The sequence below is a fragment of the Dromaius novaehollandiae genome, chromosome W (assembly GCF_036370855.1).
Source record: "Dromaius novaehollandiae isolate bDroNov1 chromosome W, bDroNov1.hap1, whole genome shotgun sequence".
Taxonomy (NCBI): Eukaryota; Metazoa; Chordata; class Aves; order Casuariiformes; family Dromaiidae; genus Dromaius; species Dromaius novaehollandiae.
In genome coordinates, this window is record NC_088130.1 from 54,783,473 (window position 1) to 54,927,651 (window position 144,179).

General features: G+C 40.3%; 3 protein-coding genes across 4 annotated transcripts; 1 reads left to right on the forward strand and 2 right to left on the reverse strand.

Moving 5' to 3' along the window:
• Window positions 1–13,818: 13,818 nt before the first annotated feature.
• On the reverse strand, window positions 13,819–22,006 carry LOC112993410 (F-box only protein 4). Its single transcript, XM_064501034.1, has 7 exons — window positions 21,771–22,006; window positions 21,443–21,678; window positions 19,574–19,794; window positions 18,459–18,534; window positions 17,751–17,929; window positions 16,640–16,815; window positions 13,819–15,602 (listed from the first exon to the last, which is right to left on the reverse strand). The coding sequence occupies exons 1-7, from the start codon at window positions 21,936–21,938 to the stop codon at window positions 15,513–15,515; spliced, it is 1,146 nt and encodes a 381-aa protein (XP_064357104.1). The 5' UTR covers window positions 21,939–22,006; the 3' UTR covers window positions 13,819–15,512.
• Window positions 22,007–22,064: 58 nt separating this feature from the next.
• On the reverse strand, window positions 22,065–26,239 carry RIMOC1 (RAB7A interacting MON1-CCZ1 complex subunit 1). 2 transcript variants are annotated; one of them, XM_064501036.1, is made up of 6 exons: window positions 25,981–26,239; window positions 25,316–25,422; window positions 24,720–24,866; window positions 24,181–24,312; window positions 23,861–23,957; window positions 22,065–22,543 (listed from the first exon to the last, which is right to left on the reverse strand). In XM_064501036.1, the coding sequence occupies exons 1-6, from the start codon at window positions 26,072–26,074 to the stop codon at window positions 22,269–22,271; spliced, it is 852 nt and encodes a 283-aa protein (XP_064357106.1). In that variant the 5' UTR covers window positions 26,075–26,239; the 3' UTR covers window positions 22,065–22,268. The 2 variants fall into 2 exon arrangements, with proteins under 2 accessions (XP_064357106.1, XP_064357105.1); XM_064501035.1 differs by having other exon boundaries at window positions 23,843–23,957.
• Window positions 26,240–39,885: 13,646 nt separating this feature from the next.
• Window positions 39,886–120,078, forward strand: LOC135324364 (succinyl-CoA:3-ketoacid coenzyme A transferase 1, mitochondrial-like). The gene is made up of 17 exons (XM_064500414.1): window positions 39,886–40,087; window positions 41,734–41,842; window positions 43,240–43,330; window positions 55,638–55,773; window positions 57,410–57,559; window positions 60,400–60,506; window positions 65,417–65,477; window positions 83,566–83,673; window positions 87,797–87,908; window positions 88,395–88,489; window positions 89,141–89,189; window positions 92,674–92,746; window positions 93,514–93,589; window positions 102,231–102,320; window positions 107,324–107,404; window positions 109,379–109,480; window positions 116,255–120,078. Exons 1-17 carry the CDS (start codon window positions 40,010–40,012, stop codon window positions 116,288–116,290), a joined length of 1,554 nt encoding a protein of 517 aa, XP_064356484.1. The 5' UTR covers window positions 39,886–40,009; the 3' UTR covers window positions 116,291–120,078.
• Window positions 120,079–144,179: the final 24,101 nt, after the last annotated feature.

Sequence of the window (144,179 nt, forward strand, 5' to 3'; positions counted from 1 at the left end):
CCCCTTTTGGCTAAGGTACTGACACAGATGAGGACATGAAATAAGGTTCTGAAGTTTAATTAGTGTCGTTAGAAAATTGGATAGAAAAGCAATTTAGGCTGCTGCTGCTGAGGGAAAAAACCCTTGACGACAGCAGAGAATTGGAGTCATAATGTACCTTTCACATACAACTAATCTCCCTATCTCTGAACTGACAAAGATGTTTTTTCAGTAATTTGAACACCAGCTGGCTTGTGCCATTTTTTTGAATAATCCGAACACTTGTAATGCAATTCTTATTATATCTGTTTACATCTCCATTGCAGCTATGAAAAGTTTCACTGTGAATTGATAGCAACTTTCTCAACCCGGAGTAAGTCTAATGTGTCATTCATATTTTTTGCTTCAAGTACTGTCTGCAGCTCTTCAATGAGGTACACAGAAGTCAGCTAAAAATTTAAACTCTCCACTGAACTCTTCAGTGTGGGTTCAATTCATTGCTCATCTACAGACTTCTCTGTGCACCCATGAGCAAGCTTAGACCATGCTCAGACCCCCAAGCTGGGACTTTTTAAGAGGCGAAAAGCAGATTAACCACTCTCGAGCATCATCTACTCCTCAAAGGTGCCTAAAATCAATCAAACCTAAGTTTTGTTGCAATTCAGAAATACTTTACCTGTCATCAGATCATATTCTACTCAGATAACTAGCACTTAAAGAGTTCCCTTAAAAATAAAAGAAGGGAGTGAAGGAGCCTTTCCAAAGTGGTTTAGTGGTGAGAGACTTTCAGAGGAAACAGGCGATGAGGGATCCAGATCCCCTCAGGCGGGCTTGACAGTGCCCAGGCGTGTGTTTCCTCCTCGGAGTGAAGGCAGAGAAGCACCAGTACACAGCTAGAAACGCAGGATCCCTTACTCTGTCACCTGGTAAGGAGAATAAGGGGAAAACTTGGTTTCTGATCTCCGGGAGAACCATGCGTATGTTCTCCACTTAAGAGCTGATGAGCACCGAGGGCAGGGAACAGGGCTCGAGGCGCTCGTCCCATTGAGTGGCAAAATCAGATTTCCCCTCTCCTTGCTGCTCCGGTCCTGCAGGCCTGTCTGCTGCGGCCTGGCTTTGCAGAGAGCTGCCCTACCGCGGGCTACTTTGCTGCTGCAAAGTGGGAGCAGTGGGCTTAAATCCCTGCAGACCGATGAGGGTCCATCTCGTGCTTTATTGTTTCAGTGCGAGCGTCGTAACCACAAAAATATTGTGCAGAAGAAATTGTTCTCTCCTCTACAAGCCTCTCCGGTACAGACAAAAGGGGTCTTAAATTCTGAGTCCCACGCTCTGAATCAGACGCACCCAATGTCTATGTGGTAAATCTTTGCTGACAGCACCCTGCTTACGGGCGAGGGAATGTATGTGGGAAGTGCGGTTCTGCTACAGCAGTGCCTCTGCAGCCACTGGAAAGAGGCAGTCTGCAAATTCAGGTAGACTCGATCGTTCTTCAGTCCCACACGGTCTGTCCCATTGCAAAATATTTCCCTGCCTTCTCAGTTTTGCCGAGTACTGCTGCATCAAAGATCTTAAAACTGCTGTTTTTGCCATATATGTTGTTGGTACACCTAAAATATCTTATTTCACGCATGGCCAGATTTTTCTCTTTTTTTGCTAATCCCACTGTGAATACTAAAACTTGTTCAGAGAAATCTGTCTCAGCCTGCCAGACAAGCGTGGCTAGACAAACTGTTTTTTAAATTTTCTTTACTACTTTTTTAGTTTGACAACCATTTGGTCAGTGGGAATGATGACCGAATTCAGTGAATAGTTTTTGCCAAAGGAAAAAGCAAGGAAGAAATTTCCAGGATGGCAAAACAATTAATTTACCCTTTCCATAACAGAATGTTCAAATATTTAGGCTATAGCTACACAAAGAAATGTAGATGAGGAAGAGAGAGTTGCATCTGTGGTGCTGCTGTCTTTTACACAGTATGGCCCTTAGTTCATCTAAGATTCAGAAAAAAACGGAAATTCTGGCTCCTTCTCTGCCTGGCTGAATGCAGAGGTTTGAGCTGAGAACTCCACTTTCTGAGAGGACAGCCCAAAGCGCTCATTAAAAAAGGTTGTTTGGTTTACCCCTTTAATCAAGTCCTATAAATACTTATCTTATAGCTATTTGTACATCCCTAGAGATGCAGCTGTGAACTGAGAGCTGCAGGAGACAGGCAGGGACGTGCCATGCAGCGCCGTTTTAAAAACACCAGAGGTACTTTGGCGTGAGCTCATGTGCCTGAATGACAGATCATGAATTAAAAAATGCTGGTGTCAGCCTGCTGCAGTGGGGTGGACCTCTCACAGTCCTCCAGCCATCTTCTTGTTAGGGCAACATGGTCCTGTTGTGTCAAACCTTGCTACTCTGGCAATCACATCTGACAGTACCAAACGCATCTTTGCTTATGGTTTAAAATAATAAATGGAGAGGTATGAATTCTGACAGGAGTTGGTAACTATGTAATTTGTACATTGAATTACTACTCTTCAGCTGAGAAAGCCATTCGCTGGCTAGTTTCCCCAAGATTTCTCTGCCAGTTTAGTTTTTCAAGTATATCTGAAAATACATTATACCTAGAAGGCATTGCAGACTCATGATCTCACCTGGCTTAAAGCTAAAACTCACAATTTTCATTTAATCCCTTCCTTTCTGCCCTGCCAGCAACAAAAACCTCCAGAAATAAATTGAGGCAATTATCCATTGAATTTATACGGTTCAAATTATTGCTAAGTTTGTTTGGCACATTTGTGCTTCAGGAAAGTTGCGTGTGAATGGATTTTAAGGCATGGTCTGCAGTCAGGTAGCCTATTTACAGTGTTGGTATCAAATCATAGGTGGTTGTTGTCGCAGTGCTGCTATATAATGTGTCCTAGTGGCATGCTGAGTACACTCAGGCAGAGTTTGCAGTAGGTGCGATGGAGTTAAGACTCAAGACTGAAATGCAGGATACTCTTGAATGACTAGAGTTCGCATTCATCCCTCAGAGCTTCTGGGTTATTGAGGGAGGTGGGCACGTTACTGAAAGTTAGAATAGGAAAAGCTGCACATACAATATATAGAGAAATGTGTTAGCGACGCATGAAATACAGCGAGAGAAATGTGTTACAGTGCACATGAATGCAGTAACAATATTTTGTAGTGAATCAAGTTTTAGCATTTAGGTAAGAAGTTTCTTTACTGACCCAAAGGTATAAAACCGAGAAGGCAGAACGCCACCGGGCCTCATGCGTAACACTGTACGTATCTTCCCTCTCACCGCAAAACAAACAAAATAACAACATCCAAACGAACAAATGGGAGCCTGCTGGAGCTGGGATGTTCTCTCAAGACTTCCTCTTCTATGGGAGAAGTTGTTTAACTTACTTCTTCCCCTTCTGTCTTCCATTTTATCTTATTTTTTTCCTTCCCAAATTGCTTAAATAGCATGATAACAATTAACACACTGCCTAGCCTGTCTGACTGTATGGGGAAAAGGGAAAAAAGCCTCTTGCTCTTTATTTGTTCGCCCCTGTGTAGTAAGTTTTACAGTGTAGCTGATTCTAGGCTCTGAAAATACTCATTGGTTTAGTGGAACCGATGCAGCTTTTGGCTTAAGCCATCAGTAATTGGCATGAAATGGCAAGCATTCATAAAGCAGTTAAATCCGTTTTTATGGTAAATCCTGCCATTAGCCACATTCAAGCAGCTATGCTTGGTTAGAAAAAACAAAATGTTCCCAGTGTTGCTGCACTCTCTGTTGCTTGTACCTTTAGTAGTAAGCACACCAAGCCATTTAAGTCTCTTTTCTGGTTCTAGGTAAATGACAGAAAATCTCAGCAGCGCAAGCGTTGCAGAGCCAGGACTGAATCACCTCTTATCATACTGTTAATGATTCCTCTCAAGTGCTGGGACTGTTTTTTGCAGTACACTGTGAAATGCAAACAAGTCGTCGCTTCTCCAGAGTGTACGGCTTGGGTTATTAGTGTTCTCCTTGCAGCGGGGCTCTGTGCCACCAGAGAGGTGGCCGTTCGGTCGCGCTTTCCGCTCCTTTCTCAGTGGCAAGTTCATCCGCTGTCATTTCTGCAGCAGTCAGACAACTACTTAGGCAGCAGTGATGCTCTCCCTCATTGCCATAAGGAGGAAAATACTAAGGTGCTTTTTGTGAGGAATCCTGTCAGAAAGATGAAACTTTAAGCTTGCAGACATCTGACTTCTGTCCCTCACTTCCCCCCTTCTGTGCTGTCTTCTATTACAGGCTGCCCCAGCACTTGAGCACTCCTTTTCCTTTCGAAAATATGTATTCTTTTTATCACAGTATCTGTAGACCATGGAGAAATTGTTACCACATATATAAAATGCCTTTTCCGGGATTTTATGCATCCTTTTCCCACTTGGTAAGCTTTAGGAAAAAAGACCACAACCGAAAACACTTATTCAATCTTTTTCTGGATTTAACAAAATTAATGCCAAAAAAAAAAAAAAAAATCAAAAGGCCAAAGTAATGAGTGCTTGCTTATAAGAAAAAAACTTACAACTTTCTGTACCAAATTGTTTTCATAAGTTTTACAGATTTTTTTAACAGTACAAAGTATTTTTCTTGCATTTGAGAAAGATGCAAGAATGCATATGTTCATACAAAAATGACACATTTGGTACAATTGTTGTTAAAAGTAGCACATGGACTGCCCTAGAAAGGAGAGTTGATTTCCTGACATTTTTACACATAGAGTGCAAACAGACTTCATAAAATGCTCTCAGTCTGATAATTTTGTGAGTGCTGATTTTGGGCAGAGAGGGAAGTAGCTGCTAAGACACTCATTGAAATGTATCTGATTTTGTTGGTCCTTTAAATTCTCAGGATTCACTGGGTCCGAGAGCGACACCACAAAAAGACCTGCCTAGACCATCCAGCTCCTCTCCCAGCCTCCAGCTCGTGTTTTCAGTCCAGGCTTCAGCTTTTCTTGTACTATTCCCTATGAGCCAGCAGGCTCTTGCACGGCCTAGCAGCCCGCAAGCTCTTTTCGAGGGCAGTCCGTGAAAATGCTCTCTCCATACAGCGCAGGAAACACGATCACCAGACGAGTGGGACTTCGAGCTTGTAAGGGGGGTATTCAAATGGACAAAACAGAACGCTTCTCCAAATGTTTCTCAGCACTGGTTATCTCAGCGAATCTTAGGTTCAGTGCTATCAAATGTGAGGTGTTTTCAGCTGATAGTCTTCCAGCTTCCTTTCCCTCAAGCATTGATTTAGTGATGTGAACAGGAAAAGAAATCCTTGATTCTTTGTAATGAAATGAAAGAAGAAGCAATGGAAGTTTACCCAACCTTGTTTTGCAGGCCAAGAGCAAGAGGCCAGGATGAGGATGACAAGCAGATTAACAAGCCTGAAACACAGGCAAGATGACCGTGTTTAGCTGAAGCAATATCAGAAAGGAAACGGGTAAAGAAAGAAAAATCTCTTTAAAACTTTGTTTAACTGTGATGCCTACACCACTGTGCAGAGACATCTGTACTCATCCTATCCAAACACTCCCACTTTCTTTTATCCACCCATGTTTCTCATCTTATAATTAAATGATGAGCACGGAGGAGTGCCTTGCGTTTGAACAGTGCCTTGCACAAATTGCTCCCAAGTCTCTGGCTATGAACAGCAAGTGCCACAGAAATAAAAATAAAAACTGGACCCTGAGACTTTGATAGAGAGATACCCTGAGTAACCTAGATAAAGAGAGGCTAAATGAGCTTGACTTCAAAAGGATGTAAAGCGAAAGGAGACAGAAAGGGACAAAGACTATGGGGCATCCATAAGAAAAGGGCAGGGGAGGAGAAATTATTAGTTTAGTGCTTAGTTATTAGTATTAGTGCTAGTAAATGCAAAGGTAGCATATCTACTTCGGGTCTGAAACACAAATTGCTGAGAGCCAGGAAAGTGTGTTTCATGTCCCGCCATTATAGGTGATCTGTTTGTCCTCTGGGGATGCTGGCCTGACCCACTGCGGCCATTCTGGTAATCTTACATAAATGACTAAGAGATGCTGGAGAAACAGAGATGTGGGCAGCAGTCAAAGGAGGAGAAGAAGGCAGGAGGGTCTGGAAAGGCCAGGGAAGATGCTTTTTGAATAGTACGAGTATTGGTAGAAAGTGAATCTGAGACCTCAAGCTAAAATGCATCTGTTAGAATGGAAAAACAACCATGAAATCTGAGGATGGGGGGAGAAAAATCTGGGACCGGCAGGTCAACTCCTGTTGGGTTTCACCCATTTTGCTTTGGAAAAGTTAGGCAGACTCTCCATGAGGACATTATAACAAAATATATGAGGAGCATGAAACTGGACAGCATCTCTTATGCCTCTGAATCCAAGCTCTTGGTGGATTTCTATGGTGTCTAGGTGTCACATAATCGTTTTCCATAAATCTAGTTCATTTGTCCCACTACTTCAGTTAAGGGTCTGCTGCATAACCTGTTCATTATAATGGCTAAGGATAAATTTATTCATGGCCAGCTCATGCTCAGTGGCTCTGCTAGCAGCTCCAGTTAAGGAAAAGTCAGTGATGGCCTTTGCAGTGCAAAGAAGCCAGGCACATGCCAGTGACTTGCAACCCAATGGCTGTTTGACTACGCTAGTAGGTTTGCAGTGGTGGAGCTGCCACGAAGGAAATCGACTGTGAGGCTGTACTTGGGAGGCAGAAGAGTTGGACTGTGGGGCCATGTGAAGGAGGCGCCTGTTGGGCTGGGGAACAGATGCATGAGGGGGGCCAGGATTAGGTCTGGAGGAAGAAGGGCGATCGGAGGACTTGCAGGACCAGGTGCTATGCACTGAAGCTGAGTGCTGGAATGGCATGTAAGTGCTGTGGATGCAACTTTGTCCATTCTGGTCAAACCCTTTGCAAGCAGACGGAAGAGGTGCATGGTGGTGACTAGAAGAGGGGTCCATGCACTGATGAAGAAAAATGGATTTGGCTCTTGAGCCAAAGTAGATAGTCACTACTGACTTGAATGGATTTTTTTTTCTTCACTGATATCTGTTGGTATCTATTTCTCTGGCAGAAATTATACCACTAATTCACCTTTGTTTAATTTTGAAACAATGTTCTTCTAGCCTCCCCTGATTAGCGAGCCTCTTCATTATGCTATAGACTGACTTATGCTGGTAATCTATGGAACAACTGGCCTGTAGCACCTTGCTAAATGAGAGGAAATCACTGCAGCAAGCCAGAAACCAGCAAAGGGCAATTCTTGCCCTGTACACAGGAGAACTGACAAGCACAGGACTAGATGAATTGCAGTCCTCATTTCACACAGTGAAATCAGCCAATACATCTATGAAACCAACTAAATCTAGAACTTCAAAATCAGTCTGATTAGAAGCCAAAATGAAAATATCTCAACCCAGTAAGACAGAATTAATGAATTATTAGACGTAGCTTTATCATTTCTGAAGGAAAAGCAAGACACCTGTTTTGCAAAGACTCGCATACTAAATTTCAGACGTGTGAGTACTGTTGACTTTGATGACCCTTTTCACATATGTGGTACTTGCAGGATCCAAATCCAGAGTCAGATTCTAGAGCATCTGAAAGCAAATTAAAGGAATAATAGCACTGACCCTATTACATTTATGGTAGAAATACTTTCTGATATCTTAGACTTTAAATAGATGTAGCCTGTACAGGAAGCTCTTATTATTCTGCAAACAGTCTGGTAATCCCCCAGAGGGAACAGCACTATGACCTCTGTGTGATTGATAGCAAGGAGCAAGACAGGATATTGTCATTGTCCAGACGAAAGCAGAGTATTAACTGGGACAGACTCCAGCACTTTTTCATCCAAGACTTTCAGGGTGTCTCAAAGTGATAAAACAAAAGGAATTAAATATCATAAACCAAATCCTTTAAGAGAGATTATATGAACAGTTATGTTGCAATGTGCTCAAGCAACACAAGAGCTCTGAATTACTCTCCAAGTAATTCAGTAATGCGTCCCTCCCTCTTTCCTGGGAGTCCGGGCCCTTAACTTTGGGTACCATGAACAGCACCCTATTTAAATGCCCTTAAATAGACATATGATGAAAACTTATCTTTAGAAACCTTGGACATAAATAGAGGGGTCCTAATCAGCAATTCCTTGATCCTGTCCTAACCTGAGCCGGTGGGGAACCTGCAGTGATTTCGGTGGGTTTTGCTACATCTGCACGCTATGCAGGAGCTGGGTCCAGCTCGTCAGTGAGAATGACACTAAGTTTTAGGTTTTGGGTGCGCTCCAGAGTGCTGGCACTGCTGAGAAGAAAAGCCTACATTAGGCTTTACTATAGCTTGCTGTCACCCTGGATGGACTGTGTTAGGGTAGAGCTGTGCCTGCTGGCCCTGGGTGTCGGGGAGCAGCGAGGGCCGGCTGCTCCGCAAGGGCAGGTGAGCCGGGAGCGGACCGCAATGGTAAGGCAGGCACCAGCAGTGACCTCCCCAACAAGGAGCCAGACGCAGAGTGGCAAGGCCGGGCCAGGGTCAGACACAGTCCACTGGTCACCCAGCAAGTCCGTAGTGATGAGGCAGGTCTGAGGTCAAGCTGTGAAGCTGGGCTGGAGGGTCTGGGTCAGGGTCAGACTCATGGAGGTAGGAGACCGGGTGAGACATAGCTGCTGCACAGCTGCGATGCAGCAGAGGTGGGGGCCAGCAGTACAGATTCAGCTTAAAAGCAGTTCCCGAGGGAAAGGAGGGGCAGGCCTTCACTTCTAGCTCTCTTCACAACAGCTCTTATCAGTGAAGGAGCAGAGCAGCTGATCTCATTAACTTAGCCAACAAACTCCTAGAAAGGGGATGTGATCCAGGCTTTGACAGCAGGTCCACAAGCGCACAGCTCACAACATGCTCTGTGGACAATATGGGACCATATGGTGCTGTCAAGGTGATCCAGTGCTGCAAACAGCATAGCTCTTTTGGATGTGCTGCAGCTGAAGTACAGTGCAAGCATGGACCACAGCTTGCTGAGGCCAGGACACACACTCCACAGCAACTCTGGGATTAGAGTGTGTCTAAGAATGATCCAGCAATAAAAAGACTTAATTCAGAGGTTTAACTTACTCTATTTTTATTTTGGAACTACAGTATTAATTCATCTCATGAGACATTACATTTAAGGCTTATTTTCTGTGCAGTTATTCTGGAATAACTTCATTCCTGAATAACTCTGGTGTGCTGATGCTCTTTTCCTAGAGCAAGAGTACATCCTTCTGGTGTAGTTTAAGCCACTTTGAATGAACAAAGTGCTCTTATTTCGGACTAAGAGTGGCCCTTCATGGAGTTGTTCAAGAATAGCAATTTCTCTCTGAATACAGTCTGTAATTTGAGCTGACTTTCAAATGTGGACAGGCCCTTTAATATTTCACAGAGGTTTCAAGAATAAGATACCGAGGAGTGGTAAGCTAGCTGTCATGCTGGCTTCTGCAGGCAATCAGGTAAATACGCAGCCTGACAACCTGCAGGAGCACTGCAAGTGCCCCTCTGGAACAAATCTTTCTGCCATTGCAAGGAATTCGGTGACAACACCAATAGTCCAGTGTCCGATTATCTCTGTTTCCCGTCCTTGTGCATGCAAAGAAATCAAGCTAGCAATATATAAATGCATGCAAATATCCAAGCAGCATTTTCACCAGGAATGCAGAGTCCAACTTGAGCAATTTCACCACAGACTGCACCACAGCTGTTGAAATTTTGCGGATGCAGCTCAGGTGTTCAGAGACTTCCCTTTCTCCCAGCGTAGGCGATTCTGTGCACTGAAGCACAGGGTAGGTTTGTACATCTGGCGTGTGATTAGGATTAGGAGAAGGTTCCTTGGAATACGGCTGCACCTCTGCGTGCAGTCTCACGTGGGGCACGCGCTCCAGACGGAGCACAGTCCTGCGTAGTTCTTCCGTTCCCTGGCTTCAGCTGCTGGTTCATCTGCTCAGGAGATCACAGATCAGGCCCATGAAATGAATCTGGCAAACAGAATAACAGAGCAGGAAAGAAACTGCTGTGCTGTGCTGTACTGCTGAAACACAAGAGTTGCATGAAATACAGCCCTGGGGAGGGTAAGACAGGAGCTGACGGTAGGAGTCTCATGTTCAGTGTGTGAGATTTGACTAGGTCCCTCTCTCGCAGGTGGCAGTACGACCCCCCCCCCCCCCCCCGGTAGACATCGGGCATTGTGGAAATGTCAGTATTGGTTATTTTGGACGCTAGCCTGCATTTTCCAACACTGATCGTTTCGGGTGTGCAATGTGAATGTCGTTGATTATTGGAGCACCAGTTCTCAGTATCTTCTGTTAAGTTGGGCCTTTCAGGCATACCAAGTTACTCCTAAAATATTTACACACTAATTTTCAATTTATTTGTAAATTATTAACAACTTATATCTGAAACAAGCCAGAGGAAAAATTTCTTATTGTGGATTTATACGCCAGCTGATTTATGTCAACTCACATTCTGTGGTGGAGTGCAAGTTAAAGTATATAAATACTTTGTAGCAGTTCTAGTTTGTTAATGAGTCTAAAAAGGTTCAGGTATATTCAGATGAAAAGAAGGATATTGACGCTGGTTCAGCAGTAGTTCATTTCAACAAGAGTGAAAGATGCTTGTATTCAAGTGCAAAATTGCCCCTCCTGTTTTGTATGAATGCAGCAATAATCAGGTAATTAGATTCCTTGCTCTCAAAATGTATATTTGTACAAAATTTGAATATCTGATCTCGGAAAAATATAAGATTCTGTTCATCTTTTGGTTAGTTAAACTTATCATTTGCATTGATTGTCCTGCAAATAGCTTGTGCATTTTTTGCAAGAAGCATATGTGCTGTTGTATCAGGATATCCTTATGCTGTACTGTGCTAGGTTTGGACATATGCTGAATAAAGGTTCTAATCTAAAAAGTTGATTCCCAGGTAACTCATGTAATTTACTTTAATCCTCATGATTTGGATTCATGTCACAATTTTAAAGAATTTGTCTAATAGAATTTAATTTATAGCAAATAAGCAGGTTGAAATTAAACTATTGCTTTGACCTATCTTTTTACACTCTCAAATAGAACAAGAACCTGTGAATATTCTCCGTCTTAAAGGAGAAAGTTCTGAGCTGATTCATCCGCATAAGAAACTTGTGTAAGAACCTTTTGTGAGAGACAAGTTGCATCTGGTTCAAAGTGGAGAATGAGGGCTGTTTCTGTCTTTGGACAGTAGCCCTTGTATATTCATGCTCGTGGAATATGTCTCCCCTGACATCGAGCTGTGGAACTGCCTTCATAATTCAAGTCTGTGAGGAAGACACAAAAGATGGCACACAAAAATGATATCATCCCTTTATCAAGAGAACACCACTGGTGAAGGAGTACAGTCCCCACTCATTCTCAGCCTACCTCAGTTCTTTGATTGTCACCCCTGAGACCAGAATAGTTTATTTTCTTGTCATCACTTTGCAAGAAAAAGTATTACATATTTTAACAAATAGAGCAGGTGTGTCTGGACTGTCACCAGGATCATTTCATGACTTTTCAGAGCTTGGAGAAATACACTTCTGGGACAGTGTCAGACTTTCATACTCACAGCTGTTGTCTCTTGTCAATGATCAGTTTGCCAAACTACAGAGGAATTAATTTGGAGTCTAAGTCCTGTAGTGCTCAACTGTGGTCCAGCAAAGGGCCATCAAGATGGTTAAAGGGCTGGGGCACATGCTTGGGGACATCTGGGGACTTTGGCCAATAATGTCCGAGACTGGTAACTGCAAGTAGCTGCATGGCATGAACTGGGAGGACCTTCAGTCTGACACTGCCAGCAACGATCTCCCTGCCGGGAAGTTGAGACCTTGTGAACGTAATGCTGGGTGAGGGGATTGAGCAAATGTGTGAGATAATCAATAGCATAAAAATTCTAATCTCATTGGTCCTTAAGCCAGTATCCAGACCCACGATGGGTTGTTGTTTACTCGGTCTCACCCGCTGAACATCTCTGCTATACACCTACCTGCATTCTTGATTTGTAGTTTCGTCCTCCTGAGGGAACTGAGAGCAGCCTGTGGGCAGATGTCTGCTGACCTGAGACTTTAACCATAAGCTCTAGCAATAGCACTAACTTCTGTAACTGGCCTGAGAAAACTATTTCTCTACTCTTATACATGAGAATATTTTATTCAGAACCACTAGCACTAACGTGGCACAAAAGACAAACTAGTGTCACAGACTAGAGCTTTGATTGCCTTGCAATGATGCCAGCAGTATTTCTATACATCGTCTTGACAGCAACTCTTCAGCAGCAATACCCACTCTGTCATGCAAATTGATATTGATACCCATCAGATTAAAAGAGGCAGCATATTCCCCTGTATGCCTTTGAAAAGCCAGTTGATTTTCTCATAGCCTTTTCTATAACTGCATCTGCTTGCTGCCATATCTGAGAAGACAGAGTAAAATTGATTACTTCAAAGGAAACAATTTTGTCGGACGCTGTGAGGATGCTGCCTGAAGAGCAGCAGTGGTGGGTATGGATCAGCAGTGCCATCCAGTGGGAAATGCAGCGAGCCACAGCTCTCCTCCGGAGCTGCAGGGAGAAGGGTCCAGAGCCCACTCTCCCGGGACCCTCTGAGACCAGCCGTGGCCACCTCATTACACGAAACTGCAAGTGACACCTAGCGAGTTCCCTGGACATTCAGTGTCCTGCCTCTTTTGTTCCGCGGCCTTCGCAGGTACCGTCATGTGTTTCTTTGGAACTGACAGCATGCAATTTTTGTTTTTCTAAGTTTCGCAGACTTTATGAAAATTAGCCTCTCCACAGCCACTTTATTTTGGGGAAATTTACTCAGAGGAAAACTCAGTAACTGAGCTTATTATAAAACAGATGTAGTACCAGTTTAACTTTCTCCTTTTATTTATTTAGTGTCCACTTTTTAAATAAACGTTCTGCCTCAACGGTCAGGAAAGTGATTCTCTTCCTAACAGTGTTAGAATCCTTCCCAAGGAGGACACAAAATTGCTGGGAATCAAATCCTGATGGTTTCGGTTCTCACAGACACTTCACAGTTGCACTTAATCTTGTGAATACAAAATCGAATGGATAAAAATACTGAGGTTTTTATATTAAAAATTGTAAGATTTAAAATAAATTTTAGTGACATATTAGTTTTAAACATCCCACTAATTTTGAAACAGTGATGATTTAAGTCTCAAACTTATTTGACATATTACACTCCAAGCTCACCAGACTAAAGAATTTCAATAGTTAGAACTAAGTATTAGGTGAAATCTAAAAGGTATTGCTAAAATAGATGTGGAATTTACAGTGCATGTCTGCAATGACTATTTGGCACATGAACTCTCCACAGGCCGGTTGCCCATTCCATAGCACAGCTTCGAGCACTGGAGGGGCTCCTTTGCACACAGGGCACTCCACTCCTCATCCTCCTTGCCTGTACGGATCCACCACAGTACTCAGCCATGTAAGCTGTCCCACCAACTCTGCAACCCCAGTGATGCTGGAGCTCTGGCACTACGCCAGCGTCTAATTCCCACTGTTTGTCTCCTAGGCTGTATTCTTGAAACTCTTAATTCTTAACTCTTTAAACTAATCTACCTTTATGTTAAAACACTTGATGTTCTTTAGGTTAAGAAAAATTATATTCCCTACATTACCTTGACCTTTTAAAATGACAGTGAACCAGTATTTGTTAATGACACATCCAATAACATTAAAGTCACTAATGAAGACATTTATACGAATACATCGTTATCTGTTGTTGTAGCACAATCACAGACATTGCTAAGCCTACACACACACACAAAGAGAGAAAGACTGGAAATATCACTCTCTTCAAAAAATAATTTATTCTTTAGGAAGAAAGCAGAAAAATGTTACAGTGAAGATCTTGCATAAACAAACACATTCATGGTAGCTAACATAGCATCAGATCGCAACATTCGCCCCTCTAAAATGTGGATGGATCATTACAGAATTATTATGACTAGCAGGAAAGTTGCATACATCTACCTAGAAAATTTGGAAATTTACCCCAAATATTGATGAACATTTTGTGTCCCCACTGTTTTAAAGGGAAAGTACACATAACTTATTAAAAACCGATAAAAAACAGAATTAGCATAGTACAGTTTCCCATGGATTTTCCCTTGAAACACCCCCACATGTCCTGATAACAAGTCAGAAAAAAAAGTCTCGAAAATTGAGTTAATTGTGGATAAAGAAGAAAAAAAATGCAAAGATACTTCTATCTCTGGTCTCCTAGTTTGTTAAAAAAAGAGACTTCCCAAATGGAATGTTTCTAAAATAGTTGTGTTATGCATTAAACACACTTATCAAATTGAGGGCAGTTACTGCTACACTGTACAGTCATACACAACAGCTGAATGTACACCATGTATCCATTTATCTAGATACCAAGAAACAACTGTTTGTGAGACTATTGCATTTCCATGCATAGAAATGGAGCAGAAGGCAGAGAGCAAGAGATACAGGAAAAGAAAACAAACACATGCCTAGACAAAAAAGTCAAGGGAAGCTTGTGGGCATTCATCTAATAACTGAAAAAACAATAAAAAGGTGGAAGACTAGAAGCAGAACTATCCTAAAAGGCATCAATATGGAAAATATAATTCCAGCTCTAAAATGTTGTCTTTTTATAAAAATACTTCTATGCAGAAAATTTCAAGACAGGCACACTTCACATCTGCAAATGCCACAACTATTCGAGTGACTAGTAGATCCTTGGGATCTATGCATTTGATAGATGTTGTAAAGTCCTAATGAATCTAACATTTGTTTGTGATAGTAGAAAGGTGTCCAGTTCAAGTGAATAACTTCACTGAAGCAGAAAGTAGAAGATGCTGAAGCCTTTTGTGGTTCATTAATAAATAAGATCACAAACAAGAAACAAGTCATTCATATGGGGCATTTTGTTGGTTTCTGAGAATTTTGTTCTGGGCTGACAATTCTCCTTCAAGCACTATTTTTTGTCTAGGCATTGCTCCTGAAAAAATACAGAGGAATTTATTGTTTTGAAATATCAACCTACTACAAAGGATGATGAGCTGAAAGCACAGTACAGGATACAGTGTATTTTCTTTGGTTGGGAATTGTCAATGTCAAGATCTCCACTGAATATATTTTGTAAATGTGATGTGATGTATGCCATAGGGCTGTGCTGATAAATTAACCTAGCGCTAGTTTTATTTACAAAAAGAGATTAGGTTATAAGAAGCACAGAGAAAAGATTGCATCGTAAATGCCTCAAATTAAAAGAGAACAAAACCCAACAGCTTCCAAAAAAATCACTTCTTCATCAGCTGCTGGAATCCAGGCAATCCTGCTTGTAGTTCTAATTCAGGTCTACAGCTGGAAGAATGTTAATTATAAAAGTATGTACAATCAAATATATGCATGTCTTCTAAATCTCTTATCTGACAATGCTGTGTCAGGACAAGATTCACACTTCATTTGAGCTGCAACACACTAAAGTCTCTATACAGTAAAATGAAGCAAGTCTAATTACTGTGCATTTTTACAATCTGCTTCTTCCAAGAGCCACTCAAGTCCACTTAGCAGTCCATCTAAAGTAGCAGCTACAGTGTCCTGCACCTGTAAAAATAAGATAAGATTCTATATTACAGATTACAGGCAATGGATCTAACAATACTGTACCAGCACTTCATGTCTATCCTTACGTCAGAAATACTGATGTCAAATTAAATTTTTATGACTGGTTTCTAGGTACCTTGACAGGACAGGTTTCTTAGAGTAAGGTACAAAAAGAAAACTATTCTTTGCATAATGTATTATGAGAGCCATTAAAAAGGCTTTGCATTCTTGATATCACAGCAAATTTTATACGAAGCCCTCCATCAGCTATCCTGGAACATTTTATTTACTTTACAGATGATGGTCTACCTGAAAATCTTTTTTATAATAATTCTTAGAGGAAAAATGCTGCCAGCTTTAGAATTCAAGACATATTATCACTTCTCAAATTTTCTAATACATTAAGAAGCGGTTATTATAAATGGTACTTCAAGAAAAAAAGCTTGTAAACATTGTCCTTATGAAAACAAAGGAATTAAATCTGTTGGGGTTTTTTTGATTAAGTATTATCATTTAGCTACACTATGTCATCAAAAACAAAATTATATGTTACTGAGACACGCTGATATACATTGTGCTCGACAAGCATAAAAGAACGGGCTCAGGACCTCATGGGCTAGGCAAAAAAATGTGATTTGTCAAAAACTTCATACATCATGTCAAGCAGGTGACAATTAGTCTCCTGAAAAGTGACAGAAAAGCCTACCTTGTGGCTAAAGCCTTGGAAATTCAGATTCAAAGTAACTGAAGCTTTCTTACCCTCTTTAAGACCAGGAATTCATCCTTCCTTCCACTCTGGCTCCATGTGAAGCTGCTCGTGTGTTCCTGGGCAAGCCAATTAGCTACTCTGTGTTGTGCTAGGCTATAATCCTTCATCTCATAGGATCAGAGAAACTAAATTCACCACTTAAGTGGAGTGCTCAAATAATAATGTTGAAAGCTATATATTTACTTAGATATGTACAGTCCAAGAACTACAATAAGCCTAAACTGCATTTAAGCACAAAGAAGAAAAATAAAGGTTTAAAAGCAAGTACCATCCAGGGCTGATGTAACAGATTCAGTTGCAACTGATGTGCCATGTAAACACAAGGAATTCTTTTCACATCAACATGAGAGATACAAGATAAAACCAGCAGAGGTCTGTTTCGAGGCCCAAGAGCTGGATCAATCATTGCCAAAATATGGGCCAGTTCCTCTTCACGATCGTGCTCTAGAAAACAATTTGTAATATATGAGTATTAAGTATATGCAAATCCCAAGCAGAATATTTTTCTTTTATCTTGACTTTTAAATACTTATTATTTCAGTTCACAAAAGTGAGGAAACACAGGACTGGAAGTGGTGTGGGCAAATTATCTAATTCTGCTTATCTCACGGCTCGATCAGCTGTACTCATGTCATTCCTAGCTGTTATTTAAAGATCTCCCTAGATTCACAGGCAACCTATTCTAGTTCTTAACATCAGAGCATTTTCCAAGTACCTCTCAGAGGTCAAAATCACAATAGGCCATTAAGAAATACTGACACACTTCACAGGCAAGAGCCCTTCCCTACTGACTTAATTTTTCTTGCCAGTATATCCCCCCACATTTTTTTTACCCCCTGCTTTCCTGAGCTAGCCCTTTCCCTCCACTTAAAGCTGATGAATATAAAGACAGTCTACCATAACAAGTGTTTGGATTACCCTTATTTAGGCTTATTATAGGACAATCCTAATTCAGGTTGGTTACATCTTTCACTGCAGTGAAGTAAAGGCTCTATTTCTAGGTTATTACATCACCACTGCTATATTTCAGGCTTCTCCTCCCACCCACCCTACCGCTTCCACTCCCTTACCTCCTCCCAGATTTTGTTTTGTTTTGTTCTTTTAATCCACATAATTTCCCAGATCTGACTTAAGAGAGCAGCCACGTGGTACTGGCACTGACAGAAAGGGTCATAACCCCTCACAGGAAGGTGAGGGAGAGTGTCTAGGAGAGGGGACCTCTTCAACTTGAAAAGCCACTGAAGAAATAACACCAAGGAAGCATACCCTGAAAGAACTGGAATATGGATTTTGATGCATTCCATACACTTCAGAGATCTTTTAGGACATTTCAATCATTCACAAAATATGAGTAAATACAATAAAGAGAACTCCCTTACTTTTATGAGCTTCTGCATTAGCAACATAGATGAATCCATCAACTACTTCGCACACCTTTTTAACTTGAGCTATTACATTGTAGTGCACAGCTTGCTGATTCCCCACTGTACTGTTGTCTTGGTAGAACATCTTATTCACAACAACAGCTTGCTCTGCCCTTGCTCTCCTCCTTTCCACACTGAAAGATATTAAAATACTTTGGCCATTTAATAATAGTAGCCAGATTAATTTAGATAGAAAATGAGAAAACAGAGTCGAGGGAGATATAGCAGCACAGCAAAGGGTCAGGAAAATGGCCTAAGCCACAAAAACAGTTTCATTCCCCCCATTTTATTTGAGTGCGCACATACAGATGGTTAGTACTCTGCAAGACATGCATTAAAATACACCCCAGGATGAGTTTATAGAATATTTCAAAAGGGAAACAGTCAGAATATCAAGCGGGATAGAAGTACCTGTTATGTATTTGTCATAAAACATTTGTTATGTATCAGTTTTGGGAAGAAGGTTTACTAATTCCACATGGAAATTCAGAGGTTGGAGAAAGGGAGAGAAATAGGGAAGATACATATTGATGCTTCAGTTTATAAGAGATATGCATGTATGCAATAAAGGCATCCAACTGACATCATGAAACCGTGACAAAAAGTATGAAATAACTGAGAAACGGCACTGTCGTGGGTTTTTTTGTGGAGAACAAATCTTACCTCGTAGTTGAATACAATGTCAAAATATTGAATTTTTGATTGTTATTGAACTGAAAACTGACTCCTGATCCAATCCCTACAAGGAGAAAATGAACAGAATGAGATTACAAATATCTGGTTACTGAACAAAACTAAGCGATAGGCTGAAAATTCTACTGGGGCTGTAAAATAGATGCATCTAAATCTAGGTGTTGCCGTTACGGTGAAGCATACTGATTGTTTCACAAGGTAATAAAATCAAAAGAAAATCAGGAGGCATTTCTGGGTTTGTTTGGTTTTTGATACTTGCATTAAAACCTAGAAATTTAAGTCATGGAGGAGCTGATCTGTATCTGCTGGCCTAAACTGACATAGTAAAGCTCGTCTATTTAGGACAAGCTGCATTGAAAAGGACATAAAAGAGAAAAGAAAATAACAGCAAAGAAAGCATATTTTCCCACTTCCTATAAATATAATTTAACTATCCCAATTCTGCTGTGCTTAAATATTAGTTATTCTTAGTTGAAAACAGTCCGAAGTTTTTTCATCTGGTTTGGACTGAAGCAAAATTATAGATGTTCAAAAGTATGGCTTTTTTAAATCCCTTCTAAATATCGAAAAAATTTCTTCATCTGATCCTACAACCCCTTTTTTAATGAAGAAAGTGTACACCCATTTGACACCAGAATATTGAATCAGATAAAGGATCAGTGTAAAAAGACAAGCATATTTTCAACCACTAAGTAACAGTGGCACTAACCAATAGTAAGCACTATCTAAAGGAAGTTGTGTTTGCACTTATCCATTAAAACAACGTGTGGCATGCAATTTAGGATTGAAATACAAGTATAAAGAGCAAAATCTTGATCCTCTGACACTGAACAAATTTAACCATTAAATTCACTGGAGCTAAAATTTTATCCTAACTGGTCATTGTGTTTATCCTTTGGAATACATATATATATATATATATAAATAAATAAAAGAAATAATTTTTTACAACTACATTATTGAGCTTCAAAGGGAGCATTAAAAAAAATTCTTTGTTCCTATTTCTCCCCCAACTTTTTTTGTTTTATAAGACATATCTCTTTATAAAATTAAAAAAAAAAACAAAACAGAAAACAGAGCATTACCATGAATTCGTCTTTGAGGTAGGCCAGCCACTAGTAGAATTTCTGGGCAAGTCATCATCTTTTGCACTAAAGAGTCGTCCAGCTCTTCCAACCCCGGCCCAAACATAGCAAAGCGAGGTTCTGCCTGAGTGACCAGTGATTGCAAAAAGGATGTCACAGCCCCATACCGGAGACGGCTTGATTTCAGACTTCTTCTACTCTGAGGACAGCTTTTTTTATATCTGTGTAAAATAGACGCAACTAGAAATTAAACATAAAATACAAAAGAGGTATTAATCAAACAACATCAATTAATTTAGGTCCTAAATTTCTCATGCTGCGTTATCAGAACAACTTAAGCACAGGTCAGATATAACAGTTAAAAACTGATGGTTTAGATCACCAGCAGTAAGCAGGTAAAACCACTAGTCCTGCCAAGTTCCAAATGCTGATTTTCAGATCTTAATATAGTTCCATATGATGGATCTTTTACTTAAAAAAAAAGAAAAAAAAAGTATAAACTTCCCCCAACCTCCTAGCACACATAATATTGGTAAAATAGCACCAAAGTTGAAGAGTCAAATACAATGTAAAAAAAAATATGCGAATTCTGAGTGTGTGTCCAACCTTAGTTAGACCCCTTTTATGTTTATTAATTATAAAAAAGGTGACTCCATCTGAAAAGGGCCTTATCCCATTCAGACATAAAGTACGCTTGCTGTAAAAGGAGGTGGGTGTTGTCTGCAAGCTGACGTGTTCATTTGATACAGAAGCTGGAAGGCATGAAGAGACTTTGGCAATCACAAGAAAAAACGAAACAGTTAATTAAGGGACTGACAAACATCCTGGAGAAGTGGCTTCAGTCTTTGCTTCTGGTCATGTGATGCTAGATAAATCACTTCAAGAAAACGTTAACCATGTGCTCCTCTGTATCCAACCCAAGACAGTTCAGTTGACATCAGCAAAAACATTAAGTGCTCACAGAGACAATGGAAATCAGTGACAGCTGGCTTCAAGTATGTGATGTGCTCTGAAGTATCCAGACCAAAAGAGATTTAAATCCAAAATTCAGAATTAAAGGACATTTTGCACTTCAAATTCTGGGGTGCTTCTTCTCTGGCTGTAAAATGGGGATGGGAGACAGAGAGGTTGTCAAAGTTAGGGCATTTATTGTGAAGTGATAGTTTCATGAATCACCTTTGGAAATTTGTATTCCATGCAGAATTTGGATATTGCCAATTAATTCAGGGCGTTGAATGAAGTTAAATACACACACGCACACACACACACACACACACACACAAAATAATCTCCTTGGCTTAGAGATTTTTTTCAAGTAATCCAAATATATTATGAGTGCTGCTACGTTTTTCAACTATGGTAGTTGAAACCACAGTCTTTGTCTTATGTTTTTAGACCATGAGAGCTCAAGCAGCATGACCTGTTATTTTTGAATACACACAGAGTAACTTTTTTGTAGGTTTTCCAGATAAGAGATCAAAAAGTAAGATTCATTTGCCATATTCTAAAGACTTAGTACTTCTAGTAAGATAAGTAATGATCTTTTGTACTGAGAGTAGAGAACACATCTCCATCAACAAAATCAGCACAGCACACAGCTTCTGAGATGGCTGTACTTCTGTGGCATGCTTGGCATACAATACACAAAAAGGTTTTTTTAATATGATTTTACATTCCTCTTTAACTCTAAATGGAAAGAGCAGACCAAACTGTCGCAAAACAGGAGATTATATTCACAAAACCAGCAACAGATTCGGGACCCAAGGTCACGCCAAAATTTGAGCAGCATCTTGCAGCAGAGCTTTGCTGGTACACGCGTGGAAGCCGTCCGCGGGCTCAGGGTCCTGCTGGGGAACGGGGGATACTCACACGGCCATGTAGTCGTACAGCGCATTACCGCCGGCTTCCGAAAAGACTTGATGGAAGACCTCCACGCTGGGGAGCGACCTCCAGTCCACCGAGGCCCAGGAGGGGAGGTCCCTCAGCAGAAAGCACCTCCACAGCAGCGGGTCCCGCACGGCCGCCCGCCAGTAGGAGCCGGTGCTGCCCAGGCGGCAGAGGTCTTGCGGCGACAGGAAGGACATGATGCGCAGCTGCACGTCGATCTGAAACGCGCAGAGCGGCGGTCAGCGCCCGCCACCGCGCGGGGGGCACCGGCACCGGCACGCCGCCCCGCACCGGCGCCGGCCCCACTCACCGGCAGCGCCTGCAGGGCGCTCGCTTCCTCCGCGGCCTCCCCGCCGCCGGGGCCGGGGCCGGCCGCCGCCTCCGCGCCGCCGCGCTCGCGGGCGCCCCGCGCCCACCGCTCCCGCAGGCCGCGCAGCCGCCCGCGCACGGCGGCCTCCAGCCGACCGCCCTCCGCCATGGCGCCCGGGCCCGCCGGCGGCGACGCCTCCGCGCTGAGGGCGGCGCCCGCAGCGGCCCGGCCCGGCCCTGGCCAGGGCGCCGCCGAGCCCGCGCAACCCGGCTGCAGCACCCCGCCCCGCCTTGATTAAACCTTCTAAAAATGCTGCTTTATTGGAGTTCGGACTTATATTCCAGAAGGTCTCGGAATCACTGTTTTTACAACAGAGCATACATTTTGGCAAGAACAGTCAGGTAGCGAGCAGTGTTTTCCCTCACTGCAGTGCAGGCCACCCCCGCAGGTGTGTTCTCCACGCAGTGAGCCTCCTCTGAGAGCCCAACAGCACCAACTTTAGCTGTGGGGTTTCCTGAGGTGACACAGCATTTGCTTCGCGCTTGTTGTGTTCCACCCTTGTCCTTTCAAAGGTCCTTCGCATACTGCCACGTATTTTGTTAACACGTTTTTGCCCACGTCTCGGAAATCCAGTGATGCGCCCTGCGATCTGCTGGACACCGGATTTGTCATCTCAAGGCTTTTTTGCTTCCCTTCTCCACAGTGTTTCAGTCCCCAGTAGCACATTTCTCCACTGTACATCATCGCTAGTAAGTGGGTATCGCTAAACATACCTGCAAAAAATAATTTAGAACTCAAGTACTTCATACTTTTGTTAAACATGTATGTGACTTGTTAACTTAAAAATCTTTCAGTAACACAGCAAGAATTTTTCAAAAAGTCAGCATATGCCTCCTACTAAAGAAGCATACCAGAGCACAAATTTCAACCCTTAGAGCACTGATGCTGCCAAGAGGACCTGAATCAAAGGCCTTGCTCATTGTTCCATCCATTTTGCCTTTTCCACAATATTAAAATCTTTAGTTTTAAGCTTGACATATGAATATTTTCTGAAAATTGTTTGTATATTTATCTTTCTGTATTTCTTTATAATCCATTAAGTGTGGATATGATTATGCATATTTACTTTAGAACACTTCTATGCCTCCCACATTTTAGGCCTCACGGAAGATGCTATTTGAGCATCATCTTAACTCAGATTGACCAGCAGCAGCTTTAGTATTTAAATAACTACAAAGCCACATAAGTGTCCATGTAGTGTCCATAAGTGTCCAATACTACCAAATAAATGTATGAAAGCAGCTACTGAACTTGGCTTTGCATTCTGAAGCAGAGTTGGAACAACCCCTCTTGGTCCCTTTCAGATAAAACTAAACGAGAAGGTGCTCCATCCCACGTAGGCATCCGTTCCCTAGGACCAGACTAGAGTAAATTTTGGCAGTGTACAATGTGGACCTCAGCACCAGCTGTTTTACTTTAAAAATCCACTCCTGCTGCATGACATTACTTGCATCACACTAACATCAAATGCTCTGAAATGCACTATAGTAATACAACTTACATAAAGCTACAGTAGAGAGTGATAATAAAGTTTTGCCTAAACAGTGTACTCCTTCTACCTGTGTGAAATCAGTAATTCATCTTATCTGTTTTCTCCTAGATCCACAGAGAAAAACAACATGAGAATATTTAGCACCCTCTGTAGTCATATTTATGCTTTTAAGATTTGTCAGCTGAAAACTGGATGGTTATAAAACATGCATATTGCATGTAAAACACAATCAGCCTCCGTTGTTCATCTTCCTCAGATGCACTTACAAAGACAGAGAAAATGAACATTACCAGCTCCTAAAATATGCAAGTCAGAAGACAAAAGAGTTGGAAGGGCAGGAAAACACCACTGCTTGCTAACCTCTCACAACTATTTTTTTTTTGTTCTAAAAAGTTAGTTTTTGAATATAAATGAAGTCCAACCTGATATAACAAAAACATACAATAAAGGGATTTATAACATGGGGAAGGTATCTGGGGTGTTTTGTACCCCCCCCCCTTTATTTATTTATTATTATTACCTTCACTGAGTAATCTACCTGTGTCTTTATCCTGAAATGAGACATCTTCATCTAGCTGGAGAGGGCATCTAAAGCTAAGCATCTTCATCAAGTAATGAATTCCATTATTAAGACACTGAATACAATTAAAAAAAAAAAGGGGGGGAGAGAGAAAAAAAAAAGCTAGACAAATTCTGACAAATTTAAAGATAGCCATAAATACTTTCAGATATGAACTTCCCAAGCAGTTATTTAAAAGAAAAAAACCTCTACTTTAAAAAAGTCTTATCTTAAAAGTGTATTTATGGGCATTCATATGCTCATGAGATTATTATTTTTTTTTTTTAAATCTCCTTTACCTTTTTAAATAAGCCGATATTTTCCCTTAGCCATTCACTCCTTTCTTTTACAGTGTGACAATACATGTAAAGCAGGGCTCCTTTTCTCCAGTAAAGACATTCAAATAACTCTAGGCCAAGGATGCTGGTGGACTGAAATAAAGCCCAAAAAAATGTGCTAAGCCAAAAATAACGATTTGAACTACACATACACACTGACACATACAAATAGTGTTGTATTAACCCTGTAATTTTGGAAGATATACTTAACAGTGATGGTCACAGACACAAGCCTAATACTTTGGATTTAAACAGCAGAAAGCATCTGGAATTCTGAAATGTTAGCAAGAAAAATTCTGAGCATCCAGTAAGTTATTCAAAAAATTATTTATGGGCAATGATTTGGGAACCACCGCTTAAATATAAATAAGATGTGGAATTTTTTCAAAGGATCTCAAATTTTGCTCATCAAAAATGCAAGTGCCACTATCCTGTTTTAGATTTTTTATTTTTAAATAATGAAATAATTAAATCTTTGACCGAATAATGTTAGTACTCACTTCTTCGTTTATGTTGCATTCTTTCACTAGGTCTTCTGGTTCTGAAAGAACACAAATAAGTTCTTTAACTTTTGGTAAGGAATAATCTTCTGGAAAATCTTCATCCACGAGCTGGTTTTCCTCAAAATATGTAATATCTAAGACAGCCTATGAAAACAGGAAGATGCATGATGTAAAAAAATAAAGTAAGTAAAAATAAGTAACATAACTAAAAAACACTACCAACAAAATAATTAGATGGTGTACAGTAACATACAAACTCGTTACAGTTTACAAAATAGTACAATTTTGAAGATAATTTTTAACATTTAATTTTCAAAAGCATTACAAGTTAAAATTATTGTTAGACTGTTCATAATAAACAAACTCAGAACCCTTTTTATCTTCACAGTATTTGTACAATAATTATCAATTCTTGGTTACTTTCTAATACAGAACAAAAGTGGGCCTGTACTTTGTGAAAGTTCTGTAATCACTGCATACACTAAAAAGAAATGTTTTTTCAGCTATACCCACTTTACTACACCCTACCCTCTCCTATACCCTATGTAGTGGATTTTCATAAAGCGGTCCTCCAAATGCTTTAAATATACTACCTGTGTATAAAGCTGCAAAAGCTTGGAACAATATGTTTTTTCTTTCTCTTCTTTACAGAGGTCCTTCAGTTTCTCTAGAGTAGCAGAGCCCTTTACCAAGAAAGTATCTGGAGGAAGAACACATGGCTTTCTTAGCACTGAAGTGCATCCAGCAACAGCTTTGCTTGCTCCCCCTTTCCATTGCATATGCTTTATCCATCCTTGTGTTACATACAATAGCAGGTGAATAATAAAGCACTTAGGCCCCTTGCCCTGTTAAGACTACTGATGTCATGACCAAATTCATGGCATTACTGGTTATGGTCTGATGCTTCAAAAATCACTCCAAACACTGCATTTGCAAAGAAATCATAAATGAAAAATGCTACTTGTTATTATGCAGTTATAAATTTCAGGCCTCAACCACCCTGCTGCAGAGAAAAGCCTCAAGACTCAGCCTCTGCACGGAGGCCTGCACAGACGCCCGAGGCGCTGCCCGGGGGTAGGGCTCTTTTCCCGAGCAGGGAAAGGCGCGGCCCTCGCCGCCGCCCCCTCCCCCCGGGGACGGGGCTGCCGCCGCCCCCCGCAGCCCGGCAGCAGGGGCGGGCCGAGGGGTGCCGCGCAGCACGAGGGCAGCAGAGGACGGAGCGGGCCCGCTCGGTCCGCCACCCGCTGCGGCCCCTCACCGTCGCCGCCCGCTGCCCTCAGGGCCGCCAGCCGCCGGCCCAGCGCCGCCAGCCGTGGCCGCAGCGCCGACACGGCGCTCGCCCCCTCCGCCATCCCAACCGTCACCCGCTCCCGGCGGCACGTGACCGCGCGACCGCGCCACGTGACGCGCCGGGGTTGACGTGGCGGCCACGACGGGCGTTCAGCTGTGCCGCGCGCCGCGTCGCTCCTCCGCGGGACGGTGCTGCGCAGGCGCACCAGCGCTGCCGCCGGCGTGCGGCCGTTGGTGGCCGGGCGCGTGCCCCGCCTCCCCCCGCCCGCTGGGGAGTGGCCCGGCGGCCTCAGTGGCGGAGCTGGGGCTGGTGCCTTTTTAAGTGGACTTTAAAGCTCTTTCGTAACGGAGGTGTATGGTGTCCACAAATTTGCTTCAGGGTCTTCGGGGAGAGCCTTTGGCGTGTCCCTGTGTGCTCGCTATGTGGCGCTGAACGCCGTCCAGGCTCACTGTGAAACGTTTCTTGCCCATACATGAACTAAAGGGAATGTTGTCAGACTGCTGCTGAGAGGGGGCCGGGGTTTTAAGACTGAAAACTGCACTTTTCCCATCAATATATACTTCTTTACCGGGCAGGGGGGGGAGAGTTACTTTATGTTTTAGTATTGGGATTATTTAACTTGAATAGGTACAATTGTAAAAGTTCAGCTAAATCATCTTGAGCTCCAAGTCTTTGGTTAGAGGAATCACGTGCTCCAATTTATCATCCAACTTTAGTATACTTAATGAACCTGAGGTGCCGAACAATTTCCATGTTATGAAGAAAAATCAGTGTTCCTTCTATTTTTCATAACAAAAGCATGCTGCTATACCACTGTAAACCATCAGATGCTGTATTTTATGTTGCATGAGCATAAGTGGATGCAATTTACTGATGTATTTTGAATTAGACAGTGAAAAGTCACCTACCTACACATGCGCAGATGTTTTTAGTATTAATCTTGTTATGGCATATGTAAGAGTTGTCAAGCAGACTAAATACAACAAAAAAGTAAAACCTAGAAGGCAAAATTGTGTTTGCTTCCAGAAACAATTTCATTTCTTTAAGAAAACTGTTAATGTTTTGGCTGGATATGTATTGTCATTTACTCCTGCGTAGTCTGTATCCAGAGAGAGTTCTTCATCTAAGGAACAGTTGTGTTAACAATACCATAATTATCATGGCAGTTAACCTTAATTATAACTGAGAGTAGAAAATACGGTGCTTTATGTTTTAAACGAAATGCGACACTTCCCATGTTGTTCATTTTGAGACTGAAAAATGTCTGTGCATTGAAAAGTTCCCTTTTGGTTCTTCAGATTCTTTGCTTACTTTTCCTGCCCTTACTTTTTTGTTTAAATTCCAGGCTATGATTCTATGTCTTAGTTGCTTTTTTTATAACTAGTCAAGTGGGTCATCCCTTCATAGTGAAGGAAATGTCATCCAGTTTTTCAGGATATCTGTGGTAACAGAGAAATGGAAGTGCTACAAATGGAAAAAAAATGGGGTGGTGTCCACTTTCCTGAGGAAAAGTGAACCTGGAAGGTTTTTACCTTATTTCCCTCCTGCCAACCTGTTTTTGCCATGAAATGTGGTATAGTCTATCACCTATGAATGGATGGAAGACACTTATTGTGGCTTTCAAGCTTTTTTTCCTGTGTTGTGCCCTACACCTTCTGTTGGGAGCTGCTTTGCAAGGAAAGGGGGTAGCATGAGTTTTGGGTAAATACCTGATAAACTACAGAGCTAGGAGAGTGGGCTTGTGCTGAGACAGGATTGGATGGTGCCTCCTTAGTGTGCTGTGGGAGCCCTAACCTCTGTTTGGGCTCTCCCTTGCTCCTGGCTGGAGTGGCCTCTGAACAGCTCCAGTACTCATCCCTTCTTTAAGCTGTATCCCTGAAGTCACTAAAACACCAAGCTACATTCTGTAATTTAGAGAGCCTCTGTGCTAGTCATCCCACACCTTGCAAAACAATCAGTTCTCAAGTTTGATAAAAGGATGGATGTCTGATTATTTGAGAGAACAGTGACTTTAATCCACCTTATATTTTGTTTTTGCTTAGAACCCATTCAGATCAAATCCCTTCCAAATGTTTGAAAGAGAATGTCCTGGTCTGGGGTTTGCTACCTCTCCCTATTCTTTTCAGGCCTGGGAAATCTTACAGTTCAAATTCTCAGAGCTTCACACAAAGAGAAAATTGCATCTACTATTCTGAAAGCTTTCCGCATTTAAGAAAACTCATGCCTTCCACATGACTCTTAGGTGAACTATATTGAAGCAAAACACCCCCTTTTTACTCTATAGAGCTACTTTAGGGAATAGTTACGTATGGTAAAACAATTTCCGGAGAAGACATTGTGTGGGGTTTGTGACAGTTTACTGCCTAGCACTTGCTGGTTTTAAAGCTGCAGTTACTAATAAGGGAAAATGTAGTGTTGCCTATTTAAAGACAGACCGTGTTCCTAAATGGTGGAAGCACAACAGGAAAAGGAAGTGTATCACGGTGTTTAAATAGCTGTGGTTGGTGGAAGAGGGAAGGCTGTTAAGGTTTCGTCCTTCAGAGTCAAGAATGAGGCATTGCCACAATTATGTCTTCCTATCATTTGGGATTTATATATAAATATACCACTGTGTGTGTGTGTTGGCCCTTGCGACTATGTACATATACACAATGTATGTGCTTTTATGTGGAGTATATCTTTAAACATATAATACTCTTTGTTTCTGTGCAGTGACTTTGGAATTGCACAAGCAATAAATATGGCTATGATTTTTTGTGTGCTATGAATTTGTATCTCCAGCATATTCATTAGAATCTGCTTTCATTTAATATGATTTTTTTTTACCACAGTGGATTCAGCTGCTTCTTTCCTTCCAAACCACATACTCTTTCTGTTCTTTTGAGATTTGCGTGTGTAAATGAGAACAGACTAGTTGCAAATATACACTTTGGAAATACTTTTGTCCTGTGGTATTCCATTAACACTTAATAACTGTTCTGACATATGTAACAATGAAACGGGGGTATCTTGAAATCTTTGAATATTTGAAAACTTTGAACATATATATATTCAAGATCTATGTTGTTCTAATAATTTATCTTGCTTTAGGAGATGATTTGTAATCTCTTTTATTTGTGAAAGTTAAAGAAACAATGCTTTGGTCATGATGTGTGTTGTTCCTCTTTATACTTAGTATTACCAAAACTCATATTTACAGGGGGGAACTGGAAAACCATAGTGGTAGGAAAATATTGTTAGCTCTAAATAAAAATACAGAATTGTCTAGAGAAAACAGCTTTTCATAGCTGTTATGAAAGATACACTTTTATCATTGTTAGTAGTCTCAAGAGCTTTTAAGTTTTGCAAGTTGTGCAAATTTTCTTGAACTGTGGCACATAAGCGGGGTAATAATGAAAGCATGCTAATTATTGGGGAAAGTATCCTGCGAGAAGTTTTGCTGGGTTCAGGTAAACAACAAATTTTGGTTATGTGATGTTTTGATCTCTGGAAAGATAGTTGGAAGAAACAGGCTTTCTTTTCAGTAAATTAGTTTTCTGACCAGATTTTAGTACACCTGGTGATGAAGATAGCACTGGATTATTTACTGCTTCTTTTAGTTCTGGCTCCTCATTAAAAAAAAAAAAAGGAAAGCAGTTGGCAACATTGAATGGAAAGAAAGAGACTGGACTGGACCAAACAAGACTCAAAAGATACCAGGTATATAATTATCACTTATCCAGCAGATTCCTAACAGGTTTTAAGTCTATGGTCAAAATTTTGGCTTTGAAATGAATAGATAAAACAGAATGGATATTAATACAGATGTACCTGGCTAATTTGAGTTTAGACGAGTATAATTTAAGTCCTGCAGAATCTGGGAAAAATTATAATATAAATATTTGGCACAGTATCTTAGAATGACACTAAATTATTGGTTTGAAAAACAAAATGTTAAGTAGAAATAGCAATTTTTTGTAAGCAAAGAAATGGGAAGCTACTAACCTTCTTTGTTGGTTTTTTTTGTTTGAACTAAAAAAATTACAAAATCTGATGGTGTGCAAAAACATAACCTCCTAAATTAGGGGACAAGTTCTGTTTTATTGGTTGCTAGTGTGAATTCAGGATTTGATCAAAATTTGTGTGTATGGTAGGGGTTAGGCTGATTTATCTGTTTTATAAATTAGGCTTTTCTGTTACATTGTACCTCTAAAAACTAAGGAGCATTTTATAAAAATAAGTCCTACAAATGTACTTGCTTTTATTGTCAGTTAGTCATATGTTTTAATGATACTTATCTCCTTATGTTACACTTATCTCCTATGGATTTGCATAATGGAAGTTTGCTCCAAAGTGTTGCTTGAGATCAGTCTTGTTTCACTTTACATCAGGTGATAAGCTTTAGTGAACAAAGAGGTGAACTGAATGGATGCAGCAGTTTCACGGTCTGTTTTGTGACACAGCTAGTCAGAGCTGCCTTAGTAAGAACTGTATTGTTGACCCAATCCTAGGTGTCAGAGTTGCATCATAACCTGTGTTAGCTGAGGATTATGAGAAATGTTGTCTGTGGAAATAGTTGAGAGAAACTTAATTTGTGAAAATGTGTTACAGAATATTTAGTTCTTTGCCTGTCTTTTGTCCTTGTACTTTTTGAAACAAGTATTTTTGCTCTTGAAGACAAACAAAAAAATTCTTTGTGGTTTCATGCATAGAAACTATTAAACAAGGGCATATATTTATTGTATGTGAGCTTCATGATGTGTTGTATCTAATATTATCTCTATTTATAAGAAAGATGGTGAATATTGTGGTACCAACTTTCAAATGTCTGTCTGATTCACAAAGGGAAAATGTGCAAAATTGGAAGTTAATCCGAATGATGCCAAGTGGAAGGTCCTCTTCTATTATATTTTTATTTAGATATATACAGACCCTTTTGCTCTGCATCCAATGGAAAATAAGACTGTGTATTCAGTCTGCAATATATTCAAGTCAGAGCATTTGGTATTCCTATTGTTAATCTCAGATATGAAATCAGGGAATAAGGGTGATCTGTAGTGGAATTTTACTTTTGCGCCTGTGGTTGTGAAACATATTAGTTCTGGAGAAGCATGTGAATGCCAGCTATTAAAAGACATTGTAGTTGTGTTTTATTTTTGTTTGCCTAACCTTTCATGACTGTTGCTTGTTCTACCTGCTTCAAGTGTATGCGTAGGTTAGGTTGGTCCCCTGACAAAATGTAAAACAGCTGCTTTCTTATGATGTGGCCTGCACAGGGGACAGTGTGGCATTGGATTTCCATTTTAAAAGGTTCTGAACATATGAGATGATTTAGCAGTTGACTGGTGATTATTAGGAAGTGGCATGCAGTGAACTTCGAAGCTGTAGCTGCTCTTCTGAAGTGACCTCCCTATAAATAGGGAGCATAAGAGACCAACAAATAGGGATTGCTTTTTGCAGCTGGAGAGAGTTCAAGTAGCTTTTAAAACAGTAACTATAAAGTATACAAATGCCTCTATTAGAATGAAACAGTTTACTTAAAACAGACAAGGAACAGAGGATTTTTCTATGGTATGGTTAGCGATTGAAGAACTGCCAGTACTGTGGACACATGTGCAATAAAGGAGGACTTGCTTACAGTCTTCACCACTGCCTCCACAAGAGAGCATTACAGATTATTGTGTATGTGATTTAGGGTATTGTTTCACAGCTGACTTCTAGCTAACATAAAAATAATGTCATTTGGTCAAAAAGCAAGTGACCATAAACTTGTCCCTGATTGTGTGCTCCCAGCCTTTAATTGTATTAATCCTAGAGTCACGTGACACTATGGTGTATGAGATCAGCCTGCTTATCTGATGAAGTGCTGGTAATTTTTTCCACGGACCTAGTCTCCAGTTGGATCACCCAGCTGATTTATGTGGCCATGAGCTACATGAGATGCATAACTGTAAATGTGGAGGGTTTTGCCCCGTCTGAGACTTCTAACTTCCCTCCCAAAGCTGTAATGTGTAACTCATGCTCAGAGAACCTTATCTGGCTTTTAATTAAGTTTTGTGCCACCATAAGAGGTTTTATACTGTTAATTCTCTTGGATCATAGCAAAATTAAACCTGCTAATTGGGATTTTGTATTAATTGGCGTGGCACTTAGCATTAAAGCTTTTCTGGTTCTTTTGAGGTTTCCCTGAGAAAAAACACACCTTTTCCTGGGAGAGCTGTGGGATGGATAAGAATTAGCTTTTATATTCCTGTTGTGCTGCATGAATTTCTAAAATACAGTAAAGAGGAACCACCATTCATACTTGAGAAAGCTTTATACAAGACAAAGGTGTCATATCATAGTTTGGCAAGCATTTCTTTTGGAAGAGTGCTAGTTTAACCAGCTGCTGTGCTCTGTTGCCTCTTCTTCCCACTTGTTTTGAAGCTGCCCTTGTAAGTTGTGCTCATATAATTGTTTGTGTCTCTTTTAGATGAACATGGCTGGGAAATATATTTGTGTTAAAAGCCTCCTCACACTTTTTTCTGGATTCAGTTAAATGTGCAGTCACATAAAGGACCATGCTGTCCTGACTGATGGGTGACCGGCATGGAGTGGGGTAGACTGTATGAACGGGAAAGAATACCCGACAAACCATGTGTTAAAGGTAGAACCTGACCTATTTTGCCCTGCCTTTAAAGTGAGGTTACTTGAGTCTTGAATTTGGGATCAAAATTCAAATTTAGAGCCTCTTCCCTCTCACACAAAACTTTAAAGGATGCTGAATATGTCCTTTACCTTCAGACTCATCATAAAAATGTCTCCTAATGAAAAGAGGGGGAGTTTTACCAAATAACAAATTACAGTGCATCTCTGCTGGTGATCTTTTTTTTTTTTAAACAGGAAACAGCAATGTCACCTATTGCATACATAGTATTAGTATGTTCATGTTTACTTTAACTTGATTTATAAATTAGCAGTAAAATATCTCTTTAATGTTTGTTATATTATCACCTATTTGCTGTTTATTTTCTTGCTATTTCTTAATTCACCGGGATGGTCCAGTTATTTGCTCACAGTATATCTCAGTGAAGAAAATTTGACAGTACTTGTTAATTTTCCATTGAGTTTTAGAAAAACCATTTAGAAGTTTCAGAAAATTATTTGGGAAAATAACCTGATACAATATTTAAAAAAATATATTAGCAGTCTTTGCTAAATTGTACAGCTACGTAACTGAACATCCTGCCACATGAATCTAGAAAGTTAACACAACTACACAGTATTTTCATTTTAAGTAAAAAATCAGAGGTGATATTCTCCTGATGAAACTTTGGGATTTTGCTGGCACTTGTAACTACAACTGTTAAAGATGGTGATCACTGTAAAACCATCACTTCAAGCTCTGGAAAAGTGCTGGAAGCTCATACTAAAGAAAAGAAGGGTGGTGGAGGGGAGAACTCAGACTTACAATTTGCAGTAGTAAGTCCATGAAAACAGCACTTACTTTTTGGAGCTGTGTCTTTTTCCTTTTTGGGTAGAGCTCAAAAACAAAAAAATATTTGTTTAGAATTGTAAGAGCATAATTTTCATGCAATGTTTTGGCAGCACTCAAGAATTGTCTATACATCCAATTATAGTCATGCACATATTTGGGTGTATATTTATTTTAGACCAACTTAAACTAATGTCTTATGTTATTAATTTGTAAATGAATCTTGAGATGACCACAGAAGAATTTGTTTTATGTCCATAACACAGAATGAATTAATGCAGTTACCTAAAAAATAAAAATGTGGATAAAATCACATAAGAACTGATCTACTGCTAGAGCAAGAAATCTGTGTTTCTGATACATTCAGGGCAGAGGAGGATGCACAGTGTCTACATGCTTGAGGTCTGTTATCTGGTGGCATGATTACTGGAAGTATCCTCTTGAACTGGAGTTCAAGTAAGTACCTTATGTTTCAAAGGCATAAGTAAATAAATATACATTTACTGATTTTTGAAGAACTGTTCTTGTCACAGGTAATTCTTCTGTTACATTGCACAACTGTTGGGGTGGCAAGCTATGATTATAGTGATCAAGGTTTTATTCTGTGAAGTAAATGAGAGAGCTAAGATTGTCACTTTATGACAGATTTCCTGATTCGTGTTGTGGATAACTTGCAAGCTGAATGAAATTCTGAAGTTCTTGAAAAACAATTTAAATGCACTGCAGCCAGGAAGCATCACATTCACTGACTGGGTGAATAATCTAAAATCATGTGAATTATATGTTCTAAAGGCCCTGTATAATTACATGGGAATATGAGACCCCTTTCACCATTCCCCTATCAATTATTCAACTGAGTCCACCTGGTTACCGTTGTTATTTAAAGATATGTATGACAAACTTGGTACACAAGTAGCACCTCGTTGGGGCCTGCTAGTTTAAGTGAAGACTGCCATCGGTGCTGGAGGAAGATAAATGTAAAACTGCTTCCTTTTTCTGCTTGAGAGTTCAGTAGGATGCCACGGGGTGTCACTACTGTGCTTGATATAGTTCGGGATTTAATGGGGATATTCACTATAGTAATGTCAATCTTAAATGGTTGTATTTCCTAAAACTGTACAAAACCCCCAAAGTGGAGTACTGAAGTCCTCAGGGAACTCTTGGCGTATGGCTTCAACCTGGCCCCTCAAACAGACCTTCCTGATCTTTAGATGATGTTTGCAACTGATGGATTCAAGAGTGAGACACCTGAGACTACCCTAAGGAGGAGCTGGATGTGTGAAAATGTGGAGTGCTCACCCACACTTAGGCTTAGCAGGTTTCCAAGCTTCTCTTGAGTATGTTTTTGTAGAACCAAGTTTAAAATCAGACAGTTAAACCAGAACGAGGGGAGAGCTGAAGGAAATCCCAGATTTCTAAGGCTGATTGACTGATTCTATGGCCTTTTTAAAAGATGGATGCATGAATGGTAGGTATTCTTTTTAAATTTCCTTATGAAGAGTTTAACAAAAGTTTCAGATTTTGCCATATATTCTGTGTGAAAGTTTAGTCACCTTCCTTACCAATTTTTACCAATTCGTCTGTTCAATTGCCACTAAAAAATGAAATGGGACAGAAAACAACTGTTTGATTTTTCTACGTGTATAATTTTTAGATCATGCTTTGTGTTGAGAATATTAACCAAGTTATTGATTGGCCCACTGTAAAAGGGAAGTGGTTCTGAACTCCAGAGAGTTGGTCTTCAGTAGCTGAACAGACTAGAAGCACTGGGCAAAACAAGTAATTCAGATAAGACTGTATTGGCAACCAATCTTGTCAGAGCATGCAGGGAACCGGCTCCCTAAGGATGATAAAATAATTACGTAGACTTGGACTGCACGCATGAGTTCACATGCCAGACTCCTGTAGCCAAGAAATGGTGGTTGCCAAGTAAGCACCACACCCGTGAAATGGATGACGAAGTCCAAGTTTCAGAGAGGAAACCAGCATTACAGGCGAAACTTGAAACTTAGGCAGGTGTTAGCTTTTTGTAATTTCTGACTAGTGTCTGTGCAGTTGGCTTATTACACAGCACTATCTGCGGTGCGAGGTGTGTGGTTTGTTCACTGCATGCGACTCCTGCAGATGTGGTTCTACATTATCCTCTCCAGTTGCTGTATTTGTTTTTGTAAGTTGCGTATCAAACACAAATAAAGAGGGGTTTTTTTACTAATAGTTTTGCACATTCTTCCTAGGTTCCGAGTTTAATAAACATACTAATTCTTCTTCCTGATGAAGTTTGCTTGAAAGTACTTCTATGCAGCTTTTCAATGTAACGTTGCATTGCAGAATCTGGAAAAGCCTGTAGCAGTAGTGCTAACAAACGTGAACTGACATGCAGCATGACAGCTGCTCAGGATTCCTGTTTCCAGTTTACTGTTCCTGTAGCCCCTTTTGTTATGTTTAGCTTTAATCTTCTGCAACACTATCAGTTTGGAGTGTAAAATAACCCCATGATGTCTGTTAGGCGAATGGAAGAAAAGACTTTTCTGTTCTGCTGCATTCTTGCAGCAAAAATCTCCTGGCAAAAATGAGGAGTAAGACATTGGTAGCATTTTCTCAGTAAGAACTAAAAATATTCTCCATAAATATTGGTGTAAAAATATATGGCACTTTTACAGCTGTTATCTGTGAGTACCAACTGAACAGGCCTTTTGTTTTTTCTCTTCTATATCTGTTATACTAAAGTAGGTCATCCTCACTAAAATATGAGAGTACTATAATAGAAACCGGAAAAGGATGAACGAAGCAAAAACATCCCCCAGGTTTTTAAATCTGTTTATCGAATCTGCTAGTGAGAATTTACTTTCATTGTAGAAAAAATATTTAGTGTTTTTCTGTTGACTGCTCACAAGTTCATTCAGGGATAAAGAACTGTAACCAAAGAGTTGTTGATTCTTCTTTGTTGTGTAGCTTCAGGATCCTCTCATACCTTGGTATCCTCTTTGATCCTAAGCTTAGGCCTGCGAAGAGGACATCTTGCCAGTTAGGCAAAGAAATTCCTCAGCAGCTCGCCAGCTCATTTCCTTCAAAAGTCTTGGCTCTGTGGTTCTCTCACTTGCTTTACATTTTCCGAGCTATCTAGAAGTTGGCTTTGGGTTTTTTTGTTTGTTTGTTTTTACAATTCAATTTTGCCTTTGGTATTTATATTTAATTATGTATGTATTTATTAGTTAAATGAGCTTTCATTTGGTAACTACTGCTAATTTTCAGCAAGTCTGGCTTTCACTAGACTCACAAATACCCATGCTTCTTTGTAATGGGTAGATTTTTCTTTGTAATGACCTTCCTTTCACCTGACCCTTGTTAATAAGTTTATATTTATAATTATGATATTTAAGTTCACGTGACTTACCAATGTAATCACTGGTGATGCATGTGGCAGCCCTTTTCTCTTTCCCAAGGTAAATATATATCCTATAAATGCTATGAGTGGATCTTAAAATTGTTAACGGTGTTGCACAGGCACATGTAGTTATTCTCGTGTTCCTGGCTGGAATACATTTATAACTATGTAGTACCTTTAGGATTGTAACATGCTATATATATGTATATATATTTTAATCTTTCCTTGATTTGCTTTTCGTTGTAGCATTCCACTCTGGAAAGAAGATGTAGGTGTCGTGAATTACCTCCTTTCTTTCCGAGTTTCCCTTCCATAACAAGGTGTTCAGATTCACTCCACTTTATCCAAAGATGAGTTTTCTGTGCTCTTAAATGAGTAATATAAAAAGTATGTAAGTATTTTGAGTAATACTAGAAAGTATGTAAACATCAGCCTCTTGTTTCATATTAGGACCTATTAACATGTTGGGAGGTAAGTTCAGGTGTTCTGTGCATGTGTTCTAAATACTGCATAATTTAATGAGTTTTCTCTTCTGCTTGGCTCAATATGTGATCTCCATGACTCAATGACTGAATATCCTTGCCAAATTCTAATGGATCTGAAGGAGAGTTTCAAATTGGTAAAAATCTAGTTAAATGTGTAATAACTTTATGAGCAAATGTTGAGACATTTACCTAGAAATAAATTAGTTCATCTCAGATTTCTGGTTCTTCCCCCTATACAGATAAAATCAAGTAGATAAAAAATGCTGCATGTTTGCTAACTCTTTGATGGCTTTTGTTGTACTTCTTTGGGAAATGGTATTTCAATGTACTGCCTTGGTCTGACTTTGACATGTTACTATGCTTGGTGGTAGTATAACTAAACAGTATTATAACAAATATATAATCATTAACCTGTGGTTGTTCCAAAAGACCTATCTACTGACTTGTATTTGGCATTAAGGGCTCAAAACTCTCCCACTATTCATTTCTAAATGCTGTTAAATGTGACAGTGTTTGACCAATGTAATGTGCTTGACTTCAATGGAAAAAAGTAAGACCAAGCTGAAAATATCCTTGATCATTTCAGAGAATCCTTTCATATTGGCTGTTTTCTTGTAATTGTTTGTGTGAATAGCTTTAAAACATTACGAAATTAAGACAAAATAGATAACCTATTGTACTTCTGTAAGATACTCCAAAATAAATTCCTTTATCTACTTATTCAGTTATGTTTGGAACTTGTCTAAGCCAAAATAGGATGTTTGCAGTCCAAAGCATGTGGAATTTGCGTAATCTTTTTGGAATAATTTTGGCTTTAGATAGTGTGTAGCTGCTCGTAAGGAAAAGGTATATCCCCCCAATTTCCTTGTTAGTAAACTGTAATTTATATAAGTAGAATATATAAGCTATCAATGTCACATAACGTTAGGGAACATAGATGTTTCAAGGAGGTATTAATGCTTATGATGTGTTACTGCTGCATGCAGTTAGCCCCTTTCCTCCAGAGCGCAATTAGCACCCTGCTGGAATCCCAAACAGGCCAAACCCTGTGCAAAGTAAGTGCAAGCTGGGTATGTAGCAAGTGTTCAAGAGCGTGACCCGCTTTATAGGTAAGTCTGGGAATAAGCACTATTGGTTTAAAGGAAGATATTTGCTGAAAGAAGAGGATAAACTTTTTAGATGAACAAGTGTTTCTCACTTGGGGAAAATGTTTCATGATAGGAGAAGTGGCTTCATCCAGTAAGAAATTTCTGCATGTATGTGAAATTTAGGCAGAACTGAGGTTCAGGAATACAGTCTTGTACAACATTTCTGTTCATGCTTAGCCCTGGGGAGAATACAAACTCCACTAGCATTTTATTTTTAGGTCCACCAAGCACCTGTAATTTGTAGCTTTTCACACCTGGAACTGCCCCAGACTTAGCTGACTAACTAAATCTGATAGGTATTTGGAAACAAAACCATTCCTGATCTATATCCCCAAGATCCCAACACGAAAGGAGTGTCCACCACAGGCCTCACTGGCATGTGCAAGGTCTGTCTGGCCTGTGAACTGTAACTAGATACCACCTCTCTGCAAGCACGTTAGAGGCTGACGTGGTGGAGCCCGTGTGACACGGCTGGATTCTGCCCCTGGGTGTCGCAGAGCAGCACCCTGGAGGCCGGACCTGTATTTGGAATAAAATGAAATAACGCGCACAAACACACTGAGCGAGGCTAGTGGCACCCTCCTAACACCTTGGCTCCCTAGTTGTGTGTTATCCTTTGGCACACCGAAATGCCTCAAAGTTCAGCCCAGCAAGGCTGGCAGCGGGGTTGGGCAGAGCCTGGCAACAACAGTAGCAATGTGACGGGAGAAAAGCGTGACCTCGCCTCACGTCTGGGGGCAATTCCGCTTCTCCTGCCTCCACGCTGCTTCCCCCCTTTTCCTGTGGATCTTCCACCAGCCATCATTAGGGCACAAACGGATCACCTCGGGTATTTTTAGAAAGTGCAAATAATGGTGGAGGCATGCTGCGAAATTTCCTTCCCGCAGCAACAGTGCTGCAAGCAGCAAAAGGCATCATGTGACTGAACAAGTATCCATCTATTCTAGTAACATTTTTTCCATGCAGACGCAGCCTCCCAGCGCCCGGCAGACACCATGTGCTCACAGGCCGACCCCGAGCGTGCAGCGCTGCGCCTTAACCACTCAAAGCCCGTGTCTTGGCTCAGTTCTGGTGTCTGTAATTCTCGGTCACAAGTCGCTAGGACAGAAATCTAAGGTGTTTTTCTGACTGTGTAAGAAAACAGTCCGCACGTAAATCAGCAAGTCTGAGGTCATGTCGGAAGCCTTGGGAGACGGCTTCCCGGGGAGGCGTCCGTGGCGGCGCCCCTGGGTCGTCCGTGGAGATAATGGGGCGTCACGGGCAAAACGGGGCTGAGAAGTTTAAGACGGGGACGGCCGGCGGCGTTAACGCGCTCCGCGCTTGGCCTTGGCCTTGGCCTGGGCCTTGCCCTTGCCCCTTGCGCCAGGCTGGCGCGCAGGCCCGCCCCCGCCCCGCCTCGGGCGGCGCTGACGTCAGTGGCCGCCGCGGCCGAGCCCCCCACGCTCCCTCGGCCCACGTGACCGGCCGCCGCCCGCCCGCGCCCCTCGCCGCCGTCCCGGCCCGCTCCGCTCCGCTCCCCGCGAAGATGGCGGCCTGCAGCCTCCTCCTGCCGCCGCGCGGCCCCCGCATCCTCCTGGCCGCCGCGCGGGCCGCCCGGACGGAGGTAAGGCCGGCCCCGGCCCCGGCCACCTTGGCGGGGATGAGGGGCGGCGCGGCTCGGCGCGGGTGGCACCGCCGGCGGGGGGAGATGGGGGGCTGGAGCTGCCCCTTCGCGGAGGAACGACGGTTTCTATTTCGTTTAATTCCCGCGGCGACATCCTGCGCCCGGCGCCGCTCGGGGGGCGGTGGCAGCAGCGCCGGGGCGGGGGAGGCACAGCTGGCCGCTGCCCGGGATGCGGTGACCTTGGGCGGCGGGGGCTGGAGAGCGTGCTCCGGATCGCCTTTTTTTCTTTCCTCTGTTTTTGGTTTTTCTTTTTTTCCCCCCGACGTCCGAAATCGCCGCGCGGTTACAGGAGGCCGCTTTAAATCCCGGTCCCCGCAACGTGTTTTGCCGTTGTTTGCTGCTCTGCCTTCTCTTACGGCCGCTCTGCCGCAGTTTAGGGACCTCGCCTGCTCTCCTGGTCACCCCCACCTTCATCCCCCATGTGCTATGGGCAATAACTCTGTCTTCTGCAGCCTTCGTTCTGCTAAGCCGTTTTGCTCTCCTGTGTTACCTCCTTCTGTTCTGCTGGTTGTCCTAATGGCCTGCCTGTTCCCACTTTATTTCAGTCTCTCCCGGCCCCGGGCAGCCAGGCTGGCAGCCGGCGGCAGGTGCTCGGCCTCCCGGCCCGGGGCGGCGGCAGCGCGGTGCCCTGCGGCGCCTCGGCTCAGCGAGAGCTCACAGCCCTCCAACAGCGGAGGGGGCGGGGAAGCGGCCGGGGAGAAACGCAATTAGGACAGTAGGGCAGACACCCTTCCTAGAGGTATCCAGCCTGGTGTGGCATGACACAGCCTGCCTCATCGTAGCTGTGACCTAGTTTTTCTTAACCTGGCTTTATAATGGCTTTATAGTGCGAAGTCTAGTTTTGGGGGTGTGAGTTCTGTTGACTTCCCACCTGCCCCCATTTTTTTCTGTTTGTCGCCAACTCACTGATTCTGGGCTGTTCTCCAACAGCAGAAGGAGCTCTAAAACTGGATCAGGAAGCTGGTGGAAGTGTCACCCTGTCGATGCCAGTCCCTGCTTGCAATACTGCCAGCACAGTGCAGTACTTTGTGGTGTTCATTGGCCTCCTCTCCAGCTTTGTGGGGGTGTTGTCCCCCTACTTCAGCAGTTTCTGGTTGCCTGCTGTGCCCAGATATCTTTGAAGCTACAAGTAGCTATATACAAGCTAGAGCAGTCTTGCTGTAACTCGTGCTGAGGAATGAGCATTTGAGTCTGCTTAAACTGTTGACAAATTTTGACTTCCTGTAGTATAGGATTCAGAAATTCAAAATATCTTTGAATATTGTCAAATTGATGAAGCTTGTATTAGGCCTAAAGCATTCATCATGCATATGAACAGAATAGCAAAATATACTATGACTTGGGGGGAGAGAAAACAGATGGGTTCACTCTTGCTTTAGAGATACAAGAGTGATACTGGTCCATAAAGGATGATGCAGCTGAACTGTCTGTGTGTTGCTTTCTCTCTCTTCAAACACTTAGTGTCTAGAGTGGAGATATCAGTCTTTTTGTACATCCCCTTACTTAGTTACGGGGATAGTCATCATTATAAATCTACAATATAATGCTTTTGGTTAATTCACTTGTTTCTATTAATGTTGTTCCAGATTTGTGGGTGCTATTTTTCTACCAGCTGTCAACGCAACACCAAGTTTTATACTGATCCTGTGGAAGCTGTAAAAGATATACCCAGTGGGGCAACTATACTTGTTGGTGGTAAATATTAAATTCTTTATGGATGAAATCTTGTATCCTATTATACAGATACTTCTATCTTGATTCTTTTTAAATTAACTAATTCAAGAATCCTTATTCTTATTTGGGTATTTTAAACAAGTGATTTCTTACTGCTACTCATGGGACAAACTTTTTCAGTAAGCAAGTACCTGTTTGCTTGTTAGGGGAGGAAAAATCAGCAGAAAAATAATTATTTTTTCCCATTAATGAAATACTAGATTTTACTTGTGCCAATTTGAATGCAAAATGTTAACTTGGGCTTTTCAGGTTAGCATTATTATTTCAAATGGTGTGAAGTTCTGGTTTGATGAAGTTTATGGTAGCATTCTCTATATTCTGTAGCTCCTTGTCACTGCAGAAGAGTCAAGAAATTGGGTCACACTGGTTTTCAGTGTGTATTGAGCTTTTGAGTCTTCTAGGTGATTTTCAGAATTTCACCCAATTCAATCCACTTCAAGAAAAAAATCCCTCTGTGTAATTGGCTACAACAGATTTTTAGTACTGAAGAAGAATAATGAACATGGTGTCGTAAAATGTGGGAAACATCACTGGAGATCAGTAATGAGGCAAAATGCCTAATGGGAAGAATTACTGCATTTTTTTTTTTTGCTTGATGGGAACAAAGGAAGATCTGAGGCTAAGTGGTTGGGAACAAAATATTAATAGTTCTATTGCTAGAGCCCACTCTAAGACTTTAGGTGCCTCAAATTTGGCATGGTACTTTGTTAGGCATATAGGGTTCTTGCATCACAGGTTGAGTTTTAGGCACCTCAGCCTGGGTGGAGTTCTGGGTTGTTACGCTTGCCCTGTCACAGATCTTCCCCAGCAGGTTAAGATTCCCAGATTATTATCACCTGATGATAGGCTGTACTCTATGGGAGACTCCTGTTTGATGGTGCAGCAAAAAAAAAATGAAGATTACATAGGTAGAAAGAAAGGGTGAAATAATGAGTATAACAGCAGAGTGTAGCGGTTAGGACGCACGTTAGGAGAGTCAAGGTTCTCTAGCCCTGCTCCAAAGGCCATTTATGTATGAGCAGACCTCTCACAGTTAAATTGCTTTCATCCAGGCTGGGAAGCATGTGGTGACTCTAGGAGATTCCAGCACTAGAGTGCAACTGAATAAAGCTTTTTGAGTCACACTTCTGAATTTCAGTACTTCAGATTTGGTTTAGGTGCAAAGTTAATTGTTGTCCACTACTCTTATTCCAAAAAGGTTTCTTTCCAGAAATATTTGGCTCTTTAGTCATCTAAGAAGCTTGTTCTCATCTCTTCAGGAAAGATTTTCAGTCAGCCAGTGCATGTTGCCAGACTTTTAATTAAACTGTGTTCTTTCAAATACTTGTTACATATGCAGTTTTCTTTATTTTGCATAGGTTTTGGATTGTGTGGGATCCCTGAAAACCTCATAGGGGGTCTGCTGAAGACTGGAGTAAAGGAAATAACTGCTGTCAGTAACAATGCAGGGTAAGTATTCATGTATGTCCCTGGTTTAAAAAGTACAGACTAAATATTCTGCTTACATGGGTAGGTTGATATGTATGAAAAAACCTTACTTTTCTTTGTATAAACTTTCATATCAACTCACTTAGCTGTGTTCACAAGTGTTATTTTTGGAATGACTTTTAAAAGTAAGGTATAGTAAAGCCAGTTTTGTCAGGGAGTAGTTGTCACTGCTGGAGAACATAGCAGGTACATGTATATTTATATGCGTATATAACTGGTGGACTGTAAATGAAAAATCTGACTTAGATGCTTTAAATGTGATATCAGTGATTTTGTATGTGTATGCAGTGAAGTACAAATAGGATATTTTTTTCTAACTGCAATTTGATGCTTTTTGACAAGTTTTTACTGTAGTTCAGTTATTTAAAAAAATGGAGAATTTTAATAACAAAGGAATAGGGAGCCTTTTTAGTAGGTCTTGTCTGTTATTTTTTTTAACATTTCCTCATTAATGTTCATTAGTGGAGCTTCATTAATACTTGTAATTATGATTTCCTTCCTTGGGTTGGAAGTCTCCATCTGTTCTGTAGAAGTGCAGCCTTTGTATGATTGCAGAACAAAAGATGTAGGGGAAAAAAGATTGGGAAGTTGTTTTCTCCTGTGCCTATGTCAGAATACAAGAAAAAGGAGTCTGTTATGTGAGCCAGAAAGGTTCCCTGGGTAGAAAAAAGTTGGTAACCCATGTGGAGTAAAAGTAGATGTCAAATTCCACTCCTCCAGCCTTGCCAAACAAATGAATTAGGTTGAGTTTTTCTAGCAGTGCTTGATGCTACTTTTAGCTGTATCATCACATCTCCCATATACTTTGTCCATAGGTTTATATCCAAATATTACTGTTTTTGTTTTTTTTGTTTTTTATTTTTTCACATGAGTGAAAAACTCATGTGTCACACTTTAACATGAGTTAAAACCAGAATACCATTCAAAAATGGTATTTTAAAATGCCGTGGCTGTTTTAAAAATTACTGTCCCTTCCTGTGTTACTCAATCATCATGTTTTAGTTTTCATTTAAATCACCTCTAATAAAGTTTAGTGGTAATAGAACAAGGACACAGCAAAAATCTGTATTGGTCTCTTGCACTACCTCTTCAAATGCAGATTTAAACATTAACAAAAGTTGCTCTTATTATCTACTCTGTTGTTGATAGTGTTGGCTGGATGATAAGATAATACTGACCTGTAGATTGTTGAAACACTTTTTTTTCCTTTTATCATTGCTAGTTTCAGTGTTACTAGCACAAAATTTGATACCAGGAGCTAAAAATTTGAGTAATAAGTTTATCAGTAAATTTCTTGGATACATCATCTTGAGAATCTTGGAATATTCTTCTTAGCAATGATTTTGACAAATCTGAACTATCTGACTAAATTGGCAAAGTATGTGGCCCTCGACTCCATTACAAAACTTTTTATATTTAACACAAAGCCACTTAGCTATTGATGGAATCCATTAAGTAGAGAAAGCTATAAGATATTTATGTTTAGTTCTATTAAGCTTCGCACTTCTGTTCTCTCCTGTCTGAATTCTTTTGCCAGCCTTAGAAATAAGGTACCAGTCTTATTTTTTACATTTACCTATGTTATATTGAAAGATAGTTACAGTCCCATCTTCTAAGGATGAAGTTCAGCATGTCTTATACTTCATTTTTATTGAAAGTGCATCAAGCTTGCAGTAGCACGGTCACAGATAATGCATATTCGCATTGTTACTTGGCCCATAGACAGTCAAACTCAAGCCCCTTGGAGCCTTTTTTAAAAAACCATTTCTGTTGAAAGGAGGAAGGAGAGAGGAAAAGCCCACAGTACTTTCTATTCTCTGTTGAGAGTAGAGATCCATCACTTTCTGAAGTTTCTGAAAGACAAACGTATATGTAGGTAGAGAGATTGCACCGAGGTTTTTTGGGAGGGAGGTGGGGGTTTGAGGGTGAGGAAAGAGTGGAAGGAGAAGCACTGTGTGATAGAACTGAGAAGCAGCTATTTCGTGTTGTATTCTGTATATTGTTGGTGGTATTCCAAGCTGGAATTAATTCAGCACAGAAGAATGCTAACTCTCCTGGTAATTCTGCTGTCTTTGAGGCTGGAGAGAGAGATTGTAAAAGGTTTGGTTGGTAGCAAAGCATAGCTTAATTCAGCTCTCCTTGAAACTGGTTTTCCACGAACACTGATGGCAGTTAGATAAGCCTCTCGCAGACAGTATGATGGTCCAGGCCTCTGCTTGGCATACTCAGAAGCTGCTGGTATTTGGTCTGTCTCCAGGGCCGACTTCTGGAACCTCTGCAGGTTTTCAAGGTGCTTCACACTCGCATCCTTTTCCTTTTGTATAGCTGCTAATGACTGTTACCTTTGAGGAGCAGTTGGAGCAGCAATTCTGCTAGGCTTTCCTTGTAGAAGCTATTGCATATGATGATTAGAAAATGTTTAGGGACAGGCATAGAGTCTAGTTTATAAAAAGGCCTGGTTTTGGTCTCTTGTCTCATGCTGAACAATTCCATCTATTTTGAAATTCACTCCAAAAGAAAATATAGTCTAATCTGTTGTTTTTATTTATTATATTACTATTATATGGAACTGAGCCTACTGTAATTCTGTAGGATTTGGGATCCGTATTAAAACAGATGTCATTCATAAAGTCAGGATGCTCAGTTGGCAGTGAATGATACCAATTAAGTATATTGTAATATCATACCAAAAAAGTATAGTGATATTACCAAATATTGTGATACTAATAAATAGATTTGAAAACTGAAGTAACCGGCACAACCTTCATATACCCTGAAGCAACAATTTTGAGAGGATGAATTGTTCCTGTAATCTTAGGTTGTTGAGTACTTTGTGGGATGAGTAATTTGCCGTTTTCCAAGAGACCTCTGGATTCAGTGTTTTGCTTTGGCGCTGTTATGCTGCAGCTGATGCCCTGCTGTGTTTCATCCTCCTGACTGCAGCCGCTTTCTATTCTCCAGCTCTTCCAGCAAGCAGGTGGTAATTGGCTGTGGTCAGGTTTATTCAATCTGCGGTGGGATTAGCAGGCAGCTTGCAGTCAGAGAAGGAAAGGAGCAAAGTACTTAGACAGACAGCTTATTATGGAGAACAGTGCAGCCACATGGACTAAATCACATGAATTTCAATATGTGTGAACCACAAAATATGTTACAGAGCTATCTGTTTATAACTAAAATAGCAGCAATAGAGACATGCATTTCACTTGCATCTAGGGGAAAAATGTTAACAGTACCTGTGCTTAATTAAGCTGGCAGTTCTGAGAGAGTAGGAAGTCCGGAAGCACTTCTGCCAACTCTCCCTCTCCTTTAGCTGGAAAGAAGGTTCAGCAGAGCTTAGAAACACTTGGCAGTATCTGGAAACAGCTTTAAAGGAGTGGGGTGGCTACCAGTTCACACCCAGTTCAGTGTAATGGGGAGGAGATTTCTCATGCAGGTCCTTTCTCCATTCGCAGAGTTACTGTCAGGGAAAGTCCTTATTTCGGTCTATCACAAGCTTGCAGGGACAGAATATACAGTGGAGTAGGGGTGCTCCAGTGTACCTCCTCTGTTTGGAAGCATGTCACTGCTACAATGTGTTGTCTATTGCTTTGTGTTGTGCTAGCGCATGCACTGTGTGCTGGCTAGTGAAACATCCCCTTTAAGAGTAGTTACTCTTTTACCAAGCCAAAGCAAAGCAAAGTGTTGGAAAGAGAAGCAAGACAAATATCCAGTATCTCTGATATTTACACAGCTCACTGCAAGGAAACTAGAGCCTGTGAGGGAAACAGTGAAAGCTACCATGGTGGGTGGGAGTGCTTCTAAAACACCACCTCTCGCACCTTCCCTTACGACTTGTTTTGTCCACATTTATTCATATTTTAGGTATTTCCTTTATGATACTTGATTATATGCCCTTTTATAGTTAGAGGGTTGTGTCTCAATAAGCTACTTGAAATACATTTTATTGAATCTTTGTGGCATATTGCTAAAATTTGTTTTGCTCCATGTCCATCAGTAGTTTTGCAACTTTCTTGTTTTAAATCTTGACTCAGTAAATCCCCTGTGTAGTTGTGGTTACTATACAATACTTTCTAGCACGTGGCTGTTTTATCATCTGCCTTTGACTTCATGATAACCTTGACTTCATGGTTACAGTAGACTTGGACACTTCAGGTCAACTTAACCTCAGGTCAACTTAACCCCTATATTGGGCTTATTGTTTCAGGATCTGTGTTGCAACAAAACTATGTTCTTATGGCTAACAGTTATCAAAATGAAACGTTTAAAAAGAAGGTTTAATATTGGCTCCAAATGGCTGATTTTAATTATGCTTTATGAAATGGATAACTAATTTGGCATATAAACTCATTCTAAGAATAACTATCTTCTGTCTCTACCTTCTCAGTAGACTGAATTTGGGCTGGATGAAAATAAAGTCTGTTAGTTATACTGGAGGCACGTGTGGTCTGACAGTTATATCGAATGAGCTCTTTTCTTGTTTTTTATCTGTTTTTGATGCTTAAATGTGCACTCTTTTTGAATGAGATAGCGTTGAACCGTACGAATGTCATTGTACTATTTACAGTAAAAACTGTCTGAACAGTTACAGTTAATATCTCTGATTCCTAATCACTTAGAGGATCATCGAAAAAGGAGATTGACAGCATGCTGTCAGATTATCACCGATTCAAACTGTCCTCTTAAAAGGCATTACCAGTTCTTTGAACCTTTGATCTCTGTGCTCTTTGTGGAGAAGTTTTTTTTAGGTTATGCATTCGTAAGGAGAAAATATGTTTGATAAACATTTGAACTGTCAGTGAAGGTGCATGAGTGTTCCTGAAAAGTAAGAAAGTTATTTATTTATATTGACTATAAAGGCCTGGTTTTCATAATGGGCTAATTGCAGTTGCTGAACGTCCAGATCAGGAACTATTCTCTGGCAGTCTTTTAAAGCACAATTTAGAGACTAAACTTCTTGCTTCTGTCTGCATTCCATATTCTAAAACACCAAAGGTATTCTTCTACTCTTAGCAATTAAATACTCTGAATTGAAAGGATTAATACACATTATCTATGTCAATTAAACTAAATTTAAGATCTCATGTCTCAGTCATTGCTTTGAGTCATATGTTTCTGTTAAAACCAAAGTGTCGCCACAGACTTCCCGTTTGTTCTTGGATATGTTGTTCCCATGCACTAATTACTTCATTATTATTATTTATGTGTAAAATGCCCTTGGGTAGAAGCTGCATTCCAAATTCACAGACAGTTGAGAAATTTTTCACATAGTATATCAATAAGGTGTAAAGTGGTTTTAATAGGCACAAATTTGACAAACCCTTGGTTCAGAGAGCTTAACTGTGATTGAAAGTGTATGATGGAGTGGGAAGAAAGCTTGTCTGTTCACAAAGATGTGATCAGGGTCATGCCCCAAATATTTTACACTGTGTGTATCTTTTTTTTATATATGTGAGAAATCTTCTAAACGTCCCAAGTTAAATATACTCTAGAGATGAAATATAAGGGCATCAATGACTTTTATTCCTTCTGACAGAGTTAGATAAAAACCCACTCAGGGCAAGTTTGCCACAATAATAGTGATGAAAGCTTCATAAAATATTTTTGAGGTTAAGTTGAATTTATTTTTTATTTACTTGTTTTTTTAATCACCATTCTTCATAAAGATTCTATTCAGGTGCTTTATTACAGATTTTAAATTGCTGACACTGTATGAAGTGTAAATCCCTGAAGATGTGCCCAAGTCATCCTGCTAATTTTAGTATTTAGGTTATTTAGGATTTTTGGCAGGGCAAATTGTGCTAAACTTTGCGCTACATAAAACTATTGAGAAATCAGCTGTGCAGCTGCCTGGCTTGCCAGTTTTAATTCCACATGTGGGAGGCAAAACAAGTGTAGAGCCCAGCATGGCTGTGGAACTGTGTCAACTTGGTTTTAGAAGAGTGACAATAAAAGTTAACTTTATCTTTTAGCCACAAGACTTTTGAATAATGATGCATTCATGATGAAATTCAAATATTTGAAAGGATTAAGTCTATACTGTATAACTGCACTGTAAGGGCAAAATATGGTAGATAGCATTTTAAATTTCTGAATGCAGTTCATTGTTTCATTTGCTTTAATAAAAACAACATACTGTTTCATAGTTGAAAGGAACATGGGAAGATGAGACTTCGCTACAGACATAACTATGCAACATCTTTAAAAAAATCTTCTGCCCTCACAACTTTTTGATGGATTTGCCAAATATGCCTGCATCAGTCATTCTTAAAGCAGTGGTGCATCTTTTGGGGAGGAGGATGGCAGAGGAAAAGTACTGCTGTCAGCAGTAGCTGTAAGGATGGAGCAGAGATGAAGTTAGCGGAGTAGAGAGGACAGAGTTGTTCTAAAAAGGCTTTAGTAGCAGAGGGAGAAGGGTACTGTGCAGGTGCTGCAGAGAAGGAGCAGAGGGAGTTTAAGGCTCAATAGAATCATGTGGGTAACTTGCAGGGCAGGCTTCATGACTCCCAGCAACCATGGACTCCCTTTTTTCTTCCCTCTTTGTCCCCTCAAAGTGAAAGAAGTCCCAGGCTGCTGAGCTGGGCGCTCTTCAGTGCATTGGTTCCTTTGTCCTTTGCCATGGGCTGAGAAGGTGGCAAGACAGGTTCTGTGTTTCTGGAAGCTGTGAACTCCTGCGCTTCTTTCTGTTCTACCTGTACCTTCTCCTGACCTGGGCCTTCTTAGCTTTTGGGAGCTTCAGTGCTTCTCTTTTCCTCCACTCTGCCAGTCACCTTCCAATACCTTCTGCCTCTTTTCTGCCTCCCATTAAACAGTTCTCATTAGGAGAGATGGGAAAATATTCTGGGCAAATGGAAGGAAAAAAGATGGCTGAAGACAGTGTCTCAAGGATCAATGGGGCAAATAAACATTATGTCTCTCTAATTTACCTCTCCATGAGCTGAATCTATTTCTTTCCCCCATTAGTCAACTCTCATTCCTCATCTTCCCCTCATTCTGTGTACTGTGCTGGGAGTGAGGGAAAGAAAGGAAGCAGAAACAGAATATTATCTGAGTTGGCTCCTTGGTAATCTTTCAACCTAATTCATGGGAGAATATTGTGGGACGTAGTCTCACTGTTAAGCGCCAGGTAGATGGCTGAGGAAGACAAGTCATTAAGAGTTGTTACGTGAGTGATTGTCCACATTTATTTTATCCTTGATGTGCCTGCGCTTTGGTGTCTTCTGACAAAGGACATCTGGTGGGGCTGGATGCTGCTACTTGTTTTCTGCACAAAAGGTATAAAGGGTCACTGTCTGGTGCTGCCAGGATTACATTTTATAATTCTTCTTGTGGAACTGCAAATGTGCATCACGAAGAACTTGGATGGTATCTTCAGCCACATACCTTCTTTCATGTCAAGTTTCATGCCATAGTTCGGGCTGTCTTGTGAGCCTGAAAGCTGAAGTCTGTGCATCTAAGACATGCAAAAGAGGCAGTGATCGATGCATCCATCTTAGCTGGGCAGCATGTCTGGACTTCTCAAAGAAGCATGGATCTGTCAGGAGATAGAATTGCATGCAACTTGGAGCAGATTGTGTGAAATGAAACTCAAAAGCTGATGCTACAAAGTAAAACAGATAAGACGAAGCATCTTTTAAGGGGAGAGAGAGATGGAGATTTTTTCTCTTTCACAATCCTAACCTTTTGCCAGGAGAATGTCTAGCTCTGGAACAGGTCCATCCATTATTAAGTTTCGTACATAGCTGTACAACACTTTGGCCTGCAGAACGCCTAGAGAAACTGCACATGTATCAGAAGTTGACTAGTGTCTTTACAGAAAGCATTCTGCAGGAGTAGGACCAACTGAAAATAAGCCCTTTTGGAGCAACAGCAATTTTGAAGAAATCCCAGTTTCCATTTGAGGTGGAGCTTTACCCCAGGATTCTTACTGCATGCATTTCTTTCTCAATTCATAGTCTCCAGGAGTAATGTAGTAACCCTCCTGTCCTTCGGATTCCCCAAATTGTGAGAGGAGAAAGGCCAGGTAGTTAGCCACAGTAGTCATGTTAGCTCCTGTTTGGCCAACACACTTTAAATCTCCGTGACTTAGATATGCATGTTAACCTTTCAGAACCAGTGACTTTTGGTCTTGATATTATATCCCAGGAATCTCCACCTCAGATCCTGGACAGTCCTTGGATGACAAATACGGAGAAAGTCTTTTCTGTAAGAGAAGTAGAAAAAAGCCGTCATGCTAACCGATACGGTTCTACAGAAGTTTCCAGCATTCCCAATGAGGGCAGCCATTCTGTCCTAATTACGCCCACTTTTCCTGGATACCTTTAAATCTCTTTAAAATGACAAATAGGGAGAGAGTTTAATTATCTCAGTTTAGTGAAAGAGGAGCAAAAAGCCTTCTGAAGATCTTTTGCCAGAGTAGTGTGCAAGTGTAGGTCCAAGCCTCCTTTTTTTCTGTGTAATAATACAATTTTTTATTCCATACATCTTTGGGCTCTGTAGAGCTTGGTGTGTGATGCTCTTGTCCGCTTGGAACTTTTTAATCTCTTCTCTATGATGTTGTACAATGTGTCTTGTTACCTGGACTGCCAAAGAGATAAAGGTCTGAGAGTTGTGGATTATCTTTCATTTGAAGGGCACCCTTGGTGTGTTCCCTTTGACTGCTTGCAATATATTTGAGAATGGTGGGCTGGGTCTTTCTGGGATTCTTTTTTGGCTAAATCTTTTATTAGAAAATGCTGATACTAGTTTTGACAGAAAGGTTTTGTAGGTCTGAGAGGGACAAAACAGTAGAGAGGAGCGTACTGCTTAATAACCAGAGCTGCGTGATAGTGATTGCTTTTTCTCATCTCAGTCAGTAGAACAGGGACTGTGAAGTTGGGTCAGCTGCATTCTTGAAGAGTGTCATATTCTTTTTCTCTGTTTCTTTCATATATTCTGTAGATTCACACTTCATACGAATATAGAATGGGAAACTTAGAAATCTCAACATTTTTGAGGCGAAAAAGAAAGCATTCTGTGTCTAGCACTAATGTGTGCTTTCCTTCTTCTGGCAACGCATGTAACGGCTATGTCAATGTCCACCGTACCTTTTTCCTTCCTATCCAGGGCAACATGTTTTTATTACGCTCACCTTTGACTAGGTATTTAAAAGACTGAACGCAGCTTTTAAAATGCATATCCAGTATGTATTCTTTCTCCGTCCATATGCTCAGGGAAGGACATTTTTCTTTTTATGGCTGCTATTTGATATGGAGGGCATTGCCTGCAAGACTAATACTTTAGAGAGAACATTTTCAGCATAAATGTAATTTAGGTGAAAAGTCCTAGGAAACTTTTACACCTAAAAGAAAAAGACCAAGAAGGTAGCAAAGTATGGGAAAGGAGAACAAGTAACTTGTAATCACAATAAAAAATGTTATACTGTGAGAAATTTCCCCAAACCTGACACCGGTGTCTATTTTTATTCTGGGGTAGAAATGTCAATTAAAGAGCGAAGGATAGGGAGAAAGGGAGAGAGAACAGTATTTTGACTGTTCTGTGAAATGTTGGTTTCTTAGGACATTCACATATAAGAAACACAGAAAGCAGAAAAGTTTGAATAAAATGTTCAAAATGACTTTTAGGAGGGACACAAAAGGAAAACTGATATGCCCGAAAGGCAAAAGGATTATTTCAATGATGCAGGTTGCATTGTTAATGAAGATGGATAGTGCTATATTCTTTTAGAAATTTACACTTAAAAATAACCATACAAATAACAGCAATTGGATTTTGTGGTGCTGCTCTGAAGAGGAAATGCCCCAGGGATTGGAGATAATGTGATATCAGGCAGGCAGAACTTCTTGGTGTGTTACTGTCTGATGGTAAAAATGCCTTTTCTAATTGTGCTAGGAAAATGAAATTGTATGACCTGTGTGCCCAGTGACTGGTCCTCACTGCAATTTTGTTTTTAAATAAGTTGACCACCTTTCAGGTAAGGAAAGAGAATGACTTAAGAAGTGATGAACTTGAGCGATGAGCCTGACAGAGAATAACTTTTGTCTATCTTGTTGTCTAATTTCTATGGTGATCTTTGTAAGTAAAGGCTTTTGTTTGAAAGAAGTTATCTTCCTGTAGTTGATGAGAGACTCAAACATGTCCATATGGGGTCCTGCAGGAAGATGTACAAAATCCTGTTAAGGATAATGTATGCCAGTTGCTGCTTCTGAGATTGTCAGAGCAGGGATTATAGATCTTGGTGAAATGAGGCAGAAATTTCTTGAACCATTGCAAATCTGCTGCTGACTCTCACTTGCTATCCCTTTCTCATGTGCATGTGCACTCAGAATTTTTGGTCTATGTGTGGAAATCTCATGTCTGCCTGTTTCTATTTCATAGCTTGCAAGTGTTGAAATGTAAGGGCACTATTAACTGGAGTGAATGATATGTGAAAGTAACAAATCGTGTTCTGTAGGCAGTTCAAAATCCTGCCCTGGTTGTTCTTGTTCTGTTAAGCACTGGACACTATTACATCTATTCTTTCACTAGCTGGTACTCCAGTTATCAATCCCCATTAAACTGCTGGTAGATACTGGCTGCTCTGTTACATTTGCTTATTATCTTTTGTAATGAGAAGTCAGGGTTTGGTATTCTTGTGAAAGGGATTTTCCTGCTCTTAGTGACCCTATATAGTAAATCCTGTCACTTACATGTTTTTATCCCTTTCCTTGCCCGCAGGACTCCTGTTTCTGTTCTGTTCTCAGTTCTTTCAATTCCAAACTAGTGAAAATCTTTGCTGTAGGGAATTAAAAATATAGGTTGTTTCCAGGCAACACACACTCTCAAGGTTTTGACATTGGAACATTTTTGACATAGTGAAGTATTGCGTTAGGGTCAGATTTTTATAGGCCAGAGCTGGAGAGTGGAGAAAGCTTTTGAAATAAGTCAAGGAGAATATAAATCCAATCAGAGAACTAAATCAGAGAAGTTTGTTTTGCATCCTCTCATGCAAAGTTTCCGAGATGCCTGCGTATGCATAGACCTGGGCTGCCACATCTTAAAATAGTCCTCATTATACATGCAACTGAGAAGTCTTTCTGACTGCACGTCACAGTCTGTGTCTGTGCAACTGCTCTGAATGCTGTGATAGGAGAAGAAGAGCCGTGGCTGGTACTGCTTAGCCTCTGTTCCTTCCAGTCTGCCAACACATGCAACATATGCTATGGAAAGCCAGTGCCATCAATCAAGAAGATATTTGTCCTGTTGTAATAGTAGGCAAGTCAGGCCTGATTTGGCCTGAAGAAGAGAAACTTGGTCTCTTTTGCGACTTCAGAGTAATCACTTAGGAGCAGATTTTTAAAGCTAAAGGTGGACGTCCACCTAGTCACCTGGTTCTCTTAGAAATTTAGACTTTCAGCATCTCTGTGTTTGAAAAACAGTGAGAGCTAAACATAAACTCTGTTTTGATCAGTTGGTGTCTGTGGAGATTTCTGACGTGGGAAATACCGTATATGACACTACATCTGTCAAAGTTGATTAATCAGTATTAAACTTCAGAATAAAAATGGATGGCATGTGGATTAGGTTCATCATTACCTCTTTTAAACTAAAAAAATGAGAACTCTATACTGTTTACTTTCTGAATCTAGTCTTTTGAAAGGATGCCCAGAGATAGCAGCTGAGATGTCTAAAATAGAATCCGGTTCAGTGGAGTGCTAACATAAGTTAAATGAGGTTTGGTTGTTGCCCGAGGGGTTCTTTCCTTTGACCTATGCTGATTTATCATGCAAAATATCTCTGCACTCACTCAGCACCATAAATTGATTTTTAAAGTTTTTTTTATTTTTTGAGTTATGAAGCTGTAGTATTTTTTTGCAAGCAAGATTTTAAACAAAAATTAAGTCTTTGTTCACTAAAAGACAGATTGTGCCTTGTGACATTTTATTAATTAATAAGACTTTTTGAGGAGGCACATATATAAAATAACACTACTTGTTAAATTGCTATTTGTAGCTGTTACATGTGAAATGTCTTTAAAATGGAAGTTTTGGCTGTATTTGGTGTATTCTTCCCTTGGAAGAGATGAGGTCTGAACATTAGACTCCTAAATTTTAATTGTAGCTTTGTTGCTTTTTCCCCCCTGAAAGCTGGAATTTGATGTCATCTCTAATTCCTTATGTCTAAAAGGGGGGGAGATAACATTTTATCATGTTAGCTCATTAAACCATATCAACTTTGAATACAACAAAATACTTTTATGAATGCTGAGTATTGTCTTTCTTTTTCTACACAGTGTTGACAATTTTGGACTTGGTCTTCTGCTTCAGACTAAGCAGATAAAACGCATGATATCATCATATGTTGGAGAGAATGCTGAATTTGAACGCCAGTATTTATCTGGTGAGCTTGAGGTTGAACTTACACCTCAGGTAAGAGTGGGTCTTTAGACTGGTGATTTCTTTTTGTCTAAAATAGTGATTATGATATGGTTTTCTTAAGGTGCTCTTTTAAAATTATTTGGCAGTCTAAATGTTTTCTCTGTACGTATATGTGCAGTAAAGACAGGTGGTAGTTGCCATCTTCAGATCATGGGCCGTAGACTGCTGCTGGTCTGTTAAGAACTGACTAAATATATTCTGTAAATTCCTTTTACAGCTTGTTGCCTTACATTCATTTTAACTAAATATATATAAATATATATGTTTTATTGTACAGTGTTTGGTTTGGGTAGATCTCCTGGGTGGTAGAAAAACACATGGGGTAGGCCTTGCTCCCTGCTGTGGTCCATATAAGGGGAAAAAGAGTCAGAGAATCCCTGGATTACCGTATTGGTCGCATTTCTGTGTGCTTACAGGGATGTCGTGTGCGCAGTGCCTGCCATCTAGTGGTTAGGAATCGAAAGAGGCGCTTTCAGTTCATTGTGAGACTTCAGAGGTTAAGAATACCTTACTCTATTGTGCTTATTGGTTAAATCTCAACTGAATTAATCTCTGTACAGTGTTACGATTTTATTATTTACAGATTTACTTTTTAGCACCACAGTTGTAACTATTTTAGTGCTGCCAGGCTACATGCATAGCCTGAATACAGTGAGATCCTAAGTGAGAGTAGCAGTCATATGCCACTGAGATCTAGTTTTGCAAAATTAGTAATATAACTTTAAAATCTGCAGCATGTCACTGTGTGGCATTTCCAAATTTCCATCTCTTCAAACACATTACTTGCTGTGTGCAGTGCACAAACAAATTGTGTAGATCCAGCAGGACAATACTAGGGAAAATGTGACCTGTGTTTTGGAGACTGTTAAGCTAGATAATTGACAATGAGGATCTTTTCTTGCTTTAAATTTGAAAAAATATTAACAAAATGTGTGGTAGGACACTAGTGAAAGGCACACTTTTCTTGCTAAACTCCACAATTGAAGCTGATAAGGAATTTGGGATGTTAGTATCTGTGATCTGGCTGGACATAGGGGAGAGCACAAGTAGGGTGGTGAGACTGAATGGAAATGCCGTTCCAACAGCTTCTTGGCATTTTTGGCAAAGGGAAGCCAGATTACTTTACTCCTTCTTCTTTCTTAACCTGCTATGCGTGGTTGTCTTGACTTGGAAGGAGATATTTATTAAGTTTCTCCTGAGATGTTGGAGAATGAAACATAAACAAATATATAGGATTCTTATAAAAGAAAAACCTCCTAGAATATGTAGCTAGATGGGGAATAGAATAAGAACCGTGTACTCTTTTCAGAGTAATAGTTTGTGAAACAAAATTAAGGACAGGTGTTACAAAAGGCACAACAAAATGCTGGGGCCTGGGAGTCAATTTTGAATTCTGTGACTGTGTGCTGTTGAGCAATTCATGGCCAAGTGTGATGCTTTTCTAGCGAAATCCTGTCCAAGTCCTGCAAAGGAGAGCTAATGAGAGGAAGAAATAGATGATGGTCTACTGAGTTCAGAAGGAAAAGCCCCAAATGATGAGATATAAAAATAAGTTCATGCAAGTGAAACATCAGAGTTTGACTTGATTTTTCCAAGTGGCTAAGCTGTTGAGTGTGTTCTCCCATAGGGTACGCTTGCTGAACGCATTCGAGCAGGAGGAGCAGGAATCCCAGCATTTTACACCAGCACCGGCTATGGGACACTGGTGCAGGAAGGGGGGGCACCTATCAAATACAACACAGATGGTACCGTTGCCATTGCCAGCCAGCCAAGAGAGGTAAGATATCATTTTGTTATAAGGAAGCTTTGAAAACTGCATTTCTTACAGATTTCCAGGATAAATAGTAATTTAAGCTTCTCCATGCCAAGTTTAACCTTGACATGTTGGATTAATAGCATGGCTGTGGTACTGTATGCATTAATTTCCCTCGCCTGTCATTCCTGCTCATTCCTGTTCCCTGTGAAGTGCTAATAAAGTTCTTCCCTCAGCTTTAAGGTGACTTAGCATCAAGAAACTGATCCAGGGGAAAACCTTCCCTGCTGAGTTATTCTTCACTTGGCTTAGTTCTCTGACCTGGTTCTCTACGTTTTAAAACAAAATCTTGTACCAGGCCTGTGCACTGCCCAGTATCGATTGAAAATAAGCTGCTATAAGGGAGGCAGGTGCTCCTTAAGTAGTGTCATATAGATTAAGCAGCCCTGCAGCTGAACATGAAGCTTTAGCATTAGAAGAGACAAGACATGTTCCTGGTAAACAGGAAAAAGCTCAACCAACACAAACATATTCAGCAAACACATATGCCAACAGTTGAAATGCAGTTTAGTATGAGCCTTTGAAATTGCAAAGAAATAAAAAACTGTGCGGCTTCCAAGTGAGAAACAAGGACTTCATACTGAAATTTCTATACGAGGACTTCATATTGAAATTGGATGGAGAATTTGGAGAAGGGAAGACATTTCTCAGTAGTATGACTGTACTTAAAGAAATGGAATGAGACTGATGCTGTATGTTCCATAGGCATTATACTCTACCTGAAGAGCCTCAGTAGGATAGAGGTAACTTTTTTCCCCCCCAAAGATTTCGTATATTTTATACCTGGCATTTCCATTATCCCATTAATAAATTAGTTTTTTTTTTCTTAATTTTCTTACTGAATATGTCATTATGATATTTTACCATTTGAAGAACTGTTTCATTTATTAAATAGCTTATAATTTTGGTAGCAGTTTTCTTCTCCTTTTTACATTTGTTGGAAAGTGTATCTTACTCTCCTTGGCCTTTTGGGAGGCTAATAACATTGCTAACATCATTTGGTCAAATTCATTCTCCAAATCCATTTCACATGTAAGTGTCATTTTGTAAAAGGAGATCTGAGCTTTTATAGGAACCCAGAAATGACTTTTGTTGTACTCCCTCCCTGTCTCAGAAATTTTAGGTTATGCTCCCATAGTACTTGTGTATACTCTAATCGTCTTCTACACTGTTAGGAGAAAAGCTGTTTCATGTTTCTATATAGGATTTATGTGCTATCTGCTTGATGGTGACTGGCAATTATAAATATAGATACCATCTTTTCTGAGGCAGTAGTGGTTTTTACCTTGATGTTTTTTTTGTATTCTTTTGCTTTCTTTTCTGCAATGGTTTCTAGCAATATGCAATATTTGGTAATGAAAGTGCTTGTTGAAGAAGTTAGGGTTTGGTTATTGTGTAATCCGTATTTTAAGGAATATTAGTTTTACTTCTAGCTCTGTTTTTCATGGGAATGTCCATATTCTTTGGAACTGAGGTCTTAGATACAGGTCTACATAGACTTGGGGAATTCTCTCATAAAGCAAGGTGGGGAAGAAAAATGTTCTTGAAGAAGCCACAGTCTGCAGTGTGGCTGGAGGGTATTTGATGATCTCGGGCACCTTGACAGAGAATGAGGAGAGCATAGGGACATAGCCCAGCTAACTTCATGTTGGAGGATTGAGCTGGCTTCACAGAGTGTGAAAATTGGCCTTGTTTCCTAAAATTCATCTAATAATATAAAAAGAATTACTTTTGTCTTCCTCCTTTTTGACTGTTTTTTATCTTTGAGTTTTATTTCTGTATGCATTGTAACACAGTTCTTCATGAATCATTTTAAAAATAATCTCAATCCCTATTTTAAGGATTTAACAAGATCTAGTACCTTTTCTTGGGGTATCAGTAATCAGATGGATTAAATACATATACCCTGAGTTTACCCATGTTCTTTGAAATATTCTTTGAAACCAAAACTGATTTCCAGTGACATTCAGTTCTGCCTTTATCCTATGAAATGGTTCAGTGTTGAGCTTCACTTGAGATTGTGAAGAGAACTCAATTATGTTTTAGAGAATTTAGGAATAAGTTTGCCAGAATACTTTTGTTAGACTTACTCAGTTTCTACATTAAATATAATTCTGATGTTTTGGATTGCGTCCCTCACCCAGTTGTTACAAATGAGCTTGCCGATGAATTGCAAAAACTTTTACCTTGATAATAAGAGATTCTTCCTCTATTTATTTTTACAAAATGAATTTAGTTTTATGGAGATTTTAAAATATTAGCTGTTTGTCAGTTATATGTTTTGGCTTCATGAACAATATCATTAAAAATATTGATCATAAATGCAGAGATGACCAAATGAAATTCAGCCTGTCAGCTGAAATGAACGGATGATCTGAATTGAGTACTCTGCCTCAAATCCTCTTTCTTTAGATTTGGGGTCTCTGCTGATGGGCGTACTTTTCCCACAGTGAATATGAACTTTTTCAAAGTTCTGCTTTAGCACTTCAGTTTTTAGTTAGCTGGTAGATATGCAACAAAAAGCATGTTAAATTCCAGTAGATGGAGCAGCAGGAACATGCATCTGATTCTCGCTGTGTTTCAGTAAACAGGGACACTAAAGAGTATGCTAAATTTGTGTTTTACAGCTTTTCCATACTTCTCTGTGTTTACTTACTTGAGCTACAGTTTTTCAGATAAAATTGTACATAGATGAAAAAGAAATCTAAATATAATAGACTATAAAATTAATCCCATAAAATAAGTATTATGTGAGAGAGCTGTTTGAAGAAACTTGTATCTCAATAGTGTACTTTTCTCTATAGGTGCGAGAATTTGATGGTCGTCACTTTATTATGGAGAAGTCAATTACAGGGGATTTTGCTCTTGTGAAGGCATGGAAGGCTGATCGTGCAGGAAACATCATTTTCAGGTATGGCTTGTTTACCGGTAGGAAAAGATTCTTTAATGGTTTAGATAATGAAAGAGAAAGAGAATCCTGTCTCCTATGCGATGGCAAAATAGTGTTTTACTGACTTCACTTTCATCCATATTGCATTTCCCTACTGTCAAATGATACTGCTATAAAAAACCAAAATATAATTGCCTTTTCTAATGACTTCTGAGAATTCAAATGCGGCTGGTATTAACTACGAATACATTGGTAGTTAAAAATGAGGCATAGCAGATAAAAGCCATTATGTTGACTATTGAGAAACATAATGACATTCTATTCACATTGCAATTTTCATGTGAGAGTTTGGGTCCTGTTTCTTGTACATCTGAAAGCTGACCCAAGAAGTGTAGGTTCATACACATCAGAACAGAGAGGAGCTGAATTATTCTCCTGGCCAGTAAGTAATGAGAAAGCTTAATTCCATTCCCAGAAAAGAGAGTGTTTAAAATGTGTTTAATCTCAGTGCTGCAAGGAGAGGCATTATATGAATTTAAACATCTTTTGTAGGAAAAAGCTTACACTTGACTTTACAAGCTTCAAAGCTTATAGCTTGTAGTGAAAAGATTGTGCTAGCTAAATAAATAACATTTATCTAGGTTGTTACACTGGTGCTGTGGTTTGTCCTGAGTTGAAGGAGAGGTTTGCTTATGTTTAATGTCTGGTCTTTATTTGTTTGTTTTATGGCTATCAGATGAGAAGGTAAGTGCTGTAGCAATCAGTTGCAGATTACTGCAAGAAAGTGCTGAATGATGCGGTCTGCCTTTGTACATATTAGAAGAAACAAGGAACTGAGAAAACAGCAGTGATAACCCAACTGTCCAGAAAATATATAGATAAAATAATATAAATATATATAAATATTTATATCTATAATAATTATAATATAGATAAAACAAAAAAAATGAAAGTGAAGAGAATTACTTTACACCCTCCACCCCCCACCACTTGATATATTGGCTTCCCCATTGGCAAGACAGGATTGCTTCTGATGGAAAATTGAACTTTCTTGTGTACACACACATAAGCTTGGCTGTTACACTGCTTTCCTTGGGCTCTGGGACATGGACTACAGGAAATGTCGTCTTTCTCCTTTGGTTTGTCTTTATCTTTGATCTTGAACCTCTCCTTTCTATGCCTCTACCCAGTGTCTGTCCCCTGATGCTTACTTGTCTTTGAATTTCTTTCATACCTCACAGATACAAATTGATTGTGTTCTCACTTTTCCCCTTGCATTTGCATCCTTTGGTCTCTTATTCTCACTTTACCTCTCCCCCCTGCTCCTTTCAGAAGTCTTCCTATCCTCTGGAATTCACACAGTACAGTTGATACCAGAACTAGTTCCATCTGGAGACTTAAAATCTTAGCTGCTCCTTTCAAATACTACTAATAGACGATGAAAGCACAACATTTAATGTCTTATTCCGTGTATAGCATTGCTAGTTTCAAAGAACTTGTTCATAATAAGCAGTGACCCATTCTCTTCTTGAATGGCACACACTGCCTGATGGTCTAGAACAGTGAAACAAACATAGGCTGTTCTTGTAGCCTGCTGGAGATGAGAGAAGGAAACTGGAGTAGATTAGAATATAACACTGTTAAATTTGTGACCTAGAAGTTGAAAAGGAGTATGTGTTTTTTGACATCATGCTCTGTTCTGCTTATGTCAGTGGAACCATTCCATAGTTATTTTTACTATATGACCTTTGTTTCCATTTGCTGAAGTATACCTAGGTTAGCACAGACTCTAGGCTTCCTCATATCTGCCAATGCTTTCACAGCAGTGGGATATTATTTATAGTGTATTTCCCATGACTCTGATATCTGTTGTACCAATAGGAGTGGAGTAAGAGTCTGCCAAGCTGTTAGTTACCCTCAAGCTAACAGCTTCTTTTATGTCTAAAGGATGTACTTAAACTATATTTAAACATATTTATTTGGACCACACAGGCCAGTGTAATTTTCTTTTTTGTCTGATCTTGTACCTGAAGCCATATTGATTCCTTGTTGATCCTGCGTGGATCTTCAATGGCACCAGGTCCTTTAGAAAGCAATTTTTAAACAAGGGTTTTTACATGAGGCTTTATGTCCCATTTCACTTTTGTTCCATACAATAGGCTGTGGCTGCCTTCCCTCCAGGTGTGTTTCTGCTGAGTAGATTTCTGCAACACAATCCTTGCCTAACAGGACCTGTTTTTTTGGTCCAGTAGATAATCATTCTTAGCTATAATGCACTGTCACAAAAACTAACGTTCCAAGACTCCTTCAGACTTGATGAAATATTCCACCTTATTCCTACGCAAGCTCTAAGGATGCATATGTGAGTGTATAACTTCGGTAGTCTGCTGTAGGTACTAGTTCTACTTAGCCAAACAGCTTGTCTCCAGGTCCTATAGCTCCCTCAGAGGAGCTTTTCTTCTTAGGACAACAGCAGGGAGCTCCACTGCGTATGTGGATATTCCACTTTGGCTGCATGCCCTTTTCACTTAGTATCACTCAGCTTTGGAGTTGTTTTGGCCTGATACACCCTCACCTTACAAGTGAAGGTGTGGTTTTGTACCATTATAAGTATGCTTTTGACATAGGAACAGAAAATTTGAAAGGGTATCTTGAGTTAGGCCCCTGCTATCACAGGCAGTCATGTCAGGTCATCTCTTCATCCTTCAGGTGGCTCTGAAATACACTAGTTCAGCTCATGTCTGAAGTGTCTTTTCACCCCTGTGCCATGAGGTACATAGTTGATGTACTTCATTATTTTGTCTTATTGTGAACTAGTTTGCTATCTCTGCCTTTAGGAGAAAAGCTGCTCTGATGCCTATGGGTCAACTTAGAAGTCCTTTGCTGGAACAATGAATTTGGTATGCATTGCTGAGTCTAGATATCCAGTACAGTACCTTAAAATGAAAAGCTAGACTTAGCTAGCTAATTTCTGGATTTCATAGCCCCAGAACCTAAACATTATTCTGTGTTGGAAAGTAAGTTTAATACTTCTGTCCCCCGCCCTTTTTTTTTCTTCTGGATTGATGTGTTCTTCAGAATTAAGACCTTTGAGGTAAATTTGCTCTTATAGAAGACTGCTTTCTCTGAAGCAACTTTACTAACACAAGAACATTTCAAAATGAAGAAACTTTTATAAATAGAGTGGGAATCAAGCCCATCAACTCTTCTTAATTTGCCTCTGGAATTTTTTCTTCTTGTAACTTTTTCTCTTATGTGAAAATAATTTTATATCAATTTCTTATACAGGCAGGTCAACCAATAAGACCTTGTGAAAGACCTTGACTCAGAAAAGTAGTCATTTGGGAACAAATGCTGAATTCTTTGTTGAAGAATTCTTCTTCTCTGCTTCTTCCCTCCCCCATCTGTATCCTTCTATTTCAATTCAGCTTTTGTAACTTTATTTTTCATCTCATTTTCTGCTCTGCCTAGTTTAGAGCTATATTTCCCTAAATTGCTGCCAGCTAGTGTTGTATTCATGCACTGAGGGAAGAATATAAACTTGAATAATTTTTTATGCTTTCCTCTTCTTACATTCTTTTGTGTTTACACAGCCACAGAGGGAACCAACGGACAAAATATCTTGTCCCTCCCTTAGCCTCTGCTAGAGGCTTTACAGTTGCTGTATATTTCTAATAAGACAGTCCTGCCCCAGATATGTGCCTTGGAGTACAGTTTTCATTCTGTCCTCCTGCTTTACAAATCATCTTAAAGCTGCACGGTAGGTGCTGCACCTCGGCATTTGGGCAACCCCGCCTCTCCCAAGACCACGAGGGGGCAGCAGCACCCCAAAGTTCGGCATGGTTATAGCGCTAGGAGCAGTCCCTGGACCAAAGGGGGAAGAAAGGAGGAAAATGCGTTGGAAAACAAGGAGAGTCAGTGGAAAAAAATACTGCCATAGAAAGGGAAAAAATGAGGTTTTAACTTCCCCCCTCCCCCCCAATACAAATCAAAAGCAAGCTCTTTCCTTTTTAATTGGGGAGGACTCTAATCCAAGATACAGGACACACATGTGCAGGTCCCTGCCTCACCTAGCTCATGGCAAACACTTGAACCTCAGTTGCATACATTTTGATGAAAAAATTTCAAGAATGGTACTTTTTAAAAGAGAAAAATGCTGAGAAGCTATCAGCAGAACTCCACCAAAATATGTCTCATTGATTCAAATATTATGCCCCACGGCTGTTTGCTTCCTGGAAAATAGAGGGGCTGACATGGGTCTTCTGTTGTTCCTTCTGTCCGGTAGGATCTGGCTGCAGATCCTGGTGTAGTTATGTATGTCATGTGTCCCTTTTCCTTCCTAGAGATTATTTTTTCCTTTTTACAGAAGTAATGCAATTAAGACAAATGCCAGAGGCTTGTAGTGAGTATCAAAACTGGCACAGCTTTTTTAATCAGGAGAATTGGATTAAATTTGCTGTTGCACAGAATGCTAGCCCAAGTCCATATAGCTGCCTACAGTGAATTTTGAAGGCATGTGTGGGACTTGAGAGGTTGTTAGGCCCTATGCTGGCCTCCTGGCTGAGATAAATATCATTCTGTGTACAGTGAAGTAATAGGAAAGGACATTGTACACAGCTTTCTGTTGCTCTTGGATTTGATAAATGAAGATATCAGTAGCATAGCCCATTTCAATATAGCAATGTGCTGATTAAAAGTTCCAAGGAGCTGTAATTAATACTTGCTAGTGTAGCAAAATACAGTTTAATTTCATATGCATTCTACAGAGTTCTGCAATATTTTTTCCTTCTTCGCTTTTTTTATTAGTTTTCTGGCTATTTGGCAAAAAGATTTGTGTTGTTTATTTTACAGAGATACTTGCAGTAGTTAGTTCTGAGAGGTGTTTCCATGTACATTTATAACTTTTAATAGTAATTCATTTTCTTTCACAGGAAAACTGCAAGAAACTTCAACCAACCTATGTGCAAAGCTGCCAAGACAACTGTGGTGGAGGTAGGGAACTGAAATGTACCAAGTCCCCTGTAGGCACCAACCCTTTGGTTTGTGTGGCATTCTGGGGACGGAGTTCCTGTCTTTGACTAACTGTGGTGGATTTCAGACTATGGACAATGGTCTCATCGTTCTTTGTTGATCGTGTTAGGAGTAGCCAAGTCAACGTGCTCGGTTTTAATGATTAGTTTACTAGCGTTCCTCCAATTATTGTTTCTCTGATCCCGGCCAGGCCTTTGTGCTCACTGTGATTAGCCTTTGGGAGGGAGACATGGGAACAGGCTTCAAATATGTAAAAGGATGTTAAAATAAAAGATTATGTGGATAAAAGATGAAACAGTAGGCTTAGGCTGTGTCTGAGAAGAATCACATAAGAAATTATGAAAAATGTCCTGATAATAAAGATAAATACATACCAGTATAGACTGGGCAGGTCATGGAGCTTTCACAGTAGAGACCTTTAAAAGTAAGTTAGATAAATATCAGTCATGACATAGAGACATTTGGTCATGCTTCTGGTAAAGGGATGGACTATATGATCTAGAAGTTTCTTCCAGGCTTTCTCACTTCATTTTTTTTGTTTGGTCCTTTTTCCTTGCTGTCTAAAAATAAAATGTTTAAAAGCATGGAGCAGCCTACACTGGAAATATATTGGTGACTGAAGAGTTGCTAAGGCAAAGTAATGTCTAAAAGATAGACTGCTCTTCTGGCTTTTTCTCACTCCATGGTAAGTTTTTATGAGCCTAATAAAAGCTAAATAAGATTTTACAATAAGATCAAGAGAAACTATTCTGGAACATGTTTAGTAAGTTCTAAATGGAAGAGGCTTGTGTTTCTTCAGATTTTTTTTGTAAAAACTTATCTGGAAAAGATGTTTGTTATATAAACGTCTCTGGATAATACATTTTGGAACTTGAGTTATTTCTTTGTGTTGCACAGAGCAACAATACTGTATGGCAAACAATACGGTATGATTTCCCTTAGAATTTGTCACTTGAATTACAGTGACAATTCAGCAACAATATATGAATTTTCATAATTGATTTTCAAGAAGGGCTTAAAACATTTTTCTATTTAAAAATGAAATAAAGAATCCTTTATCATTTCTCTTCCTTCTATTCACTTGCCCTTCATACTTTGTTCATACTCTGGTGTTTAGAGAATTTAAGTAGATCAAAGCCTTCCACCTACATTCCATCTCATTTTCTCTTTCTACTGTTCTTTCCACATATGATGGGGTAGAATTTTCTTGTCAGTGAACAGTAATTATGTGACATCCTTCTTGCTATAATTCCACTTAAGAGTATTTAGTTGCTCTGCCATGAACGGTGTCCACCTCGAGTTTGTTGCATTTTCAATACCATTTAAAACCTGATATGCTTTTTGCAGAATAGCACACTAAAATTATTTTTCCACTGTAGTTTTTATGGACAAATTAATGGGCAGAGAAGCATAACTAGAGAGTTAGGGAAAACAGCTATTTCAGACTAAATGCAGCGCCTTGTTAGCTGAACTTTTAAATGTCTTGCTTCCAGAGTGGAATCCAGAGTGTTGTGCTAGGATTTAAGAGCTTGGATCTGAGGCATTGGAAAGAGATATCTCGATATGGCATCTAGAACATCCTGAGCACTGAGTGTAGTCAGCCTGCAGATGTCTAGAGCTAATCACCAGGGAACTGAGGAGGCTGAAGGGAGTTTCATCCCTGTTTACCAATTGTGTCTGATGCTGCTGCTTCCTTCTTAGGATTTATTATTCCACCAGTCTTTCCCCAGATTTCTTTCAGTTTCTGATCATTGATTAAAAATATGGAATGGCATTGAGCATGGTGAGATCCCTGCCAAGAAGAATATAAAATACTGGGAATTCAGTCTCAGGATATCTGTTAATCTAGTGAAAGTGGGAAGTGCACTGGGAATTGATTGCTTTTGTTAACCTGCCCTTTTAATATATCCTATGGAGCTGTGAAATATGCAGACAAAACTGTGCTTGCACAGTAGAAAGCACATTTTTTTCTTTAATATTTTAAACCTGCTGTTCCCTAGTTAAGGTCAGTGTGGCAATTTATACTGTTTTAGGTGAAATATGGATAGACACTTAATTTTTGTAAGAATTCAGAGGTGAAAGGAATTGGCAGCATTGAGGAATGTGGAGGATAAGAGCAAAGAGACCCCCCCCCCCCAAAAAAAAAAAAAAAAACCCAAACCCAATAGCTATTGCTTGCCTAAAAATTTTACTGTGTTGTGAGGAATGATACTGTCTGTGCATAGAGAGGCTTCCGAAGGAGGGGGAAATAAAGTTGTTCTGTTACCGGTTATGTCTGTGGCACATGGTTGAAGGCTATGGGTTTTAGAATTCCCTTAGAGCAAGCTTCAGATTAAAGTATCTGACCCTAAGCATTGTTTATTTTAACTAATAAAATGGTCAGAGGTATCTGTAGTGAACCAAATGCAGTAGTCTTTTTGACATTAGAAATGTATCGAATGTAAACTTCTGCTAAGGAAATACAAGAGGCTTATAAACTGTACAGATATTTGGGACTGTTTGGTTTGTTTTTGTTTTTCTAAGTGATAGGAAGTAGAACCTGATAACATGCATGATAATAAGGATGTTTGCACTTTTCTGTGCAAAGTGAGGCACTTTCTGTAGAGGTCTGATGATGCTGTGTCTACAGGAATTTCTACTTTAAATTTAAAGATAACCAGTTCTGAAGGTCAAAAAGAAGTTTTAAGTGAAAGGTATGATTCATGTTATTTGTAAGGTAACGGTTGCAGGGAAAACTGTTAAATAATCCAGCAAGATTAGTTACTTCGGCTTTGTCTGTATGTGAAAACCAAGTGATACAAGAGTTAAGCTGTTTTTTAGTTCTTCTACAGTGTTGCATTCCAAAAAGATACCGTATTTGGTATATTCACATCTCACTTCATCTCACATAAGCACTTGCAGTTGCAGCTATAGCTGTGCGTGTGGACCTGGGCCCTGCTGTGCACGTTCTGCCTGAGTCCTTCAGGTCTTTCAGAGCTACAAACACTTCCCTGCTCCTCTGGCATAGGTACTCCTATTGCAAGGACAGGGAACTTGGGAAATCAGTCAATCTTTAAAAAAAAAAAAAAAAAAGAAAAAGAAAGAAAGAAAAGGGCAATCACAAGTTATATACAAACCCCGAGCATTTGTCCAGGGGCAGAGAAAGGACTTGGCATGTGAAAAAATATGAAGGTTTGTGTGGTCTTATATATGTAGCAGCATTTCAAATGCTCTCTGCTGTATGAGGGACTTGTCTGCTGAATTCACCAGGCAGCACTGCTGTTAGGCCTCTTAACAGGCCCATACCCCATGTTATGAATTGTGTAATAGGAAATGAAATGGTGTTTCAGGAAGGCCTTTTGGATGTGTGGTCTGGAGTGCCGGGGAAGGGCTGTGATACAAGGCTGCTTCCAGAGAAGTGTGTCTTGCTGCAGAAGCTCCTGTAAGCAGTGTCCCACTGGGAGGGACAGCTTTGGCTGTGACGCTTCTTTTTTGGAGACTATCAAGGCAAGCTGAAGCCACAGGAAAAAACATGGTGTGATTGTGCCAGGTGTGAGTGTCATGACAACACAGGAGAGGTGAAGGGTGATTTAGTCTCAGGCTGTCATTCTTTGCCCGGGAGAGTACATAAACATCCATAATGGCCATAAACATCCCTAAGCTGCTGTGTGTTCCCCGCCACTGTTATTCTTTGCTGAGAGACCTACAGAATACTTGTCCCTGGTGAGGTGGTTTGAGATCTCAGCCACTGCCATGATATAAATGTTTGGTAGTGGTAATAGTCAATATGTTTAAAAATATTTATAGACAGGCTGTTTGGATATCCAGTTTGAATAATTTTTTTGTTCAGATTGCAGGAGGATGGCTAAATATATTTCCCTGTGTAAACAGCATTTCCACCTCAAATAATATCAGGGGAGGAAAAAGAAGAGTGTACTTTCTCATAAAAATGCATTAAATAAAAATCATTAAACCCTGCGTTTTATCTCTGGTTGCCTAGTAACAACACAGCCACGTCAGTGAGCGCCATTATCTCAGGTACAACGAACTGTGCTGCACTGAGGGACAGAAGCAGACTGAAATAAGTCATTTGTATCCTACTATCTGCGCTAAATCATGGCATTGTGTTTTACTGAAAAATGAACTTTTCTTGTGCCTGATCCTCCAAACCTTTTAACACCAACATAACTTTCCTCAGATGCATAGTTGTATTCCAAGAAATTTTTCAGTGTTTTTGCACAGTGGTGGTTTACTGTAAAAAGCCTATAAGCTGTGTTTGAAGGTGGAATAAGAATTTAAGCCTCTTTTTCCTTACCTGAATGCCCCAGCCATGGAACTTGAAATTGTACCCTGGTACAGGAAAGAAATCTGAAATTGGGGTGGGCACTGACTTTGCATTAGGATGGTTTTCTAGGGGACCCCGGATCAGGATTTGAGGCCCCGGAGGACAGGAAACCCATGTCTTTTTGCTTCAGTGCAAGTGCTTGAACCACTGAGCTGTAGTACAGCTAGAGCCTTTCTCGATATTGCTGTCCAGGCGCTCAGTGAGGATGGTGTGTGTGCTCAGGGATGGCAGCTGAGAGGGTATCCGAGCGGATTTCAGTGGGGGAATGTTTTGTTTGAGAAACCCATTTGGTATAGGATGGGCCCTGAGCTGCTTAGTCCAGCCACGTAATCAGAAGTTTTTGGCACAAGTGACAATAGAATTTGAGTTGCCATAGCAATTTACCAGTGTAAGTATGGAAAACTGCATCTTCAGTACCTAGGGGTTAGTCAGGGACTTTGACTGCATGATTGGGTTTTACATGCCTAAGTTCTGGCTAAATCCTGCATCAGACATGTTGGTCTGTCTGGATTTAGATAAACTTAAAATTAATAAAGTGAACCTAATTGTAGGGTATAGACATTCATTATAATCTCTCCTTCCAGACAAACCTGAGGTGAAAGTCATTAGAAGGAACACTTGAGGGAGAGTAACGATGAAATACAAGTTCATGATGCTTAGAAAACATAGAAGGGAGAACAGCAAAATATCAGGAATGACTCTTAGGAACACTGACCTCGTGAGCTTGTAGATTTGGTAGATGAAGCCTTCTGGAAGGTAAGAAGAAAAGTTAAGGAAAGACCTCGTTAAAGGCTTGAGAGTAAACTTTCGCACCAAGGAAAGAGCATTGGAGGAGCAGCAGGAGATAAATTTAACTTCAACATAGTCGTCACTATCATCTCAAACACGGAAACAAAAAGTTATGGAAAGTGACACCAAAGTTCGACTTCTGAGGATGAGCATTAAAAAAAAAAAGCCTAAGCACGTAGAGGCAAATTCAGAAAACTCAAATCCAGTATGAAATAAAAAAGACACAAAGGTAACAAGAAATTGTTATGAAAGTACATACATAGTGAGCTGGAAGACCAAGGACACTGGGACACTGATATTTCACTGCTCGATGAAGGGAGGGAAAATTACCAATGCAGAGTACAAAGAAGGCTGAAGCGTTTAATGTCTTTGCTGCTTCAGTCTTCAGTTGTGTTACAAAGCAGTTTGGTGGCTATTATGGTGCCCATCATAGAAGGTTCAGGAACAAGTCTGAGAAGGATCAGAGTTGAAATCCAGGGACTACTTGCACCTTTTTTTTGGGGGGGGGGGGGGACTCCTTGAACTGTTTGCACACCATTGCCACAGTAATTTTAGTTTGCCGTCTGCCCCCAGAAGTCCACACCTAGACTTCACTGCTCTTTTATTGCTTTTATTTCCCTTAATTTGATTCCCATATTTGAATTCCCATATTTGATTCCTTATTTGCATACGCATGTGTTAATGAAAAGGTGAGACAGAACAACAACAACAAAACATTTTTACAGGCATTATGCAGACCATCTCCTGAGGATTTGAAAAGCACCCGATTAGACTGGGCTAGAAGGGAATTTATAAGGTAGTTCTTTCTACATTTAGTTAATATGCTTCTGATTTTCGGGAGAAGAAATTCTTTAATAGTCAAAGTGAACTATAGGTTTTTTTACTGTTGATTTTCATTATATATAACCTTTAATTATGTGGGTTCAGATTTGGCACTTCGTTGCTGAAGTAGTGAATGTTATGTTAAGTGGTTAAAATTAACAGCAGATCAAAATGTTGCTGGTTACTGACTTCAGACAGTTTTGCTTGCACACAGCATTGTGCTGAAAGAGCTGTATTTGTCTATTTTGTATTTGTATTTGCCATTTCAGTATTCAGCTTCAGAAGTTCATTGCAGATATGGTGAATATAATTTTCAATGACAAAAGTCCTTGAATCCTTGACATGTGTTAAGAGCAAATATGACACTCAAAATAATATGCTAAAGGAAGTTTATGGTTGATCGGTACATATTACATATTACCAGGCAGACAATGTCCTGTGAAAACTGATGGATAGCTTCCGCTTGCTCATAAAGCTACATTCTTTTTTTTTTAAGTAATAAATTGGTAGAAAGCACAGTATGTTGGGCATTTGAGGTGTATTTCATTAACAGTACTCATGTCCCATGTCATGAGAATTTGAAAATGGATAGGATTTTAAAATATTCTAGATTGAACTTTCTGTTGCATGTACTGCAATGAGTTCATGATGGTTCTTATGCCTTTCTTTTTGTAAGATGCATTAGTCAGAGATTTATCGGTTTTTGCATTTTAAATCACATTTCACATGATTATATCATTGAAAAATTGATGCAGAGATAGTTTCAGGCATAATTCAAGGAATTTATATGCATATATATACATACATATTATATATTTCTACTTTGTTTAAATGCTTTGCCTTTGTCTTAAAACAATAATCTGTTTTCCATTTCCAGTTATAAGTAACTTTTGTAGTTTCTAATGGAATTTATGAGTACAAAATGAGAAAGGTTTGACATTAAAACTCAAAGTCTTACAAAAAGTTAGTCCACAGTATGAGTGACTGCCTACTGATGTGGAGAACAAATGCATTTTTTCAGATGGCCAAAATACTGAGATTTGAAAAGTTGCAGCCTTGTAACTATTACTACTATGAGAATTTCGGAATAGTCATTCCAATTAGCAGCTCAGATTTTAATCTTCTGTTGCAGCATCTTTCTGTGCAAATGCTTTAAAACAGAATTATTCAGTGAAGAAACTGAGGATTTAAAGAGGACTAAAGGATTAAGATATCAAGGCTGTCTTGACTTAATATAACACTGGTTTTTCTTTTCATGTGTGAGAAGCCAGAGAAAGTGATACCTATTTTAAACAAGAGATTGTTTTAAGGTTTATGAAGATATTTTTTTGATTATAGAAAAGTGGAGACATTTCCCCATTTTGTCAACCTTTGCAATAAGTCAAAGGTATTATATCAGGGTTTTTTTCCATGTTGAAAGAAGCAGGGACAAGCAAAGAGCAGAGTTGGGACAGATATTCCTGATAAAAATGGGGACTATAGGTAGCTGATTTACTGTGTAAGCTAAAGCCCTCCTGGCTCTCCTGATAAAGCTGTAGGTGCTGAATTATTTCTCTGGCTTACTTGTGCATATGGATTTTGAATTTTGACAGGGATATTTGGTTAACATGGGTTCTAAACATAACAACCGGCAATTTGAAACTTGACTATCTATCCCTAAGACTTTTAAAGTGCTGAATTTCTCAGACACTCGAAGCATCAAGAGCTGCAAATGAAGGCACAAGCACATCTAGCAATTAGTTCTTTAAGTAAACTAAATCTCTTTTTAAAAATAGTTTCAGGTACTAATTTTTCCCCCAGTACTTTCAGAATAGACACATGCATTTTTATGCCTTTTTTTTTTTTTTTTTTAACCTGTTTGAAATCCAGACTGGTGGAAGATATACTGATGTGTCCCATGGTTCACCTTGCTTTTTTTAAGTGAATTAAAGTATTTTGCACCTTCTTTTGCCATAGCTTTGTTCTGTTGTTCTTTTGCAGAGTGGTATCTTATGAGGAGTCTTGTAACTGGAGAAAAGATGGCACTGTGCTTCCTTCTGTAACATTTTGGGATGAGGCTAGCTAGGAAACAGACTTCCTAGCTTGGACAACAGCACATTCTTGGTGCTGTAATATTTCATCACCTCCCGTAGGCATTTAGAAGGGGTTAGGTGTTTTTTTGTTTGTTTGTTTTTGCCACTGATAATTAGAAAAGATACCCTCCCCTTCCCAAGTGGCCTGTCCCTTGATTCTCTTGAGCTGTCTGTGTATGTATTCAGTTTATTCTGGCATTCATGCACTGAGAGAAGTAAAAAGTAAAGCTATTTTTACATGTTTTTGTCTTGTATTTGAAAAAGATGTGACTGAAGATGTAGGGTGCTTCACTGATTCAAAATTAGAACTAATTGTGATTTTAAGACACTCCAGATCTAAGGCAGTAAATCTAGCTATGGTGCAAGTAGAAATGATCTGCTGCTTCTGATGAATTATGGCAGGTTCCATCAGGGTTGAATACACAGTAATCAAATTTGTCTGATTTAGTCATCTGCCAAGAAATTTATGAGAAAGAGGAGAACCACATGAGTTATAAGAAGTTGGCCACCCAACCACACACTTCAAGGGAGCATCTAGACTTTCAGATGCAAGAAGAACAAAAATTGCTAAATGAATGTAAAGGTTTCTGTGAGAGCTAATTTTTCTTTTTCAGTAATTTGGACAAATCAGAGACAGCAAAAATACCTATGATTAACGTATTTCTGTTTTTTAGGGGGGCTGGGGAAGGGAACGGTTGTATAGGGGTTATATTTGGCAGTTGAAAACCAATCAGTATGAGCTTGGTGTGCTTCAGCTATTATTCCCCCAATTAACAAATACACAGATAGAATAGAAAGCTTGGTGCGATTGGGAGATTAGAAATCATACTTGTTATGACTTTGAATATCAGATTTGCTAAAGACAATTCTTCACAGTTTTTGGAAGCAAATAAATTAGAATTTTCTCATTAGGTTCTGATAAACGAAATTTTTTTCTTCGGTGAAAGTCTGATTTAATACATTCATCTCAGTCTCAGCTTCAAAGAATATATTTGGTTCTGTGAAGCACTTTATTCTTGTTATTTATTCCCATGCATCTGGTGGTGTCTTTCCAAGCCGTGTTCAGGAAGGATAAGGTGCAGGTGTAAGAAAAGTTTTATTTTTCTTAATATTTGTTACTTACAATTTGTTGTTACCCAAATTCCTGTGATTTCTGAGCAAGTTATTGACACTGTTTAAACCTCACAACATAATACTACTGTCACTTCATTTTTTTTCTTCCAGTTTTTTCTTTGAAAAATATTTTGACTGCCTTCTTCCTGAAGTTTTATTGATATTGAATATTTGGGGTTTTTGGATACCTGCTATAGTTTTGAAGGTGAGATGCAACACAGTGCTCTCTTGTTGAGGAAAAAACAAAATAGTAGCATGCACTTTTTTTGGAAATCTTTATAAACTATTACTGTTTTTAATGAATATGTGGAATAAGGGGGACAACTAACACGTGCAGGTACCTAGGGTGCCATTTTGAGGTGATGTGTCTTTTTGTTTTCTTTAGTAAATTACCTGGGAGTTTGCTTTCTCTTCCTGGAGAGAACCGGCAACTTCATTTGTTACTAAATAGCTGCTGCTACATTGGTTCACTCTGATTACCTTACTGTGTATCTTGTGTTCAGCACAATCTGGGCTGATTCTTAGGTGTATTCCTTGAACTTCAGAGAGGTTAAGTTGGACTTGTATATCCTGAAAGATGCAAATAAATCTTTCAGATTTCTTTAAAATTTTCCACCTCTTCCATCAGCAATTAATTTTTTTTAAATCACTTCTGAAAGTAAAACTTAAATTTGTCTCTTGACCTTTGAGTTATATTCCTTTGAATCTGTAGGAGATGGGAGATCTCTTTCAGTCTCTCTTCATTTGTCATTTTTCTGATATGAGTAAGAAAATACAAGTCTTTTGTTGAGATTAAAGCTATTTGTTTAGGTTTCTGTTCTTTCTGATAATTTATGAATAATTTGAATTAAAAGGACAGTTACTTATTTTTACCTTCTAATCAGTTCAAAGATTTTCAGTCTAACATAATTTGCAAATAAGTAAGGAAGTACTGGAATAATTTACTTCAGGCAATGTAACTTTCGTTCGCAAAAATGTTAAATTATATCATTTTGATAGTTGATATTGTGAGCAGCTATTCTATTTGAAAGCGGAAAGATTAGGGATATGGCCTGTTTTCTTATTTGGCATATGTACCTAGTACAGATTAAGTAGGTTCTTTTGCCCTTAGTTAGCCATTAACGAATAAAGAATCTTTTCATGGATTGTGGGATTTTTATTTGTTTTTCCTCTGGCTCCTATCCTATTACATTGATTATTTTCAAAATAATTATGTAATGTAAGCTAAAAATTTATTTTCCAAAAATGCATTTTCTAGAGCTGTAACTATTGAGTGTAGATGGTTATGTTTCATTTTGTGTTAAGTACTGAACACAAATTGCGTGATTTCTAATTAAGACGTGATAACATAATTACGTTCCAGTTTCTGTTGTACTGCCAGCATCTAGTTGAGTCCAGTAAAATTCAGTATTGAACACTGTGAAATCACCTCATTTTATCTGGGCAGTGCAAGCTGCAAAATCTAATTGATTACAACCAGAGTGGGTTCATTGATGGCTTGCATCCAAACAACAAGATTTTAAGAAGGATTAAGAAAGTGATCACTTCCTGAAGTGATTCCTAAAGATTATTTTGAGAATGTTGTATTCTTGGGATTATTCCTTTGAGGAATTTCAGTATCTTCTGACTTTGAACATGACCTTGAAAGTTAAGAATATTGTATATGCTGGTTATGCTGAAATTTGACTAACTTGTACTGCCAGCATCTAGTTGAGTCCAGTAAAATTCAGTATTGAACACTGTGAAATCACCTCATTTTATCTGGGCAGTGCAAGCTGCAAAATCTAATTGATTACAACCAGAGTGGGTTCATTGATGGCTTGCATCCAAACAACAAGATTTTAAGAAGGATTAAGGAAGTGATCACTTCCTGAAGTGATTCCTAAAGATTATTTTGAGAATGTTGTATTCTTGGGATTATTCCTTTGAGGAATTTCAGTATCTTCTGACTTTGAACATGACCTTGAAAGTTAAGAATATTGTATATGCTGGTTATGCTGAAATTTGACTAACTTGTAAGTTCCTGAAGAAGTGCAGTTCATATGTATAGTAGAACTTTTTCAGAACCTGGCAACTATATTTGTCAGATTCTTTCATTCATGCATACATGCACACAGTTTTACAAATGGATAGCTTTGGCAGATAATCAAGTTTGCTGCTTCTTTTCTCTACAGTTGTTATCCCAGAACTGCTAGGCACGCGTACCAAGAGCAGATAATTTAGTGCAATCTGTATTCTTCTTTGCTGTCACCAGTACAGCATGGAGAAAGAGGTTAAAGACATGGAATGGAAAGTGATCGTTGGAGAAAACAGGGGAAGCAGTTGCAGAGAAACACAAAAGAAGAGATTAAGCCTGAGGCAACTAGATTGGAGGTAATTGAGGAGATTTAGAACAGAGAAAACAAAGGTAAAAAGAGTATAATGTAGGAAGAGCTCCTAAGTTATGAGAATCTGTAGCCATATGATGAAAAACCTGGGGGCAAACCTAGGAGATTTTTTTCAGCTTTGCTCCTCTAATGACCAGTTAGGACATGCAGCATGTCTGGCTGTTTTTTCTCTGGAGCGTTCACAGACCATAACAGTCTACTAGTAACCAAAAAAGATATAAAGATACATAGGATCTCCATTAGTATGGAAAAGACAAATAGAGAACAGCTGCATACTATTCCTATACTGCAAGAAGGAAATACCCAGTGAAATTACAAGACATGATGAGAAATATTTTTGACAGAATCACAGGATGGTTGATGTTGGAAAGGACCTCTGGAGACCATCCAGTCCAACCCCCCTGCTAAAGCAGGGTCACCTAGAGCACATTGCCTAGGATCATGTCCAGATGGCTTCTGAGTAACTCCAAGGAAGGAGACTTCACAACCTCTCTGGGCAACCTGTTCCAGTTCTCTGTCACCCTCACAGTAAAGACATTTTTCCTAATGTTCAGACAGAACTTCCTGTGTTTCAGTCTGTGCCTGTTGCCTCGTCCTATCACTGGGCATTACTGAAAAGAGTCTGGCCCCATCCTCTCTATGCCTTCCCTTCAGATACTTATACACATTGACAAGATCCTCCCTCAGTCTTCTCTTCTCCAGGCTGAAGAGTCCTAGCTCTCTCAGCCTTTCCTCATATGAGAGATGCTCCAGTCCCTTAATCATCTTAGTAGCCCTCTGCTGGACTTGTTCCAGTAGCTCCGTATCTCTCTTGTATTGGGGAGCCTTGAGCGGGACACAGTACTCCAGGTGTGGCCTCACCAGGGCTGAGTAGAGGGGGAGGATCATCTCCCTCAACCTGCCGGCCATGCTCTTCCTAATGCAGCCCAGGATACCATGGGCCTTCTTGGCCACCAGTGCACATTGCTGGTTCATGGTCAACTTGTTGCCCACCAGGACTCCCAGGTCCTTCTCCACAGAGCTGCTTTCCAGCAGGTCAGCCCCCAGCCTGTACTGGTGCATGGGGTTATTTCTCCCCTGGTGCAGGACCCTCCACTTCCCTTTATTGAACTCCATGAGGTTCCTCTCTGCCCACCTCTCCAGCCTGTCGAGGTCCCTCTGAATGACAGCACAGCCCTCTGGTGTGCCAGCCACTCCTCCCAGCTTTGTATCACCAGCAAACATGCTGAGGGTGCACTCTGTCCCTTCGTCCAGGTCACTAATGAATAAGTTGACACTAGTCAAACTGAGGAAATGCGATGATACAGAAAGTTTTGGGTGCCAAAGATGTACATGGCTACAGAAAGCTATTAATCAAATTCATGGTCTGTCAGAAGCTATGAAGCAAGATGGTGTGTGTCCAACCTCTGACTCAGGAAGTCCCTAAAATTCATGCTGCTAGAAGCTGGGAAGAGTATCACCAGAAGTATCACACTGTCTTTTAAGCTCCTGTGCTTTGCTAAGAAGGAGGGTTTATGGACTAGATGGAAGGACAATTAGTGTGTCACCCAGATGATCAGTTTGGTCAGACTGCAGGTTCTTTAATAAATATGAACTTTACAGATTTTACTTTACTCCTTCACCTCAGTCAATTTATGATGATATTTATTCCAAGCTCATTAGGTGAGCACAAATCAGTGATTATTACCGAGACATGCCTTTAACTGCTTAGTAGTTGTTTGCTTTTTAAAATTACTGTAGGTCTCTTCTTTAGGATGGATATCGACTGACTGTCATTTCACTTCAATGGGAGCTTGACAGGAGTAGAAATTTCATGGTCTAGCCTGATCACAGAATCAGAAAAGGGCAGAACTCTTCTGAGACTTTCAGAAGACCAGAGATGATCAGAAGAGCATCTATTTCGTCTCCCAGCATTCAGGCAGAATTGAGTAAATATTGACTCATTTTGCTCTTTCCTCCAGCCCAATACATGTTTGTATAGCTTGTTCTCAAGAATTTCAAGTGGCCAGTTTCCAGAATATATTCCGCTGTTTTACAACATCAAAAGCTTTCTGTGATACTCAGCTTAATCTCTTTAAATTAAGGATGACTTTTTTTTTCCCCCTTGATTGTCATTAGAATAGTTGATCACCATCCTCTTTCTGTCTGCCTTCAATCTTCTCTCAACTGGACGAAACAAACACCACTTCTCCTCATAGCCTTATTTTTTAAAATTCTTATGATTTTATATATGTTACAGTGAATTTTGTAGTGACATCCTGACTCTTCCTGCAGTGAACTGAAGAAATGTTCTAGTGAACTTGTCTCCAGCATCTACAGGGCTAAATTTGATTTCATTCTTCTGTTGTTATGGAGATCTGACCAGGTGTAATATTTTACCCTACTTATGTTCTGCTGAGTATTCTTTTTTTTTCAGTTTGAAGAACTGAAGGGTACCAGCATAAGGAAGATAGTGATAGAGAGCTTCAGTAAAGCCAATTTAAAAATAAGCTACTTAAAAATCACAGAATGATTGAGGTTGGAAGGGACCTCTGGAGATCATCTAGTCCAACCCCCAATGCATTGGTTTTGTTAAGCATGTGCCTGCTTGCTCATGTGCTCGTGCTCTCATCTTTTTTTTCCCCATAGTAAGGAATTATATTGTCATTTTTGCTTATAGCTTAGTTGTATGTAAACTGAGGTTTATGACTAAAACAGCTGAGAACATTTCACACATTATAAAGTATCTAGTTAGGCTGCAGAAATAAGTAAAAAAGGAAATACTCAAAGTTAAGGCCCTTTTTTTACTATTACTGTTAAGTGTTTTGGCATGATTAGGTGTGCCATTACAATTACCTTGCCAATTTTTGGTCAAGTATAAGTGTTCGTTATCTTACTGGAAGGTCATAATCTCCCAGGTACAACTTCTCTCTTTAAAAGCCTTTGGAAATTCTGAGGTAAAACTTTAGGAGAGTAGCTGAATTTCCATAAGCAAAAATAAACTAATTACTTGCTTAAAAAGGGAAGATTGGATGTAAATTACAGAAGGAAGTGATATTTTGGAACAAGTGACCATCGATTCTGTGACTGCTGATACCAAAAGGAATGACAGAAGGCTCTTGTGAATCACAACGGAGAACAGCTTTTATGTTCTGGGTGTACTTGCAGATAAACCAGTATTCAGAAATGACTGAATTCATTCATTCTGCCCCCATTGTTAGCAAGCATTTGCTAGCATAGACATATTTGCGAGGATACTTACAGGGAGGGGGAAAACTGATAGTGTGAAGCTCTTGACACAATGAAAGGATTTTTTAAATCATGGATCAGAGCCTTCCAAAGAGAGGGAACTGGGCCTGTATGGTCTCTCAAAGTTACTTTTTAGCTTTATCTGTGTAGCAAAACGTTACAAACTTTCTATTTGCTGTGGCTTTGTTGCTGAAGGTAAGATTTAAAATGATCACATGTGATCAAGACAATCTAAATGGTACCAAAATATTTTCACTCACTAATTAAAAAAATTACAGGAGGTTCTCTGCCCTGATTACTTCCCTCTTCACACTTTGCCAGACTTCATGGTGTGTCTCCTAGGCAGTTTGTCATATGATGATTTTTGATGTTTACAAAGATTCTTCTGTACATGACAAAATAAAGCCTGAGGCAAGGTGAGTTGGGGGAAGAAAGAACAGAAGGATAAATAAAATGGAGAAGTAGAGCAGGAAGAAAAAATTTTGTGAAACCCCTACACATCCTTATAGCTATTTATATAAATGGTTCCCCAGCTGTTTACAGGTGATTGAGGCTTAGGCTGGGGATGTGTTAAAGAAGACTCACATGCAAGGAAACTGCATGTGCCCAGTTTTGAAACTGTTAATTTTTGGATTATCGTTCTTATCTAGAAAGATGCTTGGATTATGTCTCATGGTGGTCACAATAGTGCTATGTATAAAGTTGTTGATTCCCTTAGCCATCGAATTTCCCACAGTTTCACTTTTATTGGCACAGCTTCATCTGTGGTAGCAGTGCTGGCAGTACTGATGTAGGTGTGCTGCCGACAGCCTCCTGTAGGGTTATGTAGGTTGTTTATAAGCAGAGTAAGGAGAGAGAGGTGGAGAAGTGGCAGTGAGATGACATTTGTGCTTCCCCTGCAAGACTTCTTGCTTTTTAATTTCTGCCACATAAACGTGCTGATTAATCTTGCTTGCAGGACTGGATGATATGGACTCTTGCAGACATTACATGCAAATTTATAATCCCTTTTCAAAATTCCATTTTATTGCTTTACAGATATTTCTAATGTATTGAATTTTAATTATACTTGGTACTTGTTTCATAGTGGTAGAATGTGGAAATTGCAAAACGGCAGCAGAAATAGTGTGTCTGGGGGGTTACCTGTGAACATGGAGGTGTTCCAGTGTGCAAGGGTTCTTAGGCTCATTTAAAATCCCTAGGACAGTAGACATTTTGTTTGTCTGTGTGTCATACTCATTTAGGATACCATACTGGGAAAATAAATAATTGTGTTGGCGGTGCTTATGAAGAAAAGCTATCATGCTGATTGCTGTTTCCAAAAAGAAAAAATTCTAATCAGTAAAGGGGATGGGGGTGATTAATAATAAAATCTGGTATTGTTGGATTAGTTATTTATTCTGTATATTGTAAGGAGGGAGGTTCCAGGGAGGCTGTCAAGCTTTCTGATAGCATAATTCCGTTGAAGTCAGCTGAACTGTGCCAGCAAAGATTTTGGTTTTATAATCCCAGCTACTAAAGTAGATTAAAGTAGTTCTTTTATAACAAGATTCAAATCAGTAGCAATTAGTATTCCTGATGCCTAACTTTTCACCTGATAAATGAAGACAAATGTTAATTAGAAAAGGTGTATTTTGGAATTCAACTGGTAGCAGATCATCTGCTTATATATGCCTTCACTGAAAAGTCTGTACTTTTCCTGCTTTTCTTCCCTTTTGATCCTGTTCTGGTAGTAGACAGTACTCTGAGAGAACATCTTCATCTGTGCATATCAGGATTTTTTTCATCTTATCCTAGGTTTGACTTGGTCTGCATGATCATTTGTATGGGCATGAATGCCATTGAACCACTTTTCCCAGAGTGAAATAGTTTAAATTTTTAAAATCCTAAATTGATTGTCTCTTTATCTTGTAAAAATTCTTGTAGCTTTGCACTTTCTGGATGTGAATATTGATATTCGTGAACACTGTGGCTTGTGTCACTGTGGCTGCTATAGTCTCTTCCTCACAACCTTCACTTTAGAGAACTTGCATCTTGTCTTTTCCTGCCTGTTCGTGAAAAGACCTCATGGCTCTTTTCATGGGCCAACTGGAACTGATCCTATGGTCATTTGTCTGTTAGTTTTTCCTCTCCCTCTGCTGCTTTTTGTGGTAGATTGGTTTGTTTGTTTATTGTCACACCGCAAGGCACAGTAGGAAGGTAATTGTCCATCAGATGTACTATGGATTTTATCATTGATCACATTGTGCAATAGCGGTAGGATGTCAAATTGGATTTTAAGTTCTTTAATGTTGCTTCATTGGTGAAGGCTGCTAAGTGGTGCAGCCCTACCGATATACCATATTCTGTGTCCTTTGGGATTCCTAGACTTCTTTTTAACCTTTCTAAAAGTCTAACTAGTTCCTGATAATGTAGTTCAGAAGCTGTTTGATTTTCTGTTGAGTAGATTGTTTCAGATATTATCTTTGACCCACTGCTTTGCTTAACATTATATATTTTCTCAGTGGCCAATGCAGATACAGTCCCCAAATGAGTGTCTGTTTCGTGAGTGCTGGGACAGGATGACATGTGCTCCTTGCAGCTGAGATTTGCCAGGGAAAGTACCAGGCACAGTCAAGGTTTTGAGCTGCAGGCACATGGCCACACAGTGGGTCTCCAGCCATGGAGCATGGGACCACCCTGAACTCAGACAAAGCAGGAGGGACAGCCCTAATGTCTTGTGGTGCCCCAAAGAAGTCACATCTAAAATGCACCATGTGTGGATCAGTGCCATTTTGTGCTATATCTCTGTTTCACCAACTGTTGATCTTCACATCTTGCTTACCATTAATTATTGCCTTTCAAATGTTTTCAGCATTATCACTGAGTACACTACAGGGTAACTTCAATGCAGCTTCTGAGTCTGTATGCTTAAAATGTGTACTTCTTGTTTGTACTCTGACTTTTTGCTACCAGCATATTGTTTCCTGCTGTATAGATGTACACTACTTATAGGCACAAAGAACTCTGATGTGAGTGTACACGGTATATTTCTCTACGGTGGTTTTGTACAATTTGGGCTGTTAGAAAATTAACTACTTTCCATTTGTATGTAGAAATACCCTTGGCAAAAAATACTGCAGTTTGCTGCATATGAAAGAAGAAGGAAGATAATTATCTAAAATAGCCTATTTTAAAGGGTATTTCTGTTTTGTCCCATTCCTTGTTTTTTCTTAAGTGATTTGATCCACTGTATATTTAATATTTGAATTTTCATTGCTAGTAAACTCCCATTGAATCAGCAAATGTTTTCCCTTTCTCTTTTCTCTTTGTAGGTGGAAGAAATTGTTGATATAGGAGCATTTGCCCCAGAAGATATTCATGTTCCCAAAATCTATGTTGATCGTCTGATTCAAGGAGAGAAGTTTGAGAAGAGAATTGAAGTAAGTAGTTGAGCTTCTTGGTACCAACATATTTCAACTTAGGGTGTTTCTGTAGAATTTACAGAATTTTTTCTCTAGCCACTAAGTGTTAGCAGTGAGAAAACACTGTGAGAAAGACCTGCCAAGTTTTGCTAAGTGCTGGAGAATAGTAGGTAGATGGTGGGGCTGACAACTAAGCCTTGTGTCTCATGCCTCAGCCTCTCTGGTTTGGACTCTGAAAAAGTTAGAGCAGCTGCCTGTGGTCCTGAAAGACTTTATAGCAGTTGAAAATTCGTTGATGGGAAACCCATTCTCCTTCCTTCTCCCAGCTCACCTTCTGTAGACACAGTGAGGAAAGTCTAGACTAAGAGCTAACTTTGACAATCAGATACTTTCTTTTTTACTGGAGAGCTTTTGAGGTGGGCAGGTAGCGCCAATCTCAGTCCTGTTTGTGCTGTGTAGTGAAATACATTGCAAAGGTCCTGGAACCTTTCTTTCCTTTTCTTTAAACAGGAACTTTTTTACCAGTCGCATTTCTGGACAAAATACAAGATGTCAATGGCTATTTAAAATTGCAGCAATAATATTCCAACACTGAAAAATTCCAAGAAAGTGATGATTATGTAATTGTTCTTTTTTTTCTGTTGCTTTGCCTCAGTCAAGCTATGTCCCAATGCTCATTTTGGTGATGTGACAATGCACTTAAGTTGCAATTGAAAATTCTGTATTTCTCCAGTGTCTCCATACTCTGGAGGTGGAAATTATTCAAAATGTCATTAGAAGAGCTGGTGGAAGGGAGGAATATATGATACAAGGAAAAAACCTTCATGACAAAAAGAAAATGCAGAAAGAAATTGTAGTAATTAAAATTTTATTATTAAAATTAAGTCACAAAGTCCTAGAAAGTCATACAAATACTTTTCTTTGGGTAAACTCTTTTGGGGAATGTTAAGGTTAAAAAGTTTTCTTTTTTTCTTCCCTTCCTCTTCCATCTGCTCATCCTGCAAAAACATATTGCCTCATTGAGTACTGGACTGGAAAGAGATGTATCAAACCTCCTTTTATTCTTTGGGCATGTTGTGTGAGACTGCAATTAACAAATACTCTATTCCTTTCTTTTGAATGGATGCAATAATCTCAGTTTAAAAAAGCTTTCACCTTTCATGAGAGAGATCCATTTCGCGTTTATTAAACCGCTGCTCTTATTGCAGTTTGGAACTAGATAAAGACTCTCCACCCAGGAAAGACCTCTATACAAAATACACAGGTTGTCTGAGATTTTCTTTGACTTCTCTGTGTAAGTGGGAACTCCTTTGATGTCCAGTCAACTGCCCCTTTTTTATATGCCTAAGAGAAAAAGGAAGTGAGAGAGAGAGAGAGAAGAAAGCTTTTATAAACTACACAGCAAAGTTACAACAGAGATTAACTTTGTCCTTGGAAGTTTGTAATTATAGCAGTGGTGTGTCTCATCAGTGGAAGTATAGGAAGGACATGGCAGATTTATTTACTCTTTGTAAAAGATTATATGTGAGGAAAGAGGCTGTACATATGAAAGCATAGAGTATGATAACTGGTAAAGGGGAGGAAATGAGGAGTAAGTAGAGGATAGTCTGTCATAATTCTTACTGGTCTTAAATAGCAGTTCCTGCCTAATTGGTCTCAGACTTGGTCCCTCTACTGGAAATGCCTTTGTCGTATTTCCTATACAGCCTTCCATTCGTGGCAGAGAAATCCTCTGTGATTGTTACTACTTTTTGCGTAACAGGCAAGTGAAGCAATTCTAGGGAAAATAGCCAAAGCACAAAATAAATCTGTATAATGAAATTCCAAATAGGTGGGAAAAGGGAAATCTAATTATGAATTTTATATAAATATGAATGTTATTTAATTCAGTTCCTGCTGCTGGCCTCTGTTCTTTAAGGAAGGGCCTCTTCAGCACAAACTCATTGGCTTCAGACACAAAAAACAAAATTCCAGAAAATATTTTTTGGTCAAAGATTTCCTCAATGGAGTAGATCTGAAAAGTGCCTTTATCAAAAAGAGTTTGAGTTCTCAAAAGCAGGATAGCTTTTTTAGAAATATTCAGCCAGTTTTTTGCATTCCATTGTGAAAATGATACTATCTAATATAGTCTGTAGGATAATTTTTTATAAAGGAATTCATTTAATACTAAATTCTGTGTTTTTTGTACAGCTCCTATAATTGTAATTAGTTTATCCCCATAAAATCATGAAGAGATTTTGAAGAAGGTATTCCATCTTTCATAAAAAGAACCAATCTGTGGGTTAGAATGCTAAATAAAATGCAGTTAGAAGATTACAGTGCACAAGAAAAACCTCTTTCAAATGGGTCAGGAACTTTAGTATTTCAAGTAAGAAAAAAAATAGTTACTCTTTTGTTCAAGATGTCTTGTCCTTGGGGATTCTGCTCCCAGAATACATGCAACAATGCACACAGAGTAAATTCTTTTGGCTAGGATTGCCAGGGAGACTGTCTGCACTTTGTTTGTCCTTGTAGCTTTCCATATATGGCACGAAGGGTGGAGTTCTTGTGCTAATTCAGAAGCCTCAGGGAGTAGATGTCAGATGTAGAGAAAAAGGGCCTATCGCCAGGGCCACGGAGACGGCATGTCCTGGGGCATCACCATTACTGTACAGTTGAGAATTGTCCTCCCACAGCATGCACCCTAATCTACAAAGTAGAAATATCTTCTAAATGTTCTGAACCACTCTACATGTAGCTATCATATATGTTTTTATATGTGTGAATATGTTTGTATGTACATATACATATATAAATATATATGTTCCTAAACAGTAGTAGAAGCTCCTAAAGTTCCAGCTGAATAAGTGCTAAGGTGGCTAACAGGATATAATTTGAACAGCTTGTAACTCATTCTTAGAAGCTGAAGATTCACTTATGATATCTGCAAGGATATTGGCTATCCATAACCTTGTCTACAAAAGCTGCAGCTGAAGGTAATCCTGCATGATAGTGTACTGTTAAGGTAACATGCTGATGCGCTTGTAACTTAAAGTGCATGGAGCAATGCTTCCCTGACATAAAGGGAAAGAAAACTGAGATGAACAAACTGGTTTGTGTGGAACTCTAACAGCTATGGGCAAAATTCCTCTTTTTAAAAGATTGCATGAGGGGAATCTATGATGAAAGTCTGAGTCTTACTGTTTGAGACAGTGTTATGCCTTCTATAAAGGTAGTCATCACTGGCAAGTGATATAGAGAAGAAATTGCTGAGGACTTTAAGAGAACTGACAGTGTTAGTCTGTGACTGTCCAGGAGGAAAGGGGCTCCCAGTATAAGGAGAAAAAGGCATTGAAAAAGTTTTTACGGGGTGATGAAAAGGAACAGAGGATGATTTTGCCTAGTTTGTCCTTTACAACCCGGAGTAGGAGAGAACGTGAGGACATATGGGGTGCGGGACCTGCAACCTGACCTTGTCCAGAATAGTCCGAAAGAGTGCATGGGGCAGATGCACAAAGAACAGAATCCACATACACAATCACTTATAAAAAAAGATCTTATGAACTTTTTAAATGTCATGGCATTTTCACCTACACATGATTTGGAAAGCATCAATTTAAGGCCAGAAAATCACAGGAAATGCCTTTTGGACAGATTCGTGCAAAAGTAAATTTGAAACTTAGTTGCTTAGCCCTTTATATGACTGCTATTTGTGTCTCTCATGCATGTAAATCTAGAATAGCACCATTGAATGGAATGAATGCAGAGAGAGGGCAGTATCTGCATTTTAGGCTGACATTTAAAAAACGTAGGTATCTATGGGGAAATGAATCTCAGACTTGTTAGTATCTTCACTAATGCCTTGTGCTCTTTCTCCCTTATTCTTAACCAGTTGTGTCTGTGTATATGCATCCACTCAGTCTTGGCAATGCAGACAAAGAAATAACATTTTCCTCTAAGGCTATCATTTGGGGTACTTCATGACTCCGCTGGTTTAGATAGGATTGAACTGATGGAAGAAAAGGTTATTTTTTGTAAGAGATGTATTGTTAACCTTATTCTTAGACCAAATATCTCAGTGCAATCACAAAGCAGGCTTTTGTGTCTGAGAAGCAAGAATTTGGATGCTAATCTTTGCTTACGATTATTTTTTCTTTTGCAGCGCTTATCAATCCGAAAGCCTGAAGACTCAAAAACCAAACAAAAACAAGGAGACAATGTGAGGGAGAGGATCATCAGACGAGCCGCTTTAGAGTTTGAGGATGGCATGTATGGTATCCTCTAGCTGTGCTGTAGGTTAAAGCTGTGGTGATTCACCATAGCAGCCGCAGCTGTTCTGCTTAACATAAGTTTATTTTCATGTTTGTTCTTTGCATTGCCCAGCACATGGAATTGTGTCATTTTGTTAATGACCTATTGAAAAAGATGGGATGCTAATGCATATGGAACCTGGAGTCTTTACCCAGGCATATCCAGAGTGTTTGTTAGGCCTTCAATGTTGCATAAGTATTTCTTGAAAAATTTCATTGGAAATGAAGATTACTTGGACAGTATATTTTAGCATGTGGAGCATTTGACAGAATGCAGTTAGGCAGTCCAAATGCCAAAACAATTCAGTACAGATGTGAGGCATCTAACTGAAAAATAAAATATTTGTGAAGAGAACAGTTCTAATCTAATCATAGTACAATGGTAACTTTGTCAATTTACTAGTTTGCCATAACTGTGTTCTCTGTTTGTGCCTTGACCAATTCACTCAGCGAATCTGGGTATTGGAATCCCGCTGCTGGCCAGTAACTTCATCAGTCCAGATATAACTGTTCACTTACAGAGTGAAAATGGAGTCCTGGGTTTGGTAAGAATATATCACGGTCACTGATAATTTACTGCAATGTACACACCTTGCTGTGCTGCTGGGTTTTCATCTTCTTACCATCTTCATTATAGTTTTACTAAAAAGCATGTTCAAAGATTTGCTGTATTGCATGATTGTGTAATTCTCCCTGCAATGTGGGGAAGTCTCTAAAGAAATGCTTATTTCAGGATGATGGTGTTATTTCGTTAAAATTAAACATGTTCTTAAGTAACATTTTTCTGGAGGGGTCAGCACCTTCACTAGCTTGCAAGATCAAGCCTTGTAAGTTGGCTTATTAAACATAATTTAACTTAAAACCTAAAACGAACATTATTTTCACTGTGGTAAAGCGTTATTAAATTGCACTTGGATACCTCCCTCTAAAAAATATCTGTCATTTTGGTGGAAATGACTCTGTGGTCATTTAATAATTCTAACAGCTTCCAGCAATGTGTTCGTCAGTCCTGATAGGTTAGTTAATGTGAATTTTGGTTTGTATATATAAGATGGTGTTGTGCCAAAGAAAAAGAAAAAATGCAAGTTGGTTATGATCTGCTTTCAGTAATAAGCATTAGAAATAATAAAGCAGTTACGAATTGTACCTCAAAGGTATTTCAGTATAGAGCTGACATATGTCTGTTTTGTTGTCAGGGTCCTTATCCACTTGAAAATGAAGTGGATCCAGACCTGATTAATGCAGGTAAAATCTCTTAAATAAATTTCATTTATAGAAAATGATTATTCATTTTTAGCCTAAAATTTTTTCTTTTGATTCAGTATTTGAACCCAGATTCCTGATTTATTTACTTATAAATATTGATGTATTTGGCTTCTTTTAGTATTTTAAGTAATAGCTGGTTTTGATCAATACAGACGTTTCATATTCTGGTTAGAGCTTATGCATTGGTACATATTAGTAGCTACTGAAGGAAACTTTTTTACAGCCTAGGCAGTAGAGGGTCAAATTTTCCTTTTCAGAAGTGAGATTGTTTTGTGGGGCCTATATGTGAATATGGATTTTTTTCCAGCTACTTCTCACATCGTGTCTTCTAGAAAATGGCTTTCAATGATTCATGTCTGGGACATGGTTTTCAAGGTTGTATATATAACAGCCTGGTTTCTCCCTATGTAGTGAATTGTGTAAGTAATACCCAATTATATCTTTGGGGAGGGAGCTGTAGCCAGGGCAGGAGCAAAAGAGCTTGCCAAAAAGGGCCAGGCATGCTGCAATGCTGCTGCTGGGGCTGATGCTTTCAGCACTTTGGGAGAGGAATGGAGGTCCACGGGCACTGAGAGCAGCCTGGCCGGGAGAGAGGTCAGCAAAGGAGGAGTGCTTCTGGGACTGCTCTGTCTGCAAGAGCTTTCCCCTGTTCAAACATATCACCTGCTACTGCTCCCTTTTATTTATCGAGCGCAGTTTTGCACTGCTTCCTTCTGTCTGGGGGCATTTCACCTCAGAAACAGCCATGAAATGTGAAAACACAAACTTAAGGTTTAGTGTGTTTGTCTTTGGCGTGATTTCTGTTTTCTTAATGGTAAGTTGTGCATATACCTGTTCCCTTTGACTGCTTCCATATAAAACTGGACCTATATATTGCATTGTGATAAACTTCAGGAAGCTTTTGCACCTTATAAATTCCCATTAATATTAACAGTATAGATTACGGATCCATAGCTGATATTTTAGAGTTGTTTTTTCAAAGTTGTCTTTATCGGAAATGACTGTATCTTTACATATAAAAAAGTACCTTTGCTGATCACTGTTTTTTAATACAATTAAACTCTGAATAGCCAAATGAGATAAAGCACTGACATAAACTAAGCTTATAATTTAATAGCATGGTACACTCCAACAATTGCTCACTGACTTAAAACATTTGCTACCTGGCTTAACTAATTGATACCCACTATGTTATTTCCCCTGTTTCAGTGTTACATTTTAAATAGTTATTTAAGCCCATCTGCAGTGTTTCAGCAGTCACTAAGTGTTGAGATACACTGTAAGACAGAAAATGTCAGAGTCACATGGGAGTTGAATTAATGCCTGAAGTAAATTGAGGATTTTTTTATTTTTTATTGGAGTTGTCATTGGAAAGAAAAAAAATTAAAAATAAAAGAATTTACCATAAATATTGATAATGATAAGTTCTAATATGGGTGTATTAGAAATGAAACATTTTAACAGAGTGAGGATTAGTGAAACTTCAAGAACTTTATCAGACTTAGAAAATCACTGTGCTTTTATGTAGATATCAAGATGATCTTGAATTATTACTAGTGATCAGCAAATATTATTCAAGAAGTAGTCTTCCTGGGTTGAACCTAACATATGAGAGATTAGAATAAAATGCAACATGGAAGTCAGGCTATTCTAGTATTGGGTAATTCAGTGTTGAGCATCTTACATCTGTGTCTGAAGCTGCACAGACGGGACACAGGATTAGGTGAATCTCAGAACTACAACCAAGACTATTATTGTTCTCATTGGTAAAACATTCAGAAACTGCTGAATCCCACTGAGACTTAGTTGGGTTAAGACCACTCTAGGTGCCTTCGAGCATTTCAGCCAAATTTATAAAACCATATGAAGAGGACAGAGGCTAAATGGTGAAGGAGTAGGATTTAATTCTGCTCTCATTCATAGACTTGAATGGTACAGTATCAAATCCCAAAGCCTGTTACAAAAAGTTATTTTTACCCAAGTTTTCAAAATAATCTCTTGGCTTGGGCTTTTTCTCCAATTTTTTAATCTGAAAATGTAATTATATTTTTCCAAGAGAGATATGGTCTTTTTCTATGTTTTTTTTTTTTTTCTCCAGTTTGGTGAGTATCTCAATTAAATGAAACTTACTTTCACTGTAATTTAAAGGTAGACTTCTGCATCTTATAGCATAAATGAATATACATAAATACTGGCTTGTGACAGCATCTTCAAGCACCGGGTAACTTGGAGCTCTTGTAACGTTATTCTTTGGCCCTCAGTCTGCTTCTGTCTGTTCAGCATTGCCTTAGCTTCCCGCTTCACCCCAGGGTTCTCAGTCCGTGTTACTGCTCACAGGCCTTGCAGTCTCTCCAACCCTTTGGGTGCCTGATAGGGAAAGACAACTCAGGCAGTCTCACTGCTGGTCTGGGTGACTGCATGGTGAATTCTTGAGATCTTAATGTAAGACCACTTGTATGACTCTAATTCTGTGCTATTTTCTATGTCAAAACTTAATTTCCTACAATGTCTTGGTATATTATATGAATCAAATGAACTAAGTAAATTAAAACAGGTTACTTAGTTCTCCATTTTAACTTTCCTACTATGCTTTCTTTTGTTTTCCTGTCACTTTTGCTGCCTCTATCTTCTTTTTTTCCTTCATTTTCTGGAAACTGTTTAATGATGTCTCATTTTCCTTACCCTCTGTTATTACATTAACTGTTTTTTCTCAATGTCATCTTGCATTGTAGTCTCTTTTTCTCTCAGTTTCTCATGCCTGGCTGCTCATTCTACCCACGGATGTGCTTCTTATGCATTTCCATAAGCACTTTATACATACGGTTGTTGCTCAGACCAATTCAAAGAATTGGCAAGGGAGGGAAGAGAGGGCTCTGGATGGAGTCAAAATTAAACACTTCCATGTGATTTATGCACTGGGCACTGGCTGAAATTTTGTGTGTTCCACTGCTTGATCCAAGAGCCACGGAAAGAACAGTACAGCACAATGAAGTACATTTTCTTGTGCACTTAAATGACAGATTTAGTCTGCTCTTTCTTTGTTTATTTTTCTGTTATCTACATCATTGTCACTCTAGACTGTGTAGCATCTAGTCTACACTCTCTTCCTTGCAACCCTTCCATCTCTTGAAGATGCTCTTTCTCTCTTCCAAAAGTGATTACCCCTCACTTTTCCTGTGGATAGAGCAGAAAGCTGAAGTCTGCAGGGATTTCTTAACCTCCGGCTTCAGTGATGTCTTGCCTGGGACTGCTGGTGATTAAACAGTAGGCAATTCTGAGTTAAAAACTGTCGCATAAACTACTCCACAATTCATTATGATTGATTGGGAAGTGTAGTCAGGTCCATAGTTGTGCAAAATGCAAAGGAATTAGATAAAAATATCCTTTCCTAGTGGTTAATAGCTGTGACTGCATTTGTAAAAGACACAAAATATGTACAAACAATAGCTTATTTCTTTTACAGGAAAGGAGACAGTCACTGTTCTTCCAGGTTCTTCCTATTTCTCTAGCGATGAATCATTTGCAATGATAAGAGGGTACGTAACAATAGAAACACATATCTTTTGAAACATGAAAAGAATAAACTGAGTCAGTGACTGAACTCATTAGTAATTCTTCGAAATGTGATTAGCATTTAACAACCTGTAAAATGATCATGGACTTGCTCAGTGACAGTTTACAAAGAATTAGATCTGGCTATTGGAAATTGAAATAGACTGTAACTAATAGGTACCATACTGATGTTCGTGTCTAGCACCACCTGGCCTTATATAAACACATTTATAACTGTGTTTTAACAAATAGTTTTTGGTGATTTCCAAGTATCTAATCTGTACTTGCACACTGTATATTCTCGTTGCTTAGCCTGCAACTGCAGTCCTCATTCCACCCTGCTAATGGAAATTCACCATCTGCACCTGTTTTTTGTTTGTTTTTTGGGAAGGAGGTTGGATGCAAACAAACACTAAATCATAATGGCTCTGAAAAGATAATGAGTGCATATAAATATGTGAAGGAGTGCACTTAAAAATATGAGTTCAGAGCTGATTGACTGTGCATGCAATTAACCAAAACCAGACAAAAATAATAACATTTTGAGGCTCAGTAGGCAGACAGAAAAGTTTGCATCAGTGATACATCTAGAGAAAAGAACAACTACATGCGTGAAACATGCTCTCTACCTCTGTGGTATACCACCATTTTTTACATTGATGTAATGAGAGTGTGAACAAAAGTTTGTAAGGATTTGTGGACTGTTACTTGAACATGATATGCTGATGACACACTTTGCTTCTGTTACCAGAGGTCATGTTGACCTGACAATGCTTGGAGCTATGCAGGTGTCCAAGTATGGTGACCTGGCCAACTGGATGATTCCTGTAAGTAGACATTTGTACTTCTGTCACTGCACTGTATTTAGGATAATACAGATGTATTAGTAGCTGAGAGTCAGGCAAAGGAATGAAGGGTTGAAGCAGAAGAGACGTTGTGAAGCTCAAAGCATTAAAATAGAGATGTGTGCAGCTTTAAGGTTAAAACTATTTTTCTTGGATATTATTGGGACCAAGCAATCAAATATCAGGAGTCAGCCCTCTAAAACTATACTTACCTTAAGCATAGTGTGTGAGGAACCAAGCAGGATATAGGTTAGCATTTTTTCTTCCTGTTGAGTTTAAGTCTCGGAAATGACACATTTTTGGGCTGAGTACTGGTGCTTTTTCTTGAGAAAGCAATGACTCTTGTATCGTTACCTAACTAGAGCAAGAGCTTGAGAAAAGGTGTGAAAGGGTGTGTAGATATTACAAAGTTGTAAAACTGTAAAAGTTGGCTGCCTTTTCTTTCCCCAGTGTTCCTGTCAAAGGATCCTAGCATTGCCATGTTGAATACATCTAGAATGAAGTAATACTGTTGTAGTTACATGAATAGTACTACAGGTTTCAAACACAGAAATATAAGCCAGTGTTAGTGTTATTTAAGCGGCTGATGACATTAACCTTTCTTTGAATGCAGTTTATGTTTTAACATTAAACGGCATGAATGTTTTTCACGTTTTATTAGTTTGTTTCAGATATTTACAACTGCTTACAATACAGTACTATCAGAAAAGATACCTGGACACAAATGTATTTTTTAGTCCAATTTAAGGTAATGAGCTGTATTTAAAAATTGGAAGCTGGATAGAGGAGGAAAAAAACCAAATGAGTGTCCTGTCTGAGGGAAAAGCTTTAGCTGAGCACAATGGTCTGTGTGACCTTCCAGCAGGCCTACGAACGCATGGGTAGCGTAGCAGTGCCTGGAGCACAGGTTGCTTTTAGTGAGAGGGAACATAAGATCTGCGAGGGCAGATGTGGGGGAAAGGGATATCTGAAGGGATATTGCAGGTGTCTGTGTGAGAGAAATCATAGGAGATGTGAAGGGCTTATGGCTAGATTGGACTATAGGGTGTATGACACAAATCCGTAAGAAAACAGACTTCCTTAGTTCTGCTTCTTGCAGAATAACTGTAACTTGTTTTTGTGGTCACCTGACTGAGAACAGAGAGACTAATGCTGGTTAGATCTTTTCAGACCCCCCCTGATGAAAGTGCTGGCTTTTTCGTGATACTTTTCTGCCTGCAGTGTCATCTGGTTAATACTGCGAAAAATGGGGTCTGGAAGTTAATGCTTCTCCCTATTGCATCTCTCTGGGATCCTATATGTGCTCTTCTATTACTACTTTTCCTTTACGTCAACTTAAGATCTACTTTTCTCTTTTTCACTTTTACTTGATGAGTAACTTTGCTTCTGTCAAAGCACTTCCTTACTTTAACTTGTGGTGGCTGTGATGTCTTACACAAACATAAAATTAAATGTTTGTTTATATAATGTCTAGTAAAAATGATTTTGAATCATTACATTCTCTGTCAAAGTTGATTTTTGGAGATAGACTGGAAAACATATTTAGAAGTAAATTATTACAATATAAACCCAACTAATAGTTTACTTTTTTGTGAATAGTCTTTAGAAGTATTCTTATAGGTGCAATTCAAGATGATTTTAATCCATATATCTTTTTAAATTTCAATCATCAGATAAATTCTGTGTTTCATTTGGCTGGGCTGTCTTAGACTGATATTTTCTTTATACTTTTGCAAACTGAAAGTCACAATATTAAAATGTCTGTAAACTGCACTTTATATTCAAGATTACTTAACTCTGACATTTTCTTCTTGCCCTAATTTTTTGTCCTGCAAAAGCTCTGTTAAATGTTCCTGTACTCAGAAAAGCCTTCCATTTAGTCAAGCTCTTTCTGAGAGACCTACTAGAAAGCAGAAGGGGGTGGGTCAAAATCTAGGTAGGAGGAATTGCTTTGTTTGCTTTGTTGTTGCTATTGTAAAATGAAAGGGCAAGAGAATACACAAGTGAACAAATGATAAATACAGGTACCTGCTCTACAGTATTCGTGTTAATCTAGCAAAAATACACGTGTAATATCTCACAAAGCTGAAATGTCTGAAAATAGGCATTCCTGATTCATCAATGGACAGATTTTAATGTTAAAGATCCATGTAATTTTATCTGACCACGCTTGATGTTATGTTTCACACAGTTACATCTGTACTGCGTCCCAAAGCTTTTATTTAACTAGAGCATTCATTCTTGAAAAGTAACTAGAACTAGTTTATACAATAACTGCAGACCTGCCTTCACTCTTATCTGCTGATTTCTAATAGAGAGGAAAATCCTGTGAGTAAAGGAAGACGAATGTGAGAATATTCAAAGCACGTGCAGTAAACCAAGCTATTTGTTCGCTTATGCAGGAGATTCTTCCTGAACACAGGCATTTATTGATAGACTTATTTCATTTAATGCTACTTACAGCTTTTTGACTTCATCTCTGTGGTATTTCTTAAACTGACAGGCAAGCTTTGGGGAAGGAAAAGAGGGAAAGGAGAAGGAGAGGGCAAATTTCTGAGGAGCCCCTGGGATCAGAGTGCAGTTGGGACAGGGTGGCCAAGGCGGGTGGAATAGAAATGCTTAGGAGACCACAGTGGACGAGGGCTGGAGACTGAAGGAAAACAGGCAAGAGCAGATGAGTGACCATGATTGCTGGGAGCTGCTGGATTGAGCCACTTCACTTCACGAGTGGACACAACATCTGACTTATTTCTCTCAAGCTACTATGAGAAATTGCTGCTAGCAGGGCAGCTTCACTGCGTGCTTACAGAGCAGCAGCACAGACTGTCACAGCAGTCCTGGCTCCTGTGCCAGTGTACTTGCCTCTCAGGATTTTAAAAGTTCTGGGGTTGTTCACTTCTCCCTGCCTGTATTTGCTTCATTTCTAGTTTTTTTCTGCCGGTAACTTTTTGGGACCATGCTAAAGAAGGGTTTTATGAAACACTTCAGTCTCTGCAGCCTCTCTAGTGGCTACATCATACTGGGAAATATTGCTTTCTTTTCTACAGCCTTCCTGATGGAAGCTATATGACTCCATTTGCCACTGAGACATATAGCAGAAGCTGGGCATAGATCAAAGCATAACACCAGAACTACTGAAAGTGTCACCCCTGTGACACCAGAGGCTTTGCCTTATTATTTGTTCTGCTTGTTTTGATTTAATTGTTGCTTTTGTTTAAAATTTTAGTATAAGGAAATTTCTCTTCCTCCAAAGTGCTCAGAGTAAATACTTTTCCATAATCTAAAGGAGAGAGCAAAATACAAGGTTTAGGTACCAAAAAGTGAAGTACTATTGTGTCTTGCATTTCGGTGCCTGACTTCTGAGTGGAATTTGGTACCTTTGGTAACTGGATAGCTTTATATCTAATGACACATATCACTTTTCCTGAGCATTGAATTCTAGTCTTTTGATTTGTGCATAGTAAAGTACAATTTCTGAAGTCAGTTACACTATCTCCAGATTAAAAAAAAAAAAGCACCTGATATAGCCTATTAATGTGGTTTCTTTGACTAATGATGTTTCTGCATTTCTGAACATCTCCTAGCCATTAAACAACATCTTTTAAGAGCAAGAGAAGGAGAAAAAAAAAGATTAAAAGTGAGGTATGAAACCTTCTAAGGGTGCAGTGATACTCATAACATAACTACTGATACTACTGATATGATGTACCAGCAGAAAAACCATTGAATCAGTGATGGAGATGCCCTGCAGCTGGAGGTCAAAGAATCTGAAAGAGTAAAATGTATGAGATTTCTGTGACATAACATTTTACTAGGTAGAAAATTACTACAGGTGAAAGTTATGTGATGAAGCAGACCATTAATGAGAGGGTAAAATACTTCTGGATAAAAGACATGGAAAAGGCTGAGGTACTCCACAACTTCTTTGCCTTAGTTTACTGGTGTGGTCTCTGTGGCTGGTGGCGGAATTTGGGGGAGTACCCACCATAGAAGAGGATTGATTTAGGGGCTGTATAAGTAAAATGGACATATAGAAGTCCATTAGGCTGGACAGGATGCGTCTGAAGGTGCCAAGGAAGCTGGTAGTTGCTGGGACCATGAGGCTCAAAGTGTAGTGACCAACAGTTGACTAACACAGCCTCAGGGTTGATACTGGACTTATACTGTTTAACATCTTCATTCCCTACAAACAATACAAAGCAGATAAAATGTTGAGCAAGCAGATTAGCTGTACCTTGCTGCTGGGGTGTAAGATACATTTTTGATAGCTAAGGTAGTGCAGTTAAGGGGCCAATCAAGAGGGTGATGTCATTTGTGGAGGGTGGCTCTGCTGGACATCTGAATGGGGATTGTGCTTTAACTCCCCTCCCAAAACAACAAAATGAAAAAAAAAACCTTTGGATTTTCAAACCAGCAGCCTTTATTTTTAAATGCTCTGACTTGGAGTAGACAAATTTAAAGGATTAAAGTGCTAATAATGGAATAAATGGAATAGAAAGAAAAAAAATACAAAAATTCTAGAGCTTTATCACAGGAGGTTATCTGAAAAGAAACCATGAGGAAACCCATTCAAATTTAGTAATAAATCTTTTAATTTGCTATCTGTAGAGGTCAGTATAACCTAAGATGTTAGGAATGCAGTTCTGTACATTAAATGGTAGGGTTTTTTACAGGGTTTCAAAGTACATCTTTTTTGTACAACTTCGGACTTTTTGATGAACTGCATGTTCATCGGTTGAGTCATTTGTATGCCTAAAGTGAAAGTAAACTGTGGCAGAGGCCGGCTGAATTGCAGGAGGAATGCAAAAATACCGATCCATCTTATTTATTTATTTATTTGTAACATCTAACCTAGAAGCAGAGGACTCCAAAGCAACAGATTTTCTTACATGTTCATTGTTGATGATGGGAGGAAGCGTCCCTGCATTCCTCAGTGTTGTAGCTTCTCTAAGGAGTCCCAATACAGGCTGTTTATAGGTTTGCTTAAATAGGAGGATTTTTGAACAAGGCTTGTCTTCCTTTTGAATCCAAACACTCTGTCTGCCAAGTGGCTCCCTCCAGCATTTCTGTTGCATTGGGTACATTGAACCATCTGCATTTGTTTCTTGCTCCCAAATTGAACAGCATGAAGTTGCAAGAAATTTTATGAGAAATATATTTCCTTTTTTATAATTATTGTCAGTAAAATAATGAATTAAGCACTGCAAATTAGGCAACTAAATTCTGTATAAATAGAAAACATGCAGGTTAATTACCTTTAATGAGTGTGTGCATCTGTCAGCACTAATGTGAAGTTGTCTGTGTAGTGCTTAGGACATACCTGAGTAGAACTTATAAAGTAGTGGCTTAAGAGTCAGGAAGGACAGGACCTGCAGTTACCTAGATTCTCCTGTAACATTTAGGTTTTAGTGGGATGTTATTTTAATATGAAGTGACATTTTGTGGACACCTGCCTTGGAATGAAGCCTACAGTGTGTATCAGCTTACTGTTTCTCTCCCAACAAGCATGTGCCTGGAAACCCTACAGAGCCCTTGCAGAACATAATTGCTACCACTGGAAGAGTCCTAACAAGGTGAGATGAGTGAGGCAGAACTCTTCCCGGGATCATAAACCCTTTATGGTAACCGTTGGAACAAAAGAGCTACAAGGAAACTGTCAGCTTGTCTCTGTCTTCTCCCTACCCTTTTTTATAAGTATACCCAATGTTGGACCTCCCAGAGAGCACAAAGTTAATTTGAAAAACTGTCTTTCTTGCTTCAAACTCTAACTGATAAAGTGGGTTTTTATAACAGCGCTGTAATGCTAAGTTTGAAGTACTGCCACTGAACTAATTCTTTCCTTCTAGATTCTTAAGCTAGCAGCCCTAATGTATTTGGGAGTTTACAAAGCTCAACTAAAAAATGTATACAAACATGTAAACCTTGGGCCCCAGACAACATGCTAAGAAGGAGCAGGAAAATTGCAGGTGTACTTTAGGAGTTGCTTATTTGAAATTTTTTTAATGAGTTGTCTAAAACAATTGAGCTTAATGTGGATTAAACGTTACACTTGTGTCTTATCAAGTTGCAAAAAGAGAACAATTATACTGTCTGCAATTTGCCCTGTTCGGTGAAAAACAAACCAAAAAATGAACACTGCTTTTTAAAAGTGAAGTGTACAGTTCCCATCCCAGCTAGTATCCAGCACTATCAGCCGTACTTAGCTTTTATCAGAGATTTCACATCACAGCTGGCTGTTGCAATTGGTCTCCAGGAAGAGTAATTATTTGTTTCTGTGACCTGCTGCATTTTACAAAGTATTCAAATAAAACAGTCTGGCTTGTGTCAGGTGCAATCAAATGTACTATTAAAATTTAAAGGAAACAGAAATTGCTCATTGCTCATAAATGCACAGTGTTTTTAAGTGGTAGAACTGTTTTGTTCTGCATGTTTATCCTAGGCAAAAAAAACCAAAATGTCTTTTGGGAATTTTTTTGTGTATGTGTGGAGCATCCTAATTCAAATTTAGAGTTGTGAGATTTCAATAGATGCACTAAGAGCAATATAAGACTCCTATTCTTTATGTATTCCTCAAAACATAAACACGGCTAGTTGGAGTTGAGGCTTAAGTTATTTGCTTTGCCAGGAGTGGGTATGTTTGCCTAAGGAAGAGCAGCATATGGATTGATTTGATTGTCCCAAAGTCCTTCTCAACTTGCATTTTACTGCTTCTGCACACACGTAGGGATGAAATTCACCGTCTCAGTCCTGTATGACATCTTATCCAGCATCAGATTTTCTTTGTCCTTCAACTGTACTTCTTCAGGAATTTCCCAGGTGCTGTAGCTCTCTCTTTACTATTTAACAGAAGTAAAAAGCCTGAGAAATGAACTAACAGCATTATTAGGGCAGATATATTGATAGCATAATCCCTGATGCAAACGTATTTTGAGCTAATGGGACGATAACGCCTCAGCTTCAGCTACTCCACATTATTTTGCTGGTGAACCTCTGGCAGGCTGATGAGAGGTCACTGCAGTCTCTGTAAGGACTCTGTATTTCAAGGTAGGTTGGAGAATTATACGAGCAGTGCCAGGAAATAAAGTGCAGAGGTAAATCCTGTCATCCCTTTTAGGTTTGTATTTACAAAGAAATATTTAGTAGTGTGTTAAGACAAAGTCTGAAATGTTTCAGGTCATTAATATTAAATATTAATCTGATCTGAGAAATACCAAGGGAGTTTACAGATATAGAAAGTGGTGATTCATTCTTCACTCTGCAAACAATAAGAAAATAACATTTTCTATGTCTATTCCCTTCATTATGCTAAAGAGATTTCCAGTAAGTTGCTGGCTTGACAGCTTAATGAGACAAGTCTCTCCCATATGTTTTGTATCACAGACCATAGGTACTGATACTAGTAAGATATTGAATAACACAGGCATCAAAGGGAAGTATAAGGGAAATATTTTACTTTGGGAAGTTTCCAAGTTATTTAACCATATACTTTTAGGTTTTATATGTAAAACAACCAACCACATATTTCTTCCCATGATTTATTTTAAATTTCAGAAAACAGCCAGTCAAAAGAGAGAAAATATAAAACACTTGAGACAGACATTAGTTTCTTTTAATCTGTAAAATTCCTTGCCTCATGCTCCCTATTAACCTTCCCTATCACGCTAGCAACGTGAGATTCCCCTCCCAGCAACTCAGGATTGACTTATGAAGTTGTCACCTAGCTTGGTTTTGGGGGTCTAGTGTTTGTCAGCTGTCCAAAAATGACTGCTGTGCTCGTACTGGTAGAGCTTTGTACTTTTAGTCATTTCTTATCCAAGAAGTGTGCTAAGTCTGGACTTCTTACCTTCCAAGATCAGATACATTTTATTTAAGGTGGTAGAAGCATTGAATTTCAATGAATGGTGCAGCATTACAGAAAGTAAAAATATAGGTAGCTGAACACCTAGCCACAATACAGCTGCTGTGATAGCAGGTGCAGTTTTGTCACTCTTTAAAAAAAGAATGAGGCACAGAAACAGAAAACATTATTTGGTTTGAGGGACAAACAGAAATAAATACTGATCCAAATTCTTTTATTTACCCATGTTCCAAAATGACATCTAAAGACATCTGGAATGAAGTAAGCAGAACAGTTTGTGCTGATACAGTGATACACGCCATGGTTTTCTAAACTGGCAGGTGGGGAGCTTGAGAGTGCTCAGATGTTCTTGTTGTTACGTTTTCATAAGCAAAGATTTCTTTGGAGGGAATAATGATATTTCTATCACCATGAGAATGAAAGCTTTGTTTTTATAATGTCAGAACCATTGGAGCTAAATTCATCTCCGTGTCAGGGCTTCCATTAAGTCAATGGTACTACTTAGATTTAAGTTACGCCTGGGACACCAAGCGTAACAACTGGCTCCATGTACTACTCATTATTCTACTATTTGCATCACAGAGAGCTTAGAATGAGACAACTGCTTTCTCTCTAGTGAAGCCCCATTTTTCTCTGAATACAGTGGTGAAATATGTGGGCTTTCTATACAGAAAAAAGGTGAATATATTGTCGTGTCAATGCAGCCAATATATCTATCTTGTTTATAGTAAAAATGTTAAACCACTTTTAAAAATTTCATTTCAGGGTAAGATGGTGAAAGGCATGGGGGGTGCCATGGACCTGGTATCCAGTGCACAGACGAAAGTGGTTGTCACCATGGAGCATTCAGCCAAGGTAAGGCTCTGCCGCTTCTTTCTAAACAAATACTCTGTGCTGTACCAAAAAGGATGTCTTACATTGATTGTCCCTCTTTGCAAGGATTTGACAGCTTTGCTGTTAGCGGTTATGGAGATACAACAGGGAGTTAGCATGGTTCCTTGCCTCTTGTGAGCAAACCATTCACCTTGGAAAAATGGAATATAAATTTGGTATTTAATAGCCACACACATTTTTTAGTTGCTTCATGCAAATTCAATGACAGTGGCAATCGCCAGAGCTGCAGTAAATGCTGCCTAGGCTTTTTACTTTTTGCCTCAGGACAATTGGAAAAATGAAGTTTCCCGTGGCTAAGTGCTTGCTATGGTGAAAAGGTATTTACCTTTGAAGTTGCCAATCAAATTGGTACTGACAGCTTGATAAGATGGATCTTTTTGGCATGATATGATATGGGCTGCCTTACATACTGTATTATTATGTGATAGAAGTTAGTCTGGAGAATTCTTTGCAGAGATAAACAGCCTCCCACAGAAAGTCATAGGAACCTTGTCATTTGAAACTTCTAAATCTGGGCTGTCTAGAATATGAGAAAAATGGACCGAAGGACAAAGTCTCTATTCCGAGAGAACTGGAATAGATCTTTAAAAATTACCTTTTGTTTCGTTTATGTGTTTCTGTTATTCCAAATCTGTTGCATGTCTGCAGTAAGAATGAGTTATGTATGTGTGAGATTTACATCCCTGCCAGAACATATTAGGGCAAGCATAAGGAGTTTTAATGGTAGTAAATATGAAAGTTAAATATATTAACAGGTGTGTTTTTTTAAAACCTGATTTAAAGAATGAATTTTCACCTTCAAAAAAATTACTATTAAAAAATACAGTATTTGCACAATTTGTACTATGCTGTGATCTTAAGGGGCACATTTTCAGTAACAGGACTGAGAGTGACCCAACAGTGCATGCGAAAAGCTAATTCATCTATGTGTCTTGCTTGTCTCCCTCCTCCCCCCCCCCCCCCAAACTGGATGTGCAGTTATCTATTTGCTCAGACACATACTTCAGGTATTACTGTCATCTGAATGCATTTTTATTTCTAACTTCCAGATACTGTGGAATTCAGTTAGGGCTCTGAGTCCACATACAGTGCAATTATCCATGACATTTTGTCTCTTTAAAATACTATTACCAAAGTCTTTTTTCAGTAAAGTGCTTGGAAGTTGTTTGCTTGTTGTTTTTAGTCAGTAGGAATACTGAAACCTCAGAAGGATGGAAACACAGATAGGTTCACTATTATAAACAGTCCAGGCATAGACTTCTTTATTTTTGTGTCTATATACATAATTTGGGTCATTAGGTACAAAGAATGCCTGGCATGCACCTCTTGAAAGTCTATTATAGGCTTTCATAAAGTATTTCTTCTGCTTCTGCTTTTTGTTAGAAAGCACTGCAAAATAAACAGTATAATTTTTCATTATATACTTAATTTAAAATGGAGGCTACTGGTATTCTTGGAGCTCTTTCCTCTTACGTAGCTTCTTTTGAGGCTCTTCATGCTTCTTCCAGAAGTGAAGAGGCTGAAATATGTAAATCTTTTGTTCAGAAATCAAAAGCTGCTGTTACGGTTTTCAGATGCTCCTTTTTCCTTTTTCCTTTTTCCTTTTTCCTTTTTCCTTTTTCCTTTTTCCTTTTTCCTTTTTCCTTTTTCCTTTTTCCTTTTTCCTTTTTCCTTTTTCCTTTTTCCTTTTTCCTTTTTCCTTTTTCCATATATAAACAAATTTATAGCACCTGTGACACCAGTTTGGAAAGTCAGAAGCCTTCTGTTGGGGTGATTACTTCTTACAGAGCTGATTTTATATTCAGGTCCTTTTATTTCTTTACTCCAAAGATTTTCTCACGAACTGTTATTTCATCTGTATCTAAGAAGCCTTTCACACATCTCAGGAGCACTCTTTTGTCCTGCTTAGAGCACAGCATGCTACTGAGTGAAAGGAATATATGTATGTACTGTGAGAACATGCTGGTTTATTTAGAGGTGTACTGGTAAGAAGCTGAGGGTACAGTGGCTGAACTTTTTGTGTGTGTTTTGTTGTCTTGTTTTCCCACTAAATAGTATCTATTATTAGATATTAAAGCCACCTGTGAATCAACAGGAGTCAAGAGCTGATGGCCTGAAATACAGTGGAAGGCTATGGGATAAACACAATACCTTCAATGAACATATTCAAGAGTTGTTACAGTAAATAGTTCTTGTAATCAGTTCTGTTTGATTTGTGATCTTATAGAGGACCTTTTAATCCCTTTCAAGTTTCTTTTTATTAGTAGTGATGGCTTGTTAAACCTTAAAATACAATTTCTTAGAATTTAAAAGTGCATTCTCTGTTCAGTATACATGTTGTAGTTTTTAAACGTAACAAGATGTTGAATCCTTGCAGTGAATGCAAGACACAATTTATGCTTAAATTATGAAGGTGAACCTAGTATCTCTTCACACTCAAAGAAATACTCGAAGGATTTTCCTCTTTTTAAACTCTGATATACAGCATGTTACAAACAAAACTAAACGCCCTCTGCTCCACATTGTTTCAATAACGATGTTTACATTTAAATGAAAACAAAAAAGTACAGAAAAAAGATGACGACATGAAATGACTTTTGCAGAAGACTCTTCAGCTTAAGAAAGAGATCATTAAGGGAGGGTAACACAGAAGTATATAACGCAATGGCACGGAGAAGATGGATGCAGCGTCTTTGATCACTGTCTTGTAAAAGAACTGTTGGGAGCCAAGGGAAATTAGCAAGCAGCAGCTTTAAAACAACAAAATATTTTTTCACAGACAACTAACAAAGTTGTGGATCATTGGTAGGGTGTCGTAGGAGCTCAAAATAAGTTTATCTGGGACTGATTAAACTGATATATGAGGCTGGGTTCATCAGTGACAAACAAATAGGATTGTCCAGAAGCAACCTCCATCTCAGGAAATCCATAAATCACAGCAAGTCAGGAACCAGGAGGACACACCTTTGGAAGGGTGACTCTATATTTGCTCCATAGTTTTAGGCCACTGTGAGAAACTTGGCAAATGGACCTTTAGTCCAACTCATTATGGTAGCTCTTAACGTATTTTTTACTAAATTAACTTTTTTCTTTATAACTGTGAAGAACAACAGTAAAGGTGAATAGTAGTGTTTTTTAATCTCCTGAACAGACACTGTGCCCAAATTGCTAAATAATGCTGTAGACTTATAAGTAAGAGAAATAAAAGTCAAGTTCTTACCCCATACCTTCACCGGCCTTCTTTGCAAGAAATAATAAAGTACTGACCAGTAATGGTTCCATATTGTGAAATATGGAAACTAGTTTTAAACCTGTGATTTGGATCTGACTGAAGCATGGGATATTGAATCGAAATGCTCTTTTCCGTCATTGTGAATAGTTTTGATTTTGATGCATTGTGGAAGATTAAGGACATTTTTGTTGCTCAGCAAAAGAATTTTTTTATTTAAAGCAGGCAGAAATACCTTAAGGTACAAATAGCTTTCCTGAATTCATCTGAACAAATCTTGTATAAACGTAGACTGTAAAAATGCATGCAGTTCCATTTGGATTCCCATTCTGACAGTACCCTGAAAGCACAGATGGTGATGGATGAGTTCTAAAAGTCACCTTTAATGCTAAGCGGTAATATAATAATCTTCAGATCAAGTGTTAAGAAGCTGGAACGTGTCAGTGCTCAGGGTCACAGGAACCATTCAAGCTGTCACCTCCTCAAGTCCACGCATTTCAATCTCAGTTGGATACCAGGAAGGAATATTGCATATCATACGCCTTAGAAGTACACCTGATATGTTATTGAAGATATTAAAAATAGCGCAGATTATTCTTCTTAGGAACACAATCACTTTTAGGAAAAGAGTGCAAGAAAGTCCTTGAGATGGACATGATATAAGCTGATCGATTGAAAGTAATGCGCTGTCTCAAGTCATTATTTTCACCAAGAGTGAGTCAGTTTCCGTTTCATCAGAGCAGTTGCCTTGATACGAGAGGTGGATCTTGCCAGCATAATTAGAATGAAGAAATAGTTCTTCACACAAGAAGATAAATTCAAAATCACACAGAGTGCCCATTTTGTCATCACTCAGGCACCACATTGGCTGAGGTTTGGTTGCCCAGTTTATATTAAGCCTTAAGGCAAACGGATGATTGTAAATTTAAAAAATTAAATTAAAAAATTTGCATTCAGATGGTTAAATTAGACTTACTACACTGACATCTTTGAAATGCATAACTGAAAATTAATAATTAGAGAAAAAAATAAAAGCATGTGACAATGGGAGAGATGTGCACTTAATGCTACTTCTGTAAAACGCCTACAAGTAGTGACTAAAAGTGCAATGATCCATCCATTTTGTATCCATTCAGAGCTCTTTCAACCTACATTCATTTGGCAGGATCTAAAGCCATTTGTGAAGTCCTATTAAAAAAAAAGAAAAAAATTAAGAAGAAAAAAAAAAAAGAAAAACTCTCCACCCAAACCTTAAATATCCAGCTTCCCATCAAAACTACATCTTTTCGTTAGGTGATATTTCTCACGAGATTTAGTGTAGCTGGCATTTGGTGTCCCAGAAAGAAAGTGCCTGAAAGTAAATTGTTTTTTTGCCTTTCTCTAATTTGTCCTTGACAGATCATCAGTGAGGTTCCAGCTGTCTCTTTTCCTCACATTCCATTAGGAAAGAAAAAAAAAATTAAGCAGAAGTATGCTTAACTGCTGAACCCACTCAGTGGTACCGTGAGATTCTTATTAGTCATCTCGCTTTATGTGGGATTTAAGTAAGAACTGTCCCAAATTGAGACGTAATCTGCCATAAAGGAGAATTCTAACAGTGTTCTGAGTACTGCGAGGTTTCAACAACGCTGAGTGTCTTCAGCTGTGATTTTCCTTTTTCGTGTTCATATTTGAACGCTGAGTAAGTGGCATTGTTTTTGAAAATTAATGTTTGTCTGCATCTTGTTAAACACAGGGCAATGTCCATAAAATCCTGGAAAAATGCAATTTACCACTTACTGGGAAACAATGTGTAAATCGCATCATTACAGAGAAGGTAAGTGCTTGAATCCTTGTCAATCCTTTCATCCTCTGTCCCTAAGAAATGCCACTTAGTAGAAGTAGTAAAGCTTAGTAAAAGTGAAGATTGTATTTTGTATCTATTACCAAAAAAAGGGCAAAGATTCCCTTGGAGTTCAATTCTGCAGGCCCAGTGGCTCATATTTTTTATTTTAAAGCTTTTACCAGTGACATCTAATTTACTGGACCATACTCTTAAATACCTTCAGAACAGAGGTGCCATGCATGAGCAGTGTTTATGCAAAGTATGTTTCTACTTGTTATTCCTAACACATATCTGAAAATTTTCCTTGAGAGATGTAAATTCTCAAATACAGTTGTAAGTGAGCTATGTCACAGCTCACTTTTTCCAGCAGAAGAAAAACTGTCGCACATACACGTCACACAGCTGGCATCTTCCTTGCTGTACACTTCAGACTCTTTTAGAGGAGCTGTAACAGTACCTGCAATTACACCAGGGCTTGAATTCTTGTCCTTACTCGAAGTCCATTTGTGAAGCAATTTGCTCTCCAGTTTAAGTCTAGGAGAGTGTGTTATCTTGCTTGCTGATAGTGGATATTTTCAGTAGCGGATAAGTGACTTAGGTTTTTGCTGTAGTCATACTTCTTTCATTGTCAGTGTTTACATATTTAAGGGTTAAGAGTAGTCCCTCTGTGATTGCTCTGTAACACTAGGTAGAATGCTTCAAAGGTGCTGATTTGCTTCCTCCCTGTGGTCTGTTACTACTGTTCTTTATAGTCTTCCTCCACATAGCAGGGGAAAATAAATGAAAATGTGGAAATTTATTTACAGTCTTCTACTATCTGGCCAAATGCAAATGTAAAGTGCAAAAAAAATGAGACTGAACAAGAACTGATAGAAAATAAACACCTGGAGAAATTTCTTTAAGAGCCACCACTAGTTACATCTGGTTGTTTTATAAGGAGATGACATAAGCATAAACCAGCGCTTAGAATATATGTTAAACCCTGTTTCCCCACTAGCTTCCTAGGGTGGATGTTCCTCACTCCCAACTTCTGTCTTAAGATTTAGATTGGCTATCACTTTTTAGTCCTGTAAATCAGCCTCACGTACCCAAGGAAGGAGAGTTGAGCTTCAGTACACTTCTGTGATGAGTTTAAGACTTCACTTTCCTTCCAAGTTCAGTCTTTACCGGACTCTTTCTCCTGACTTTCTTTATGGAAATGTCTAGACCTCATGGTTTCCCTGGCAACTAGTTTGCGACCTGTGTATCTCCCTCTGGCAGGCACCATTAAAGTGAATATCATTTTACAGGTGTTTTTATTTGATGTGCTTGAGAGCCTTGGAAGTGGAAAGCGTGTCTTGTGAAGACATCAGAAAGAGCAGCCTTTGCCCCTTTAGCCACTTCCTCCCAGGCTTTCTATTACAAATAAAGCAAAAAGCCTTCTCTTTCACTGCTAGCTTCTGAAAACTAAAACTACTCAAATCTGTACTGAAGTGGGGTGTGCAACAGATGTTGGAGAAGATCATCCTCTGCTGATGATTCAGTGGCCAGCCACTCTGTACCTCTGTGCTGGCCTAAACCCACAGACAGTGCCTCCCTCCTTCCTCTTCCCTGTTCTCTGTCATGATCTCCTGGTGGGCACTGCCTTGTGGCAAAGGCTGTCTCTACCCTTTCCTTTGCCCCCTCCCAATTCTCACCAGATTGGGGCAGAAGGCACAGTCCTTATTTCATGCAAAGAAAAGCAGGTACATGTTTTTCCCTCAAAATTAATGTCTCAAAATTATATTCCTTCAAGTACACATGAATGTTGCAGAAACCTTTATTGGTCGGTCAGAAATGTGTAAAGTGATACTGATTGATAATGGCATCATTTGTTACTTAGGAAACTGTACATACTTCAATGCATTTTGCACAATATAACTATTTATTTCTTTGCTGTCAGTTTTCATGTTAAAAAACTACTTGTATGCTATTTGACTCTGACAGGCTGTGTTTGATGTGGACAAGAAGAAGGGACTGACCCTTGTGGAAATCTGGGAAGGACTGTCAGTGGATGATATCAAGAAAAGCACTGGCTGTGACTTCACAGTAAGTCATTCTACAAACAAATATAGTTATTCTTTTGTCAGAACAAATATTCTTCACAGCTATTTATCACATGATGACTTTAGGTCCAGTAAGTTTCCCCTTTACAAGTGAAAAGGTACTGGGTAGATTGCCTGTGGGATTTACAATGAAACTAGGAAGAGACGATATGGGACATCTTAGGGCTAATTGAGTATGATTGTATTAGGTACTGGAATTAGAATCCACCTGGGAAAAACAGAAGAGAGAGGGAAATTGTCAAGAGTAAAAAGGATAATGTGGAAAGGGAACTTTTTGTAATGCTCTGAAGAGGGCAGCTGATTCATATCTGAGGTGGCTGAATATTTGTTCTTCCTCCGGATAAGTTAGTTTACCTAACCCTCTATTGCTAAGTTTTCATAATATCTGTAGATGGGGTTGTGAGTCTTCTCAACAGGGGTGACTACATGTGTCGACTCTGTGCCACTGATGCTATTCATTTACATGCTTCTACTGCTGGTATTTTTGCGGTTTCTTTCCTGTTGTCTTATATGAATTAAACTTATGTTCTGCATTAATCCATAACGCTGCTGCCTTTTCACCTTCACATTCCTTCTTAAGAGGCTCACTTGATGCCAACACAAAACTGGCTGATTAATGGAAAGCTGTAATACATTGGGGTGTAACTCAGGAGACATTTAACAAAACTGATTCTGTATGTGTGGCTGATAACAAATACAGTTTGTTCAAGTCCTTCTCCCACATGCAAGTTACTATGTTTTTTCTCTTGTGTTGTAAAGTCTTATGGGACAGGTCAGCACTCTTTAGGTGAGGACAGTGACGATGACAGTAGACAGTCTGTGCTGTAAGAATAGCTGGGGCACGTTTGGTAGTGGAGTGCAGGACTCTGGATATCTTCCTCTTTGCAGAGTCGCATGGCAGGGCCAGGGCATATAACTGTAAGACTGCAGAGCAGTTATTATGTCAAAGAATTTGTTATTAAGGCTTTGAATACTACTGGCAGTAAGTAAAAAATTCTGGACAATGTGCTTTGAAAGCCTGGGGAATTTCATTCATTCTCTGTGTCTATAAAAGTAATTTTCGATAACCAAATATGATAGTGTATGTTTTTCTTATGGAGCTTAAAATATTTTAAATAAAGAGCAGTTCACGATATATTCATTCATTTATATGAATATATTCGTTTATCTGAGAAAAATTCTTCTCTTAAAGATGAGTGACCTGCAACTGCATAGTGTAGGAAATTTGCTACAAAACCACTTTACTCCATTATTCATTTTCATGTAACATTTTGTGGAAGTCATTATTATTTTTTAATTTACAGTCGAAGCAACCTTCCATATTCAGCAATTCTATGTGCAAAAGAAATTATTTATTCAGCTTCTCCCAGTGATTTAGGGAAAAGTGACCAATGTTTTAAAAACTTTCATAAAGTCAGGGCTTATCTCTCTTTGGCTGATCAGCCCCTCAAACAGCTAACAGCCAATCCTAAAACATAAAAGCTGACCTTGTAGATGTATATTTGTTGCAGTCAATCGCTATTTTATTCTCACATATTTAATTTTGGGATTAACTTCATGATGAATTTGAATGTGCCATGTTTATTAAGCATTTATATAGACTGAAGCTACAGGAAAGGACTTTATTTTCAGAAGATACCAGTGCTTAGATGCATTACCTGTTTGTTTGGAAGGAGTTGGTTTCTTTTGGTCAAGTGAATAATATGTTGTTTTTAACTGGCTGTGTATTACCCAAAGTGAAGTCCAGCAGCCTAGGCTAGAGCCAATGAAAGCAGAACCAACCAAGGGATTCAGAAAAAGAGGTGACAGGCTCAAAATGACAGGCTGCGAGAATAAGCTTTGCAGCAATACTCTGAATGGGTAAGAGATGGCAAGACTGTAGCTCTCAGGACCAAAGAAAAGTTTATCACCACCCACTGGCACTTACTGCTTTCCTGTAAATGTTGTATAGGGATAGTACAAATTTTGAATCTTTAGGTTTGCCCGTAGTTAGCAGTTGACGAGAGAGAGAGCAATGTCATCGTGATCCCCGGGATCTGTCTCACGGGGATCAGGGAGGGACTCTTCCAAAGCTCCCATTCCGGACTCCGGAGAAAGAAAACTCCAGTGCGGTCCGTTCGTACAACTGCCTGGCCATGCATGAAATCATGCGTTGCACCACAGGAACTGTGGGCATGAAAAATGTAGATGCGGCTTGGTTTATGCGCTTTCATATACTTATCTCAAAAGCATGCAGCTTGCATAAATGCTTGCAAAGCACATACTTTGCTGACCTCTGCCAGGATATGTGCTTGGGTCAGCGTTACCTGCTGACTGGTGGTTCCAGAAGTACCTGAAATCTTTATAGCTCTGCAAATGGAAGGGGTGAATTATAATGATTTGTTTATTTCAGCAGTAGCATGGAAAAATACTAGCTCTTCCTCGCTCCTGTTTTCTTTCTCTCTCTCTCTCTCAAAGACTGTTTCCAGGCCACAGTGACCCAGTCCTCCCTCACTGCGGTCCTTAGCAAAACTTCTGTTGATATCAGTGACAGCAACCCTGGGTTACCATTGTGGGAAGCTGGACCCCTGAGGGCCTGATTTTCTTATACAGAGAACACCTATGGTTCCCTCACTTAATTCCGAAGTTAAGAAAACAGAGGTTTGAGCATTGTGGTAGACAGTTGTTCAAAAAGTAGTATCCTTGGTCCTTTTTTCCACATATCAATACACTGTCTCAGGCTCCCGTACAAGAGTAGCAGTTGCACTTGTGATTCTTTATGTTCACTGAATGAAACTTCTTGTTTACATTGTTGACAGGGGCTTTAGTGATATTTTATTGCGGTAGTAAAAGCAGAATTTTAGCGTCATGTATCATGCTAGTTTGAAACAAGACTAATGGATGGAAAACGAGGAGCTGATGTTTTTCTAGCACTTTTTTTGCAGTGGATGCAGAGAACCATCTTAACTAAAATTAGCATCTCTTTATGTTCATTACCACTGAGAATTTAAGGGATGACTGTACATTCACATTGTACTACCTGTGCAAGCTACTTTTTTTTGTAGAGGAGAGCTTTTTGGCCTCTACAACTTTCTTTGAGAGACATTTGGCCATGCATTCCCATCTTCACGGCCTGCTTATTTGGGAAAACATTTCCTAAAGGACATTTGCAACAGCAAAATGTCAAAGAAAAAAAGATTTAGGGTCAGCAATCTTGATTATAGACTGGCGTCACATCAAAAATAAAGAATTCACCCTCAATTTCACTGTGCTGTGAAGACAAAGTATTGGCTTATCTTGGATGCTTAAATCAGATCTGCTGCTGCCTAGCATATAGATCACCTTGGCAGGTAATCTGTTTTGACTTGTACTGGCTCATACCTCTGATGAGACCATCAGAGAACAGACTGAAAAAACATACTTTTGCAGATGTATTTCATTATAAAAATAGTCAGGGAAAGTCTGTCTACATAAAAACTCCTCTCTACTTTTTTAATCGGAGAGCTCAGTTTTACAGAAAGAACTGAAAAGGTAACATGGAGTTAGGAAAAGGGGCTGCCAGGACAAAAGAAACACAACATAGTTGAATAGCAACTGCCTCATGTATGGTTAAAAAGAAATTGAAACTGTCCAAGTTCAAGCCAATGAGTAAAAAATAATAAAGAGTATTGAGAGAGAGATGATATCAACAAGCTCAAGGTAGTTTTATCTTATAGCAGTATTTTTTCCTAAAAGGAAATGTTGTAGGCTGAACTCTGTTTTTAAATAGATTTTGTCTTTTGTCTTGATCATTCAACCCTACTATAAAAGTCATGTCAGCACCAGACTTCTGTGCAAAAGCTGATGCTGGAATTATGGTTTGCTTTTATCTGCAATTTCAAATAATTTGGAGTTAATAAGTGGTAAACAACTTTTATTATTTTAGTGAACAAATATGCTAACATTTTTTTTTAGGAAGTGTTTTTACACTGATGGCACAGTAATTTGCTTTTGCAACTCCTGATGAGATCAGGAAAGGTTATTAGGATTCAGTACCATTCAAAATCAGGCCGGATAGAACTGCTAGCTTGCTATAAATAAACATATTGAAATAAGCATGCAGATGTTTGTGTAGCTGAAAAGAATAGTTTGGGGCTGGAAATCAGGGAGTCAACAGGCCCTGAGGTCACCTGTCCTTAGCCAACATCTTCCTCTTAACCATTTCTGAGGCTGCGTGACGGGCGGACGAGGCACATGGCTCCCGGGATACCTGTTCAGCTTTGGCAGAGTATTCTGAGGCTTCCAGGATGAGCTATGGTTTCTGTACATGAAGTAATATTACGGGAATGTGTTGCTTAGAATGATCTGTAAGAAAGTAATAACTCTGTGGTAGTATACTGTAGAATAGTCTTCGGTAAGCACATCCAGCCCTTATCAAACGCTATGCTGCTAGCGTAGAGTGATGCTGCGTTAAAAGGCTCTACTGGGATTTAAAACAGTGGACTCAGGGGGCTTTCAGACTTGATGACTCCCTGTTTTCCAAGCCCAAATTGTCCCTGTTATTACATCAATAATTTTCCGCTTATTTAATCATGTTTCTTTAGAGCAAAGCAGTCTGTTTGGGCCTGCTTCTGAGTGGTGCTGAGCTCCCACCACCTTTATGTTCAGCAGGCAGTGTGGCACCTCGGCACCTCTTGGGATCGGACCCTTACTGGAGCAGATCGTGGTATGCACAAATGACAGCTGTTAGCATCAAATGTGCAGACATTACATTTAACATAATACGCTCATTGAAATGTAAAACACTTGGAGTTTTGATGGCACCAAAAACTACGACAGCAGAAAAACAATAATCTCCTCTGGTAATTGTCTGCTGTTATGATTTGCAGAATACACATTTTAATGCTGCCGTCGTTGCCCTGCAGTTTTTGCCTTTACTTCAGTGGAACCATTCCTGGGTGAGGGATATTACTTCAGGACGGCAGAAATAGTCCACATTAAGTGAGGCACACATCCACTTTGAGTTGGAAATGTCGAAACACTGCTGGAATTCATCCAAGAATGTTTGTACGCTCAGGGAGTTTCTCCAGCTCCTCTGCACTTGTAGCTGTTACATCTATTTATTATCCCATTCCCCACAGAACTTTGAAAAATCAATGAACAGTTTCCATCCACAAAAAATATTTCATTAGCATTTGATACAGTAAACACATTCTTCATGAACTAAGCTTTTCTTCTCAGTGGCTGTTCTCATAAGGGCTGTTTATAAGTGATGATATATTGTGGCTTGTGGAAGGGTAACTTAGAAATCTAACATACAGGAAATACAGACCTATACTTCTTAAAGAAAGAGGCTTTCATGCTTGGAAAGACCCTTATATATCATTCTTTCGTAAGTTAGCTTGTTCAGTACTATTAAGTGAAAAAGCTGGGGTAAGGAGGCAGAAGAAATGCATTATGTGATATTTCACCAGGAGACTTAATCAATTGGGAGCCAGGTGTCTGTGGAATTGTCTTTCATCCTGAACAAGTAAGAGCATATGAATTATTTCTAATCTTCATTCTGAGACACCTATTTAAATAAGGCTGGGAACAGGTGATATTTGAAGAGGTCTGGATCTTTTGTGGAGCTCTTTTCCTCAGAGTATTTGTGTAGAGCTGCAGTCAAGGTTCAACCAATTGTTAACCATTGCTACTTTTCACTCCAAAGTCTTCTCTATTTTGTTCCTATTTACACCTTCTTTCCTCATCCACTTTTCTATTTAGGCTTACTGTCTTTTATATTTTGTCTGCTGGATTTCTTATAATACCATTAATTGATTTGATTACTGTGTAGAACCAAAAGAATACAATACATAAATGTGTCCTGACATGAAAATGAATGTGAATGGAAGAAGGCAAGGAATAAAAATGAATTTAGTATTTATTAGTTTGAGCTGGAAGCATCGAGCTTTACAGGTAGTATCCCTTGCATTTGAGTTGATTGTCTGTCCACTGCTAATATACACATTCTAAAACCCATCTGACGCCTTCTGTGTAGACCCACCATTGGCAGACAGCATCCTGTTGCCTCGTGTGTGGGGAGGAGAAGCAGAATGAACTTGGCTATTGAGCAAAGAAGAGAAATCATTAGTTTAAGATTCCTTGGCAGGTTTGTTTTATTATTGCAGTGGCAATTCAATAATGTGTTGAATATAATCTGTTTTGCTGCCTCTGCATCAATCCAGGCATTGATGTGTGAATGCAAGTGGATTAAAAGATGATGACTGAAGCGGTTGCCTGTCTCCAGCTATCTGTCCTATTGCTGTTCGTGGCAAGTGTAGCCCCACCGTACACAAACTATAACCTTTTATGGTCCAGTACATTAACCTGAGCCACAGCCTATTTGAGTTGTTTATGCACATCCCGTACACCGTATAATTGAGGAGCTGCTTCACTTGCATTCCGCTATCCCTTTTTCTGGCATCTGGGGCCCTCTAAGAAGACCATGCAGTTAGCCGGGGCAAACACAGGTGCAGCTGTCCAAGTTTAATCTGCTTGCATTCTTAAATCAATAACCCAACCCTACATAAATGACGCTTACAAGCTGGATACTAGCATCACCTGCATCTTGTATCCCTGCATCAGAAAATTTAGTGGTGGGAGTGTTTACCTCCGAAATACTGCAAATATATCAGTTTAAATAAAGACAGTGTCTCTAATCTTCAGTGGCACATAGCTGATGGAAGCAGAAGTGAACTGTGGGTTATATTGCTATATCTGTATGCCAACTGTTGTTTTTTTCCCTCCTTTTTGCTAGGTTTCGCCAAAGCTCATACCAATGAGGCAGATTTAAACCTGAAATACAGACTGGGCTTGACTTGACAGAAGGCTTGTCTCCAAATGGGAGCTCAGTGAAGAGAAATTGATGTGTGTTTTGCAGTTTTACTTTTTTTTTCTTTTTTTTTTAAGGGCTTTGTAAGTAGTTTCCGGGTAGTCAGGCTGTGACTAGCAGCCTAAATTGTATTTTTACTTCATATAACTTTACCAACTTTAATGGAAGGGTGAATTTATTCCCTAAATTTTGAATAACATTGTACTAAAATGTTAGTGAACATTGTCACAAAAATGCCTTGTAGTCTCTCTGCCAAAGACTACATTTTTTAAAGAGAGATTCAGAAAATGCCTGTGCAGACTTATAATTGCCTCTGCTTTTGCTAATGTCATTAAACCTACAAAGCACTCCTTTGCCCTGGAACTACAGCACTTACTATGTTAATTCTCCTGTAAAACTGTGGGTTTCTTCTGGAGTGGTGTATAACAAATGTACGCAGCTGTAGAGAGGCAGCTGGAATATGGACTTCTCTTTCCTGACCTTTTAATGAGTCTGTGATGAAACTGTTTATATCCGTGGAAACTGGGTCCTCAACCCTGAATGTGTCTGCTGTTTCCACAACGTCTTTGTGCTGGCATTAAGAAGCCGAGTCCTCCCAAAGTCCAGCTCTGACCCCTTCTATTTAAATGGTACAAACTAGAATGGGGTTTGTCTGAAGGAGAAAAATAGAAGGCCCCATCTCTGTCCAGACAACCGATAGCTGCACAGTTGTCCTGTGTGAACCACTGTCACTCTCTAGATACAATCCTTCTCCTCCCCAGCCTACATTCAAAGGCAAATGAAGATTGTTTTTGGTGAGAGGTCTGTCCTTCCAGTGCTACGGAGAGGAACAGGCAAGGTGGGCACTTAGAAGATTTGTTCTAAAGGAAATATGATTGGTTGAGTGTAAAAGCAGTAAGTTTGTACCACTTGCTGATCAAGGCATCAGCAAAAATTAAAGCCTTTGGAGCTCAGACTCCTGATAACTAGAATGCATGCGCTGAGACCATCAAAATGGAAAGTCATTCTCTCATACTGGTTCTGGTATATGGTAAATATTTCCCTTTTCCTGTTCTTAATTATGAAGTGACTTGTTTTTGCAAATACGTAGCATAATTATGACTATATTGGATCCCACATCCCAGATCAGCACAATATACTCTTATGGTATAGTGCATGAGTTGACTGAAAATCTGCAGTTACTAAAATACAATACTCTTTAAAGGTACGATGGTTTTTATCATTCATCTGAATAGAAACACTTAAAACACTTTCGTTAAAATAGTTCTTGATGTATGTCTGACATCAGCACTGGAGCATGTTAAGTAACTGAAAAACATGTAAAATATACCTGCACAAATAAATATACATATGCTTATCATGCATACATGATGAGCAGTGTTGGGATATGGTACAGAAGGAATGCTAGATGGATGACATATTCCCTGTGTTCAGTGCATCTTGTGGAAGGAATATAACACATTTCTAGGGAACCAGATGTGAAATTCCTGCAGTACCTAGCTCTTCTGTGGCCTTGGGCAGGTTAATTAGCCTTTGTCCTGCATTTTTTCTGTCTTAAAGTAAGAAACACTTTTCTTTCATGGAACAGTTATCAAACTAGTCTTGATGCACATTTGAGTTTTACAGCAGTAAAACTGTTTTGATTAGAGAGATTACTTTTGTTTAGTGGGACTTACTCTAAACGTTTCTTTGATAATCTCTTGTCAATGCCAGAATAGGTTACCTTTCCTCCCAGAAAGGAATAAGAAAAATACCTTTGTAAGCACCTTTATACTAGTACAAAGTACCTCCCATACTAGGTTGTAGGACTTGAACCACACTGCTCTAATGGGTGGTAGGCCATTGTATAGCCTGAATGTGTAGGCAAGACCCAGTGTTTTGGGCACATGAAAAAGAAATGTGTTGTGCAAGGGCTGATTTGGTTAATATTTCATTTGTGTGTAGGATTTGAACCTACATTGATCAAAGTGCTCCAGAATATCTTAACCCAGGATTAGCACAATCTTTTAGTTTTCAGTCATTTTCTCTATTTAGGCATATTCCCTGTGGTATTCACTGCTTCCAGAAAAGTTACTTTCTTAAAGTTTGGCCATTTCTATTGCTATGTAATAATCTAAGGGTTGGACTTAAATTCTACTCACTGAGGTTTTGCAGATTAAAAGTCTCACTATAACAGAAGGTGACTGTATGGTAGCCCAGTATGAAACAATTTTCGTTTTGGCTAGAGCGGCCAAGAGACCTTTGAGTCAGTCCCTAGTGAGATTTCACTGACAACTGTACTGTGGTGCTGTACAGAGCAAAAGGTGCCTCTTGTTGCCTTCAGAGCTGCAGATGGGTTGAGAGCTATGCCGAGGGCATGGATGGGATCTCAGGAGGATTCTAGTTCATCATCATCCTTCAGAGGTCTAGTAGAGAGCACTTAGAGTGGATGCTGTTTTTAGGGGGGGATATTATGCAAGGGGGAAGAGGGAGTTGCTATTAACTTATCCAGATAAAAAACTATATATTTAAATACGTGGGGAAATCTTAAAGAAAATCAAAAAATGAAATGTTGATCTATTGCAATTACCTGTGTTACATTAATCTTAGTACTGAGTAGTTAATTAGAGCGTACATTTATCAGCCTATGTAAGGTACAGGAGGAGTATCTAAGGGTAGCAGCAGGTACATGTTTCTTCTTCCATAGAATTATGCTTTGCTGGCATACGCACAGAAGCCACAGTTGTCATTAAACTATGGCTATAAAAAACTAATGAGCTGATAATGTCTAGGAGTTCAGTTCCTTGGTTTCCAGAGTAAAGAATTAGGATCCAAGAACTCCTGAGTTTCAGCTTTTCTGATTCTCCATTCATTGCCTTGAGAAATGTACTCTCTGCCTCACTTCCTGCAGCTGTGAAAGATGTTTTGCTTCCTACCTCACAGGGATGTTGTGAGGATTAACCAGCTAAGGTCTGTACAGCAGGTTATTTTTTTCTCTTTAGCTTGGATATTACACTTGATCAAGAGTGTGGAAGAGTACTTGAAGTTTGTCATACATGCTGGATATTTAGTTCTGTGTCTTCTCTTATTTGTATCGGTGTAATGCAAGACAACAAGAGTCAATATGGGGCTGAAAATTGGGGAAGAAAGAAGAACAGGCTCTCTCAGTACACAACAGTGGTGCAAATATCTGTATGTCATACTCAAATTTTTTATCTTAGGAATATTATATTGTAGTAGGATACTGGTATTATTATGAAAATGTCAGGTGTTCCCACAAGCCAAATGCAAGAAGCTGTGACTGCATTTTTTTAAGGATTGTAAAGTAGGGTTAGAAATTAAAACACTCCAGAAGGATTTCCTTTTCTGTGGAAGCAAGTGTGGTTCATAGCTACTGAAAGGTGTACTCCAAGCACTAGTTGTGATGATCAGTATTATGAGGATGAGAGACTCCTGTTCCTCTTTCTCTGCCATGGCTGTAAGAAAAATGGTATGCATGAGGGTTTATTGAGGTATCACAGAGATCATCCCCTGGTTGACAGCATTTCACAAGATGAGGACAGCTGATGCTGTGTCCTGAAAAGGTGATGATTCTGCCATATGATCACGTTGGACTTATTTCCTATTATATTTTATTGACTTTTGCCCCTGAGAAATAAAAAATGAAAGGATTATATAAAATGTAATTATACTGTAAGCTCTGTAAACTATATGTCAAAGTCCTTATATGTACTTGCAAAACAATCAATATAAAATGATGTAAAATCCCAGGTTGTGTCCATTGTTACCTTTTTTAATGGTTTTCTGTTCTGCCACTAGGAACATCAAACAGCATGTATTCAAATGACCATGTCACACCTCAACATGCAGAAAAACGTGAAGATCATGGTTTAAGGTGGAGGGACTTGGTAGAACAGAGCAAAGCTCTGATAGCTACCAGATTCTCAATTTCTGCTTCTCTCCTTGATGTCTGTGTTGGGTCAATCATCTGAAACATAATTATCACATCCGTTTTCTTTAATGACTTGCTTTTCAAACAGGTCAAATAATGGACTACAAATGTAGTTCTTTTAGAAAAGTCATTTTTATCTTTTGATGAAAGCTGCTATAGAAATTATGGCATTTAACATGTTTATCACTGATATTAGTGTGTGGCTGCAGTTTGAAAATAGTACTGGATGACACATGAAGAGAAATTCCGTTAACAACCTAGTGAATGACAAATTAGATAATTGCAAAGTGATGAAGAGGCTTGTCTGCGGATAGTGGGCTCATCCTTCCATACATACAAGTAAATATGTTGTGGTACCATTTTATCTCCAATATCATAGGAAAAAAAACAGTTGAAAAGTGTGAAGAAAAATGTTGTCTCAAAAAAAATTGACAATTTCCTCTTAAATGAAAATCTTCAGTAATTTATGTGCATTGTCAAAATCCAACATTCTCTTGTTCCCATGAACAGGGGTGCAAGGTAAGTGTCAAAAAACACTGAGAGAATACTCCATGCTTGCAGCTTTAAAAATCCACTCATACAAATGTAGAAGGTAAAGTTTTCATTATATCCTTTAGAGCACAACCCTGACAAAAGGAGAAAGAACCCCGTTGGTTAAAAGCATATCTGAGCAGTTTTGTGGCCTCCTGTGTACCTTACATTGTTGCCTATTTTTCAGTATCCAAGTGTTTCTTTGATGCACTGCAGTATTCTGAGCCACTCTTCTGCCCATGTCCATCTGCCGCTATAACCCAGAGGTCTTATCTGTAGGGATGTACTTACACCACAGTATATGTTGGTGGAACAACTTCCGGGAAAAGTTGGGGGAGGGAGGAGCTTTCCTTTCCTGAATCCATTTACATAACGTAGGGTTTTGAGGCACCAGCATCTGTAAATAGTAGTTATTTGTTTGTATTGAAGAAAACGTGCTGTTCCTGGTTCACATATTTAGTCACATACTTAGAAGTGAGAGCATAAGAGAAATTCTTGCTTTCAAGGCCAACTTTACAAAGGGCTCTTTCTCTGCCCCCTGAGGCAGTACATTTTATTTTATTAATATAATAGCTTGCAAAAGCAAGTAGATTATATATGCAAGCAGTAGAGTCTAGGACTAAAAAGCTCTATTTCCATGTTCTTAAAGCTGTCTCCTGAGCATGTAATTTGGACAGGAATTGGTAAATTTGTGTAAAGGTGTGGCAGATGTTCACACGCTTTCTGCAACGCATTCTCGGCTTTGCCGCAGCTGTTGGGCAGAGTCAGAAGTGCTGCACTCTGTATGTGAATGCAAAGCATTGTGTTTGTCATGAGCTGCTGCCTGTATGAGCTGCACAAGCTGGGTGTCCCTGTGCCTGACCCTGCTGAGGCATCTCACCGGGGAGGCAAGCCTGTGCAGTTCTCAGCACAGAAGTGGCACAACCACAGTCACTTTAAAAACATGGTGATACGTCTTTCTAGATAATAACCCAGTGAGGAGAGCGTTTGTCAAGTTTCAGTTCCTAATTGTGTCCAAGATGATTCAAATCACATCTAGCTTAGCCCAGGAAAGCACCTAAACCACCACATGACAGCTGGTAAGAGCGCTTCTCCTAGGGAAACTGGGTGATGTTGCAGAAAGAATTGCAAGTGCAAGTCAAGAAGGAGCAGGAGACTGTCTAGTGTGTAGGTCATTTACACAGTAGTGGGAAGCCTGAATTATGTTCTGAGGAATGGTGTTTGTTTTATAAATACTGACTTCAAAATAAACTGTGTTAAGCCCCTCACTTCCCCTCATTTCTGGCTTCCCTAGGGAGTAGGCAACTACCTATATTAAGGCAGGTGCTTCTTGGCAAGCTCAGAAGAAAATCTGAAGGCACCTACGGAACAGGCAGGTCAAGCAGCAAGGTGCCCTGGCAACTCAGTGAGGTACAGAGTGGATTTTCCAGTTTTAAACTTAGGTGGACTAAATTAATCAAATTCTCTTGTAGGTGCCTGTATCAATTATTTTTATTTTTTGGATATGTTCCTAAATGTTCCCTTTGGCTCTGTTGGTTGCAAAGCAGGTAGGTAAAAAATGGAAGTGAAAACTTTAATAAATGAGGAAAAAAATACATCACAAGAAGAAGCGTAAAAAACGCAGCTAGGAGGAGAATTAGCATATTTTCATAAACTGGGCAAAAACAATGTGAAAAGCAAACTTACATGTTATCCTGAAAAATAAAAGCAAGCCACAGAAGGAGCACGTTGGTACCACCTACAGACAGTATACATTAATTCTAGGACAAATTCTATCCCAACTGTTTAGGCGGTGAGTGAATAAAGACTATAAATTGGATCTGATGCTCATAGTCTGCAAAACAGTCCTTTCCCTACTCCTTTGGATAAAAATATGGGTGTATGAGCAATTAACACATTCTCTTAGATCTGTCCAAGAATAAAGAAAGTTCAGCAAGGTGATAGCAGGGAAAGTTGTGTGGATCAATAAATATTCCTAAGAATACAAACTTTAAAGCTATAATCAGGGACCCTGGCTTGTCAGTCATTTCTGTCTAGTTTCATCTTGTATTTTCTAGAATAAAACCCTTCACATGTGCTTTGCTTCTTCCCCAGGATCAGCTCTTCTGGCACCTTCCTAATGCTATGGGAGTAGCTCCCCTTGCTCGAGATATTGCTGCGGTGTGCTCAGATTTCAGTAGTCTTCCTGCTTGCCTGGGCTCATTCTCAGCTGTAGATGAGAAGTGTGCGTCCACTGAGCTACAGCAGAGGGAGAACTAAAATCAGAAAAAGGAGGTTGGTGGGGAGAGCAGAGGCCCCTCACAGTGCCACAAAGCTCAGCCTGGAGCAGCCTGGGCAGAGGGGAGCCCGCCGTGGCCTGGCCTCCTCTCACCCTGACTGCGGCTGTGGCTGCGTAGGCAGAGATGGTGCTGGAGTATGATGTTACAAAGCTACCACTGAAGTTCAGGCCTGTTTCTAATGTATTGCTGTTCATGGACTTCCTAAAAGATGGGTGATACAGTCTTGTTTCTGTTCTCATTTCATTTTAATTTGGCGTTTGGTCATTTGGATGCCTGTGTTTGGAAAATAACGCACTTCTGTAAGATGGACACATCCTAATGGGGAGCCCAGGGGCCAGCTAGCCTGTGAATCGTGCATGGCTAAAACACCAGCTCTTCTAGACCAGGGGCAAGGAGGAAGGCATCAGACTTGGACACGGCTCTCCTCAAATTCCGGATTCTTGTAGTAGGTCCCGTGCTTACCAGTGGCAGGGGAGGGCAGGGCCATACCTCTGTACCTCTGTCTATTTGGGTTGTGAATGGCTCAGGACTTCTTTAGAATAAAAGACAGGGTTGCGATTAGTGACTCAAATGCCATTAAAAAATTTCTATGTCCTATATGGCAGAATCTTTGCTAAACTTTTGATTCCATGAGGAGATGCTTCTCATGGTATTTCTGATTTTTCCTTGTTCTTCTGTCTTACAGAATGGTATTTGCTGATACTCAGCCATTGTATCAATTAATACAGACATTTTCAGATTTTTCAGGCTGTAGGTTGCTTGAGAAAGAGAAGAAAAAAGAAAGCTGACTGCATAAATCTACTAGCAATAAAACTGAAAGATGGTGAAATTAGTCTGCAACAGCATATCCCTGTTCTCATTAAGAGCAATTTAGCATTTTTGGGACATGTTAACTGCTGTAGTGAGGAAAAGAGGCTGCAGATCACTTTGTAAATTATAAATTGGATTTTGCAAATCTGTGGTTTATTTTAAAGTACCTTTCCTCCGTCATGTGGGAAAGACATTTTCTGCATGTAAACAGGTCAATAGTTACAAAGAAAATGCCACAAACCAGTCTGGGTGAGGAGTTTGACTATATTGTCGTGAACTGAACACAGAAACACTAAGAATCATTGACAGGTTCATTCCAGAAGTGGAAAAGGTCATAACTGGTAATTATCTGAATCACCAGTGTTATAAATCTCTATCTAACAAGTTGTTTGACCCTTTGCAGAATAATCCAGTTGAGAATATATCAACTTGAGAGCTTGTTTCTATGGGGATTTTAATTGTGCAGCAGATTATTTTCACAGCTGAGCTGAAATGGATAGAAAGGTCAGAAAGCAGCAGATGGAAGCAATGCAAAGGAAATGGGAAGCTTGCAGGTAAATGACCTCCTGACCACAACCCTTTCTCTGAACATGGTCACACCTGAAAGCACACAAGACTGTTGTCTGTTGGTTTTTCATTTTATTAGCAGGATGGAGAGTGAAGAGATGAAGGTAGGCTGAATACGGGATGTCAGGACTCCCGCTAGGATTCTGAAGACTTCCATGGTCCTGCAGGTAGACCCAGGAACAAAGACCCTGAAAGTCCTGGCTATAGCCAGGTTTCTGCCTTGACCCTGGTTTTCTTTGTTTCTCCTCAGTTGTAGGCAGCAGTTGTAGTTCCTCCCCTGCCCTCAAACCTGATACACAGCTGTTTCTTCTCAGAATTACTTGTAATATACTACCCGTTCAGGTAGATTTTATCGTTTTCCCATCCACATGGCCTGTTTTTTTAATGTTGAATTGCCCCTGGACAGCTATTCTTTCATTTCGCTCTTCAGTTGTTCCTTGCAGAACTTTCTTTGCTAGAGCCAGAGCCCTGATGAGATGGTGAAACCACTCCAGGTTTTACTGTTTGCGGCAGAGGTAAGCAGTCACTGCAGCAAATACAGCTGCTAGCCCTTCACGAGGCATATGGGCAGCTTCAAAAGCTCCAGGAGTCCGAGACTGTAATTCTTCATTCAGCTCCTGCCATTAGAGTCTCGTTTCACGTCTGCACGGGGCTGCTCAGCACATAACTTCTCAGCAGTTGTTTTTGGTTTGAAGGTTAGTCCTGATGCATCTCCTCTGGTCTTGAAATCACCCTGCTTTCCCAAGCTGTGCAGCCTCTCTCAGAGGCCACCCAGTAACACGTTAGCATCTTCCCTGAATTTCTAGACTGTGTCATGTTCGTATAGAAATTGGGCAAAATTGTGCTGGACGAATGCTGTCCTTAGCATCTTTCTTTCTACTTTGCAACTTCCAGCTTTAAATATGTTCCTCTGCTCCATAACTGTAGATTATAGATTTTGATAGGGGTGTCAGTATTCTCTGAAAATGTCACTTAGATAAAAAAGTACAAACTTAAACTAAGAAATCTCAAACATAATATGGGAAAACTGAGCATGATATAATAAAAATATTTCAATACTATTTAAAAGGTTATTTTATCAGAATCTCCACTTTTCAGTGAATTTTTTATGTTTCAACTGGACTTGCTCATCAGCTATGACAGCATGAGGAATGAATGCGGTCTTCAGTGAAAGATATCTATATTTCTAAAATTGAATTTAAAAAACTGCCTACCTAGAAAGGCTGAGTTTCTTGGAGCATATGTTTTTAATTGTCTTTTCATCTGAGCTTGTCTGTCAATTAAAATATTATCATCAGAACCACAGAGGGCCTTAAAATGGATGGGAATTGATCAATAGAGAGACATGAAACAGAATTCTGAAAGCTGTGGATTATAAACAGTGTGTGTTTTGCACAGATGTACAAAAGCTACAGCAGAAGCCCTCACTGAGTGCATGCATATCAGCCTCACCATGAGCCCAAGCACACACAAATCTTAAAAATTAAGTATTATACATTTAATAAACTCAATTAACTAATGTGATTGTGGCCTAAGAATCCCAGCTTTCTTCTCCCAGGTCAGCAGATAAACATTTTAACCCTGTGGCTTTCAAGTATTGAGACAGGTTGCACTAAAACCTAGAAATAATCTAATAGCAAAATTCCTTTACTGGATTTTTACAGACCTTTTCAAATTAAAGAGTGCAGAAGGAGAGAAGCCTCACCTTGACTTTCTTGCTACTTAACATTCAAAACTTCTGATGTTTGCACAGTGCTTCACAATTTAATAGGAAAGGGGCAAATCAAACACAGCAGCATTCATTCATCTACATAATTACTGAGGGCCAGATAATAGAAAACAAGTGCTAATTCCAACCCACTAATTTTCAGGTGAAACTATTGACAGTAAAAATGAATACAGCTTGATTTTTGTTAGCTATTTTGAACCTTTAAGGTGGAAAATGGAAAAGATAACTTGGTTTGCTGAATAAATCAGCGCTGTAGTCTCTACTGTTTACCCATGATGCTTAGGATTTTTTTTTATTTGTATTACAGTAGAATGTGGTGCTCCTAAGGGAGGTTAGTGGCCCCTTTGTGTAAGGCACTGTGTAACTAATAGCGTGAGCAATCTGCACCACGGCAAAGATCGCTGGCAATGGTTTACTCAGCAAACACACACCTGCGTCTGCACCTCTAAAAGGTCACTGTGAAAAAGGCTGAAAACGACAAGCGAAAAGGTAAATTCTTAGCTTGCTTCTGCCACAAATGCCCAAGTCTACAAAAGAAGGAAGGCTGCTTGTTCCTGTTGGGTGAATAAAATCAGACGTCTAAAATGGCACGAATGGGCACGAATTCCCCTCCAGACTCTAGTTCCTTGGCATGACTTGGGCCTCTGAGTTTTACCACCTGCCTCCTCGCTGTTAAGATCTTCGTGATGAGGAAGCATGCAAACCCACATCAGGACCTTTCTGCCATTGCTTTAAGCATTATTATTTTCTAAAACATCACAAAACAACAGAGATCTATAAGCATAAAATGCAGCTGTGGAAGAGACGGTATTTGAAGGAGAGGGCTCTTATTTTTGTTCGAGTGGTTCGTTGCTTAAGCCAGATTTCAGAGATAACTGCTAATAACAGTAAATAGAAAAAAATCCCTGCAGTGGAGCACCATCTCCAGAAATCACTGGCAGAGTGGGCCTTCCCTCATGATGATTCTTCTCTCTCAGTCACGTATATACACACACACTTTGACTTTCACTCTTCGCCCTGTGTGGCATAAAAAAAAATTATGAACTTTACAAGTTTTCTCTTGCAACAGGAAAGGGAGCTTATTTTTGCACCTTTTCTTCCATAGATGCTAACAGGATAGACTTGGGATCCTCCGTGTGTGTGTTTGCATGCATGTGTGTGTGTGCACACACATGTGCATGTGTCTAAGAAGGGGCGGGGATGGCACTCAGTCTTAAATTAAAGCATTTCTCACCCCATGGCACTTACTATCACTTTAATACGATTAATTTTAAAAGTTCTTTGGCCACATCACTGTCTTGTTACCAGGCCTGGAAAAGGGAGAATGTGTCATAACATGACCCCCAGTGCCTGAAAATCCTGTCTTGGTGTTTAAGCAGCTTAAAATGAGGGAACAGGCAAACATTCAACTTTTAGAGTCTAAAACCCTTTTTTAAACTGAAAGGTATACAACCTGCCAGTTAGTATTTTGGACAACTCCAAACCAGGCAGGGCAACATAAAGAGCTGGCACAGCAGGACGCAGCAGAGCAAGATCTGGTTCCGGTAATTGGGGTGTGTGTTACCTACTCTGGTTTATTTGGGGGAGGTTAAAACAATTATTTCTGGTTACAAAACACAAACCATGTTTGATCCCAGGGCTGGCTGATAGTGATGCAGCCCGACATTCCTGGTAGCCTCTGAATGGCTTCTCCAGCAGCTGAGCCGGCAGGCAGAAGTGCAGCTAAAGGAGCCACAAAGACAGGGACTGGGCTCATGGTGAGCCCGATAGGATGCATTCGGTGAGGGCTCCTGCTGTCAGCAGGACTCTGGAGTAATCCCTGGTGGATCAGAAAACAAAGAACACAAGAATATCCAGAAGAACAAGACAATTTTAAATTCAAATTAAGTTTTGGAGAGAGAGTGGTTGTTTCACCACTCTTAAGCCCAAGAGAACAGTTTGTCTATTGCTCATGGCTAGAAGTCTTGTGAAACCTCTTTTTCTACTTCTCATCTGATAGGATCACTATCTACCATCATTATCTAAAAATTTTCTTTAAAACAACTTTTCTGGCAACAGGAAAACTGAGAGCTCATCCTCTCACTTTACCTTCACTTCAGCTCTGAATGATGATAAAACTAGATTCGACCACCAGCTCCTCCTACTTTGCTGGCGCCAGCCAGCCAAACCAGGGAACAGAGACGGTTCTCCTGACTGCTGTGCAATGGATGGCATTGCTCCTCGTGTGGGACAGCAGGCCTGACTGATGCACCAGTGCAGCTCTATCAGAGGAGCTATAGGAGCTTCAGTCCTTGCTTTCTATGACCTTGCTCCTGTTCCAGGAGCTCAGGTAGGGTAGGCAAAATTAACCCTGTGCATTTGCTTGTCTTTCTGATCCTCTTTCTTTGCCTTCAAAAGTTACTACTAATGCTAACAAGGAAAAAAAAAATCCTTGAGCATTTTGGGATACAGAAAATGGGTTAATGTTGCACTGACCTTGTGCTAAAGATAAGCTAGAATTGGGTGGTTCAGCAGCTGAGTTGCTGGGCACATACAGCCTCTAGGTGGTGAGTCACAGACGGAAGGAGACTGCTTGTATGTCCCCTCACAGATAAGCTGTCCCACAGACTGGGCATGCTTTCTGGAAATCATATTGACATCAGTGTACACAGTAATTCACCCAGCCACTCAGGGATCAGCAGCACTTTCTGATAGCCACAGGCCAGGCGGCAGGGAAAGAGGACAAGGGGGCAGAGCACAGATAGAAGAAAGCAGGGAAGGGTGTGTGTGTTTTTTTTTTTTTTTTTTTTTTTTTTTTTTTTTTTTAAGATAAGTGAAATGGGTGCACAGCCCAAGAGGTTACATACAGGGAGAAATGCACAGAGATGTCTGGAAACCTGTGCTTCCCATGTTACACGCCAGCAGCCAGCCAGGAGCTCTGCCTCTGAAGAGGTACCTGTTCTGTAATGATTGTGAACAAACTGAGCACCGGGGACAGTTTCAACAAAGGAACAGGATTTAAATAAAGGTAGCAGCTTCCCTTGCAGCTGGAAGATGATTTCCTTACAAAGACAGCAATTCTCTCTCCTAGCCTGTTGTACAACAGCAGTATCCGACTCAAACGGGAGCCCCACTGTGCAGGGTACTGTACAGACATGGAACAGACACCATCCCTTTTTCCTGGGGCGGGGGGGGTGCAGCCTAAAGCTCCTAACATTTAATTGTCTAAGCATTGATTTACCTCCCGTGGGACTATTCCTGCTTAAGTCTCTGTCAGACCAGGGCCTCTGGTGAATGGCAGAAACATTATTGTCATTGTCTTATTTTATCAGTGGGGACTCAAAGCTTGAAGAGACACTGATTTTCCCACAGTCACATGCGACGTTAGCAGCAGAGCTGAGAACCAGTTCTCGGTCAGCTCAGATCTCCTATTCTCCAAAGAGAAACACCACTTTTATGGTAATGAATGGTACTACATCCCCTACCAAAGAGCTCTCTAACATGAGCATGTCTATGAAGGAATGTACCCATAAGCTGGCTGGTCTCCTCTGTAATCAGTGGAAAAGGAGGGATTTTTCAAAGACCAGTGTCTAACATTGGTGGGGTGGAGACTCCCCATGCCCAAACGAATTTAAAGACAGCAGAAGATCTTCCTGTGGTACTCAGTAGCACACCTAGGACCATTGCATGGCAGGCAAATATCCTGAACCTTCAGTAAGAGCCCCTCGGCTACAGCCTGTAGACAGCCGAAACCTAAGGTTGAGTCCAAAGCCAGGGCAGGTCTTGCTGGCATCTCTCTCACTGTTTCAGTTGGTAATAACAATTCTAACGCCATGGAGAAACAAAGTTGGCTACAAAGAAGTATTCTCCAGCAGGGAAAGACATGTCCAAAATAACAATAAATAGCACTGTCTCTCCTGTAGAATTTCTGGAGGCATGCCCAAAATTTTCTGTCGCAGCAGGTGAATGTTTGCCCAGTCAGTGCTGACTGCTTACACAGCTTTGCTGCCAGCTCCTAAACACAGAGTTTTCTTGTTTGTTGGTTCAATAAAAAGCAGCCTGTTATCAGATTTATCTGCTGATTTAATCTAAATTGCATGTGAGATGCACACTGCAGAACTTCTGTGTCTGTGTGTGCAATTAGCAGTTAAATCCCCCCTTTTTTATAACATAAGTGTTCTGATTGCAGCAGCGGTACCTTCTGCAGATTAGATGGTTAAACCTGAAGTAAGTGCAGACAGGAAAAAAAAATTGCAGACAATCTCCAAGCACCTATTAAAACTGTTTTACTAAATCTCAGAGCACTCTGGCTAGTAATGAAGAATGGGGAGAACTCAGTAAATGGAGACGGTTGGAACAAGAGGGTAATTTTTCCCTAAATATGCTGTTTTATACAGCTGATTTGTGAGTTTCAAGGGAGAGAAAGAAAGAAATGGGATGTTGGCCTCAATTGCAGGAGCCTCTTGGTCAAAATCCTGCATGCTCCAACCTAAATAATCTGGCATGCAGCATTGACCTTTACTGGCTTTTATTTAAAAGAAATATGAATGAGAGTCTCCTAACACAGACTCTAGCACACTATGGCCCGTGAGCTCTGTGTAAACGGAGGCAGGCCTGCTCCTGAACTTTGCAGAGGCTTCCCCCGGAGAGAGCAATGCGCACACGAGCGCTGAGCATCCAAGCTCTGTAACCCCTTCTTGCATGCTCTGAAACCAGCAAAGGCTGCAGCTTCAACCCTAGCGTGCCTGTCAAAGGCAAAGGTTGATTGTGAAGGAAGAGCCCGGCCCAGGGACATAAAGGATCCATTTGTACCCAGACATCTGTCACTCACTCATCAAAATGTGAATGGAGATGCAAGGGTGAAAAGCCCTGTAGACTCTAGGAAAATAGCCAGACTGTCTTCAAGCTGAACTGTTAGGTCTTTTTAACTTGCTGTGAAGTTAAAAAACAAGTTTAACTTTCAGGTCCCTTAAACTACTAAAAAAAAAGATCTCATTTAAGGGAACAAAATCCTTTGAAGATGAGTTTATAAGCAAGACTGCAGGAGAGGAACTGCCTTTGTAAGTCCTTTGGAAACAGATCCAGTTATATTAACGCCCTCTTGAACATTCTAAGTAAACTGATCTTCAAGGTTAAGTGGTATGTGTCCATCTTCCAATCCCTTGAGAAATTGTTCTAGGACTGTTCTGTGATGTTTGCATTTATGTCTCTTCAAAAGGAACCCAGAAGTCACTGCAAATTAACTCAAGGCAGGAAGCAATGCATTTAGGGATGAATAAGTGCACTGTAAGTTGACAGGTCACATTCAAGGAATGAATTTGTCTAACCAAGAGCGCAGGTGGGTTAGTTTTGACAATGCAACTTTATTCAGATGTAAATGGGGACAGTGAAAATGACCTTTGCTTCTTTAAGAACTAATTCAAACTCACATCACCCTTGGAAACGCAACAAATATCATTCTGCCCACTTCTGCAATTCAGATACCAAAAGGCTGACGTTACCTCCAATTTTTACAAGTTCTACTATTGCTTTGCTTCCATTTTTTCCTTCTCTTCCCAGTTTCTGAGGAAAATGCATCTGGCTGTGCCATTCCACAGAATGACATTTTAATTCAGTCTACAATCTCTGACCCCCTTGGTGAACTTCAAAAAAACATGACAGACTGAAAGGGTTCTCAAAGACAGTGTATTTCTACATATTTTATGAAAGTAAGAAGCTGAGTAAAGAATAGTGCCCCAATTTAGCATCTCAGGAGGAAAAGATTACTGCATGAATTCAACTTTACTGCTAGACATCGAACTACCCCTCAGGAGTGGTCAGCATCAAACTTGCAGTCACAGACAAGTCTTCTCTTAGAGCTCAAACATTATTAGACAGTCAGAAGTCTGAAGAGGACTTTTCTTTTCTTTTCCCTTATGTAGTTTAGCAAACAGCCCTGCACCAAACTAGAAAGAGGCCCCACCCCCACTCTCCCCCACCCCTAAGGAAATGCAACTTGAGTGTATAGCAAAGTGAAAAGACTTTTTTTTTTTTCCTTCTAGTTGAGATACAGACAGGACTGTAAAAACACAACAGGGCAGAATGGGACTTTTACTCCCATCGACTCCTAGAAGAGAAGCGTGCGTGAGCTGTTTAACAGAACCTCTAGCTCTATTTTCAGGAATTTAGTTACGGTTTCTTTAGAAATTGGTGATGTTCAAGTGCTTCAGCCACGCACTGCAACACTTCAGTTCTGCAGCGTCTGCCTCAGCCTCGTAAGGCACAAGGACAGAAAGTGAAGGAGCCTGGGAGGTGTCAGGGCCAGGCAGCTTTCAAAACCCAACTCAGATTAACTCTGCACCCCAGTCCAATTGCACTGCACAGGCAACCCCAACTCTGCCCCCAACTGTGCACCTAACAGGCTGCTACAGTGCTCTGATTTTCATCCATTTAGGCTAACCGCACTGTCCTGCTGCCTATGCTGCAGGCCTAATATAAGCCAAAAAAAATCCTACACCACTACAGTAACACCAAAAACTTCCACAACAACGCTGCAATACCACCAAACTCCTAACACAAAACCTCCACAACACTACAGTAAAAAACCCCTATGGGGAAGCTGCCACACAGTCCCCGAATACCCACTTGGAACCACCAAGGACAAACCACACACTAGCCTCACAAGTGCAAAAACTCCAAAGCTTGCAGCAAAGTTAAAACCACCTGCACAGTGCAATTTTGTTGGCACGAATTAAAGCAGAGTTGGGTGTGAAAGTGGCTCAGTGAAAAATACAGTTTAATAAAACAATTTTATTGAGTAATCGTAACGGTGAGTAACTGGGAAAATGGGATATCCACAAGATGCTTCAGGACAAGATGAAGCTCCTCCTCAGGATGTTGAGGTACTCCTGTCTTGATTGAAGGCTGCGCTGCGCCGTCCCGTCCCGGCTGCGGCTGGAGCTGGGCTCAGAGGCGGGCACGCTGGGCAAACGTAGCTGGGCATGGAAAGCAGCGGCCCAAGAGGCACCAGGCCTGCTTACAGGGGGCTGGGACCACTGGCCAAGCTGCAGAACACCTGGGGCCCCAGGGCAGGAGCCAGGTCCTGAGTTACAGGGCAGCCCTGGTCCCCAGAGCTCTCAGGAGGCTCCTTTTCTCCCAGGCAGGGGCACTCTGACCTGGGCCCCACTGAGCGGGTGGTCAGCCCAGAGAAGCTGCCAGCTGAGCACAAAAGCTTGAGACCCGGAGCCCAACTACGGGTGGGTCGACCATCCCCCGGGAGCCAGCGAGCTCAGCCTTCGCCCACAGCCACAGGAAGGACTCTCAAGAGCCAGGCAGCAGAGCAGGCCGGCCAAAGGCTGGCGGCTGGAGCCTAGCCCTGACTACAGGGCAGGCCCGGCCTGTCCCACCCCAGAGATCTCGCTGACGCCCGCGCCTCCGAAGGGCGGGGGCGCAGCGCAGCCGCCTACTTATAGGGGCTTGCTCCCAGCACCTCCTGCCAAGAGCAGGGGACGCACGCAACCCAGCTTACAGGGCAGTCCCCCCGCAGCTCGGCACTAGCAAGAAGCCCCCAGAGCTGCAGGCTTGGACCTACGCCCAAGTTACGGGCTGGCCATCCTGGCTGCAGCACAATAGCGCATCTTCCAGAGCCCGGGGAGGCACCTCAGCCCCAGCTGCGGGCAGCTGGGCCCCAGAAAAAGCAGCGCCAGAAGCAGCACTGCACCCTCCGGCACAGTGGTTCCTCAACCTGCCCCCTCAAAAGGGCTGGGGAGGGGGTCATTCCTGGTGGCTGGCTAAAGCAGCAGGCTGCAGGAGGGCAGGCCCCTCCACCCTGCTTACAGGGAGGACAAGCTGCTCCTGGGCACGAGGGGCTCCACGGCTTGTGCCGTGGACGGACGCCCCAATTACAGGGCCATCACACTGGCCAGGCGGCCAGCAGGACAGGCAGCCCCGCGGGCAGAGACCTCAGCCCCGACTACAGGCAGGTCACCTTGCTCACCCCCTTACCAAGGGGCTTTGCTCTGTCCTAGCAAGGGGGCAAGGGAAGGGGCAAGCCTGAACCCCCCCCTCCTCAACTCCGGGGCAGAGGCAGGACCCCTCCTCTGCTGCCGCTGCCCACAGCTCTTCTTTCAGTCCTGGGAAGCTGGAGCTAAGGACACTGCAACACTTTTAACAGAGGCCTAGAGGACAAGCTCGCTCGCTCACTCACCCCGACAAGGACAAGGACAACAGACAAGCACAAGCATGACTTCCCAGGAGAGCAAGAAAGAGTGCCCAGGGCAGGCAGGGTCAGGGCACCAGTCTGCACCCATGAGCAGGAGGAAAGGCTCAGACCCATCCCCAGGCTGCACGGAGGCCGGAGTGCTCAACATGCCAAGGGCCTTTGAGGGCCACCAATGGGCAAATGCTGTGACCCACCCTGACTCCAGGGGGTCACGCTGGCCAGGCTGCCAGCGGGCAGAAAGCCGTGGGGGGCAAAGGGCCCTCCCCTGCTTACAGGGGGGGGGTGTGGGTTCCGCTGAGCTCCCTGTCCCCCTGCAGAGCAGAGAAAGGGACTCACACCCTCCTTACAGGGGGGTCCCTCTCTCCAGGCAGCCAAAGGAGCAACATGGCAAAAGGCCAACACCAAAAGCAAAGACCTGAGCCCTGCTTACAGGGAGGTCGCCCAGCGCAAAGGCGCCAAAGGTGCCTGGCCTGCTCTTCGGGGACCACAGCCCTGCTTACAGGGAGGTCCCTTTGCCCAGAGTGCCCTTCTCTTTGCCCCCCTCTCTGCTCTTCCTCATCTTGCTCAGTCTTGACTCGCCGTTCCACTCCACTCCTCTTCTTTCTCCTCCGCCAGCAGCTCCAAAGGAAACCAGAGGCCCTTAGGGCTCAGCAGGGCCAAGGCCTCTGCCCAAAGCACAGGGCCGCAGCTCTCCACAGCTCAAGCCAGCTGTCCCCTTCCTCCCCCTCTTTACACCCACCCCGGCCTCAAACACAAGGAGAAGTTGTACCCTTGGTAACCTCCTCCTCCCTCCTTGGCCCCCCTCCCTGCCTTGATCCTTTTCACAGGAGAAAAACCACTTCCTAAAGTTACCAGCATTTGGTTGTCATCTCCATTCTTCCAGTAGCAATGCTGTATGGCATTTTTTCTTGTAGCTTTCATACAGAGTCCTTAATAAAAGGAAAATGCTGAGACTGAGCTGTTAAATTATATCCATTCTTACAAGGATTTTTTGGGGGCTGTGTGATGCTTTGGAAATCCTTCTCTATGACCCTGAGTTTGTGTACACTGCATCTTAGTACCAAGAGCAGAAAAGCACTGCTGAAATCAAGACTACTTATTCATTATGTCCTGATAAAATCTGCATCCTTTCATTTACTTTCAAAATCTGGCAAGATCATATTGTCCCCCATGTGATACCATAATTCTTTTCTTTCCACCCCTCATTACCTCAGCTTTTCCTTTCAGAGATAGTAAAGACCTCCTGCTTAAACATCCATGCTGTTTTCCACAAGTACTAACTTCACTGTGACTATCACACCTTCTGACAGACCAAAGTACTGCCAAAACCACAGATGCCTGCTCAGAGGTACCTAATTTTTTTTTACCTCTAAAATGATGTCATTTTTCCCTTTAAAGCATCTTCACATTTCCAGCCAAAATAATGTCCCTGTCCCCTCCCCAGTACATCAGCATTTCCTTCCAGAATACTTGCCCTGCCCTAGAGAGTTACCTCAGCATTTCCCTCCAAAATACTCGCATTGTCCCCTCTATACAGAAATCATGATTTCCTCACAAAAGACTTGATCTGAACCCTCTAGAATTCCTCAGAATTCCCCTCCAAAAACCTCAAAAACGCCCAGAATCCCTCAGCATTTCCCTCAAAACTGCGAGCTCTGTCCCTTATAGAATTACCTCAGCACTGCCCTCCAAAACACTCCCCCATTCCTCTCCTGTTACCTCAGTATTTCCCTCCAAAATACTGGCTCTGTCCCCTCTAGAGTTATCTCAGTGTTTCCCTCCAAACTGCTCACCCTGTCCCTTCCAGTTACCTCAGCATTTCCCTCCAAAAATATTCATCCTGTACCCTATAGATTTACCTAAGCTCCAAAAACCTCACCCTGTCCCCTATAGAGTTACCTCAGCTTTTCCAATCCAAACTGCTCCCCCTGTCCCCTACAGAGCTCAGCATTTTCTATCAAAAAGTTTGCCCTGTCCCCTCTAAAGTTACCTCAGCATTTCTCTCCAGTATACTTCCCCTGTTGTCCCTAGAGTTACCCTCAGCGTTTCCCATCAAATTGCTTTCCCTTTCACCTCTAACGTTACCTCAGTGTTTCTCTTCAATATACTCGCCCTGTCTCCTCTGGAGTTTCCTCAACATTTCCCTCAAAACTGCTCACCCTCATTTCTCAAGATCTACCTCAGCATTTCCCTCCAAAATAATCACCCTGTCCCCCTGGAGTTACCGCAGCATTTTCCTCCAAAAGGCTGACCCTGTCACCTCTAAAGTTACCTCAACATATCCCTCCAAAATCCTGGCCCCGTCCTCTCTAGAGTTACATCAGCGTTTCCCTTCAATATACTCGACCTGTCCTCTCTAAGGTTCCCTCGGTGTTTTTTTCTAAACTCCTTTTCCTGTCCCCTCTAGAGTTACCACAGCATTTCTCTACAAAATGTTCACTCTTGCCTCTCTAGTGTTACCTCAGCACTTCTCTCCAAAACACCCTCCCTGTCCCCTATAGAGCTACCTCAGCATTTCCCTCCAAAATGCTCACCCTGTCCCCTCCAGTTACCTTAGCATTTTCCTCCAAAATGCTCACCCTATTCTCTCTCCAGTTACCTCAGGATTTCCCTCCAAAATATTCCCCCGTTGTCCTTAGATTTACCGCGGTGTGTCCCTCCAAAATAATCGCCCTGTCCCCTCTCAAGTTACCTCAGCACCTCCCTTCTAAATAATCACCCAGTCCCCTCTAGAGTTACCTCAGCATTTTATTCCATGCTGTTCACTGTCTCATCTCAAATTACCTCAGTGTTTCCCTCCAAAATGCTCGCCCCATCCCATATATAGCTACCTCAGTACTTTACTCCAAACTCTTGTGCTATCCCCTCTAGAGTTACTTCAGCGTTTCCCTCCAAACTGCTCACTCTGTCCCCTCTCAAGTTACCTCAGCATTTCGCTCCAAAATGCTCACCCTGTCCCCTCTCAAGTTACCTCAGCAGCTCCCTTCCAAATAATTACCCTATCCCCTCTAGATTCACCTCAGCATTTCCCTCCAAAATGCTAGCCCTGTACCCTATGGAGTTACCTCAGCATTTCCCTCCAAAATGCTCTCCCTATCCCCTCTAAAGTTACCTCAGCATTTCCCTCAACAATGCTCTACCTCACCTCTCTAAAGTTACCTCAGGTTTTCCAATCCAAAGTGCTTGCCCTGTCCCCTCTCAAGTCACCTCAGCGTTTCCCTCCGAAACGCTAGCCCTGTCCCCTATGGAGTTACCTCAGCACTTCCCTTCCAAATAATCACCCTATCGCCTCTAGATTCACCTCAGCGTTTCCCTCCAAAATGCTTGCCCTGTCACCTCTCAAGTTACCTCAGAATTTCCCTCCAAAATGCTTGTGCTATCGCCTCTAGAGTTACCTCAGTGTTTCCCTCCAGAATGCTAGCCCTGTCTCCTATGGAGCCACCTCAGCAGCTCCCTTCCAAATAATCACCCTGTTCCCGCTAGATTTACCTCAGCATTTCCCTCCAAACTGCTCACCCTATCACCTCTCAAGTTACCTCAGCGTTTCCCTCCAAAATGCTCGCCCTGTCCTCTATGGAGTTACCTCAGCACTTCCCTTCCAAATAATCACCCTATTCCCTCTAAATTTACCTCAGCGTTTCCCTCAAAAATAATCGCTTTGTCCCCTCTAAAGTTACCTCAGCATTTCCCTCAACAATGCTCTACCTCACCTCTCTAAAGTTACCTCAGGTTTTCCAATCCAAAGTGCTTGCCCTGTCCCCTCTCAAGTCACCTCAGCGTTTCCCTCCGAAACGCTAGCCCTGTCTCCTATGCAGTTACCTCAGCACTTCCCTTCCAAATAATCACCCTATCGCCTCTAGATTCACCTCAGCGTTTCCCTCCAAAATGCTCACCCTGTTCCCACTAGAGTTACCTCAGCTTTTCCCTACAAAACGCTCACCCTGTTCCCACTAGAGTTACCTCAGCTTTTCCCTCCAAAATGCTCACCCTGTCCCATCTAGAATTACTTCAGCGTTTCCCTCGAAAATAATCACCCTCACCTCTCTAAAGTTACCTCAACCATTTTCCTCCAAAACTCTAGGCCTATCCGCTATAGTTATCTCAGGTTTTCCAATCCAAACTGCTCACCCTGTCCCCTATGGAGTTACCTCAAAATTTCCCTCTAAAAACCTCACACTGTCCTCTCTAGAGCTACCTCAGCATTTCCCTCCAAAATGCTCACCCAGTCCCCTCTGGAGTTACCTCACTGTACCCCCTAAGTTACTTCAGTGTTTTCCTCCAAACTATTCGCCCTGTTCCCCTTGGAGTTACCTCAGCATTCCCCTCCAAAATGCTAAGTGTGTTTCCTCTGAGGTACTTTATCCTTCAGTCCTAAACTTTGGTACTGTCTGTTTTCAGGTACCTCAGGATTTCCTGCTCAAATGTCCTGTTTTGCCCCACTCATTTTCCTTATTGTTTCCCACCAAAAGCCTCTTGTTGTCATTTCTGATGTATGGTAGCATCTTCCAGGAAAACCCACTCCTTCCCCCCTCTTTGGTACCTCAGAGCTTTCCACTGAAACACACCTGTTGCCTTTTGAGGTAACTCCCCACTACTTCCCAAGTGTGTCCTCTATCATAGCCCAGCCCCATCTAAGTGTGATCTCAAGACTTATCATCAAATCCCTCATAACCCCCTCAACAATACCCACAGGCAGCTTGGGGCAGCCATCCATGACTACGCCAGCATTTCCCATCTCATTCTCAGTTCAGCCCTCTTCACTATGTCAAGGGATGCTATTCCCCCACAGAGGGGGGGAGAGAAGAAAGAAGATTTAAAAACAAAAAACAAAAAAAAAAAAAAACCCACACCTCTGAGCTCTCACCCTTCCCATCTTCCTCCCCTGGGTTTTAAGGCACTGACACCATCCCTGGTCTCCCATCCCTATGAGCCCCTTCAGTGTTCAGCCCCCCCCTCAGCCTGTGTCTGTAACGACAACGCAACCGCGCCGACCGCCACCCACCTCCCCGACCAGGACTACGCCTCAGCGGGGCGCGAGCCCGCCTTAAGTAGCGCCCCGCCCGCCCGCGAGCCAATCGCGGCGCGGTCCGCGCGCCCGCACCTCGAAGCAGGTGCACGGCGCGCGCTGGCAGCTGGCGGCGGTCACGCGCCGGGCGCCGAGCTGCCCCCGCAGCCCCTCCCCCCCGCCATGCCCCCCCCCGCAGCCCCTCAGGGACCCCCGGGGCGACCGCAGCCCTCGGGGACCTCCTTCAGGTTTGCCAGACCCCTGCCTGGGTCCTCTCAGAGGTCCCTAATCATGAGAAATCTCAGAAGTTATTACATTTCGATACACGGAAACACTCTCACTAAGCTGCTGGGTTTTTTTTTTTTTTTGGCCTTAATTTTTTTGCTTTTTTTTTTTTTTTTTTTTGCCAGATACTGTTCAGAAAAAATTCTTCAACTGACACTTGGGAAAATTTTTCTACTTCAGCTAGATCTAAGAAAGCAAATGGAAAACATGCTGTATTTTTTTTTATGATCTTTGGTGTGCACTGTACAAAACAGTTAACATATAAAAGACTACTCCCCTTCCCAAATATTCACTTCAGTAAAGGAAAGTATTACACGTTCCTTCCAGTGCAGTAGATGTCCCCAAAATTAGTTTACCCCACAAAAACTTCTATTGTCTCTTCCTCTACAAGGAAAATCCCTTCTGAACTCAGGAATAGATACCTTATTACAGGGAAAAGTGCCAAACAGCTAATGTCAGATAGCCCAGTCTCAAATATTCCTACAGACTTGCACCTAACCTGTTCAAGCCTGCATAGTCTCCCTAATAAAAGTTCTTTTCTTAATAAATTATACAGCAAGTCTCCCGGGGTAATAAGTCTGGCTCAATAACAATTTATTCCAATGCAACTATTCTTTTGATCAGAATAAATCTACTTCAAGAGCCCAGCAACAAGGGAAGCTGCAGTCTTTATGCAGTGTTTCCATAGAAGGCTTATTTCTCTGATGTTTACGATAAAAGGGACTTACTTATAGGATAACATGTTTTTCTATATTTAAACGGAAGATCAAGACAATTTCCCTGGCTATGCACAATGGAAGTCCTCAAGTAACCCTGTAAAAAGATTAGAATATTATATGAATATATTTCAGAATATATCATGCTGAGCAGAATATCATGTTAATGCAGAGTCAGTGGAAAGCACTTTATGAAACTAGTGGGAGAGATGTATATTTCTGAATTATCAGCAAGGACGATTTCTTGCAAAGCAGGGACCCGTTCTGCTGGGAGATAAAATGAGAGCTAAGTGATCTAGCTCTAGAAATCAACACTGCTCTCAGCAGGAATTTCAAAAATTCCTAATTTTTTCCTCATCAAAGCTGAGGCTGCAAGACTCCCGCCCTGCCGAAGAGGGGCCACTGGCGACCGGCGGCTGCCGTGAGCGGCAGGAGTCCCGCGGGCTGCGGGGCTGCCCTTGGTGCCTGCTCCCCAATTTCGGGTGTCTTGACTGGTCCCCTCGAAGGGCCCCCGGCTGCTCCTTAGACCTGGGCATTTGCGGCCTCTGTGCTCCCTCGCCGCAGCCGACCGCTCGCCGCGTGCCAGCCCTCGGCCCCCGCGCCGGCCGGAGAGGGAGACCGCAGGAAAGCTCCAGCCGGAAACTGCCGCGCTGACAAGCGCTCCTTGAGCAGGCCATGGGGTTTGGGAGTCCTCCTTTCTCTCCACAGAGCTTTGCTGGGGCGCTTGAGCGCGCTCCCGCAGGCTTTTGGAGCAGCTCGTGCAGCACCCTCCTTCATTACCCCGGGAGGCTTCGCCCCCGTTCAGTTCGGCAGTCGTTCAGGAAACATGGTAGTTTCAGTTTTTTAATCTCAGTGGAGCTCTATGAAATTGCATTATTTATAGGGCTATGTCCATTCACGTCATCTTTACTCTCTAACAATAAACTTAACAATGCCTTTGCAAGTCTTTGTTATTTGCTGAATGCTACAGGGTCCTGTGTTTCTGAACTAACAAGCACTTTAAAGAGCCTATGATTTGTCTCCTGGGTATGTTATCTTGGTATTAGCTGTAAATAGGGATGTAGATAATGTTTTACATCTGTACCATTAAGAAACAACAAATTAGACTCTTCCCCAGCTTACTTGCTAGCTCACAAATCTTTGTTAACTCTGGGAAAAACGGAATAAAAATCATTGTTTGTAAAGATATAGTCAAAACTCTATGATTCATATGCTTGTGAATTCAACAATTGAGATTTTTGGCCAGAACTGGTTGAAGTTTAATGTTCCTTTTTCAGGGAAAGCTCCAAAACTTTGCTATTCATTTTCATAACAAAATGAGAAGAAAGCCCAAAGCATTTCTCTAGGTGACCCTGACGGAGCCAGGTGTTAGTGTAGATGATCTCCAGAGCTCCCTTCCAACCTCAGAGATTCTGTGATCTGTGATCAAAGTTACCCAAAAAACAAGATGAAAACCAATTAATTTCAAATCAATCATTTAGAACATTTTGTTTCAAAGAAATAGACATTCTTCATTTTCTATTTTTAATAAGATGCAATACAGAATAATGTTTTTCCACTGGAAAGCAGCAGCTTGCAAAACCAAAACTTTCCAGAGAATATCTGGAAGCTGTTAATTTTATTATGCAAATATACTGAAATAAAATGTTTCAGTCAAATTGAAGAGGAACACTTCGATATTTTATTCTTAAATGGCTGTTCATTCTGAAGTGTTTTATTTTATATTCTCCGGAAAGTTTTGCTTTCATAAGCTACTTTTTTTCCAGTAGAAAAACATTAAATTGAAGGTTTTAGCCCAGCCTCACATGCTGAAGACTTTGTAAAAGAAGTGAGGATACAAATGGTAGAGTTTCCAAACAACAGTCTCATGAAATGACCATAAGTGGCAGAAGGAAAAAGAAAGGTGATAGCCTGTGTTGATGGAAGGAGAGCCTTGTAAATGCTGTAGACCACAGTTGTCTGATGTGTAGGACTGAAAGTTGTCACTGAAGATTTAGCATAGCCTTGTTTCCCCAGGTGGATGCCCAAAGCTGAAGCATGGGATGAGTGGATAACAGCAACCTGTTATTTTATGTGGTATTTCAAGTCACTCGTAAGAGCGCAGGACAGCATTGCCCCAGCCCAGGCCCCCGGGGCGCCCCTTTACCCCCTCGCTGCGTGGAGGCTGACGTGCAAGAGCGGCTCGAGTTTTTGTCTCCCCGGCTGAATTCCTCATCAGTCTTGCTGACTTCTTCTACGTGCAAAATGGAGGGCAAAAGGCAGGTACGAAAGGCAGTTTCAGACACTCAGTGAAAAGAATGTCCAAGTTTTCTCTTCCCTGTGCAGCCCCTGCTTTTCAGATGAAGCTAGCTCATAAGCAGTTTATTTTTCCAAAGAGCCTTTGAAGAGATTTTGATCAATTCCTGAAGGGAGGGGGGAAAAAAAACTTTTTTTTTCAAACTGACAAAACTCCAACCTTTTGGCTTTTTTCAAGTAATGATTCAGTAGCGGAGGTTTTAAAGCTGAAAAGCCAAGCTTAGGTTTGGACAGAAGGTGTCTGTAGCCGCACAGCTTATGCTCCAATGTGTTCTGAGGCTGTAGAGCAGAAAATTATCCAGCACTGCTACCTTATATTTTGCTTTTTGGTTTGGAATAATCCTTCAGAAAGAGCAAGGCCCTTGCCTTCCTCTAACACAGACACCAACTCATGCTGGCTTGGGCTCAGGAGACAGGAGCAGGTGAATCGGCCTGGCAGCGCTGCTCCTGCTCGCTCACGTGGCCGAAAACCCCCTTGGCCTTTTCTATGCCCCTGGGGTTGGAGCAGTGGCCAGCACTGCCCAGGGCTCCCTTCTGGGTGGCACTGAGCCCTCATGCTCCCAAAGATGTCAGTGCTGTGTCTGGCTTCTGTGCAAATTTGCATCCCATTAATTAAATCATTTTGAAACAGATGTGTTCAGAGGGTCACGCTCCCAGCTTAAAGCTCCTAAAGCAGTTTTAAACACCATACATAGTTTGCAGATACCCAAAGGAGCCACCTTATTTTCATACTCTGAACTCCTGTGGCACAGTGGCACAGAGTTTCTTCAGTAACGTCTGTATAATATCCATAACTTCCTTTGCTTAATATGGTAAGGAATCCATTTTAGCTAGGCTAGCATAATCTAGATTAATTCCACAGCAAAGCACCCTCCTGGGGTTTTGTACTATATTAAGTTGCCTGTTAAAACTGATTTTGTTAAAGTAGTGCCTCTTTCCAAATACACAAAGTTTTCATGGCCATAATCATGGGATAACCTGCCCAGAGACTTCCTAAACCTCCCTCAATTGCTGCCTGATATATACCCTGAAGCAGGACAGTTTAGATATAAACATATTTAAAGAGATTTATTATCTGTCTTACGCATGCAATAAAGGCTTTTGTTGAGTTTCTTTATAATAGTTCAGAATATTTTTCTCCCAAAGGTTACTGTTAATGTAGTTTCTGGTAATGTGCACAGATAGGGAAATTATTCTTTCCGGCACCTGTTCGCTGAGGTTTGCAGGGAATTTTGTCAGCCTCTCAGTGGTCTCAGCCCCTGCAACTCCACATAGTTTCTCTAACCTTGATGGCCATAACTAACTGGGATCATCTGCATATGTTTTCACTTCACTGTTAGCCTTTTTTGCAATTTTTCATAACCATACTGAACATCAGTTCTCTACATAACCATGAAATGCCCCACAGGTAATTTTTAGCCTTTTTCTTCTACTCTTGATTTTCTCCCTTAGTTTTTCCTTTCTGAGAGCAGTTCACTTCATTAGCTGTCACTGATGAAAAAAAGACCCAGGTATATTCTGCC

Bases quoted from the DNA above. Each gene is read 5' to 3' on its own strand.
- LOC112993410 (XM_064501034.1), bottom strand. From the start codon at position 21,938: ATGGCGGAGGGCGGTCGGCTGGAGGCCGCCGTGCGCGGGCGGCTGCGC. The intron at 17,930-18,458 runs GTAAGATTTGTT...AATATCTTTCAG, and splicing joins ACATTGTATTCAACTACGAG to TGTGGAAAGGAGGAGAGCAA. The intron at 15,603-16,639 runs GTACTTGCTTTT...TTATTTTTACAG, and splicing joins TGTTACATCAGCCCTGGATG to GTGCAGGACACTGTAGCTGC.
- RIMOC1 (XM_064501035.1), bottom strand. From the start codon at position 26,074: ATGGCGGAGGGGGCGAGCGCCGTGTCGGCGCTGCGGCCACGGCTGGCG. The intron at 24,313-24,719 runs GTGAGTACTAAC...GCTTTATTTCAG, and splicing joins AATGCAACATAAACGAAGAA to TCCACCAGCATCCTTGGCCT. The intron at 22,544-23,842 runs GTAATAATAATA...TATTTTTTGCAG, and splicing joins AGGTAGATTACTCAGTGAAG to GTATGTTTAGCGATACCCAC.
- LOC135324364 (XM_064500414.1), top strand. From the start codon at position 40,010: ATGGCGGCCTGCAGCCTCCTCCTGCCGCCGCGCGGCCCCCGCATCCTC. The intron at 41,843-43,239 runs GTAAATATTAAA...TATTTTGCATAG, and splicing joins GGCAACTATACTTGTTGGTG to GTTTTGGATTGTGTGGGATC. The intron at 65,478-83,565 runs GTAGGGAACTGA...TTCTCTTTGTAG, and splicing joins CCAAGACAACTGTGGTGGAG to GTGGAAGAAATTGTTGATAT.